The following is a 144,179-nucleotide window of genomic DNA, read 5'->3' on the forward strand; positions in this document are numbered from 1 at the left end:
AAAATCACTACAGATGGTGACTGCAGCCATGAAATTAAGAGATGATTACTCCTTGGAAGAAAAGCCATGAGCAACCTAGACAGCATATTAAAAAGCAGAGACATTACTTGGCCAACAAAGGTCCATCTAGTCAAGGCTATGGTTTTTCCAGTAGTCATGTATGGATGTGAGAGCTAAAGAAAGCTAAGCTGCTGAAGAATTGATGCTTTTGAACTGTGGTGTTGGAGTAGACTCTTGAGAGTCCCTTGGACTGCAAGGAGATCCAACCATCCTAAAGGAAATCAGTTCTGAATATTCATTGGAAGGACTGCTGCTGAAGCTCAAACTCCAGTACTTTGGCTACCTGATGTAAAGAGCTGACTCTTTTGAAAAGACCCTTATGCTGGGAAAGATTGAAATCTGGAGGAGACAGGGGACGATAGAAGATGAGATGGTTGGATGGCATCACCAACTCAATGGACATGGGTTTGAGTAAACTCCAGGAGTTGGTGATGGACAGGGAGGCCTGGTGTGCTACAGTTCATGAGGTTTCAAAGAGTTGGACATGACTGAGACACTGAACTGAACTGAACTGATCTGACTGCCCAGTGGCTCCTGGGTTGTAGAAGCCCTGTGACAAGGGAGTCAGGAATTTGAAGGGGTTTTTTTTGGTCCATGTAATGAAAGATTTTATTGGGTCTGCAGCACTACTGGCTCCTTCTGTAAGCATGTGGGACCACTGTAAGCAGCAGGAGAGTTTGTCTGGGCTTCCAGGAGCACAGAGCTAAGGACCAAGTGAAGGGTCTCAGAGGAACCAGGAGTCCTCCCAGCAAGCACTGTGTGTGCTAAAGTCTCTTCAGTTGTGTCCAACTCTTTGCGACCCCATGGACTGTGTCCCGCCAGGCTCCTCTTTCCATAGGCAAGAATAATGGAGTGGGTTGCCATGCCTTCCTCCAGGGGATCTTTCCAACCCAGGGATCGAACCTGTTGTGTCTCTTAAACCTCCTGCATTGGGAGACAGGTTCTTTAACCACTAGCACCACCTGGGAAGCCCTCTTCCCAGCACTGCCAGCCTCCCTCTGCTTCCGCTAGCAGAAGCTGGTGATTCAGCTACAAGGAGAAGATTCTTCATTTAATTTTATGTAAAAGCACAGCTTCCAGCTTCTAGGCCAGAGCCTAGACTGTCACATCCCTGCCAAGCCTCAAGTGAAACTTTTGGTCAAGAAGACTCTTTTCCTTTTCCATCCTGGGCTTCTGTTTTGACAAAATCAATTTTTTTTTTTGTCTTCATTTCTAAAAATTTTTTTCATTTACAAATTATATTTTATTTATTTTTTATTGAAGTGTAGTTGATTTACAATGTTATATTAATTTCTGCTGTACAGCAATGTGACTCATACACATATCTACATTCTTTTTAAAATTTTCTTTTTCATTATGGTTTATCATAGGATATTGAATATAGTTCTCTGTGCTATACAGTAGGACCCTGCTGTTTATGCTTCCTCTATGTAACATAATCGTTTGCATCTGCTAATCCCAAACTCCCAGTCCATCCCTCCCTCAACCTCCTTCCCCTTGGCAAACACAAGTTTGTCCTCTGTGTCTATGAGTCTGACATCATTTTACTTTAAATGTCAGAGCAAAACTTCAAATGATTTACTTTAAAGTAAAAGCAAAAAACACTTACTTTAAGTGTGAGAGTAAACGAGAGTGGAGGACTGAGTCGGAATACCTCAGGGGGTGGGAAGAAATGTCATCACCTGAAAAACAAACAAATCAGGCTTGAATCACTTTCCTCTACCTAGAGCAGGCAGTGCTGGTATGTGGTTTTGTTAAGAAAATCCAAGATCTGGAAACCCTTGACACAGGGCCCCAGGGGGTGAGAATCAGCACTTCTCAGCTGTGGGCCTCCGAGGGTTGGGGTGAGAATGGATGAAGAGTCAACCTGGGGTGTCACTGGCCGAAGGTCAGCCTTCCCAGGTCACTCACACAGGCTGGGCACCATTTGCTTGACTTCATATGTGGCACGATTCCCAGGACATTTTCCTTTCAAATGTGACTTATGTACACATTTCATAGGACTCAGAATGACTCAGAGGGAAACGGGCCAGCCAGACAAGGAGCATGCAGCTCTGTGCTGGGAGCAGCTCCTGCAGCCTGGGAGCCTTGGATGCTCCTAGCTGGCCTTGTGGCTTGTTGCACACAGGAGAATGGGGAGGGCTGACTCACACCACAGGATAAAGCAGCAAGGATGAGAGGCATGCAGCCTTGTCTCTTAAGAGTTTTCACTCTAAGGAATTTGGAAACTGATTATTATTCTTATTTATTTATTTGGCTGCTCCAGGTCTTAGTTGCAGCAGATGGGATTTTTCATCTTCATTGTGACACCTGGGAGCATCAGTCTTTACTGCAGCGTGCAGGATCTTTAGTTGTGGCATTGGAACTCTCAGTTGCGGGATGAAGAATCTAGTTCTCTGACCAGGGATCGAACCTGGGCCCCTGGCATTGGAAGCACAGAGTCTTAGCCACTGGGCCACCAGGAAAGTTCCTCATTTTTCTTTTGAGGATGAGACATCTTCATGTACCTTGGAGTAAGGACATGTACCATTGCATCATCACCTTTGCTAACTTTATAAAGAGACCTCATTGCCACCCATCTCACCTTCCCTCTGTCTAAAGACAGGAATACTCCTTTCCTTCCTAGATTTTCTGCCTTCAGCTCTAGTCCACTCATTTAATTGTGGTCTACACAAGGACTGGTCCCACTTTATAGGTTCTGGACACTTCACCTTGTAGTCAGGCCCCTGTTTCTCAGGAATGATCTAGAAAAGCAATAAATTTTCATCATCTAAGCAAAACTTTAAAGTTTCAAATTACTAAAAATCTGGGGCAACTATTTTGAAGTAGACATGCCATGAAACATAATTATTCCTAAAGAGCTTACCTAAAAATTTTATTTATTTATATTTAATTTACTTATAAAAATTTCATCATACCAAGTTCATATTCTTGATGATAAATTTTGTAACAGAGATTACAGAATCTCTGTTATTTTTATTACAAATATGATCAAATATTTGATTTCTAATAAACCTAGGTACAATAAAAGCATTATACTTAATGTTGATGAGTTTAACTTGTCTGTATTAACTAAATCAATAAATTTAAACTAACTTTGATACCAATTATTAATTTAATACTGAATATTTCCCATATCACATGAAACTGAAATTCATTTAAGTTAGTTTTTTTGTAAATTTTTATTTTTAAGAAGTTATATAAACACTTAATTTTCTTTGTGAGCTTAGTTGCTCAGTCACGTCCAACTCTTTGAAGCCCTTTGGACTATAGCCTGCCAGGCTCCTCTATCCATGGGATTTCCCAGGCAAGAATGCTGGAGTGGGTTGCCATTTCCTTTTTCGGGGGATCTTCCTGGCCAAGGGATCAAATCCTGTGTCTCCTGCACTGCAGGCAGATTCTTTACCTACTGAGCCATCAGAGAAGTTCTAATTTTCTTTAAGCCAATCAAATAGAGTTCTTTTACAAATTAATTTTGGAAATACATTCCAAAGGTGGAATATGTCATATCTAAAACATCCACAAAGAATATAAATAAACACTACCATAAATCTTTTAGCTTTATTTAAAAATGTAGTCATTCACATGTACCCCAATGTTCATTGCAGTACTGTTTACAATAGGAGGATATGGAAGCAACTTAGATGTCCATTGACAGATGAATGGATAAAGAAGATGTGGTACAAATATACAATGGAATATTACTCAACTATAAAAAAGGAACACATTTGAGTCAGTGCTAATGAGGTGGATGAACCTAGAACCCATTACACAGAATGAAGTAAGTCAGAAAGAGAAAGACAAATGCCATATAGTAACACATCACGGAGAAGGCAATGGCACCCCACTCCAGTACTCTTGCCTGGAAAATCCCACGGACAGAGGAGCCTGGTAGGCTCCAGCCCATGGGGTCGCTAAGAGTCGGGCACGACTCAGCAACTTCACTTTCACTTTTCACTTCTATGCATTGGAGAAGGAAATGGCAACCCACTCCAGTATTCTTGCCTGGAGAATCCCAGGGACAGAGAAGCCTAGTGGGCTGCCATCTATGGGGTCGCACAGAGTCGGACACGACTGAAGCAACTTAGCAACGCATCTACTTCTGCTTCATTGACTACACCAAAGCCTTTGACTGTGTGGATCACAACAAACTGTTGGAAATTCTTCAAGAGATAGGAATACCAGACCACCTTACCTGCCTCCTGAGAAATCTGTATGCAGGTCAAGAAGCAACAGAACCAGACATGGAACAACGGACTGGTTCCAAATTGGGAAAGGAGTATATCAAGGCTGTATATTGTTACTCTGCTTATTTAACTTATATGCAGAGTACATCATGGGAAATGCCAGGTTGGATGAAGCACAAACTGGAATCAAGATTGCTGGGAGAAATATCAATAACCTCAGATATGCAGATGACACCACCCTTATGGTGGAAAATGAAGAGGAAATGAATAGCCTCTTGATGAAAGTGAAAGAGGAGAGTGGAAAAGCTGGCTTAAAACTCAACATTCAAAAAATGAAGATCATGGCATCTGGTCCCATCACTTCATGGCAAATAGATGGGGAAACAATGGAAACAGTGAGAGACTTTATTTTCTTAGGCTCCAAAATCACTGCAGATGATGACTGTAGCCATGAAAGTGAAAGACGTTTTCTCCTTGGAAAAAAGCTATGACCAACGTAAACAGCATATTAAAAAGCAGAGACATTACTTTGCTTACAAGGTCCATCTAGTCATAGCTATGGTGTTTCCAGTAGTCATGTATGAATGTGAGAGCTGGACCATAAAGAAAGCTGAGAGCCAAAGAATTGATGTATTTGAACAGTGGTGTTGGAGGTGACTCTTGAGAGTCCCTTGGACTGCAAGGAGATCAAACCAGTCAATCCTAAGGGAAATCAGTCCTGAATATTCATTGGAAGGACTGCTGCTGAAACTGAAACTCTAATACTTTGGCCCTCTGATGCAAAGAACTGACTCATTGAAAAAGACCCTGATTCTGGGAAAGATTGAAGGCAGAAGGAGAAGAGAACAACAGAGGATGAAATGGTTGGATGGCATCACCGACTTGATCAATGGACATGAGTTTGAGCAAGCCCCGGGAGTTGGTGATGGGCAAGGAAGCCTGGCATGCTGCAGTCCATGGGGTCGCAAAGAGTCGGACATGACTGAGTGACTGAACTGAACTGACTGAACGCAAATATATTAAATCTAGAAAAATGGTACCGATGAATCTATTTTCAGGGCAGCATGGGAGATGCAGACATAAAGAACAGACTTGGACACAGTGAGGAAAGGAGAGGGTTGGGTGATTTGAGAGAGTAGCACTGAAACATATACATTACTATATGCAAAACAAATGTGCTATGCTTCATTTGTATCTGATGTTTTGTGACCCTACGTGTTAAGGTCCTTTAATGGACCGGAACCTGGTGGTCTGGAGTTGACCAACAAGAAAGGAAAGGAGAGAGAAAGAGGCTGATAGTCCATGGTTTATGCAGAAAGCCAATAAAGCCCCTGCACGGGGCTTGCTGTGTTCACGAAGGCCTCAGGGGCCCTCTCAATGGGGTGAAGGTGCAGAAAGCCTTCTCGAGAGGGTCTTAGAAGCCCGGGCAGGAAAGTGAACTTAGAGAGCCTCTGTGCTCCAGGGGATCAGTCTGAAAAAGAGAGAGAGGGAGAGAGAGAGAGGGAGAGAGAGAGGGAAAGACATGGGGACCAAAGATCTGATGGAGCAAAGATGTTTTAATCAACATGGTGTGGGCATGTATACTGTAGTTATTCTCAGCAAAGATAAAGATTAAAATTCCAGACTTATAAAACATAGGCGATCCGTATTAGAGAGAGAGTTGTAAATAATCACTTTTACCATATGGTTCATAAAAAGGAAGAGGGTACTTATCACTGTATAGAAAAACTAACAAAGGAAATGCCTGGATTCCTCAGCCCCTGGGAGAGGCTTGCCTCTCCTCTTAATTCCTGAATATTCAGGAATTAATAAGGAACAGAGAATTTCTGACAGATTCAAAACAGCACACAGGAAGCCTCCTGTTAAGTGCTTCCTGACACCTATGGACTGTAGCCCACCAGGCTCCTCTTTCCATGACATTCTCCAGGCATGAATACTGGAATGGGTTGCCATGCCCTTCTCCAGGGGATCTTACCCACCCAGGGATCAAACCATGTCTCTTATGTCTCCTGAATTGGCAGGTGGGTTCTTTACCACCTGGGAAACCCATAAAATAGGTAGATAGCCAGTGGGAATTTACTATATGGTGCCAGGAACACAAATCAGGTGCTCTGTGACAGCCTAGAAGGGAGAGATGGGGTGGGAGGTAAGAGGGAGCTTCAGGAGGGAGGGACATATGTATACCTATAGCTGATTCATGTTGGTGTACAGCTGAAACCAATACAATATTGTAAAGTAGTTATCTCCAATTAAAAATAAAATAAATTAAAAAATATAGTAATGAATTAGGTATCACAATAGAAAACTTGCTAGTTTAAAAATAATAGTTGAATTAAGTTAACCTTACTCATTTGAATTTAAAAAGATCTTTTCTCTCTCTATTTTTTTTCTTCTCAGTCTCAGAAATTGGAGCTGGTCTGAGTGAAAGTTGCTCAGTTGTGTCCAACTCTTTGGGACCCCATGGACTACACAGATCATGGAATTCTCCAGAACAGAATACTGTAAAGTGGGTAGCCTTTCCCTTTTCCAGGGGATCTTCCTAACCCAGGGATGGAACTCAGGTCTCCCGCATTGCAGGTGGGTTCTTTACCAACAGAGCTAGCAGGGAAGCCCATAGGCGGTCTAGATAAGAGGAAGGTGAGAGTTTCTGAGAGCTTTGGTAGGATATTTACATCTCAAAGGCATGCTCCTAGAAGAACTTTTGTTCGCTTAGGGTCAGAATTTTGAACCAATGTTTCATCAGTCTGGTTTTCTGTAATTGCATACAAAAAACCAGTTTGAGGATGTCAAAAGACTCTCATCTTGGCCATTTTTAGGGCGAGATTTCTTTAGTTCCAAATCCAGTAAGTACTTGCTAGTGTAAATTCCATAAACTGGTCTGGGATGTGGAGCTTTCCGGGTGGCTCAGCTGGTAAAGAATCTGCAATGTTGGAGACCCGGGGTTTGATCCCCAGGTAGGGAAGATCCCCTGGAGAAGGGAATGGCAATCCATTCCAGTATTCTTGCCCGGAGAATTCCATGGACAGAGAAGCCTGATGGGCTACAGTCTGTGAGGTCACAAGAGTTGGATACAAGTGAGCAACTGAACATGAACATGCATGCATCTGGGGTGTTGTCAGAGGTTATCTGGCAACCCTTGTTTCTCTGTTTAGGAATCTCTATTCCCCCTTTAGAGTTGGTTTATCAGAATAAAATTGCTAACGAAATTTTGTGGTGAGCCAGTGTGCTGTTTTGAGCTTAACTCCTCTAGGTGTCACTATAGAGTCATGTCAGCTCTCTCTTTTTTTTTTTTCTTTTTTTTTCTGATCTCTGTTTCTCCCTCAGGCAGTCTGATACGACCATGCACACTCTGGAGCCCCGGATGACCAAGCCCGTGTTTGTCCCCAGGCAGGCGCGCTTCTTTAAAGCAATGACTGGTTTTCTCCGTGGGGCCACTGCCCTGTGTGAGGACTCGCTGCCACCACTCCTGTAAATTTCTTAGTTGCCTGAGAAAGCAGTTACCAGCTAGGAGGAGCAGTGTCCCTTACCTTTGGAACTAAGAGCTATCCTATAGTAGTGTGTGTGTGTGTGTGTGTGTGTGTGTGAGTCACTCAGTCATGTCCAACTCTTTGCGACTCTATGGACTGTAGTCTCCTCTGTCCATGGGATTTCCCAGACAAGAATACTGAGTGGGTAACCATTTCCTTCTCTAGGGAATCTTCCAGATTCAAGGATTGAACCCAGGTCTTCTGCATTGCAGGCAAATTCTCTACCCTGAGCCACCAGGGAAGCCCTCTCCTATAGCATCTTCACTTTTATTCCAATAAACTCCATTAAGGTAGCTGAACTGATGAAAGATGTCAGGTCAGCCTCCTACTATATCACCCAACCCACCACCTCAGTGCCTCTCAGCTGAGCAAACTCTCCTGGTGTCTCCCAGCTGGTGGATACAGGTACCCCTTTTGGAACATAAGCACAAAGAAAATCTAACCCTTACAGAGAGGAGTTTATCCACCACTGAAAAAAATTCAGGATTATTAATCAATCATGGGAGAATCAAGAGAGAGAGAGACTCAACCAAATTCATCTGAGCTTGCCAAGAAGATAGGCATGAGGGCCCTTTCTGGCACCAAGGCTCCAGGTCTTCCTGGAGTTCAGATGGTGGGAAAGATGCTCTGGATCCCTTCATTGTCATCAAAATTGTTACAGAATTTAAAAACATGTAAGAAAAAAAAATAGAGCAGTGAGATTCAGTTTTATTCAGAGATCTTACTGAGGACTATAGCTTGGGAGACAGTTCTCTTATATGGTTGAGGAATTGTTCTGCAGAGGTAGGGGAGAAGCCAGTATATATATATATGGTCATATTTTTATATGTGAGATTTTTATATATATATACAAAAGATTTTATATGTATAAAAGATTTTATATATATAAAAGATTACTGCTAAAACAAAGAACAGATACATCAGCTTAATGTTTTTAGTCTTTTCTACATATAGAAAGATGCAAGGATCTAAGGCCATTGAAATTCTTCCTTAAATATGCATCTTAAGTACCAGGGGCCCACTTATCCAAAGCACAGAGTTTCCTGTGTTTTCTATCTTGAATTCGCCCCAGGGTGCAGTGTCAGTGGGCAGCTGTAATGGCTTGATCCTTGTAGAACTGGAATGGTGAGCAACATTTTTTCTTTACACTAACACACTGTTATTGAGTTCAAGCTAGTATTTCTAGTACAGCTGCGAACACACTGAGAAACAGGTTATTGGGGCCAGAAATAGTGACTATACTCGGAAAGCCAGAAGACAGAGAAGATGGCAGAGAGCTGTCCCAAAGCACCATCTGACCTGAGTCAGAGTTCAGGTTTCTTTTATACTAAAGGGGAGGAAGTATGACTTTTCATTGCAGACTTCTTGCTGCCCGAATCCTTTGTTCTTGCAGCTGTCCATGTACCTCTGGTCAGGAAGTTCCTGTATACCTTCAAGGCTGTTATTTTCTGTCATATTTCTGTTATTTTCTCTATTGAACTTTTTATCTCTATTGAATGGGAAAGTATTTTTGCTACCTTTAAAGGTCAAACTTGGGAGGCAGAGCAGTTGAAAAAGAGCTATTAGGTATATTTCAGGCTATAGGCAACATTCTTTTACAAATGTGCTGAGCCAGCATGACTAAGTATAGGCAACAGAGCAGAAGGGTTAGAGCTAAAGGACTGGATTCAATGTGGAGTCAGGTTTGTTCTTCTCTGTCAAAATACCACAAAATTAGAGGAGGAAATCTTTTCTCACCCATGCTGCTACCCAAACCTTGGAACTGAGACTCCCTTGTCCTTCATCCCAACGATGGATTTAAAGATAGAGATACTTCAAATAGTAAATTAAAAATAATACTTATTTGGCTGTGCCAGGTCTTAGTTGTGGCACATGGCATCTAGTTCCCCGGCCAGGGATGAAACCTGGGCCCCCTGCAATGGAAGTGAACTTGTGATGAGATGGGAGGTGGAGGAGAATTTCAGGGAAAATGGCTCCAGAGCATCTCCCTGAGCAGGAGGTGAGTTAGCTGGAGTTGTAACAAGAGGCTAGGACTGAGCCAGAGCACAGGATCTGGGGGAAGGGGAGGGCACTGATGCTTTTGTTTTTCAATTGGATTTAAGACACCACGAAGAAGGCTGAGCACCGAAGAATTGATGCTTTTGAACTGTGGTGTTGGAGAAGACTCTTGAGAGTCCCTTGGACTGCAAGGAGATCCAACCAGTCCATTCTGAAGGAGATCAGCCCTGGGATTTCTTTGGAAGGAATGATGCTAAAACTGAAACTCCAGTACTTTGGCCACCTCATGCGAAGAGTTGACTCATTGGAAAAGACTCTGATGCTGGGAGGGATTAGGGGCAGGAGGAGAAGGGGACAACAGAGGATGAGATGGCTGGATGGCATCACTGACTCGATGGACGTGAGTCTGAGTGAACTCCAGGAGTTGGTGATGCACAGGGAGGCCTGGCGTGCTGTGATTCATGGGGTCACAAAGAGTCAGACACGACTGAACAACTGAACTGAACTGAACTGATTGTACCTTTGGCTTCCCAGGGGGAAATAGGGGTAAAGAAACTGCCTGCCAATGCAGGAGACATAAGGTATGTGAGTTCAATCCCTGGATCAGGGAGATCCCCTGGAGGAGGGCATGGCAACCCACTCCAGAGTTCTTGCCTGGAGAATCCCATGGGCAGAGGAGCCTGGCAGGCTACGGTCCATAGAGTCGCAAAGAATCAGATACAACTGAAGCGACTGAACACGCATGCATGCATTGTACCTCTAAGAAAGAAAAGTGGCAATGTAATTTTCATTGTAAACACTCATTGATGTAAAACACATTTTGATTCCAGAGATATTAAAATGTGTTAAAATATATGCCTTGGCATCAATGGAATGTGTCAATTCAAAAGTCTAGGCGTGAAAAAAGGTTTGTCTTGTTTGAGCAGCTGAAAAGAATCTGATATGTTTGTAGCTAGTGAATTGAAGGAGAAAAAGGTATGAGGTTTCAGGAGGTAAAAGGATAAATCTTCGGTTTGGGGTTTAAGCAGCAAGGGGTGATAATGGTGCCCTCTGCTGAGATAGGAGAGGCTTTGGGGTTGACAAGACGTCCATTTTAGACCTCTCGTATATTTTAAGTGGCAACTAAGAGGAGGAGGGTTAAAAGGGGATTTAATACCCATTTAAAACTCAAGGCTTATAAAAAAAGGCTTTTGTTCCATGTGTATTGGGAAATTAGGGATCTTCGAAATTGATAGCTTAAAACATTGAGTAAGGTTAACATTGCTGTTTTACACATATTTTTATATCATCCATGTATCATGGCACCATAATCAGTAAACTTTTAAAGTGCCAGAAAATACGGCTACATTATTTTCATTCTAATAGGAAGTAAATGGAATTGGTGTGTCACGTAGGAAGCCAAGTTCCTTCACGATTTATAGCCCAATTTTTCAGACAAACTATTTAGGGTGATACATTTTTCATTGAGGTCATTGGCCAGTGCAATAATTGTGTCTATATGGTATGTTTATACCAAGTGCCATTGCATCTATTATGTCATTTTAATGCTAGGACATTTCCAAAAGGCATTTAGGGACTGGAACTATTACCTACAATTATATAGATCAGAAAACTGATGTCTGGCTCCTAATGACACATGCAGATACTTCAGAACTGTAAATTGAACGAGATATCTGCAATCTCAGTCCTGGTTCTTTGTCCCAGTTGTTCAAGCCCTTGGCTCTGATTTCTGTATTGTCACTGTCCAAACCCTATGCCCTATTTGTGTTTCTAAAGTGAACTTAAGGGTAAGTTCATCTGCATCCTCTACTTTCTGAAACAGACTTTTCTAATTTCTTATATTCCCACCACTATAAATGACAACATACAAGCATACTCAAGGTCAGCGGCATCTCAGATAATGAAAAGCTATTACTAAGTTTTGAAAAGAGATGAGCCTTGGTCTTTGCAAGCTATTTGGACAAAGATTAACTGAACCTACTCTCAACCTCCAAATACTCAAACCCAGGATATTTTGTTTTCATCCCAGTGAAGTGCTCAGTCTTTATTTTCTGGGAAGGACTAAGAGAAAGTGATCTTTCATGAGTTAATGAACATTGTCAGTAGTTTTAGAGCCTGACTAATTATCAGACTTCCTTAGAGGGCTTTTAAAGAATATGGCTATTATGTTTTTATTATATTGAAATCTTCATATTTATTAAATTAGACTCTCCAGGAGTGGGGAGAATGAGAGAAATTTAATTTTTTTCCATATTCCTTAGTAATTCTGATGATTATACATTTGGGGAAAAGTACAACTTTGAATAGCTCTCTTGAAATGATTACAGCTGTTCTCTGAAATTATGCTCCTTCAACCTTCCCACCTCTCATCTCCCTCAGAGACTTGGAGAGATCAAATTATCCCATCATTCTCATAAGTGATAACCTCCTCCCTTTTACTGGTTCCTGCTCAAATATTGAAGGTGTTCAAGTGTCTTACATATTTTAAAAGCAGTTAAAAAAAATCTTTCCTCAAACTTATACCTCCCTCCACTAGTACTGTCTACTGTTTTTTGGCCACATCCTAAGGCATGTGGGACCTTAATTCCCTGACCAGGGTTGGAACCTACAGCACTTGCATTGGAAGACGGAGTCTTAACCACTGGACTGCCAGGGAAGTCCCTGGCTCTATTTCTTTATTCTGTGTTCTGCTCACTGTTCCTCCAAGCTCTCTAAGCTTACAATCCCTTCCCTTTACTCTTAACTGAGTGCATCCTTTCAGCTCATACCTTCCCAGGCTTCTTGGCAGCATCATAACTCTTGGCCTCTCCTTGTATTTTGGAACACTCTTTGCTTGGCTCATAATACCACATCCCTCTATCTGTTTTTCCCCATTTTTTTGGACACTGCTTCTCAGAGAATTAGCCATCCCTCTTCCTTGTGATCCTAAGAGAATTATATCTCTTAAAGGAAGATCATCAGCCTACATGAATCAGACTCAAGGCAGGTGCTAATGGAAAATCTAGAGCCCTGGATCTACTAAACCAGAACTGCAGGGGACATAGGTTGAGAATCTGAGTTTTTAGCATGCATTGTCCATCAGAACTTCCCAATCAGTGAACCGTAGATGAATTAAATGAGATGTAGCTCCCCCTCCCCCCAGCTTTCTAGGGCTAGTGGCAAAGAAAGTCACAGGCTCTGGGCTGGTTATCCTCCTACAAGAATGGCTTCATTCATTGATTCCAGGTTTCTTATCAATAGGATCATTTCTCTGGATGCCAAGAGGTGAGAGAGTTTGGGAAACAATACCTGAAGTAATTTTTGTGCACCATTAAGTTTGAAGACTGCTGCCTTGAATGCTGCTGTCCCTTGGATTCTCCTGTCCTGGCCAGCATCTTTTCTTACTACTCTACAGAATTGTCCGGGACCATTCCACCCACCTCACAGCTCCAATGCCCATAGCCACAGCTCTGCCTGGTTCTCCTGTCTGAGATCTACAACCACATGTCGAATTGCTCTGTGGCCATCAACTATTAAATGTCTTGAGGGTCCCTAAAACTGAGATGCATCAGTCCCAGAATGGAAGACAAATCTCCATGTGTCCCAAATCAACTTATCTGGATTCTATCTTACTTTCCATAGTCTCAAAATTTGCTTTAATTGTAACAGTTAGATGAAACTTATCTCCCCAATAGGTTGTAAAGTTATTTATGGCAGGAACTTTATCTCTGCAAGCTGCTGTGCAATTGAACTCATTTTACATGCTAGCAAAGTAATGTTCCCAATTCTCCAAGTTAGGCTTCAACAGTACATGAACTGAGAATTTCCAGATGTTCAAGCTAGATTTAGAAAAGGCAAAGGAACCAGAGATCAAATTGCCAATATCCATTGGATCTTCGATAAAGCAAGAGAATTCCAGAAAAAACATCTATTTCTGCTTCTTTGACTATGCTAAAACCTTTGTCTGTGTGGATCACAACAAACTATTGAACATTCTTCAAGAGAGGGGAATACCAGACCACCTTACCTGCCTCCTGAGAAATCTGTACGCAGGTCAAGAAGCAACAGTCAGAACCAGACGTGGAACAATGGACTGGTTCCAAATCGGGAAAGAAGTACATCAAGGCTGTATATTGTCACCCTGCTTATTTAACCTCTATGCAGAGTACATCATGAGAAATGCTGGACTGGATGAAGCACAAGCTGGAATCAAGATTGCCGGGAGAAATATCAATAACCTCAGATATGCAGATGACACCACCCCTATGGCAGAAAGCAAAGAGCAACTAAAGAGCCTCTTGATGAAAGAGAAAGAGGAAAGTGAAAAAGCTAGCTTAAAACCCAAAATTCAAAAAGAATGTTGAGTACAATCATGTACAGTCATGGCATCTGGTCCCATCACTTCATGGCAAATAGATGGAGAAACAATGGAAACAGTGAGAGGCTTTATTTTCTTGGGCTCCAAAATAAAAATCACTGCAGATGGTGATTGCAGCCATGAAATTAAAAGACGCTTGCTCCTGGGAAGAAAAGCCATGAACAATCTAGACAGCATATTAAAAAGCTTTTCTGACAAAGGTCCATCTAGTCAAAGCTATGGTTTTTCCAGTAGTCATGTATGGATGTGAGAATTGGGCCATAAATAAAGTTGAGCGCCGAAGAATTGATGCTTTTGAACTGTGGTGTTGGACAAGACTCTTGAGAGTCCCTTGGACTGCAAGGAGATCCAACCAGTCCATCCTAAAGGAGATCAGTCCTGGGTGTGCATTGGAAGGACTGATGCTGAAGTTGAAGCTCTGATACTTTGGCCACTTGATGCGAAGAGGCAACTCATCGGAAAAGACCCCGATGCTGGGAAAAATTGAAGGCAGGAAGAGAAGGAGACAACAGAGGATGAGATGGTTGGATGGCATCACTGACTCAGTGGACATGAGTTTGAGCAAGCTCCAGGTGTTGGTGATGGACAGGGAAGCCTGGTGTGCTGCAGTCCATGGGGTTGCAAAGTCCAGTGAGCAACTGAACAGCAACAAATCTACCTTGCACTGCATTGTTACTTTTTACATAAAAGATAGTTGATAAACCAATAACTTCCCACCTGAATGCTGTGCTTTTAAAAATTGAAGTATAGTTGATTTACAATGGTATGTTAATTTCTGCTGTATAGCAAAATGATTTTGTTATATATATATATATATATATATATGGGCTTCACTCATGACTCAGCAGTAAAAAATCCACCTGTAATGCAGGAGACTCAGGTTTGATCCCTGGGTTGGGAAGATCCCCTGAAGAAGGGAATGGCAACCCACTCTTGTATTCTTGCCTGGAGAGCACCATGGACAGAGGAACCTGGTGGGCTGCAGTCCATGGGTTGCAAAGAGTTGGACATGACTGAAGTGACTGAGCACTCACACACATGTATATTTTCATATTCCTTTCCATTAAGGTTTATTACAGTGTGTTGAATATATTTCCCTGTGCTGCCCAGTAGGACTTTTTGTTTATATATTTTATGTAGTACACAGAATATAGTATAGTTTGTATAAGATATAGTACAGACTACTATATCTCACTACTCGAACAAATTCCTAATTTATCCCTCCTCCTCCATCTCTACCCCTGAATTATTTCTGAGTAAGCATACATAATCTGACAGGAGTTGCTTTGAGTTCATCTCTGCCACTTAGTAGTGATGTGACTTTTGACAGGTTATTCTATTATTCTGATAACTGAGATTTTTTTAAACCTAAAACTTGATGTAGAGTTGGTGAGAAAAAGCTTACAAAGTAACTAGAAAAAAATGCCAAGCACACAGTAGGTGCTCAATAATTTTAGTGCCCTCACCTAGTATTTACTTTACGAGACAGGCATGGGCCACTTATCACAGATGAGAGAACAAAGACTCGGACAATCAAAGAACACTGCCAATGCCACTCTGGGCTTGGTACCTGGCTTATGGGGTTGCTGAGAGGATAAAATGAGATAATGTATGTAATTCTCTAAATGGGACCTAGTGCAGAGTAAGCATGCTCTTAAAATAAGCTCTCTGAGGGGCAAGTATTGGTATTTTTGTCTTCTGTTCATTGATATGTCCCAAATGCCTAGACTTGTGCCTGCTGCATTGTAAGAACTCAAGACATAATGTGTTGTAAAATAAATGTTAGTTCCCTAACCTCACTTCCACGTTTTAACTGCCTATAAACAAAGCATTAAGAAGTTTCTGGGAGTTCCCTGGTGTTCCAGTCGTTAAGAATCCACCTTCCAATGAGAGGACATGTGTTTGGTCCCTGATCTGGGATGACCCCATGGAGCAGCTAAGCCTGTGAACCACAATTTCTGAGCCCATGTGCTGCAAGCACTGAAGCCTGCACGCCTAGAGCCTGAGCTCCACCACAGCAATGAGAAGCATGGGCACCACAACTACAGCGTGGCCCCCTCTCACTGAAACTAGAGAAAGCCCATGTGCAGCAACTAAGACTCAGCCAATCAATAAGTAAAGTAAAAAGAAGTTTCTACTCCCCTCATAGCTCACCTGTCTTGGGCATATATTCAGCTCACTTCTGCCAGACACTAGAAATAAGGCAGGATTAGCCATGGCTCCTGTTCAATGGCCTGACAAAATCACTTAATAGCAAAATATAAAAATCCATCTGGGAGAAAAAGGAAGACAGAGTGTGAGATGTTGCCAAGCCATGGAGGGGAAGAAGATAAGAGAAAAGGTTGTGATGGAATAGAGTGACTCATGCGAGCAGTTTTGAAACAACAGAAGAGTCTAGAAGTGAATGCCATATTGGTACGTAGCAGGTAGCAGGGCAGAAAAAAGGAGGAAGGAAGAGAAAATTAGAAACAGCAGGGACAGAGTTATGCCTGGCACCAGCACAAGCACTGGGGTGAAGGCTGGCACTTTAGCAGAATGAGGCTATTAGAACAGCAGCTGACTGCAGTCAAGACAAATGGGCACCGAGCTGGTGCCTACAAGGTCAGTAAATAAAACAGGAAACAAGTAGAACTTGAAATGGCAGTAAAAGTGAAGTTAGAGGGCTGAATGTGAAGCGTAAGACCCATTCATTCATACAGGTGCATATTCAATAGTAATATGGTGGCATGTCCTGCAGGGGATCTGGAACTTTATTGATAAGCTATAGAGTTGAGGACTTCCCTGGTGGTCTAATGGTTAAAACTCCACCTGCCAATGGATGGGTTTGATCCCTGGTTCGAGAAGATTCCACATCCCTCAGAGCAACTAAGCCTACTAGGCATAACTACCAGATCTAAGCCCAGAGCTCTAGATCCTGGGAATTGCACCTACTGAAGCCCCAGTGCCAGAGACCCTGTGCTCCACAACAAGAGAAGCCCATGCACAGCAACAAAGACCCAGCACAGCCAAAGTGAATAAATAAAGTAATTTTTAAAAAAGATAGAGTAGAAGGGTTTACATGGCATGTTCTTTCTCTCTCAACAGCAGGCATATACTCTCCCTAAATATTTAAAAGAAGTAAACAAAAGAAGAAATGACAGTTTTGAGGGGGATGTCAAATACTAAGTTGTTTCTGTAGGAACAGCAGGACCCCCTAATAGGATGTCTCTGTATCCATAACAAGACTCTCTAGGGGCAGATCCGTTGTGTGGGATGAATCACAAAGTGCGTCAGAGCTTCAAAGAAACGGGAGGAAGGAGGAGGTCTGCAAGGCGTGATCAATGAGAACATGCCACCTGCTAGAGAATTGGATTGCTAACCCTCAACTTTGGAAAAAAGGAAATAAGACATTAGAAAAAGCATTGCTGTCAGAAGGTGAGACTTGCCTTGCAAAAGAACCAGTCTGTTAAGTTTTTATATCTTTATTTATCAGAACAGGAAACACGAGGTCTCTGGGTCACAGGACAGATTGTTGCTCACAGAGCACCGTAGCAGGACCAGCTTCCCATGATGCACCTGCACACGCAGGATTGAACCACAGGAGAGGAACCCCCGAACTATGAAACTCAGAGCATCTGTGTGGTGGTGCGGTGGCTGGGGCATCAGTCCTTTTTTTCTCTGGGCAAGGTAAGTGAAGGTAAGAAAGTTGGGAGAGGAAGAAGAGAGGGAAAGAGCTAGAAAAGCCTTTGCTTTGCATTGCAAATAAATACTCTCTGGGGAGAGGAGATTCCCCCAGCTTTTTTTTTTTTTTCACCTTTTTGAATGTAAGCACACGTCTCCAGGGGGCTTCCCTGGTGGCTCAGACAGTAAAGAGTCTGCCTGCAATGCAGGAGATGCAGGTTCCATCCCTGGACCAAGAAGATATCCTGGAGAAGGGAATAGCTACGCGTTCCAGGGCTTTCCTGGTGGCACAGACAGTAAAGATTCTACCTATAATGCAGGAGACTTGGGTTCGATCCCTGTGTCGGGAAGATGCCCTGGAGAAGGAAATGGCAACCCACTCTAGTATTCTTGCCTGGAGAACTCCATGGACAGAGGAGCCTGGTGAGCTGCAATCTATGGGGTTGCAAAGAGTCTGACACAACTGAGCAACTAACACTTTCACTTTTCAAATGTCTCCAGTTGAGAGAAGACTTTAAATTCCTCCCCCTCGTAGCATCTCTGGGCTGAACCATCTTGCTTCACAGCCCAGTCTTGTGATTTGTGGGTCCAGTCCCTTCCTAAGGCTCTACCCACAAATACTTTGGTCGGTGGGGGGGATTTCAATGAAGGGTTCAGCTCTTTGTTTGGCTTCCCTGGTAGCTAAGCTGGTAAAGAAGCCATCTGCAGTGCAGGAGAAACCCAGTTCAATTCCTGGATTGGAAAGTTCCCCCGGAGTAAGGGATAGGCTCCCTACTCCAGTATTCTTGGGCTTCCCTGGTACCTCAGACGGTAAAGAATCTGCCTGCAGTGTGGGAGTTCTGGGCTTGATCCCTGAGTTGGGAAAATCCCCTGGAGGAGGGCATGGCGACCCACTTCAGTACTCACGACAGAGTGACTAAGCACAGAGCAATACATATGCTCTCAGTTTCAAAGCATGTTGGCTGTTCAAGCATCATGACTCACGTTGCCAGTAGGTTTTTCTCAGAAGGCTCATACTGTGTACAAATCTGAAAATGTCTGTGGAGGGCTACTTCCCGACACTGAAGAACAGAAGTGTCTTAAGTCTGCCAATCCTGTGTGTGTGGCAGGGTGACTGGGCAGAAGTGCAGGCTCGTTTCTGTTTGGTGAGCAGTCTGTAGCCCCTGCTTGGCCTTTTCTGACAATACCTGAGTGAGGACATGGGGTGCCTTGTTATAGCCTGGCGAGGATAAAAGTTTAGGTTCTGCACTCTGTCTTTGCTGGCATGTATGGCATGGAAGAGGTGGGACCACAGTTTATATATATATATATATATTTTTTTTTTTTTCCTATGGTATTTGGTTGGTGAAGTTCCATAGCTGGCTCCACTTCTCAGAGTCTTCTTGTGTTTGTTTTATACATTATGTGCAGGGTTGAATTGGAGAAGGCAATGGCACCCCACTCCAGTACTCTTGCCTGGAAAATCCCATGGATGGAGGAGCCTGGTAGGCTGTAGTCCATGGGGTCGCTAAGAGTCCGACATGACTGAGCAACTTCACTTTCACTTTTCACTTTCATGCATTGGAGAAGGAAATGGCAACCCACTCCAGTCTTCTTGCCTGGAGAATCCCAGGGACAGGGGAGACTGGTGGGCTGCCGTCTCTGGGGTCGCACAGAGTCTGACACGACTCAAGCGACTTAGCAGCAGCAGCAGGGTTGAATTAATGGGAGGAGTGGGGGAAAGTACCTCTATTTCATTTTTCTGGACACAGAATTCTAAGTTTATTTTGACTTGCCAAGACACTAGATTGTTTAAATTTTATTAAAGTATTATTACTAAAGTAAATTTTATTAAAGTATAGTTGATTTACAATGTTGCATTAATTTCTGATGACAAGCAAAGTGATTCAGTTATACACGTACATTCTTTTTCATATTCTTTTCTGTTGTGGAACTGAATATAGCTTCCTCTGTTATACAATGGGATATTGTTGTTTATCCATCCCGTATATAGTAGTTTGCATCTGCTAATCCCAAACTCGAAATCCTCCCCTCCCCTCCCCCTCCTTGGCAACCACAGGTCTGTTCTCTGTGTCTGTGAGTCTGTTTCTGTTTCATAGACAAGTGCATTTGTGTCATATTTTAGATCCCATATGCAAGTGATATTATGTAGTATTTGCCTTTCTCTGTCTGGTTTATTTCACTTAATATGATAATCTCCAGGTCCACCCATATTTATGCACATGGCATGATTTCATTACTTTTTATAACTAAGTAATATTCTACTGTATATATGTACCATGCCTTCTTTATGCATTCATCTATTGATGGACATTTAGGTTGTTTCCCTACCTTGGTTGTTGTAAATAGTGCTGCTATGAACATAGGGGTGCATATATCTTTTGAAATTCTAATTTTGTCTGGAGCTATGCAGCCCACCAGGCTCCCCCATCCCTGAGATTCTTCAGGCAAGAACACTGGAGTGGGTTGCCATTTCCTTCTCCAATGCATGAAAGTGAAAAGTGAAAGTGAAGTCACTCAGTCGTGTCCAACCCTCAGCGACCCCAAGGACTGCAGCCTTCCAGGCTCCTCCGTCCACGGGATTCTGTAGGCAAGAACACTGGAGTGGGTTGCCATGCCCTCCTCCAGGGGATCTTCCCAACCCAGGGATTGAACCCAGATATGTAATTTACTTACAGAAGATGTTAGCAGTGATCTCATCTTCACATGTCAATGACAGCAAAGCTATGCATTTGTTACCATGCTGACTTTCATATTTCATGTTGGATCCTTAGTCTAAGTGAATTTCCTAGATAGTGGGAATAATCACTTGAAAAACAAGCCTCTTAAAAACTCATTCTAATCATTTTGTATGGGAATACATTTTCCTTTATCTCCTTAAACAGAGCATATTAAACACAGTTAACATTGTTAATGAGAATTGTGTGATTGAAGCAACATTAATAAAAAATATTGTACCATCCCAGGAGCTATTTGCTCAGCCTGTAAAGGCTGTAGAAGGCAGGTCTTTTCTTCTTAATCCAGGTCTGTCGCCGGTGTTGAGCTCCCAGCAGCCTGCTCTCTTTGCTTGTCTTACCAGCAATTAACACGAGGTTCTCAGCTAGAGCAGTAATGCACTCAGAGCCACAAACCTCACACAAGCGCCAAGCAGATTTTTATTAATACAACTTGCTATGAACAGCAGAGAAACTGTCGAATTCCTGGAATGTCTGACCATTTTTCCTGCTAAGTGGCCCTCCTAAGAGTTGTTGTTGTTCACTCAGTCGTGTCCATCTCTTTGTGACCCCATGGACTGTGCCCACCAGCCTCCTCTGTCCATAGCAAGAATACTGGAGTGGGTAGCCATTCCCTTCTTCAGGGGATTTTCTCAGACCAGGGGTTGAATGTGAGTCTCCTACAGTGGTAGGCAGATTCTTTACCACTGAACTACCAGGAAGTAAATGCTTCTTCCCAGGTGTAGCGTGCAGGAGACCAAAGACAGAATGCTTTTACAGGACCAGAGAAACTGCTAATTTAAGGCTGTCCAAGCAATTACATGGTCATTATTGCCAATTTGCATCTTGAGAGTTTTAATTTTCTTTTTGTAGTGAACCAGCAAAAATTATAACATGGAAAGTATGCTAACACAAAATCTGTGAACTATTGGGAAGCAAGATGCTGCTTTATTTTCAGTGGGTTGGGAAAACAGTGAAGTAATTTTATCAGACCTGTGTGTAAAGTAAGTATACACTTGGAGGGAAGTGAAGAGGGAACTTAGGAAGTGTACTTGACTGCCAGGCTGGGAAAATACTTAAAATCGTTTTTGCTTCTGGGTTCATTATTGCATTTTAGAAAGCTGAGGTTTTCTGACAGTACATATTACAGTTGGGATACATCTGACAGTACAAGTGAGACAAGTGAGATACTGGAATGTAGTCTTTAGCAAACAATCCCATGTTTCACCTCACAGAGAAGCCTTTGATGTACCAAATATTCATAAATAAAATTCTTGGAAAATAATACATCACTTAGGGGGAAAAGTTTAAATGTATTAAAGAGACAGATCTGCAATCTTACTGGGTACATTTGAATAAAGTAAATAGTAACTATTGTATTATTTCAGTTTCAGCTTCCTAAGGGTTGTTTTTAAATCTGCTTGACTATGTACACATTTCTGAAAGTACACCCCCAAAAGATTGCCTTCCTGAATTGAGGATATCAGGACATCACAGCTCTCCTCAGCATGGAAGATTTAGCAGCAGATCTCCAAGTGGATGTACCATGACACACAAGTGGGAAAGTCTACTCATCGAATTCAGAGTAAGAGATCACCCTCCAATGCACACTTGTGCCAATTTAAAATGAATTCTTATTTGGAGCAAATAATAGCTGCTTTTAGTAAGAAACCAGTGTGCTATTGATAGTTGTAAAGGGTTAAAAATGTTTTGCATGGACTGTTTCAGTTATCATTTCTTGACCAGATTCGTAAATATCTCCTCATTCATTTCCCAAAAGGCACGTAAAGCTGGTCTGTAGGAAATGTGAGCATGACTGACTGTTTTCCAGGCATTTGCAAGCATTTTTTCCCTGAAGCCACTCATCAGTGCAGTCTGGGCCAAACTTTATCTGTCCCATATGTTTCTTTTTAAAATTCTTAGAAAAGTACAACTTTCAAAACTGAACCAGGAAGAAAGAGGAAATCTTAACAGACCCATCACAAGCACGGAAATTGAAACTGTAATCAGAAATCTTCCAGCAAACAAAAGCCCAGGTCCAGACGGTTTCACAGCTGAATTCTACCAAAAATTTAGAGAAGAGCTAACACTTATCCTACTCAAATTCTTCCAGAAAATTGCAGAGGAAGGTAAACTTCCAAACTCATTCTATGAGGCCACCATCACCCTAATACCAAAACCTGAAAAAGAAGATGCCACAAATAAAGAAAACTACAGGCCAATATCACTGATGAACATAGATGCAAAATCCTTAACAAAAATCTAGCAATCAGAATCCAACAACATATTAAAAACATCATACATCATGACCAAGTGGGCTTTATCCCAGGGATGCAAGGATTCTGCAATATCCACAAATCAATCAATGTAATACACCACATTAACAAATTGAAAAATAAAAGCCATATGATTATCTCAATAGATGCAGAGAAAGCCTGTGACAAAATTCACCATCCATTTATGATAAAAACCCTCCAGAAAGCAGGCATAGAAGGGGCATACCTCAACATAATAAAAGCTGTATATGACAAACCCACAGCAAACATTATCCTCAATGGTGAAAAATTGAAAGCATTTCCCTTAAAGTCAGGAAAAAGACAATGATGCCCACTCTCACCACTACTATTCAAAATAGTTTTGGAAGTTTTGGCCATAGCAATCAGAGCAGAAAAAGAAATAAAAGGAATCCAAATTGGAAAAGAAGAAGTTAAACTCTCACTGTTTGCAGATGACATGATCCTCTACATAAAAAACCCTAAAGATTCCACCAGAAAATGACTAGAGCTAATCAGTGAATATAGTAAAGTTCCAGGATATAAAATCAACATACAGAAATCCCTTGCAATCCTATACACTAATAATGAGAAAATAGAGAAATTAAGGAAACAATTCCATTCACCATTACAACGAAAAGAATAAAATACTTAGGGATATATCTACCTGAAGAAACTTAAGACCTATACATAGAAAACTATAAAACACTGGTGAAAGAAATCAAAGAGGACACTAATGGATGGAGAAATATACCATGTTCATGGATTGGAAGAATCAATATAGTGAAAATGAGTATATTACCCAAAGCAATCTATAGATTCAATGCAATCCCTATCAAGCTACCAATGGTATTTTTCACAGAACTAGAACAAATAATTTCACAATTTGTATGGAAATACAAAAAACCTTGAATAGCCAAAGCAATCTTGAGAAAGAAGAATGGAACTGGAGGAATCAACCTGCCTGACTTCAGGCTCTACTACAAAGCCACAGTCATCAAGACAGTATGGTACTGGCACAAAGACAGAAATATAGATCAATGGAACAAAATAGAAAGCCCAGAGATATTCCACACACCTATGGACACCTTATCTTTGACAAAGGAGGCAAGAATATACAATGGAGAAAAGACAATCTCTTTAACAAGTGGTGCTGGGAAAACTAGTCAACCACTTGTAAAAGGATGAAACTAGCACACTTTCTAAACACATACACATAACACATACACAAAAATAAACTCAAAATGGATTAAAGACTAAATGTAAGACCAGAAACTATAAAACTAGAGGAGAACATAGGCAAAACACTCTCTGATGTAAATCTCAGCAGGATCCTCTATGACCCACCTCCCAGAATATTGGAAATAAAAGTAAAAATAAACAAATGGGACCTAATTAAAATTAAAAGCTTCTGCACAACAAAACAAACTATAAGCAAGGTGAAAATACAGCCTTCAGACTGGGAGAAAATAATAGCAAATGAAGCAACTGACAAACAACTAATCTCAAAAATATACAAGCAACTTCTGCAGCTCAATTCCAGAAAAATAAATGACCCAATCAAAAAATGGGCCAAAGAACTAAACAGACATTTCTGCAAAGAAGACATATAGATGGCTAACAAACACATGAAAGATGCTCAACATCACTCATTATCAGAGAAATGAAAATCAAAACCACAATGAGGTACCATTTCACACCAGTCAGAATGGCTGCTATCCAAAAGCCTACAAGCAATAATGTTGGAGAGGGTGTGGAGAAAAGGGAATCCTCTTACTCTGTGGGAATGCAAACTAGTACAGCCACTATGGAGAACAGTGTGGAGATTCCTTAAAAAACTGGAAATAGAACTGCCATACGACCCAGCAATCCCACTGCTGGGCATACACACCGAGGAAACCAGAACTGAAAGAGACACGTGTACCCCAGTGTTCATCGCAGCACTGTTTATAATAGCCAGGACATGGAAACAACCTAGATGTCCATCAGCAGATGAATGGATAAGAAAGCTGTGGTACATATACACAATGGAATATTACTCAGCCATTAAAAGGAATACATTTGAATCAGTTCTGAGGTGGATGAACCTGGAGCCTATTATACAGAGTGAAGTAAGCCAGAAAGAAAAACACCAATACAGTATACTAATGCATATATATGAAATTTAGAAAGATGGTAACGATAACACTGTATGCGAGACAGCAAAAGAGACACACATGTATAGAGCAGTCTTTTGGACTCTGTGGGAGAGGGAGAGGGTGGGATGATTTGGGAGAATGGCATTGAAACATGCATATTATCATATGTGAAACAAATCGCCAGTCCAGGTTCAATGCATGATACAGGATGGTTGGGGCTGGTGCACTGGGATGACCCAGGGGGATGGGATGGGGAGGGTGGTGGGAGGGGGGTTCAGGATAGGGAACACATGTACACCCATAGCAGATTCATGTCAATGTATGGCAAAACCAATACAATATTGTAAAGTAATTAGCCTCCAATTAAAATAAAAAAAATAAAGAGAAAAACAAGAAAAAAATAAAATAAAATACTTTTATCCATGCCAAAAAAAAAAAAGATTCTTTTGGAGACTCTAATGCCTTGGTCTGTGTGAGTGCAAAGTCGCTTCAATTGTGTCCGATTCCATGGACTGTAGCCCACCAGGCTCCTCTGTGCATGGATTCTCCAGGCCAGAATACTGGAGTGGGTTGCCATCCCCTTCTCCAGCAGATCTTCCTCACCCAGGGATAGAACCCAATTCTCCTGTCTTTCCTGCATTGCAAGTTTATTCTTTACCGCTGAGCCACAGGAGAAGCTTTGGTCTCTAGTCCCTTTGATTTCTGGGCAGCTATTTTTCTGAGACACAGTTCTGTCCTCATGTTCAGTGTATCTGCTGCTCCAAAATCAACATACCTACTGGACACGTGTGACTTTAAATTCACACACAACAAAGGACAATGATTTCTGCCATATCTCTATCCTCAGGGCGTTCTGTGGGATTCTTAAGAACTCAGTCTCAAATACTGCCCAGGACTTCAGTCCTTCAGTTTATACTCTTTCATGCTTCTTTTCTTTTTTCAGAATCCACCTTCTTTGACCTTCAACTTCACAGTCACTCATCTCCAACCAGAAGGTTCCAATGACAGTTCTGAAGGAGCCTCTCTGCCCAGCCTCCCACTTCCTTACCCCCTGCCCAGGGGATCCTGCTTCTGTTCTCCAGGACAGAGCTTGCCCCTCCCTCAGAAGCCCAGTGCATCATCTGTCCCCCGGCCAGTGACAGAAATAAAGTCCGGGGAATATATTTCCCCTTACATTTCATATCTGACAGGGAGGCAAAACCTGCTCCATTTTTAAACCTTATGCTTCACATTAAAAACAACAAAAACAGGAAGCTTCCCTGGTGGTTCAGTGGTTAAGAGCCCACCGTGCAATGCAGGTGATGTGGATTCAATCCCTAGTTAGACAACTAAGATCCCCCTTGCAAGGAAGCAACTAAGCCCATGCACAACTCCTGAGCTCGAGCCACAACTAGAGTCTGTGCACAGCAAATAAGATCCCTCGTGATGCAGCCAAGATCTTGCGTGCTGCAACCAAGACGTGACACAGCCAGATAAATAAATAAATACTGCCTGTTAGTCACTCAGCTGTGTTTGACTCTGCGACCCCAAGAACTGTAGACTGCTGGGCTCCTCTGTCCATGGAATTCTCCATGGAAGAATACTGGAGTGCATTGCCATACCCTTCTCCAGGGATCTTCCTGACCCAGGGATCGAACTCAGGTCTCCCGCATTGCAGGCAGATTCTTTACAATCTGAGCCACCAGGGAAGCAAACAAATACTAAAATATAAAAACAATGTGAAGGGTATTAAGGCCTAGTAAGTGTATTCTTTGCCGATTCACAGAAGCTTTGAAAGTGAAGTATTACATTCAACTGCTTATTGACACCCAGACTCAGAATTTTCCCTTCAGGCTCTTCCTTGTTTTTTGTATTTTGCACTCCCCTCTCAGATTAGAGTCAAGCAGTGGTGGCCCATCAGTTTTCTGCTTGGACTAAAATGTAATGGCATTCCGTGGGTATAATCTACCTTTTTTCCAATTTATATTCTTTAGCATCTTGGCATGGTACCAAGCATTCTGATCCCATGAACTTCTCAAATTCGGGCCTGCCCATGAAGCATGTATCCTCTAAGGAGTCTCTAGTTCCTCCCTTTACCAATTACCTAACCAATGTGAGCAGTCTCCCACTGTGGAGACAACCAGCCAGGAACATAGGCAGAAACACGCTAACAGGGCAGCACAACCCAGGTCAGAGGGACAGGAGGACATGTTTTGAATTAAACACTAGAAAGGACCCACTGAGGACAGCTCCCCATCACAGGAGCTGGGGTCCCAGGCGCTACAGAGGGGATGTCATTCCTTCTTGTGGCTTTGTTGCTGAGACGGGATTTTATACTATAAAGAAGGCCCTTGTTCTAAGTCAGGGGATACAATGTTTGATGGCTAAGGAGGCAGTAGAGAGCTTGCCAAGGTAGCCACATGGCAAGGATGTTCACCGGCACTGCTCAGTTGTTCACCGGCAGAATGCTGACTTTTACCAACACTTCAAGTACCACCTCCTGGGCAGCTCTGATGGGAGACGGGACTTGGTTAGCGGGTCACTGAGCATTTATTATCATACAAGGCCTAATTTTCTCTTCTAAAATTCCTAGCAGGGTCTTCCCTAGTGGTCCAGTGGTTAAGACACCATGCTTTCACTGCAGGGGGCATGAGTTCTATCCTAGGTCAGGGAACTAACATGCCTGCATGCCTCAGCCAAAAGATGAGGAAAAAAATCCTAATAGCGCCCTGTATTTGGATTGCATACAGCATTTGAATGCTGCCTGTATGGTTTCTACAAAGGAGTGCATATATATTATCTATGTGGGGGAACCTTTTCTTGATATATTAAAGTGTAAGATTGCAACCAGCTACAATTTTTGCTTTTTTCAGCTTATAAACTAAAAAAACCTCTCAGACTAATCTGACAGAATATGTTCATTTGGGGCTTCTGTGTTTGGGTCCTATGCTTTAGTATTGCTACTACTACTGCTAAGTCACTTGAGTCGTGTCCGACTCTGTGCAACCCCAGAGACGGCAGCCCACCAGGCTCCCCTGTCCCTGGGACTCTCCAGGCAAGAACACTGGAGTGGGTTGCCATTTCCTTCTCCAATGCATGAAAGTGAAAAGTGAAAGTGAAGTCGCTCAGTCGTGTCCGACTCATTGCGACCCCATGGACTGCAGCCCACCAGGCTCCTCCGTCCATGGGATTTTCCAGGCAAGAACACTGGAGTGGGTTGCCATTTCCTTCTCCAATGCATGAAAGTGAAAAGTGAAAGTGAAGTCGCTCAGTTGTGTCCAACTCTTAGCGACCCCATGGACTGCAGCCCACCAGGCTCCTCCGTTCATGGGATTTTCCAGGCAAGAGTACTGGAGTGGGGTGCCATCGCCTTCTCCGATGCTTTAGTATTAGCTGACTGCAAATCATCACGTACTTTCAAAATAGAGTATCCTAACTTTTTAACAAAATCATATGCTTCGTTACCTGTTTACCTCCAGAGAAATGTTTACAAACATTGTACACATTTGAGATCAAGCTATTCCAAGTGAGCAGAAATATTTATTGTAACAGAATACTAAAGTAATTCACACATAAGTGTGTTATTCCACTTATTTTATTGCAGCAACTTCTGATTCTTCAGTATAAAGAGAAATCAAAAGGGAAAATCTCTACAATCTTGGGTTAAGAAGTATACCAGGAACTGGTGACCTAAACCATATGTACAGAATATAAACATATTTATATTTGTATGTACAGTTAATGGTTATCTAGTCATTATAAATAGCAGGTTTAACTTAAGAGTCTACAAAAATAATGATTTTTGGATGGGTACATGCAAACCAGTACACATAAACTTATTTATAAAACACATCTCTATGCCTTTTTTTTTTGCTTTAAATATAAATGTCACTATTTAACTATCAGCTAAACGATTTAAATGCAAACCCCAAAGTTCCCAGTGAAAAGTATAAAATCTGTTTCTATCCACAATGGTACCCTGCTTCAAGTATTCTTCTTCTCCTGTTAGTAAAGCCGCGATAATTCTGTCACATATGAATTACAGGTACAGATGCCATTTTCTCATATTTTAGACAGTCTTCTGGAATAAAAGCTTCTTTTGTTCCATTTTACAAAAAGTACTGCTTTTACATCCTCATCAAAATGAACAAGAGAAGCTTCCTCCCACCGCCCTGAGCCTGTGCCCGGGCACGGCCCAGCAAAGCCCTATCCTAGTGGTCTGAGGCGCCATCGGCCAAGGCGGGTGGCTGGGGAGACACAAAGGGCTCGTTCTGCTTCTGGTCCTCCTTCACCCCCGCCGCTTGGTCCGTGATGGAGGAGAAGGACAGCTGGTCGTGTTCTATGATGTGCATTTGATCCTCTTCCTTGTCCTTCTTCACGTAGAACATTTTTCTGAACTTCTTCAGTTCGTGGAGCTCACAGAAGGTTTCCAGAACCACCAACATTGCAATAAGACCAAGGAGCAGGTAACCTGTGTGAGAGAAATGACAGCGACTCAGTGAGATCTGGTCACGACACAACCTTTCTGCTGATGATTCAATCCATTGCCTCCTCTGATTTCTGGGCATGTTTTGAATTCCATGGCTCAAAGTGGGATGATCCAGAGTAAAATGAAGAGGGACTTAACCTTCTAGACCTAAAGAGACATATCTCCAAAGAAGACATACAGAGAGCCAACAGGCACATGAAAAGATGCGTCTCATTGCTCATTATTAGAGAAATGCAAATTTACACTACAATGAGGTACCACCTCACACCAGTCAGAATCATCAGCATTAAAATGTCTACAGATAACAAGTGCTGGAGAGGGTGAGGAGAAAAGGTAACCCTCCTACATTGTTTGAGAGAATGTAAATTGGTACAACTGGAAAACGGTATGGGGGTTCCTCAAATAATTAAAAACAGGGCTACCATATAACCCTGCAATCTCACTCTTGGGCTTATATCTAGAGAAAACTATAATTTGCAAAGTTGCATGCACTCCAGTGTTCATAGGAGCACTGTTCACAATAGCCAAGACATGGAAACAACCTAAATGTTCATCAGCAGATGAATGGATAAAGAAGATGTGGCACATGTGTACAATGGGATACCACTCAGCTATCAAAAAGAATGAAACTCTCATTTGCAGCCACACAGATGGACCTAGAGATTATCACACAAACTGAAGTAAGTCAGAACAAGAAAGACAAATACCATATATCACTTATACACGGAATCTAAAATAGGACACAAATGAATTTATCTACAAAATAGACAGACCCATATAGAGAACAGACTTGTTGCCAAGGGGGAGAAGGAGGGTTGGGGGAGGGATGGATTGGGAGTTTGGGATTTGCAGATGCAAACTAGTATATACAACAAGATGGATAAACAAGGTCCTACTATACAGCACAGGGAACTATATTCAACATTCTGTGATAAACCACAATAGAAATGAAGTGTGTATGTGTGTGTATACACACGTATATATATGTAGGTGGTGCTAGTGGTAAAGAACCGCCTACCAATGCAGGAGACGTAAGTTCGATCCCTGGGTTGGGAAGATACCCTGAAGGAGGGAAAGGCAACCCACTCCAGTATTCTTGCCTGGGAAATCCCATGCACAGAGGAGCCTAGCGGGCTACAATCAATAGGGTCACAAAGAATCTGACACGATGGAAGTGACTTAGCACACACACACGCGTGCATGTATGTAAAAGATCACTTTGCTGTGTTTTTTTTTTTTTTAGGATTTCTACATAGGGGATGTACTGGGTGGAACAAATAAATGTTCCAAAGGTATGTTAGTTTGTGGATAGGCTATAATTCCACAGCTTTTGTCTGAAATCCTATGGATATTTTTGTCAGCACTGAAGAGTTTGACTAAATAATGAATAAAGGAAAAGGAGATTTGTGAATTAGCTCAGCTAACAATGTCACTGCTATTTCTAAAATATGCTATATTATTAAAGCCTAAGAAAACTGTCACTTCGCATCCATAAATGACTTCCTTGTTCCTATTTTGCTACCAATTCTGGCTTCCCAAGTTCATTTATTTTCTGAAAATCTTCCTCAAACATTTTACCACTGGGATATGAAATTGGGACTTCTATTATTCTTAGAGTTTTCACTTTCACTTTTCTGTTCCTTTCTCTGACGAATTTTTTTTTTTTTCTGAAAACTGATTTTAAACATGTTGGAACCAACTTAAAAGTACTGTTTTCCCAGACTTCCCTGGTGGTCCAATGGTTAAGAATCCGCCTTCCAATGCAGATGGACCTAACCTGGGCCTTAGGATATAGAGGCCCTTCCACTCTGATCATGCCTCTTCTATGGAATGAGGATTCTGCAGGGCCAGTGGGGCTTGCCCTCTGGGACCCCATGCCAACCCTTACTCCAGATTATGTTTCATGTATTTAAAACTTGGAAATTCTCTGCACAATGTCCCCACCCCATAGGGGTGATGGTACCGGCAAGGGTCTCTATCCTGGGTCCACCATCCCGAAAGGGCATTGCATCACTGGTGTGTACCCCTACATGCACCCAGGCCCAGGGGCAAATGTTTGTAAGAGGATGTTGATGGAACATGGCTGTATTACCTAGGCAGTGTGTCCACACCCCCATGTAAGGACCCTGTAGGGCAGAATGGAACCAAAGGTGGGAAGAGAAAGGTGCAGAATGGGGCCAGTTTTCCCCGCCCGTCATCTTCTAGCCCAGGACACCGAGCATCCTCAGGACCCGCCTGGTCTTCAGATCACTGTGAAGGTGTATGTGGTGACACAGAATGAGAAAATGGCTTTTAGGTAAGTTTGCTGTGCTGTATGTGCACGCTCAGCTGTGTCTGACTCTTATGACCCCATGGACTGCAGTCCACTAGGCTCCTCTGTCCATGGAAATCTCCAGGTAATAATACTGGACTGGGTTGCCATTCACTTTTCCAGGGGATCTTCTCAACCCAGGAATCAAACCCAGGTCTCATGCACTACAGGCAGACTGTATCATTTGAGCCATCAAGAAAGCCTCAAGTCATAATGCCTCCTAACATTTAGATTGGAAGCAATCTAAATATTTGACAATAGAAGTAGGACTAGAGGATAGTATGCATGCGTGCGTGCTAAGTTGCTTCGGTCGTATCCGACTGTGTGTGACCCCATGGACTGCAGCCTACCAGGGTCCTCTGTCCATGGAATTCTCCAGGCAGAATACTGGAGTGATGCCCTCCTCTAGGGTATCTTCCTGACCCAGGGATCGAATCCGCATCTCTTATGTTTCCTACACTGGCAGACAGATTCTTTACCACTAGCTCCCCCTGGGAAGCCCCAGATGATGGCACAGTCACTTTGTAAAATAATATGTGGATAGTAAAGATAAATATGGTAATAGAGGAAACTCGAAATCACCCTGGTAACCATTCAGTATTTATTGAACTTGCATGGTAGCCAGGCACTGTTGAAAGCACTGGGCACTTATGAGTGAAGGCTGTGTCCTGGGTGAGCATGGTTTAATGGAAATGCTAAAAATACACGTAGTTCAACTGCACATTTTGTTGTCATTAAGACCATAGGACGGGGCCAGGACAGAACATCTGACTGCCTGTGTATGTACTATGATTTCCAAGAAGACGTGGCATGAGCTGAGTCTTGAAAAATACTTAGGAAGGCAGAAATGGAAACTGTATGTACAGTATAATGTAATTTTATGCAGTGTGAAAGGACAGGAGAGGAACACACAAAAATAAATACTTTTCTATGAATGGATCTCTAACTTTTCCATGGTATTATATTGGATTTTAAAAAATTGCTTCAAAGTTTAATGTCACTAGACGTCTGAATTTTAATGCCTATTTTCCATGTATAAAATTCTTTTTTTTTTTTTTATTTTCACCAAGAACTTCATTGAACAATGTATTCACCGTTTTGTTCCTACACATATAAAAATTCTGAAAGCGGCAAGCATATTTTAACTTCAAAAAAGAACCAGATGGACAAATGAGATAAGCAATTGCTTTATGATTCTCCTGGTTAATGAAAGAATGTGATGGATTGTTTAACCGGCTATTCTAGCCCTGGTGTCCTTGAGCTTAAAATATTTAATAAAGTAGAGCAACTTTGCTAAAATTTAAAAAGTTCAGTAGCAACTTATTCTGTGTGGTGCATTCTTATGTGTGTGCTTAGGTGCAGTCCTCTACTGTCATTTAAAATGACTATTACAAAAAATAAAATAAAATAAAATGACTATTACATTACTAGTAAGAAACTGATAGGTACTTTTCTGTGCCTGGGAAAAATAACTCTCAATAATAACAGGACGTTTTCATACAGAATTTTGAAGGGAATCATGATGAAACGAAAGTTATGGGAAGGTGGCAAAATGGAAAATTCATCCATGGAAAGCAGTTAGGGCTCTGACGAGTGCCTCTGATCACCGAGTAGGCGAGGCGGAGAGTGGAAGCACAGAGCCCTGGGACAGAGTCCGTGAACTCGGATACTCACATGTGATCCCGATCTTGTAGAGCTCTCTGAATTTTTGATTGTAACCCTCCCCGGGAACATAATCTCCGAGGCCAATGGTGCTCAGGGAGATAAAACAAAAGTAAAAGGATTCCAGGAAGTTCCAGTCATCCTCCAGGACAGAGAACACCGCGGCCGGGATGAAGAAGAAGCAGGACACGGTGACCACACCGAGGAGGACCGCGTGGACGATGGCCACTGCCTGCTTGGAGAAACCCCAGCGGACGTGGAAGTAGAGGACTGGCCTGCGGGTGACATGGATGGTAACACGCTGGACCACTGCGGTCAGGAACAGAAGGGTGAAAGGTATGCCGATGACGGAATAGATGATGCAGAAGGCCTTGCCCCCGTCGGACAGGGGCACGGTGTGGCCGTAACCTGCAAGGAGAGGAGGTAGAAAACACCTTCGTAAATCACACACACCTGGGATTTCTCTGGCAGTCCAGTGGTTAAGACATCAAGCTTCCACTGCAGGGGGCAAGGGTTCGATCCCCGATTAGGGAACCAAGACCTTGCATGCTCTGTGGCATGGCCAAAAAATAGAAAAAACAAACCACATGCCTCCTGTTCACACCCACATGCCCCTCACACCCAAGAGAAAAGCCAGATAAAATTCAGATTGGTGCTTCAAAGGCTCTATCCTGTTGGGACTTCCCTGGAAGTCCAGTGGTAAAGAATGCACATTCCAATGCAGGGGACCAATCTCTGGACCAGTAGCTAAGATTCCACATGCCATGAGGCAGCTAAACCTGTGTGCCACAACTAGAGAAGTCTGTGTATGCAATGAACATCCAGCACAGCCAAAAACAACAAGCAAACATAAAAGCTCTATCCTGTCCCTGTAGTACAATTCAACAATGGGTACCATACATTTGATCTGGATCAAATCTTCCCAGCTCTTCCTGACGCATCAAGCCTTGTTTTGAGTTCACTGCCAGGCTGAAGTAGAAGCTCTGTGTGTGAAGGAGCTAACCCTGTCTTGGGCCATCAGGGAAAATTCATGACAGGGGTACCTACTTTGCCAGGAGGGTGTTCCCCTCCCCAGCCTGCTCCCCTTCCACTCCCCCACCCAAGGAGCCTCATTAGGATCCAAAGCCAGTACACACTTGCTTTCAAAACACTAGCACCAGGCAGATGAGGGGACAGTGGGAAGATAGGGAAGACTCGAGGAGAGTACAGACAAGGAAAAAGAGAAAGATAGGACTTCCCTGGTGGTCCAGTGCAGAGGACACAACTCTGATCCCTGGTCAAAGATGCCATATGCTGTGGAGCAGCTAAACCTGTGGGCCACAACTACTGAGCTCGTGCTCTACAGCCCAAGAGCCACAACTCCTGAGCCCTCGTGCTCCAAGGACTGAAGCCTATGCGTGCTACGGCCCGTGCTCCCCAGCAAGAGAGGGCACCACAATGAGAAGCCCTGCACCGCAACTAGAGAGCAGCCCCACTCAGCAAGGCTAGAGAAAGCCCGTGTGCAACAAAGACCCAGCGCAGCCATAAGTAAACAAACAATACTTTTAAAAAAGAAAGAGGAAGAGGAAGACAAATGAACATCAAAGGATGCTGTGTCACATGGCTGAGCACTTCTTCCCAAATATTTCGTTCAATTATCTGGTTAAATGGCACATTTAGAAACTGTACTATGTCTCCCCCTTGTCATTTCTGTTTCAAGATGCCACAGATTCCCCAAAATCCACATATTAGGGCCAGTGGTCGCAACATATTTCTCTTTTATTTTCTACTAGAATTGAGACATTCCCAAATCAAGCCAGTCAAGAGATGCTTCATCTGATAAATGCTAGCAAAAGAGAAGCCAGTGAACTGTTTTTAAAATTTCACAAGGCCTTCATCCTGAAAGGACTAACATGTCTGAACAAGTCAGTTCAGGAAAAAGCCAGCTAAATGAATTTTCTTTTTTTGTGAAATTGGCTTCTGGGGAAAATAAACAAAACAAAACAAAACCAAACCCCACTCATGGGGTTATAACTGAAAAGTGGTTTTCAAATCTGATTTCTATAATATATCCTGCTTAGAAAGAACTCAGAAAAAACTTCAGCTTCAGACCTCATGATTGTCTGCTTTCTACCAATTTCTAGGTGAGGCCCTGGTCTATGTGGCTTCTAAGAGACTGCTCTGGTTATTCCCATGCATGACCTCAGCACAATAGTCAGGGTGGTTAATCCTAGAAGGTTATGGATGAATAGGGAGTCTGAGGAATCTACTAAATTTGCATCAGTTTGAACATCTCCACCACCCTTATGGCAGAAAGTGAAGAGGAACTAAACAGCCTCTTAATGAAAGTGAAAGAGAAGAGTGAAGAAGCTGGCTTAAAACTCAACATTCAAAAAACTATGATCATGGCATCTGGTCCTATCACTTTATGGCAAATAGATGGGGAAACAATGGGAACAGTGAGAGACTTTATTTTCTTGGGCTCCAAAATCACTGCAGATGGTGACTGCGGCCATGACATTAAAAGATGCTTGCTCCTTGCAAGAAAAGCTATGACAAACTTAGACAGCATTTTAAAAAGCAGAGACATTACTTTGCTGACAAAGGTCCATATAGTCAAAACTATGGTTTTTCCAGCAGTCATGTATGGATGGGAGAGTTGGACCATAAAGAAAGGTGAGCACTGAAGAACTGATGCTTTGGAACTGTGGTGTTGGAGAAGACTCTTGAGAGTCCCTTGGACTGCCAAGAGATCCAACCAGTCCATCCTAAAGGAAATTAATCCTGAATATTCACTGGAAGGACTAATGATGAAGCTGCAGCTCCAATACTTGGGCCACCTGATGCAAAGATTGAAGGTAGGAGAAGGGGACAACACAGGAGATGGTTACATGGCATCACGGACTTAATGGATATGAGTTTGAGCAAGCTCTGGGAGTTGGTGATGGACAGGGAAGCCTAGCGTGCTGCAGTCTCTGCGATTGCAGAGTCAGACATGACTGAGTGACTGAACTGAATTGAACATCTCCACACGTGTGCATTTTTCTGTAAAGAGATGCCAAAGCTCAGGCGTTCAGAAGGATTGAGAACCACTGTTCTGAGCATTAGTTCCCGAATCTATCTGGTCCTCGAACACACAGCTGCTCCTGGAATGCTTCGGTTGATTCCAGGCACGGTTAAAGAGGGAGATGAGCCAGTTAGGGTTTCCAGAGAGTAGTATGGAGGATGGAGAAAGCTTGCTGAATAATATTCATGCAAAAGAAAGAAGCATGAGAAATGTGAAAGCTTTACTTTTGAGGAAAAAATTAGAGGAATTAAGAGTTTGTGAGTAAAGCAGTTCACATCACAGAGATTGGGGCCAATTGGAGCCAGGCCAGGCATTAATGAGAAAGGATATTTTAATGGTCAGAGATCTAGAAATAGAATAGGATAATGAAATTGTGGTTAACATAACAAAGGCAACTGGAAAGTGATTCACAAATTTGGTAGTGAACCTCTGACTGAACGTACCAGGAGACAATGGGAATCAAGCACAGGCTGTAAAGGATGGATTACTTTGGTAGCATTTTTGCAGAGAAAACATAAGACTGGCTAAATCTGTTAGACTACCAAAAAGTCTTGAAGCCCATGATTTTATTACTGTTTGGTGGCATTGTTATGAATTATCTTCACCAAAAGTGTAACATTCCCATATCACACAGCCCACCTCTTCTGTATATCATTTGTTTCAATAAACTACATGATTTCGGTAATAGTAGGGGGAAAAAATAATTTCTAGCCTTAAAATACTTTAGGCTATCATTTTTATTCCTAAATGACAACAGAATTAGAGTTTTATTTATCAGAATCTTATTAAATTTACTAAAATGTCATCTCCAAGCAATTGGCGATAATCATTCCAAGACTTTAGGATGGCTCTCTTTGGTAATGCCTTACCTCGGTCAGTAGTATGTTCCCACTAAGAGATTAAATATCATTGAAGTGCAATGCTTCTTGAAAGCCAGTTTCTCCTTCTGTTTGCATAAATAATTTTTGCTGGGACCCCCCTGGTGGTCCAGTGGCTAAGACTCCACACTTGAGAGAGTGGAGAGACTGGGTTCAACCCCCGGTCAGGGAACTAGATCCCACATGCCGCAACTAAAGATCCCTCATGCTGCAACTAAGACCCAGCACATCCAAATGAATAGATAAATATGTTAAAATAAATAATATACAAATAATTTTTGTTAATGGACAGTACAATGTAAAATTTACATCTCATCTGCAGTCTCTACACTTGCAATGCTCTACTGAGCACACAGCAATTTTTTTGCGATAGACAGTTGAATGCACCAGATGGAAACCTTCAGTCCCAGTGAACTGTAATGAAGTGGTGAATAATTTACTCGTTATGTTGGTTGAATCCCCAGATAAATCATATAGCAATGCTCATATTTTAAAATCTTGGAACCATGTTAAAATTTTTTACAAACTAGGAAGTAATTAGCAAAATGTCAATACCTTACGTATTTGGTGTTCCTTAAATTTTTCATATAATTTTGGGGCACAATAGATTGAGCATGGCTAGGTCTGCTTAAAAAAGAACTTAAAAAACAGGGTCCCCCCAAATGGGAAAATAATCTAAAACAGAGTGGATATATGTATATGCATGATTGATTCGCTTTGCTATATAGCAGAAACTAACATAATAATCAATCAACTATAACCAAAAAAATTTTTTTAATTAAAAAAAAAAGAAAAAAACAGGGTTCTGGAATGAAATTCCCATGTCTGGGTTTCCTGTTATGATTCTATACCTGTAGGGGAGGGTAGGAGATAGGGGGTCAAACTGATGCAGTTTCCCAAGTGACAGTTGCCCAGATTGGCTTCTGTCACTTTATTTTATGTATTTTAATTGAAGGGTAATTACTTTACAATATCGTGGTGTTTTCTGCCATACATTGACATGAATCCGCCATGGGTGTACATGTGTTCCCCATCCTGAACTCCCCTCCCACCTCCCTCCCCATCCCATCCCTCAGGGTCGTCCCAGTGCACCAGCCCTGAGCACCCTGTCTCATGCATTGAACCTAGACTGGTGCTCTACTTCACATATGATAATATACATGTTTCAATGCTATTCTCTCAAATCATCCCACCCTTGCCTTCTCCCACATAGTCCAACAATCTGTTCTTTACATCTGTGTCTCTTTTGCTGTCTCGCATATAGGGTCATTGTTATCATCTTTCTAAATTCCATATATATACATTAGTATACTGTACTGTTTTTCTTTCTGACTTACTTCACTCTGTATAATACGCTCCAGTTTCATCCACCTCATTAGAACTGATTCAAATGCATTCTTTTTAATGGCTGAGTAATATTCCACTATGTATATGTACCACAGCTTTCTTATCCATTCGTCTGCGGATGGACATCTAGGTTGCTTCCATGTCCTGGCTATTATAAACAGTGCTGTGATGAACACTGGGGTACACGTGTCTCTTTCAATTCTGGTTTCCTCGGTGTGTATGCCCAGCAGTGGGATTGTTGGGTTGTATGGCAGTTCTATTTCCAGATTTTTAAGGAATCTCCACACTGTTCTCCATAGTGGCTGTACTAGTTTGCATTCCCACCAACAGTGTAGGAGGGTTCCCTTTTCTCCGCACCCTCTCCAGCATTTATTGCTCGTAGACTTTTGGATCATAGCCATTCTGACTGGCGTGAAATGGTACCTCATAGTGGTTTTGATTTGCATTTCTCTGATAATACATGATGTTGAGCATCTTTTCATGTGTTTGTTAGCCATCTGTATGTCTTCTTTGGAGAAATGTCTGTTTAGTTCTTTGGCCCATTTTTTGATTGGGTTGCTTATTTTTCTGGAATTGAGCTGTAGGAGTTGCTTGTATATTTTTTAGATTAATTCTTTGTCAGTTGCTTCATTTGCTATTATTTTCTCCCATTCTGAAGGCTGTCTTTTCACCTTGCTTATAATTTCCTTCATTGTGCAAAAGCTTTTAAGTTTAATTAAGTCCCATTTGTTTATTTTTGCTTTTATTTCCATTACTCTGGGAGGTAGGTCATAGAGGATCCTGCTATGATTTACATCAGAGAGTGTTTTGCCTATGTTTTCCTCTAGGAGTTTTATATTTTTTGGTCTTACATTTAAATCTTTAATCCATTTTGAGTTTGTTTTTGTGTATGGTGTTAGAAAGTGTTCTAGTTTCATTCTTTTACAAGTGGTTGCCAGTTTTCCCAGCACCACTTGTTAAAGAGATTGTCTTTTCTTCAGTGTATATTCTTGCCTCCTTTGTCAAAGATAAGGTGTCCGTAGGTGCATGGATTTATCTTTGGGCTTTCTATTGGCTTCTGTCACTTTAACTAGAATAGTCCTGACAGGAGGCTAGCTAACATCCAATCTGGGGCCCCACTGTGCTGGATAGAGGGCCTTCTGGTTGTTTTCGTATTTATATATTTCAGGGCCCTCCTGAATCAGGGCCCTCTGTGGGCTCCTATTTTATTCACTACAGCAAGTCACAAATGTGCGATTTCTTCACGTGTATCTGATACTTTTGAGAGAAATGATGCTCACCATTACCCTGCCCATATTAAAAATAGTCTTAGGACTTTCCTCTCGATCCAGTAGTTAGGACTCCAAGTTCTCACTGCCCAGGGCCAGGGTTCAACTCCCACAAGCCATGTGGCATGGCCAAAACAGAAAAAAAAATACTGTCATTTAGTCACATTATTTACTATAGTATGGTACAACATATTCATTTCCCATTAAGTTAGCTTGACACATACTTTAAAAAAAAAGAAAACTACACAAGAAGAATCTCCACCTCTGAAGTCAACCCCGGTAGAGATCTCAATATTTCCTAAAAAGACTTGCATTTGCAATCCTGGACTTCAGCTTATTCAGATCTCTTTCCCACTAGACTGTGAGCCGCCTGAGCTCACTGGGTTTTTTCCTAGTGATTCTGTGACCTGAAAATGAGATGAGACTCTGGAAGCAGAGGGACAGGCGCCTGAGCTCACTGGGTTTTTCCCCAGTGATTCTGTGCACCTGAACATGAGATGAGACTCTGGAAGCAGAGGGACAGGCAAAGGACTGTGTGACCCACACACAAAGATGGCAGGGGAGCGCAGAGCCAGGGGTGACGCTGGAGTCAAGAGGCAGGTCAGCACGTAAACCCTCAAGGCCTGGAGAATGTGAGCACAAGCCACACTGTGAGCCCCAGATTCTTGAATTTAACTTAGAAGCCACATGGGTGAACCATTATGATAAATGGTCATCAATGAAAAACAGGACATGAAAACATGAAATCATAACAAACAAGTGGTGACCTTGGAAAGTACTGTTTTTGTGGCACTAATATCAGTGATACAGAATAAAGTCTAATAGAACTCCTATATTCCTGCTTACTTGCTAAAACTTTTTTTCACTTCCCGGCCTGTGGGATCTTAGTTCCCCAACCAGGATCAGACCCACATCCTCTGTATCAGAAGGTGGATTCTTAACCCCTGGACCACCAGGAAGTCCCTTAACTGTTAGATGTGGGTAACTCCATCTGGCATTCTGTCTGCAAATAAACACACAATGGCAGAGATACCGGTCAAATGAGATAGGCTGTCCCCTGGCTCAGAGGATGAGTTCGGTTCCTAAGAGGCTAATATAAATGTCAGCTGAACATTTCAATCAAAATTATACACTGTAAAAAGTACTCTGGGAAACTTTAAAGGAAACCAATGAAGCCAAGGTCTTTTCAACCACCCACTGTCTCTTCAGCTCTAGGTCTCCAGAGGATTATTGTTATGAGTTTGTAGCCAACAGTTCCTGAAATTTTTCTAATCACTTAGCTTCATAGACATAGACTTCCAGAAAAACAGCTGGTTTCTGTCATAAATAGTATGCATGTATGGTTGTTCTATTGTCTTCTTTCTGATGACTCTGCTTCAAAAAGCAATTTTTCACTGTTTACTACCCTCTTATTGACCATTTGTTCCAAACTGTCCAATCAAAAATGTTTAATTTTCCAATTTAAATTTTTTATTGAGCCACCTGGCCAATTTAGGGATTCTTATTATGAATGCTTTCTTTTCTAAGCATTAATAACTTTCAGTCAATCCTAAAGGAAATCCACTCTGAACATTCATTGGAAGGACTGATGCTTGAAGCTTGTATTTTGGCCACCTGATGTGAGGAGTTGACTCATTGGAAAAGTCCCTGATGCTGGGAAAAATTGAGGGTAGGAGGAGAAAGGGGTGACAGAGGATGAGATGGTTGGATGGCATCACTGACTCAATGGACATGAGTTTGAGCAAACTCTGGGAGATAGTGAAGGACAGGGAAGACTGGTGTGCTGCAGTCCATGAGGTTGCAAAGAGTCGGGCACGACTGAAACTAACACAACAACACAGCAAATCAACTATGTGTTGATGAAATTTTAAAACATACAAAAAATAAGCATGTGCTTATTCATTTTACCCTCACACTAGTAACATGAATTCTATCTAAGTGATCCCAACCATTTCATTTCTTTTCCCTTGCACTGCTTATTTTAATTTTTAAATTTCTTGAATGGTCTTTTTAGCTCTAAAGTTCACATTTACCATGATCTTTTCCATATTCCCTTTTTCATATTTTCAGATTTGTTCCTCAATCTATTTTTAAGACACAGATCCTTATAATGTCTTCTCCCACACACCTCTGCACATCCTCACCAGCCAAGATCACCTTGTGAAGCCCTGCTTCATGAAAATGATTTCTCAGAGGAATAAATACGCTGCAGACACTTTTGCAAACTGTTCCTCCTCCTTTCCACTAGTCTCGCTGAGTTGGTGGATACCTGGCTGTAGCCTGGCTTCTGCTCCACCTGGTACTCAGCTAGAGCCTTACGTGGTCAAGATGCTAGCAGGTCTGCTCGTGCTGGTCAGCCATCATTCAGTAAACTTGCAGGAACATGTTAAATACATGCTGTAGTAGTGCTGCCCAGGAAACAGTGGCCAAGGGCAATTTTTTCACTAACCATCATAGTTCTACCTGTTTCCTGTGAAAAAGCATCAGGTCATAATCTCTCTACACCTTTCCTAACACCAGCTTGCTCAAGTGGCCATCCGCTGAACACTGTCACTCCATGCCCTCGTTAGGTTACCAGAGGCAGAAGAAGGGAGCACATGGCCCATTATCCGATACAAGATCATTACCAGACTAGTCTGGGTTTTTAGTACAGCTTTCCCAGAATTCCAAGCAGCCCCCTGTACTGTGGGTTCTGATAGGAGGGAGCAGACAAGGCAGGGGAAACAGGCTTAGGACTGGTTAGTCGACATACTTTCATGGGGCCCAGCTGTGTGGCGTCCAGCTCTTAAGTAACCCCCTGGCACTAGGGCAGAGGGACAGGATCTCAGAGCAACAGCCTGATAAAGGAGGTTCTGGATTGGCTGGTTGGAATCTGAAACCACGCTGACAGGTGGGCCTTTTACCATCTAGGAATTGGCTAAGCCTGAGAGGGGCAGTTTCTGCAGGGTCAGCAAGGCCCCAAGATGCCAGAGCAGCACAATAAAAGGACACTTCCTACAGAAGGAGAACAAAACCAGAGCTGAGCTCTAGGAAAGCATGCCCATCGGGCTGACTTACAAGCAGTACTAAGTTTGAACTTATTCTAGCAACCAAACCGGGAAGAACCTAGCACAGTAGACACAGGAAAGAGGAGATGAGCTTGGGATCTGTAGAAAGAGTCAGGGAGTACACACAATTACAGAATCTTTACAATACCCTCTTTTTTGTTCCTTGTTAACTCTCATCTCCCCTGCAGTCCTGGGAAGAGTGTTCCAAAGAGAAAATGAATGTAAAACATTTGGGATGTTCTGACCCAGGCATTTGCTTTACAAGCATCATCTTCTTTCATCTTTATATCAGATCTTTCAGATAAGCACGTACGTTTCTATTTTACCCAGGGCTTCCCTGGTGGATTAGATGGTACAGAATCTGCCTGCAATGCAGGAGACCCAGGTCAGGAAGATCCCTAGGTCAGGAAGATCTCCTGGAGAAGGGAATGGCTACCCAATCCAGTATGTTTGCCTGGAGAATTCCATGGCCAGAGGGGCCTAGAGGGTTATAGTCCATGGGGTCGCAAAGAGTCAGACACGACTGAGTGACTAATACTTTTTTTTACCAGAAACAGAAACTCTGAGATTAAATTGTTTACCAAAGTCCTAACAGTAAGTGCAAAAGGGAGGCGGGATTTGAACTACGTGTTTACCGATCTTTTATTTATTTCAATTATTTACTTATTTATTTTTGGCTGCACTGAGTCTCTGTTGTTGCATGAGGGCCTTCTCCAGTTGCGGCAAGCAGGGGCTCCTCTCTAGCCATGTGCTCAGGCTTCTCATTGTGGAGGCTTCTTTTTTGAGGCGCACAGGCTCTGGGGGACTGGGCTTCCGTAGTTGTGGCACGTGGGTTTAGTGGCCCCTTGGCATGTAGAATCTTCCTACACCAGGGAATGAAGGTGTGTCCCCTTCACTGGAAGGTGGTTTCTTAACCACTAGACCACAAGGGAAGTCCCTAGTTAGTCTTTTTTATTATTGTTAGTTTCCTCTCTCCCTCATTTTGACCATGTCTTAGAAATTTGTGACAATGAGACAACAAGATGAAGAAAAACCAAAGAAAGCATCAGAACAAGAGTCTGGTTCTTCCAAAACTTCCAATATGTTAAAGGAGGCTTTCTGATCTATTCACCAAAGCATTGATTTTTGCACCTGCCACTTGGAGTATGCCTTCAGGTTTGACATAATTATCTTGCGGCCATCACTTCCCTGAGGTTTAAAATTCTTAGACTGTAAAGGCTTCCCAGTCATGCGCCTTTACAACAGGGTTTGAAAATCTGTGTAGGCATTTCCCCCGGGCATGGATGCTGTGCAGACATCCAGATTTCTATTTCTTTTACCCACAGGGCAAGTGGGTACCTTGCCCTGTGGAAGGCAGGCTCAAAAGGTAATGGAAAAAGTGCTGGATGACACGGAGACAACACACCATTTACCTGGCTCTGAATTTCCAACCCCTAGCCCTGCAGGTAATCAGCACTGGTCTTACTTGATCCCAAGCTTGACTCCAGACTGTGGCTCAGACAGTAAAGAATCTGCCTGCAATCGGGAGACCTGGGTTCGATGCCTGAGTTGGGAAGATTCCCTGGAGAAGGAAATGGCTACCTACTTCAATATTCTTGCCTGGAGAAGTCCATGGACAGAGGAGCCTGGGCAGGGCCCAGTCCGTGGGGTTGCAGAGGGTTGGACACAATTGAGTCACTTGCACTTTCACTTTGACTCCAGACTCTCAGTGGTTCTAAACTGTTGTATGGTAGAAAGGCGTGGGAGCTGTGGGCACCTGCTGGACTAAACTACTCCTCCCTTTGAAAAAAGTGTGAAAGTGTTAATTCCTAAGTCATGTCCAACTGCTTGCAACCCCATGGAATGTAGCTCACTAGACTCCTCTGTCCATGGGATTTGCCAGGCAAGAATACCAGAGAGGGTAACCATTCTCTTCTTCAGGGGATCCCCCGGGATCAAGCCAGGGTCTCCTGCATTGCAGGCAGATTCTTTATCATCAGAGCTACCAGTGAAGAACTAAAAAGTGTTAATTAATCACTCAGTCATATCCGACTAAGCAGTGATGTCCTAAGGTTTTATGTAAGGAAAACACAGGTGTCTACTTCCCCTTAATAGGAAAATCTCTGTACCTTTTAAAGGCAGAGGTTCCTGGAACAAACTTCTTTTTCTCTTTCATCAGACTTTAAAGACTTAGAGGCTCTTGCACATTGAGAACACAGGGAGGAAGGTGCAAACAAAAAAGTCCTTTACAGTATATCACACGTGTAAACTAAAGGCCATGGTTTTTTCAGTAGTCATGTATAGATATGAGAGTTGGATCATAAAGAAAGCTGAGCGCCGAAGAATTGATGCTTTGGAACTGTGGTGTTCATGAAGATTCTTGAGAGTCCCTTGGACAGCAAGGAGATCAAACCAGTCAATCCTAAAGGAAATCAGTCCTGAATATTCATTGGAAGGACTGATGCTGAAGGTTAAACTCCAATATTTTGACCACCTGATGCAAAGAACTGACTCATTGGAAAAGACCCTGATGCTGGGAAAGATTGAAGGCAGGAGGAGAAGGGGATGACAGAGGATGAGACGGTTGGATGGCATGACTGACTCAATGGATGAGTTTGAGCAAGCTCTGGGAGTTGGTGATGGACAGGGAAGTCTGGTGTGCTGCAGTCCATGGGGTCGCAAAGAGTTGGACTGACTGAGCAACTGAACTGAACTGAAACTAAAGGCAGGGCTTAGCAAATGGGCCGAGGAATATGATGTCCTAAAGTTGAATCTTGGCTTTACTTAAAAAAAAAGAATATTGGAGTTTATTATTAATTTTATTTGTACCCTATGTTTTGCACCTTATGCAGAATCCAATCATAAAAGAAACTGGACAAATACACCATTTAATAGTTGGGCTTCCCAGGTGGCTCAGATCGTAAAGAATCCACCTGCAATGCAGGAGACGCAGGTTAATCCCTGGGTCACGAAGATCCCCTGGAGAAGGAAATGGCAACCCACTTCAATTATTCTTGCCTGGGAAATCCTGTGGACAGAGGAGCCTAGCAGGCTAGTCCACGGGGTCGCAAGGAGTCGAACCACGTCATATTTGAGCTGGGTAAATTACATTATTTTAATATAGTTAAATTTCCTGAGATTTTCTTTGAGTCACAATACAAATATCTTTTTTACACTGTGAAATTCTTGCTGGCTTTGCTTCTTACTAGTTGTTTGGCCCTGCAAAATTGTACGCCTTCATTTCCTCATTTGTCAAATATGAATAACACTTCCTACCTCCAGGAGGTGTTGTGAGGGTTACATCAAAGTACAGTTGCCAGTACACAAGAAGCAGAGAGAGTAAACTCTCCTATGCATGTTGAAGGAACTAGCTGAATTATCCTGTCAATGTGTACACTCTTCCAGACTGGCCACCAGGCATCCTAGTTAGAAGATGTGTATTCTCTCCTCTGTCTTCTGCACACATTTTAATCTTCCCTCTATCCTTCAAGGTATCTTACAAACTGGTGGTTAAAGCAGTTCCGGGTAACATCCAAAGACCTAACAAGAGCACTCAGGGAACAAACTGATACACAGGAACTTTGTGGCCTCTCTGTGGCTGGGGAGAACACTGATTACCCCAACACCAACAGAAAAATCCAAAGGGCCCCTCTCAATTTCTCACTCCCTTCACTGTAAAGAGACCCAATAAGGTGGCCACTCACCACAGTCGCATTCTTACGGGTAGATCCTACTGGATTTCCATGATTAAAACTATGTGATTCACAACAGCCAGGACATGGAAGCAACCTAAATGTCTATCAGCAGAGGGATAGATAAAGAGGGATGGCACATATATATAATGGAATCCTATTCAGCCATTAAAAGGAAAGAAATTGGGTCATTTGTAGAGTCGTGGATGGACCTAGAAACTGTCCTACAGAGTAAAGTAAGTCAGAAAAACAAATATTGTATATTAATGTATATGTATGGAATCTAGAAAACAGTATTGCTGCTGAGTCACCAAGTCATGTCCAGCTCTTTTACGACCCCATGGACTATAGCCCACCAGGCTCCTCTGTCCATGGAGTTTTCCAGGCAAGAATACTGGAGTGGATTGCCACTGCCTTCTCCAGGGGATCTTCCTGACCCATGTCTCCAGCACCACGGGCAGATTCTTTACCGTCTGAACCACCAGGGAAACGCAAAACATGGTAGAGATGATCTTATTTGCAAAGCAAGAATACAGACACAGACATAGAAGACAAACATATGGATACTAAGGGAGGAGGAGAGGGTGGGATGAATCGGGAGATTGGGATTGATATATACACACACACACTAAAGATACTAAGGGAGAAGGAGAGGGTGGGATGAATCGGGAGATTGGGATTGATATATACACACACACACTAAAGATACTACACATAAAACAGATCACTAATGAGAACCTACTGTATACCACAATGAATTACTTCTCTGTAGTGACCTAAATGGGAAGGAAATCCAAAAAAGAGGGATGTATGTATAGCTGATTCATTTTGCTGTACAGTGAAACTAACATAACATTGTAAAGCATCTAATATATCCCAATAAAAATTAACTAAAAAAAAGGTTGGTGAGAACTGAAGGTCCCATAAAATTTCTCTACTAGGTGGTATATTACAATGAAAAGAGGCACAAAATAGTCACACAACCTGTTACAAGCTTAGGGAAGTTTAAGTTCCCTTTCCTGTAGGTACTGCAACAAGCAGTAAGGTTGAAAGGTTGCATGGAGGTAGATGCCACACTCTTTTAGAAGCCAGATATCAACCACTTTCTAGTCCAATCAGGTGACAGAATCCTCAGGATCCCTCGTGAAGTGGCAGAGCATTAAACAGGGCAGAATCCTTGAGCTGGAATGCCTTAGTGAAGGATATCCATTTGCTGGATTCACAGAGATGTTTATACCTGTTCATGCAAGAGCAAAAAAACATCTTGTCAATCTTCATAACTAGAATGAAAAACCATCCATCTTATCCCTGAAAATACACCTAGTCCCCCTTATGCTGATTCATGGATTCTAGTCTATATTTAGGCCCTTGGTGCTACCTCTTCAGGAGAATGAATTCCAAGCTAGGATCTTTCAAATGCTAACTTCCCCTGGGGTTGTTGTTGCTGTTGTTCAGTTGCTAAGTGGTGTCTGACTCTTTGTGATTCCATGGATTGAAGCATGACAGGTTCCTCTGTCCTTCACTATCTCCTAGAGTCTCCCCAAATTCATTCATGTCCACTGAGTTGGTGATGCCATTCAACCATCTCATCCTCTGTTGTCTCCTCCTTCAATCTTTCCCAGCATCAGGGTCTTTTCCAATGAGTTGGCTCTTAGCATCAGGTGGCCAAAATACTGGTGCTTCAGCTTCAAAATCAGTCCTTCCAATGAATACTCAGTGTTGATTTTCTCCGGGATAGACTGATTTGATCTCCTTGCAGTCCAAGAGACTCTTCAAGACTCTTCTCCAACACCACTATTTGAAAGCCTTAATTCTTTGGTGCGCAGCCAAAGAATTCTTCACAGTCTGACTCTCATATCTGCACAGGACTACTGGAAAAACCATAGCTTTGACTACACGGACCTTTGTCGGCAAAGTGATGTCTTCACTTTTTAATATGCTGTCTAGGTTTGTCAAAGTTTTCTTTCATTCCTAACCAGGGAACTTTATATGGTAACTCCCTGCCACTGGACTACAGATAAACTTATAGGAACACTACCACACCATGATGTGGGAATATAAAACATCTTTTTACTCCTCTTAGGGTCTGACAACATGACTGACTTTTCCTTCTAGGAAATCTCGCTTCTCTCAGCTCTGGGTCACGGCCCAGTGGGTGTGGGATCTGCCTCAGGAACTCTTCCACAGGGTGAGGCTCATCTTGCTGCTTTGGTTGCAGAGTAAAGCCACGTGTGATCACTAAGAACATGTGCCTTGGTTACTGGAAGCCACAGAGATTGGAGTCACATCACCACAACATTGCTTGGCCAAAATTTACCAACACAATATGCCTGGGAAAACTCAAAAGCAGACGAGGGAGGCATGTGGGATGGAGGAGACAAGAATGGGAAGAGTCAGTGTGCTGACAGCTGGCTTGTGGGCACACGGAGGATGCATTATGCAACTCTAATTCTGTCAATAGTTGAAAATAACCTGGAACAACACACTTAAAAGTTAGGGCTTTGACTTGTGGGTGTGAGAACTGTTTTCCAGCTACACAACATCAAGAAGGATATTCTAGATCTTTCTTTACTCCTTGAAATCTTGCTTTGGTACAGGACAGTGCAGGAAGTTAGCACATGAACCAGAAGATGAATTATGACACCAAGGTGTGGCACTCACAAATGTTAAGATACAGCCAAATGTACTTTTTAAATTGCTAACAGATCTGTAACAATTTCTTGGGCTTCCCAGGTGGCACAGTGGTAAAGAATCTGCCCGCAATGCAGGAGATGAAGGTTCGATCCCTGGGTCGGGAAGGTCCCCTGGAGAAGGAAATGGCAACCTAGTCCAGTATTCTTGCCTGGAGAATCCCATGGACAAAGGGGCCTGGTGGGTTACACTCCATAGCTTTGCAAAGAGTCAGACACCACTTAGCAACTAAACAACAATTCCTTAATACCCTCAGATAAAGGGGTTAACACCTCCAATTGTTCTTTGAGAGCACAGAATCCCAGGCTGTAGGCAACTCAGATGTGCAGGGGCTGAAATGAGGAGGAGGGTTCAATTCTAGGGCTTCCTTAGGTGAGCTTCCAGGGGTCCATGTACATCCACTGTCTGCTCCTAGATGGGGGGACACAATTCTCAGGTCCATCTGCCAGGCTGGGGGTGGGGGTGGATCACAGCCCAGGGAGCACCTCCTGGTCCTGCCAACCTGTCACTGATGAGCAGTGTTCCGGAAAATGCTATCTCCTTGAGGCTGGAGGAAGCGCAATACACTCCAACACACATGCTGGGCCTGACTTCATCATCCTGTGAGACTACCAGGGTGCGGGCAGGAGGCAGAACAGATTCTTGGGGTGCTGAGTGCCAGAAGGAAACAAGAGGAGTTGAAGGCGGAAACCAAAGGCATGGCAGCCTTCCCAACTCAGCATCAAGGGGAGTGGGACCCCTGAGGGCAGAGCAGGGGAGAGGAGGGGTAAGGGCATTGGGAGTGGGGGGCATATGAAGGGTCAGCCTCTCCCACCCACCACGGCAGCTTGGAGGCCCTCCCCCCAGGGCACCCTCAGGTGGGGCAGCCTTTAAGGTGATTTTAGCTCTAAGTTTCAACTAATGTTTGCTGAACTCCGACTGTGTTCCAGGCAGTGAGGTTTGACAACTCCATTTACATTCAGGTATGAATTCATTCAGCTCAAACCATCTCACTCAAAAGAAATCACTCAAAGCTCACCAATCCCCCAGGCCCAAAAGAGGCTCCCTCTGTAGCTCAGGCAGATGGAAAATACAAAGATATAAATGAATGAAAACAGATGACATACCGTTTATAAAGATGACATATTCATAAGGGGATTCAGGTGCCACATTCCCAATGATGAAATACTTGGCTCAATAGACTCATTTTGAATAGAATTTTCTAGCTCACAGATAATAAGCTGGATTTTAGGAGGGGAAAACAGAAGGAAAAAGCCCATCAGAGGCTCCCTCACTCCCTCCAGGTTTAGTGGGAAGATCTATGGGCCCAATCTAAGATCTCCTGGGACTTCCCTGGTGGCCCAATGGCTAAGACTCCACACTCCCAATGCAGGGGGCCAGGGTTCGATCCCTGGTCAGGGAACTAGATCTCACATGCTACAACTGAGACCCGGTGCAGACAAATAAACATGAAAGCAAACAAAGAAACAAAAAAATGCACTTCTTTCCACTGGTTCAATATGTTGTCGTTCAGTTGCCAAGTTGTATCTGACTCTTTGTGATGCCATGGACCATAGCACTCCAGGCCTCCCGTCTCTCATCATCTCCTGGAGTCTGCACAAGTTCATGTCCATCGAACCGGTGATACCATGCAACCGTCTCATCCTCTGTCAGCCTCTTCTTCTGTCTTCAATCTGTCCCAGCATCACGGTCTTTTCCAATGAGTTAGCTCTTCACATCAGGTAACCAAAGTATTGGAACTTCAGCATCAGCATTAGTCCTTCCAATGAATATTCAGGACTGATTTCCTTTAGGGATGGACTGGCTGGATCTCCTTGCAGTCCAAGGGACTCTCAAGAGTCTTCTCCAGCACCACAGTTCAAAAGCACCAATTCTTTCCAGTAGTTACATATGGATGTATTTGGACCATAAAGAAGGCAGAAAGCCAAAGAATTGATGCTTTTGAACTGTGGTTCAACATGAGCTCCATCCAAACCATTGTGTTCAAATGAGTCTGTCTCCTTTGAAGAGGTAGGTCGCCAGTGTCTTTCATTTTGTGAAAATCCCCAAGTAGCTTCATTCTCACGTTTCTCAACCTCTAATTGCCATTGGATCAAGCTGACAGCCCCCTCCCCACTCCCTGACTAACCCCTCCTGAAACACTCTCTTCCCTTGGCTTCTCCCTTCCATTCAATGTTTCCCAGCTCACAGACTCTCCTCAGGGTCCTTTTCTGTGGTGAGCCTGCCTGACTTGAGACCTCCAGGACTTAGCCCTCAACTATACTCACTACTAACCCCAAACTATGGGCACCCAAGAGCCATAAGCCAAGTCTGTTTATGACTCATCAGCAGCATCTCATCTTTGAGGTAGTTCTGTCTTGGATGAGCTCATCCAGACACAAGGCTGTAAGTTCCATCTTTATACCTACGGCTCTTCGACCTGGCTGCACATTAGCCTCACCTGGGGAACTCTTAAATACCTTAGAGATTTCATTTCAATTGGCCTGGGATGGAGTGCAGATGTTGGTATATGTTTTTTACTATTGTAATGACTCCCAGGTTTACTTGTCCTCCCCTCTATTCTGGTCACTTCCCAGGTGGCACCAGTGGTAAAGAATTCACCTGGAAATGCAGGAGACATAAGAGACGTGGGTTCAATCCCTGTGTTGGGAAGATCCCCTGGAGAAGGGCACGTCAACCCACTCCAGTTATTCTTGCCTGGAGAATCCCATGGACAGAGGAGCCTGGCGGGCTACAGTTCATGGAGTTGCAAAGAGTCGGACACAACTGAAGCAACTTAGCCCATCTATTCTGAGCTTTTAAATTCATGCCTAACATCCTATTCAAAGTCCCATCTTTAGAGACGTGACACAGGTATCTCAATTAATATATCCAAAAAGATGTCTCCATTATGTCATACTCAGAACCACCTCTGCCCCACCATCACCTCTCACTCAGAAAAACCCAGCCCAAATTGGTGCCTCCCCTAGTCTGCATGCATGCCAAGCTGCTCCAGTTGTGTCCAGATCTTTGTGACCTATGAACTGTGGCCCGCCAGGCTCCTCTGTCCATGGGACTGGATTCTCCAGGGAAGAATAGTGGAGTGGGTTGCCATGCCCCCCTCCAGGGGATCTTCCCAGCCCAGGGACGAAACCTGTGTCTCTCTCATCTCTTGCGTTTGCAGGGGGATTCTTTACCGCTAGTGCCACCTGGGAGTCCCTCCCCTGGTCTAGTCTTCCGTGTTTCAGGTAACAGGACTGACATCTGGTTCTTCAGGCCAAACACCATGGAGATCTTTTTAAAAACTTTTTTTCTGTGTCCCCAACCTCTAATCTATCAGCAAATCTGATTGGTTCTACTTCCAAAACGGGTTCTACATCAGAACACTCTTCATCATCCTCCCTGCTGCTGATGCACGCCACGTGGTTATTCTCCTGGAGCCTTTTACCCACCTCCCACTGCTCCCCACGCTTCCACTCCTCCAGCCCCTGATGTATGCCAAGGCTGTGAGACACTTGTGTTACTTTCCTGTAGCTGCCTTCACAAGTTCCCACCAACTTGGTGGCTTAAAACGGCAGAAAAGTACTTTTTTTTAAGAGTTCTGGGAGCAGGAAGTCTGGAACCAAGATGCTGCCAGGGTTGTACAGCCTCCAAAGGCTCCAGGGAAGGCTCCCTCCTTGCTCTCCCAGATTCTGGTGGCCCTGGGGCTCCAGGAAGGTAGCTTCCTGGAGGTCTGTAACCACGTCGCTCCCATGTCTGCCTACAGCTCCATCCGGCCTTCCCTCAGCATCATCTCCTCATCCCCTCTTCTATGTCATTATCAGGACACCTGTCATGGCAGTTAGGGCCCATCCAGGTGCTCTCCCTGTGAGATGTGTGACCCAGTGACATCTGCAAGGACTCCTTCCAAATAAGGTGATAGGGTCCAGGGTGAGGACGCTGACGTACACTTGGGGACCACCATTCATCCCACTTCAGTACTATAAGGTTGTCTTTTTTAAAGTATTGGTTATTTATTTGGCTGTGCTGGGTCCTAGCTGTGGCACTCAGGGTCTTTTTGTTTCTACACGTGCGATCTAGTTCCCTGACCAGGGACCAAACCCAGGCTCCCTGCATTGGGAGTGCAGCGCCTCGGCCACTGGACCATGAGGGAAGGCCCAAGGTTACCTTTCTATAATGAAAACCATATCCCATCTTTCCTCAGATTAAAATCTTCCAACGACTTTTCAGTGCAAATACTGGAAATACAGCGCAATCTTAAATTCACGGCCATGATATACAGGACTGCATGGACTTCCCGGGTGGTCCAGATGGTAGAGTCCACCTGCAATGCAGGAGACCTGGGTTAGATCTTTGGGTCGCGAAGATCCCCTGGAGAAGGAAATGGCAACCCACTCCAGCATTCTTGCCTGGAGAATTCCATGGACAGAGGAGCCTGGCAGGCTGTATAGTCCATGGGGTCACAAAGAGACACGACTGAACGACTAACACTTTCACTTTCATAGGACTGTACGGGATGTGAACCCCGAGTACTTCTCTGATCAAACTTCCTACTATACTTCCCTAACATCCTACCCTCTAGACACACCAGCCTTTGTCTCCTCTTCAAAAAGTCCAAGGTGTATCACAGGAGCGGCTCCTTTTCTTCACTCAGGTCTCAGACCAATACCACTGCCTCAAGAAAGGGCTTCAGGGCACCCTCGCTAACGTGGTCCCACCCCTTCTCATCACTCTGACGCCACTACCCCATCTCAGTTTCCCGTCGCACCAAATATCATCTTACTTATTTACATACTAACTAAGATGTCTTATCGACTATTTCAAGCCTAAGTGCCTAGAAGAGCCACTTGATCAGTAGGGAGCACTGAATAACCGTTTGTGGACTATATAGGAGTTCACAGCGTATGTGTTTAAAAAGCACCATGAATGTCCCTGATATGGCTGGCAGTTTTATTGTCAAGACATTCGAACTGCGAAAGCTCCTTTGGGACTGGGACAGCACAGATGATTCTGTTGTCTTATTCTCTCCCTCCGCAGTCTAAACAGTCTACACTGAGAGTGGCTGGGGAGAGCAGGTGGACTCAGACGATGATGTGAGCGATGTGTGTGTGCTAGTTGCTCAGCTGTGTCCAACTCTTTGTGATTCTACGGACTGCAGCCCACCAGGCTCCTCTGTCCATGGAATTCTCCAGGCAAGAATACTGGAGTGGGTTGACATTGAGCTGTGATGTATACGAATTTGACCACATCACATCATGCAATGCAGAGGGGTGTGGAGGAGTCATGACGGTTCCTGCCAAGCTGGTCCAAGACCCCATGAGCAGCCCGAACCCAGATATGAAGTCCAGGTCTCCATGCCTCCTCCCCTGTAAGAGAGGAATTCTGTAAACAAGGAATGACGGGTATCACAGCCTGAATACTCAGTAAGGAAAGAGAAGCACGGCTAGGGCGGAGGTGCAGCGCTTAACGGGAACCCACTCTGGGGAAAGTGTTTGCTAACAGGAGTTCATCAGAAAACCTTATACTCTAGAATGCAATGTCAAACTATGAACTCAGGTTGACATGAATTCCATCAATGTACAAGTCTTGATGAAGGTAAGGTGAAAGAGGAGAGTGAAAAAGCTGGCTTAAAACTCAACATTCAAAAACCGAAGATCGTGGCATCCAGTCTCATCACTTTATGGCAAATAGATAGGGAAACAACATATCCCCCATCAAACCCAGTCGCCGGTTCCCAACCACCCAGGGGCGAACAGATTTGGACTACCTCTGACCCAGCAAATGCACGAATGAACCAGAAAGCTCACCCCTCAAACCAGCTTGGGGACGGCTCCACTGTCCACCCACCAGCTGCCTGAGAATAATCCCCAACTCGTGGCCTGCCACCACCATGCAGGGGCACCCAGAGCCCCTGGCTTTGGGAGAAGTGCTCCGGCTCCTTGCTTTTTCTGTCGTCATTAGGTGGAGGACTTATCATCCCTGCTCTGTGCCCAGAGCCCTCGGTGGCTTTCCTCCCTCTCTGCCACCCCTCTTGCTGCCATTTCTCACTGCAAAAGGCGAAGGCTCAGACCCCGGGGTGAACGCCTGGGGCCCATCAGTGCAGCCTCACTGCCTGCTCAGGCCTGATCCAAGAGAACCTGGAAATGCTCCCAGAACACCTCCTGCCCTTCACTCTTGCCTGACTTCACACGGCTGCTCCCTTTCGTCTTTCTGACCTCTCCCCTTGCGCCTTGTCTCTGCTCTGTGCTTGCAGCATTGCTGTGCCAACCCCCGAGGCACACAGCCCTTCCCCCGTGACTGTCCCTACCAGGGGCTGGCAGAGGCACCCAGTTCTTGTCCTCATCACCCTGCAAGCCAGGAGTGACCTCACAGCACAGTTCTGGATCATCAGATCCACATGGAAATGTGCTAGAGGGAAGTTGGTCTGGCTGACCTTTGTTCCTGCTTTATCACCAATAGCGGGTAGCCATCCTGTGATGCTGAGCGCCTGGCCCGAGGGTGATGGGAGACGGGCAGGCAGGATCCGCCTTGCTGAACAGCTTAGACCAGTGCCAGCTAGACCAACTGCTCACCGCCAGATGCTAGGAGAAAAATCACCGCCCCCCACCAACACACCAATTTAAGCCACTATAAATTGGGATTTTTATTTACTGAAGCTGAAAGCAATCTTAATTGATAGTCACTTGTATTATAATAATCAGTCTACATGTTTCTCTAAGATATGTTCGCTTTCTTCTAATTCTGAAATACTAGCACAAGGCCTTGCATAAGGCAATCTAATGAAGGCTTTGAAACTTCAGAGGTGTTGCTTATGGGGAAAGCAGTTAGAAGAGGCTGTTCCAGGCAGACACGAGATGGAACTGACACTTATTCTCAACATTTTCCCAGAAAATCACCTCTTTCAGAGCAATTTACAAGAGTACTTTCAGAGATTAAAAATACATATGCAGAGAACAGACTTGTGGTTGCCAAAACAGAGGAGGGAAGTAGGGGAGGGATGAATTGGGACTTCAGGGTGAGCAGATGCAAACTATTATATATAAGATGGATGAACAACCGGGTCCTACTATACAGCACAGGTTATACTCACTATCCTGTGATAAAGTGTAATGGAAAAGAATAAGAATGTATATGTACAACTAGACCACTTTGCTGCAACAGAAATTAACACAACATTGTAAATCAATCATAGTTCAATAAAATAAAATTTTAAAATATGTATGTAAACTATTACCAAATTTCCATCATAGGGATATTAGTTCACTGGATAAGAAAACAACTTTTGGAGCCAATTCATTAGCTCTAATTAATGATTTCCAAGCCTGTTTTGTCTTTCCATGGAGAAGAAATGAGAACTAGAATGGGTCTACTAGGTCAGAAGCCAAGCTGGACTTCCACACAGTTCCTGAGAGTTCAGCACTGAGAATTCCAATTGCTCCTTTATTCCTCACCTTTATCTGCTCACCTACAATAAATCAGGCTCAGAGTTCAGCCCACACTGATAATACTGCACAATGGGTAGTTCTTATAAGTGTTTCCTCACCTTTTCAAAACTACTCATGATGCAAAAAAAGTTCTATGTTATCAGAGGAGCATATTTCCAATGTTATCAAAAACTCTTCCAACCAGTATCATATGGTTTTCTCTCCTTATTGCTTTCCACACACCTGGGAGACTTGTTTTTCTGTTTGGACAAGAGAATTCTTATCTCAGATCTCTCTTTGGAAAGAGAGCTTACAGTCCCTTTTGCAAATCCTCCTTGAAAAAATGAGACTAGTGAAAAAATAGCACGACTCATCACCTACTCCTCCCCAGCCAGAGCTCAATTTCTAATCAGTTTTTCCCCATCCACCCTGAAACCCCAGGTCAGCAGCTGCAGAGGGCAAGAATGAGGCAGAGGGAGAGTGGCACAGAGGATCTGGTCAGGGGAGTGCGACCTAGAGGAAGGAACCAGCATTCAGTACTTTTCAGGAAGGATTTTTCAGGATAAAAGTTAGGAGTACTAAAACTAAACCCAAACCACGACCCAGCGAACAGGAACAAACTGAGACCGGCTGGGACCTGGGATGCCTTGGTGCAGTGCTTGCATCTGGACAGATGCCTCCTGGGCTCCCCGAGAGACAGAATACAAAGAAACTGTAAGTGAATAAAAATAGCTGCCTGCACCCTGCACAGTAAGGGCGAACCAGGGACAACAAGATACAAAAAGGCCAAAAACCCAACTGCCACTTCTGAGGAGCCAGGAGCAAAAGCAGGGGTTGGGAGCAAACGCTGGGGATCTCTCACTCCCCCTGCACACACCACCACCTAAGCGTGGGCAAACAACCTAAGTCACCCTCCAGCTCGACCCCTGGACACTGGACACTCCTGGAGACCCCTACCCTCACCGTCCTTTGGGGAGTGAACAAACAAGAGAACATGTTGTTTCTTCTTGCTCCCCCCCTCCACCGGCTTCAGCAGGGGCCCCAATAAAGCCTTGCCTGAATTTGTCTGGTCTCTGATCAATTTCTATTGATTAGGAGGCCAAGACCCCTGGTCAGTAACAAAACCACAATACCAAGTTCATGAGTTGACTGCCTCTCTTCTTTTAAACACCGCTAAGTCATTTCAGTCGTGTTCGACTCTGTGCGACCCCATAGACGGCAGCCCACCAGGCTCCCCCGTCCCTGGGATCCTCCAGGCAAGAACACTGGAGTGGGTTGCCATTTCCTTCTCCAATGCATGAAAGTGAAAAGTGAAAGTGAAGTCGCTCAGTCGTGTTCGACTCCTAGCCACCCCACGGATTGCAGCCTACTAGGCTCCTCCGCCCATGGGATTTTCCAGGCAAGAGTACTGGAGTGGGGTGCCATTGCCTTCTCCGTTTTAAACACTGGACAGTCTAAAAAGCATTGATTCCCCCACTAGATATTATCGGGAAAAGGATCAAGTATCAAACACAAACACACAGGGAATGATTATAATCTCTCAGATTCTCCTACTTTAAATATTCTTGGCAGATAAATGAGAAGCAATTTGGTGTTAAAATACAAGGTATAGCTATCTAATGGGAGAGAGCGATTCAACCAAGCAACATAAAAGGTGGAAAATCAACCCTTCTCATAAATGGCTCAAAAAAATCAGGAACCGTGCTTCGGTTGTGATGTTCTTTCTATATGACACACCTATTATATACCAAACACACAGAGATGCTACAGGTTGTTCAAAGAGACACAGGAACGACTCTACACTCTTCTTGTCTTATGAAAGATATAGTTATTGAAACAAAAGAGAACATTGAAAACAAAAAACTATTATTAGGGGAAAAGTGAGTGGTTAGAAATGCTCTATATAAGGAAAAAAAGAGGTAGGCACGTGAAGCCCATGACACGCTCAGTCGTTCAGTTGTGTCCGACTCCGCAACCCAATGGACTGTAGCCCACCAGGATGCTCTGTCCATGGGATTTTCCAGGCAAGAATACTGGAGTGAGTTGCCATTTCCTCCTCCAGAGGATCTGCCTGACCCAGGAATTGAACCCTCGACTCCCGCGTCTCGTGAACCAGCGTGTGGATTCTTTACCACTGTGCCACCTGGGAAACTCGATTTAGGGTTATATGGCTGAAAAGCTCAAATCCTACACATTTACCTCTGCTTTTGGTGCCTCAGGATTGAAGCCCAATCCCAGAGTCAATGGTCTTGAGTGAATATATACCTGGGTGAAATACATAAAGATTTTGGAAGACTTTGGTCAGAGGAAACTAATCATCACTGCGTTTCTATTTTATTTTCCCAAAAAGTTTCTATTTTATTCCCATAAAACAAATGAAAGCATCATTTGTTTTATGGGCAATTACCCTGAGGGAGCAGGAAGATGTATCTGCCATTTCTGTGGACACATACGCTACTGCACAGAGCCAGACGTAGGAAGGACAAGCTGCTTGACAGAATCACATGAATTCTTCCCTTTCTAAAAATATTAGTTTCTGGCATAAAACACTTTCCCGAGTGTGGTTCAACTTAGTCATGGAGCCAACGGAGCAGAGCTGGGATAGTCATCATGTCCTGCTTCCCACCAGCTGGGTCCCCACGGCCTGCACCTGCGCAGTAGGGCGGCTCGGCCAGAAAGCGCACAGAGCGCCTCGTGGAGAGGAGGCCAGGAGGCCCGGGAGGCCGGGAGCGGGTGGAGGCGGGTGGTCTCGGTGCCCCGCTGCACAGCAGCCTCCAGAATCTGTCACCATTCACAGCACTGCGCCACAGAGTTCCTTCTGCAGTGCTTCCGCCCATCTGTCTTAGCAAACATTCTCACTTCTACTAAGCCATCATTTCCGCAATAGATTTCTTTTTGGAACACCATTAAATAAAACACAAAGACAGAAAGAGTCACTTTGTCTTCCTAACCCACATCTTTGTATGACCCCATTAAAGAGAAGCAGAGAGCCTCCTGTTTAGGGTGGGCACATTCACCGTAGTCTGCAGTCCCCCCACTTTTAAGCACCTCAAATCTGACGCTAACTTGGCTTTGTTTTACTGTTTAAGACAGTAAGAGTGAATATCCAAATCAGGGCTTCATTAATTTGAAAAATCAATGCCCTCTTTGGATAAACAAAACTAGGATAAGAAATCCATGATGGGGTGGGGAGGGAAGGGATAACTCTGTGTTCTTCCACAGCCCAGAATATTCCCTCAAACATTAATTTCTGTAATCTGTATTGTAATAGGGAAGAACAAATCTGACTCCATTTGGACCTGGATTTTTTTTTTTTTTTTTTTACTTTACCTTTGTCTTCTATTGCTTTTGCTACAAGTTAAAGAATGTTGTCTCATACCCTGAAATACACAGGACAACCCAAGGCTCTGACCCTTAAAAGCTAATACTTTCCCATTTCTAAAGAGATAAAAAGTTGTAGAACACAAAATTTGCCTTGTTGGAGATTTACAGGAACATCACAACCTGACCTATGTGGATAGCTGCAAGAACAAAGGATTCCCACACCAAGAAGTTTGCACCAATCAGCCACCTCACCCCCTTTTGGTATAAAGGAAGCCTGAATTCTAACTTAATCAACATGGTTCTTTGGGACACTAGTCACCATCTTCTCAGTCCGCTGACTTTCCAAATAAAGTCAATGTTCCTTGTCCCAACAACTTCTCTCTCAATTTAATGCCCTGTTGTGTGGTAAGTAGTATGAACTTTGAGTTGGTTAACAGCATGATAAATAATAATTATAAAATACAATAGTATTCAAACTGTATCTCTCTCTCCCTATGTAGCCACTGAGAATCTCTGCTCTTAAAGGCCTTAAATGTTGTTTCTAATCAGTCCAATAAATAGAACCATTTAAAATGCAAAATGAATTTCTTGTTCCCCAAATGACTGAATTTAATATGTATTTGTGTATATATATTTTTTCTTTTTGGCTGCACTGGGTCTTCTTTGCTGCGTACGGCTTTTTCTAGTTTTGGTGATTGGAGGCTATTCTCTAGTTGCAGTGCACAGGCTTTTCATTGCAGTTGCTTCTCTTCTTGCAGAGCACTGGCTCCAGGGCTCATGAGCTTCAGTAGCTGTGGCTCATGGGCTGTACAGCGTGGGCTCTGCAGTTGTGAAACATGGGCCTGGTTGTCGCACAGCATGTGGAATCTTCCTGAAGCAGGGATTGAACCCATGTCCTCTGCATTGGCAGGAGGAGTCTTAACCACTGGACCACCAGGGAAGTCCTGAATTGATTTACTTTTAATCCAGATTTTCCCAAAGCAATATTACATTCTAACTATTCCTAACTAAATGATAAAGCAGAATTCCTACTGTGCAGGTTTTGTAAAGGTGAAATCTCATCGCTGGTCAGCCCTGGGAAATACACCACAGTCACAGAGGTCCCTTTGCAAGCTTGGTAATTCTGTGCTTAGGAAAAGATAAACAAACATTGCCAAATGGAAATTTTAATTTGAATGACCTGAGGGGGCTAGCTTGGTGAAAACTGAGAGATAGGCAGAAACACTGGTTAAGCATGAGTTTTTAAGTTCTTTTGTTTCACATTCTCCTTACATTTTCATCCCACTGAGCAAACATAAGCCAACAGAAAAGACTTCCCACAAAAACCCAGAAGCATATTTCCCCACCTGGAAAATGACTGCCAATTTTTCTGTTTTTGAGGCTAGCTTTCCACCCAGGTAGGAGGTCCCAGGCCCATGCACCTACCAGTACCCACCACAGCAGGTCGACCTTCTTTCCACAAACATTGCTGCTCTCTCATCTCAAAAGAAGCAGGTAACCGTTCACCTGATCCTCCACTTTCCTGCCAGCTACTGCTCAGTTTCCTGCTCCTCTCTGGAGCAAAACTATAAACCATTATCCACCGCCTACCTCCAATTCCTATGTTCTCTCTCTCTTTAATAGACTTTACTTTGTAGAGCAGGACCATTCACAGCAAATTTGAGCAGAAGGTACAGAGAGTCCCCATGGATGCCCTGACTCCACACAGCTCCCCCGTGATCAGCATCCCTTATCAGAGTGATGTATTTATTACAACTGATGGACCTGCACTGACATACCATTATGATCAGACATCCAGAGTTTACCCTGGGGTTCACTCTTGGTGTTGCACATTCTGTAGGTTTGATAAATGTATCCATCATTATAGTACCATACAGAATAGCTGCTCCTTGCCCTAAAAATCCTGTTTCACCTATTCACCTCTTTCCCATCCCCTGAACACTAATTTTTGCTGTCTCTATAGTTTCGTCTTTTCCAGAATGTCCTATAGCTGGAATCATACAGTATGTGGCCTTTTCAGATTGGCTTCCTTCACTTAGCAATATGTAGTGAAGGTTCTTCTATGTCTCTCCATGCCTCGATAGCTCATTTCTTTTTAGTACTGAATCATGTTCCATTGTCCGGACGTTCCACGATTTATCCATTCACCCACTGAAGGACACGCTCTCATTTTCTTTCCAGTCTTACTCAGGTTGGGCTCCACACCGACTCACTGACCTTGCCATTGCTAAATACGACAGCCAGTCTCAGCCTTCACCTCCTCGCAACAACTCTATCACTGATCACTTGACCTCCAGGCCACGGCAATCACCTGGTTTTCCTATGACGTCACTGACCACCTCTGAGTCTTTCATTCGATTCCTCCTCTTTCTGACCTCTAATGTGGAACAGCCCAGACTCATACATCCAGCCACCTACTAGTATCTCCATGTGGCCATTACACAGGCATCCAAACTTAACACTTCCACAGCTGAGCTCCATCTTGCTTCTACATGGGTTTACCCGCTCTGTCGGTGGCAGCTGCAACTCCACTTTCCTGTATCCAGGTCAAAAGCCCTACAGTCATGCTCATCTCTTCATGTTCCCTTTCACATGCATCCAATCTAATAGCAAATCTTACATATGTCTCTATCATTAAAGGATGCTCAGATTGGACACGTCTCACCATTCTCCACTCTACTACTATGGTCCAAGTCACCAAAATCTTCCTGATGATCATAGTAATGGTCCACCAACTGGACTCCCTGCTCTGTCCAGCCTCATACACTCTGCTCTTCAAACAGCAGTACGGTGACTCTGGGAAACGAGACACATGGTGTTTTTTCCTGCTTCCAATCCTCCAGCAGTTCTTTGCCTCATTCTCTCACAATAAAACCCAAGTCTTTATTATGGCCCATATGGTCCTACCTAATATGACTCCCATATCTCTCCAATTTCATCTGCTACTACACCCTACTTTTACTTAGCTCCAGCCAGACCAGCCTCCTAGCTCCATGATAGGCTCAGTCCCGACTCAGGGCCTTTGCATGTGCAGTCCTGGCTGTCTGGAATGGTCTTTCCTCTAGTATCCATTTGGCTGGTGTAGTCACCAACTTCAGGTCTTTATTCAAAAGTGGCCTATTCGAGGAGCCTCAGCAAGGCACCTTATGTAAAATAATGCTGGGAATTCTCTGGTGGTCCAGTATAAGACTCCATGTTCCCAATGCAGGAGGCCTGAGTTCAGTCCCTGGTTAAGGAACCAGATCCTGCCGGCCACAACCAAGACCCAGTGCAGCCACAATAAATGAATTAAATGAATATTTAAAAAATAAAATATCTTCTCCTCAACGAGAACCTTGTATCTTCCTTCTCTGCTCTACTATATTTTTCCTTCTTACTTATTTCATGTAAAATATCTTATAATTTTGTAAGTCACTTATATTAGTTATTATCATTCATCCTTTATGGACTGTATACCCTACAGTAGGAATTTCAGTCTACATTGTTCCCTGATGTTCCCTCAGCACCTAAATATGTTCCTGGGACATGGCAGGTATCCAAAAGGTATTTCGTTCCATATGAATGAATAAATGAGCAAATGAAATAATACTTCACTTGGCAGAAGCACATTTATAGATTAATCTTTAACAAAAAACCAAGGTACTGGTTTTGTTGGCTCATTAGTACATTATTAACCAGATCATATGTGATGTTTCAAAATGTCAAGTAAAAAATACATAGCTGTGATGTTCTACTGGCTTAAATTTTCCATTTTTATTCAACCACTCAAAAATATGAAAAGCAACAAAATTTAATGGTCCTGGAGACAGACTCTGGGTTCCCTTTGGGCAAGGATTGTATTTACTCTGTTTCTCCCCCATATTTCAAGCCTAGCAGAGGATGGTTTACAGCAGGAACTCAAAAGATATCTGTGGCCTGAATGAACACTAAATAAGGCTTTTATTTTACAATACAGTGTCATTATTTATTGAGCTATGCCAGGGTGAATACAACCTCAGGTAGGTATTATATTATATACAACGCAGTAGGTATATATGTAAACCATTTATATGGGAAAGGTGATTATTTTTCCATTCACAAATTGATAATTGCTATTAACAGAATATTAAAGTGGTCCCTGAAAAAGAATAAAATACGGGTGTTTACCTACTTCAGCTGTTGAGAATTCCATTTTTTAAAAAAGATTTTTTTAAAAAGCTGTTCGCTTTTGATTCACAGCAAAAATTGAGCATAAGGTACAAAGATTCTCACATACCTGCTGCCCTGACACATGCACAGCCTCCCCGAGCATCATCATCCCTCACATAAAATCACCACCCAGGGTTTACATTAAATTACACCCAGGGTTTACATTAGGGTTCACTCTTGGCGCTGTACGTTCTATGGTTTGGGCATGAGGCCATCATTAGAGGGTCATACAGAGTAGTTTATTTGTCCTAAAAATCCTCTGTGCTTTGCTGCCTTCACCCCTCCCCCTACCAAAAGACAATTACATTTTAAAGACTTGGCCTAAACAATGGATAGATTGGGTCAGAGAACCATTTCCATTTAAACACTCTTCCTTCCTCATTAGAACAAAGGATAGGAGTCTTAAGTACTAATAAGGGTTATGAAACATCAATTTAACTTTGGAAAGAAACAATTCTTTCTTTCTATCAATATTTAAAGTGTTCCATCTGGACAAAGTGACCACTTCAGACTCAGATGCTCAAGAGATGGTCTGGATTTTCTTTCAGCTTTGCATTAAGTGATTCCAAGGTGAAAGTGTGAAAGTGAAAGTTGCTCAGTTGTGTCCAGCTCTTTGTGACTCCATGGACTATACAGTCCATGAAATTCTCCAGGCCAGAATAATGGAGTGGGTAGCCTTTCCCTTCTCCAGGAGATCTTCCCAACCCAGGCATCGAACCCAGGTGTCCCGAATTACAGACAAATTCTTTATCAGCCGAGCCACCAAGGAAGCCCAAGAATACTGGAGTGGGTAGCCTATCCCTTCTCCAGAAGATTTTCCCAACCCAAGATTTGAACCGGGGTCTCCACTGCATTGCAGGTGGATTCTTTACCAGCTAAGACACTAGGGATTTGAAGGAAGGGTAAACACGGGATCTTTAGCAGAAGTTTCCAAAGAAGAACTGGAGGAACTTGAAGTCACTATACACAAGGTACTACACGACCGTAACAATTCCATAAGTGAGGCACTCACACCTCACTCTCTCAAAGAGCCCCCAGGACTGTCTGGGCACTGGGGTTTGAGTCCCATACTCCATTCCCAACTGCTTCCAGTTAAACAGGATATTTACATTCACATCTTTAAGTCTACAGAACCCAGGTTTAAGGAGGCAACACAGTGATAACAATTCTGAAAACTGAAAAACAATATACAAATTGCAAAGGAAAAAATGTAAATATCCTTATTGAGTGTTTGTGTTTCTTGCTATCTCCAGATTTAATTCATTGTCACTGCTGAACACTGGTCTTTACAATTTCTTGTACCAGCAAACACTCAGTAAATGAATGAATAAATGGAGCTATTGTTTTGCTGTGTACTGGACTATTCTAAAACTCCTTCTGGGTACAAAAAGCTAAAATGGTTCTCCCTTGACACCTACCATTAACGAGGCTGGGTATTTTCTTCGTAAATCTTGTGCATCTGATTTCATTTCATTTCAAATTGTCTTTCCCACCCTCAAACAAAAATAAACAAAAAATGTATGCCCCAAAAAACAAAACACAGAATTTTAGACACTGGAAACTACCAAAATGTGTCTCCTTCTCAGACTGTCCCTAAACACTAAGGAAATTTAATGTTTTACAGGGTATTATTCAAGATTTTAGATAAATTGGCAGTACACTTTTGTTCTTCTATAGAGAAGGATCAAATGGGCATCCAAATTGTCTTATAAAATTGGCAGCTTAAGGAAAGCAGTAAATATTCTTAGATTCAAGAATATTTCTGAATTCCAAACAGTAGGTTTAATGAGCCATCAACATTTCCCAAGTACATTATGTTAATCTGGCTTTTTAAAATGTACTGACCTACATGAGAATGCCCTGGGGAAGAGCCCTAAAATACATACTCTAAATGGAGTTTTCCTCTTAAAATGTTAATTTTCATTACAGTGCTTTTACCGTTTCATACTTGACAGAGGATGCAAATGACAAGTCCCTCTACCACAGGGCAGATTTTTCTAAGAGTCACAAAATGAACCTGAATTGCTTACAACCTTCTCTCTACCTCCCACCCCCCAACCCTGCACCCCCGTGTCTCAAGGATCCCACAACTATTTTCATACAATTCACTCACTGGCAAGGAATAGAGTTTCCACTGAAATGATACATGGAATCAAACCAAAGTTAGAAAGAGCTAACTCTGTAAAGGTCAAGGAGGAAGCTCTGACGCTGAGCTACAGGCAGACACTGGACCCTGGAAAGATAGGTTTCAAAATATCTCTAAGAACAGACAGTATGGTCTCCCAGCTCTTATCTTCAAATGCAAAGACTGTTTTAAGAGATGCTGCTGCTGCTAAGTCGCTTCAGTCGTGTCCAACTCTGTGCGACCCCATAGACGGCAGCCCACCAGGCTCCCCCGTCCCTGGGATTCTCCAGGCGAGAACACTGGAGTGGGTTGCCATTTCCTTCTCCAATGCATGAAAGGGAAAAGTGAAAGTGAAGTCGCTCAGTCGTGTCCGACTCTTCGTGACCCCATGGACTGCAGCCTACCAGGCTCCTCCGTCCATGGGATTTCCCAGGCAAGAGTACTGGAGTGGGGTGCCATTGCCTTTAAGAGATGAGAAGTTTCCAAAAGCTAAGTTCTGAGAGCTGAACGGCAAAGGAATCTGGTGTGGAAGAAAACCTGGAGGACAGAGAGAGCAGCTGGCAGGCAGGTCAGGACAATGAAACAGTGAGTTGCTTCTGGGATGAGGTATAAACCCAGGATAATCAGGAAAGGTGATCAAGACCACCAAGTGGAACAGCAGAAGGACCCAGTTAAGTGCAAGACAAGCCACATTCTGTGTATGGCCCGCAGAATGTGGTCTACAAGCAGCAGTAGTTACCGGGGCCATCAAACCAGATCCACTGGCGAAGTCCAAGCAGCAAACAGAGGACAAATCGTTGCCAGGAGAGCCCACAGCAATGTTGCCAATGGATCTCAGCAGGGACTGCAGGCAGTTAAAAAAGAAAAGATGAGTATCAGTACTGGAGGATTATGAAGAAATGGACCCTTGAGGCTTCTCGTCCACGAATTGACCTTCTCATCCTACCTGGTCAATAGCACTAAAAAACATTCTCCTGATATCATCCTGACTGGGTTGTATGCATGTCAAAACTCATTAGCTTCAAGTTATAGTATTTTTAGGGGAAAAAAGTAGGAAACAGGTCAAGTATGTCCATGTAAAAGTGAATTCATGCAGAACGTATCATGAGAGGAATCATTAACTTTGGCAGGAGGCCTGAGGGGAAAGAAAAGAACCTGGCCTGAACTAAGGAGACAAAACACATATTAAGTGTTTCAAGTTTGTTTCAAATGTCTGGTTCCTACTTAGTCCACAAAGCCAGACTTTCCTCCTGCAATGAGCACAGCAGCACACATGCCAAGATTCGAGGGTCCCGGCATCTGGGGCAGACACTGGTCTGTGGGACTGGAAGTCAGAGTGGGCTTTAGGCGCAGAGACAAGCTGAGCTACAGTCCCTCTCCAGGGTCCAGGACAGGGCTCTGCATGAATCCGAGGGGATCATCAAACCAGAAGACAGGATCAGTCACTGAAGCTTCTGGAAGACACACTCTCACTACCTCTGCATTGAAGGGGAAATGCAGATTACCTGCTAGGGAAAAGGCTGAACCTATCGGCCTTTTATGAAACCTGTATAGTCCAAGCCATGGTTTTTCCAGTAGTCATGTATGGATATAAGAGTTGGACCATAAAGAAGGCTGCATGCCAAAGAAGTGATGCTTTCAAACTGTGGTGCTGGAAAAGACTCGAGAGTCCCTTGGACTGTAGGGAGATCAAATCAGTCATCCTAAAAGAAATCAACCCTGAATATTCACTGGAAGGACTGATGCTAAAGCTGAAGGTCCAAAACTCTGGCCACTTGATGCAAAGAGCCAACTCACTGGAAAAGACTCTGATGCTGGGAATGTTTGAGGGCAGGAGAAGGGGGTGGCAGAGGATGAGGTGGGGGATGGTATCACCGACTCAGTGGACATGAATTTGAACAAACTCTAGGAGACAGTGGAGGATGGGGAGCCTGGTGTGCTGCAGTCCATGGGGTGGCAAAGAGTTGGACACAACTTAGCAACTGAACAACATCAGCCTTTGAGGAGACCACACATAGGAATGAGCAGGCTGTGTGAGAAGGGTGAGGACGCTTCTACAGGAACACATCGCTAGATCCCAGCCCAGACTCATTGCACAGGTGAGGGGGAAAGACAGGAGGCTGGAAATACTCAGAAACAAAGGAATTGTCTCACTGGGTTCCTGAATGTGCTCACCTTCTAAAACATGCCAAGTGGGTAGATGAAGATGGGTGGCTTTATTGCACTTTTCGGTAAAAGAGAAAGTAGCTTTGAAAACCATCATGTGTACAAGCAAGGGGGAATTCAATTACATTCACGCTGAGTTAACACATGCATACCCTCTTTAAGGTATCAGGGCACAAGCTAGAGTTAGTATTTTCTGCTTTTGAGCTGATAACTTTTGGGTTTAAAAGCCTATGCATTAAGAAGAAACATAATGAGGTGGGGCTAATCAAACTTCATGTCTTCCAGCAATGATTCTTCTCCTTTTCCCCTACAGCTAAACAGACATCAGCTACCCAGTGAACAGCACACTCTCATGGGCATACATCCTGACGTGATATCCAATTGGTGACACAGGGAAGGAAGCACTGATAATCAGTAACCATTGTGTCTTTTAGAATTTTGAATTCTCAATACTAGTATAAACAAAACAAACTGCGGATGGTGCAAAATTCTCCGGGCCAGAGGTAACACTTTTTTTTCCTATTCAAGAAAGCATATTAGAATGGAAGTAAGGGTAACATTTGGAGACGGCAATGGCACCCCACTCCAATACTCTTGCCTGGAAAATCCCATGGACGGAGGAGCCTGGTGGGCTGTAGTCCATGGGGTCGCTAAGAGTTGGACACAACTGAGAGACTTCACTTTCAGCTTTCACTTTCATGCATTGGAGAAGGAAATGGCAACCCACTCTGGTGTTCTTGCCTGGAGAATCCCGGGGACGGGGGAGCCGGGTGGGCTGCCTTCTATGGGGTCGCACAGAGTCGGACACGACTGAAGTGACTTAGCAGCAAGGGTAACATTATTGTAAGAATAATATTTAACCTATGCTAATTTAGTCTTCTGGAAACAAGCAAGCCTTGCCTCTCACCTGCTGCACGAGAGCTCTGGACTTTTATTTTTGTGTGTGTGCTTCGGCCATGCTGCGTGGCATGTGGGATCTTAGTTCCTCAACCAGGGATCCAACCCGAGCCCTCTGTGTTGGGAGCATGGAGTTGTAACCACTGGACCGCCAGAGAAGTCCCAGGAGAGCTCTGTACTGACTTTCTATTGGGCTCTTACTGCCCTGAGAGCACATATGACAAAGGAGAGCTGGTGGGGGTGGGGGTGGGGTAGGGAGGTGCAGCTGAAGTGGTATCTAACCCTGAAATGCACCAGGGTGGATCCTCAGGGGTTAAATGGCAGATTCTTTTTTAAAATTAATTTTTATTGGAGTATAGTTGGTTTACAATGTTGTATTAGCTTCTGCTGTTTGGCAAAGTGAATTGTTTATACATATACATATATCCTCTCTTTTTTAGATTCTTTTCCCATATAGGTCATTACAGAGTACTGAGTAGAATTCCCTGTGCTATACAGTAGGTCCTTGCTGTTTATCTATTTTATATATAGTAGCATGCATAGCGGAGAAGGCAATGGCAACCCACTCCAGTACTCTTGCCTGGAAAATCCCATGGGCGGAGGAGCCTGGTAGGCTGCAGTTGACGGGGTCGAGAAGAGTCGGACACGACTGAGCAACTCCACTTTCACTTTTCACTTTCATGCATTGGAGAAGGAAATGGCAACCCACTCCAGTGTTCTTGCCTGGAGAATCCCAGGGACAGGGGAGCCTGGTGGGCTGCCATCTATGGGGTCGCACAGAGTCGGACACAACTGAAGCGATTTAGCAGCAGCAGCAGCAGCAGCAGCATGCATAGATTAATCCCAGACTCTCAGTTTATCCTCCCCCCGCCCATCCCTTTCCCCCTTAGTAACCATAACTTTGTCTTGGCAGACTTTGAAAAGAATAAAAAAATGTGATAAACTTTGCTTTAGTTTTTAACATTTCCATGTATGGGAATCTCTTTCAGATTCACCTAGGAACTGTGGAACTATCTTGGCCACGAGAACAACATGGAACTCATTTCTTGAGTTCACAGCTTTCCAATAAGGTGGCAGCAAGAAAAAGCAGACTTGGCAAATGTGATCACGTGTGTGGATAAAAAAAAAAAAAATATCTGATGAGGAAGAAAACAGAGTAAGATCATGAATTTAAAGTCGTATACTAAGGGGTGCATTTGCCTCCAAGCATTTATGAGCAGACGTCCATGGTGGTCCAGGGGTCCAGAATTCACCTGCCAATGCAGGGGATATCAGTTCGATCCATGGTCCAGGAAGATACAACATGCCTGCAACTCTCCATACTCTGGTAGTCCTTTGGACACTTCTGTCTCTGCTTCAGTGCAACCTACCTATGTCTGAATGTCTGCAGAAGCCTCAGAGCCATGGTCCCCACATCTAGCTTCCCCCATTGTAAGCCAGTCTGCAGACCAGGCTGTTCATCACAGCACAGGCACAGGAACCCGCAGTGGCTCCCTATTAACCCCCAGAGTCCAGAGCAAACTCGGCTTCTCACATTTGAGGCTCTTGCCTCCACCTGCAGGTCCTTCTCAGCCCCTTGCCCACAGATGGCTCTGGACTGGGAGAGACTGGCCACCCACACTCTCTTGAAGGCCAGGCTCAGTTCCTCTTTGGGCACCTGCATGAGCACAAACGCCTTTCCTTCTGATCCCCTTTCCTCTGGGCCACACAACGTGCTTGTTCATCTCAATCACCTACATAAGGCTTTTCTGAACACCTAAGCCCAACCTGTTCTCCGCAAAATCTTGCAGTTGCCCCCATTGTGCACGCATGCTAAGTTGCTCAGTTGTCTCTGACTCTTTGTGACCCTGTGGACTGTAGCCCACCAGGCCTCTGTCCATGGAACTCTCCAGGCCAGCATACTGGAGTAGGTTGCCATGCCCTCCTCCAGGGGATCTTCCCAACCCAGGGATCAAACCAGCACCTCCTGTGGCTCCTGCATGGCAGGGCGATTCCTTGCAGCTGAGCCACTGGAAAAGCCCAGATGCCCCCAGGGCCCACCCAATTCAATAGTCAGGTGTCTACACCAGTCTGGCTCTCTGAGGACTTTATGTTTGAGTTTTGCCTCTATAGCTGGGCTGCAGGCTTTGTGAGACCAGTGGTTGTCCCTTTGAGGTCTTTTTTGTTTCTTCAGAATTTTTTGTGTGATGTGGACCATTTAAGATCTTTTTAAGCCTTTAATGAATTTGTTACCATGTGACTTCTATTGTTTATGTTCCGGATTTTTGGCCCTAAGGCATGTGGGATCTCAGCTGCCCAACCAGGGACTGAAGCTGCACCCTGTGCACTGGAAGGCAGTCTTAACCACTGGACCACCAGAGAAGTCCCGACTTTTAGCATTTGTATGTGGCTCCACATGTGGGGCGCAGTGTATAAGCATTCAGTAGACACTCCCAAGACCTAGGACCATATAGGACTTCAGAGCTGGAGGAGAAGCTTAGCCCCTTCATTGCACAGAGAAACAACTGACCTCTGGAGAAATCATCAATGGATTCCTGCTAACGATGACTCCTTCTGTTCTCCGGATCAAGGTTTTTGCACCACCTATCCCATCACCTTTCACTCAAGCCCCTGGGCTCACTTTTTAAAGTTCTTCAAAGAACACTTTAAGAAACACTGAACTGAAGTCTATATTGAGTCACTCAGTACATCTGAAAAATCCTAAAAGTATTAAATAATTTGTGATTCTCACTTTTTCACTCACTGCTCTAATACTCTGTCATATTCATTCAGTCTGGTATCACCGAGGAGAATCCTATTCCACAGCTCCACTCCCCGGGCTAGTAAGGGAAAGCCAGCCCTGCTTGTGACGAGGAGGGACACTGCCCAGAGGTGCCCCTGCCCTTGGCTGGCCATGTGGACACTGGAGAGGGTCACACAGGGTCAGCAAGAAAAACTCCTGGACACATACTCCCCCCACCAGCCCTGCTGCTGCTGCTGCTAAGTCACTTCAGTCGTGACCTACTCTGTGCGACCCCATAGATGACGGCCCACCAGGCTGCCCCGTCCCTGGGATTCTTCAGGCAAGAACACTGGAGTGGGTTGCCATTTCCTTCTCCAATGCGTGAAAGTGAAAAGTGAAAGTGAAGTTGCTCAGTCGTGTCCGACTCTTAGCGACCCCATGGACTGCAGCCTACCAGGCTCCTCCATCCATGGGATTTTCCAGGCAAGAGTACTGGAGTGGGGTGCCATTGCCTTCTCCCCCACCAGCTCTAGGTGGCATGAAACAGCCCTGAGAGGGCAGGGGATGGCCAGCGATGATCAACACACAAAACACAGCTGTGACTGAAGTAAGAGAGGAAATTCAGGGGCAAATATGTCTTTTTAGCCTCTTTCAGATGATTTTTTCCAGTCACAGGTGTTCAGCCAGAGCCTCGAGAACAAATGCAGATGTAGATCGTGTTCCATAAACTAATAGGAGTTTGCACTTTTGTTGCTGTTGTTGTTAATTTCAGTTTTGTCCTTTCTCTCCATCTTTAAACACAAGATGTATCATGGAGGTGGGGCACAGGAGGTGGCAGACTCCGGTCCCCTTGGTGGGGGTGAGGTCGGGCTCTGCATACCCCAGCAGGCGCTGCATGTGTCACCGCCCGGGCTCTATCTTGCTGCCCTGGCTCATGTCACAGCACTGGGGGCAGGTAGGTTGTGACCTGGGGGCTCCAGAACTTCTCAGTGGGGCGTCTGACACCCAGGCAGCTGTGGAACAGCCTCTCCTGCTGCTTTAATTAACATAATCCACCTAACCAGTCTTTAAATAATTGAATGCCTTGGCAACTGGTATTCAAATATTTGAAGAATTTTAGTTACAAGACTGCTTTAACTTTTTAATTCTAGTTTCAAACTTTCCATTTCCCTTCCTGCTATGCACAAGTGAAGGAGACATCAAAAAAAAATTTTTTTTTTTTTTTTTTTAGAAAAAGAAAAGGATACTTAGACCAGGATACTTAGACCAGGATCAGCCATGAGCAGGGAGCTATATTATACAAATGGGATCATTTCGAGTGGTAATTCAGTAAACATAAAAACAAAATACTCTGAAGAAGTGAAAATTACTTGTGGTTTTCAGAGTCACATGATAATTTTCCCATCTGTTACAAACTGAAAATGTGTTTATTTGAAGCTGATAGACTCCTAAAATGTCTAGATCCCTTGTGGGGAAAAAAAAATTCACTTTTTTCTTATTTACTTCCTAAAAACAGAGATGACCTAGTAACTTTGATAGAACAGTAACTTTGATGTTCAGTTCAGTTCAGCTCAGTCGACTCTTTGCAAACCCATGGACTGCAGCACGCCAGGCCTCCCTGCCCATCACCAACTCCTGGAGTTTACTCAAATTCATGTCCATTGAGTCAGTGATGCTATCCAACCATCTCATCCTCTGTTGTCCCCTTCTCCTCCTGCCTTCAATCTTTCCCAGCATCAGGGTCTTTTCAAATGAGCAGCTCTTTGCAGCAGGTGGCCAAGGTACTGGAGTTTCAGCTTCAACATCAGTCCTTCCAATGAATATTCAGGGCTGATTTCCTTTTGGATGGACTGGTTGGGTCTCCTTGCAGTCCAAGGGACTCTCAGGAGTCTTCTCCATCACCACAGTTCAAAAGCATCAATTCTTTGATGCTCAGCTTTCTTTATAGTCCAACTCTCACATCCATACATGACTACTCGAAAAACCATAGCCTTGACTAGCAAAAACAAGACCGGGAGCTGACTGTTAGTTAACATAATCTAATTTTGATGTTAGTTAACATCATCTTAACTTTGATGTTGGTTAACATCATCTAACTTTGATGTTAGCTGCTCCTAAAAGAAAAAAAAATGTACTAAAGATTGTACATTGTATGTGTTGTTTCTTTGAAAATATATAACAAATTTTCCATTGAACTATTATCAAGTACTAAATATACTATTGTTAAACTTAAGAAAAAATGAAGCAAATCCTTCTGCCCTTTCCCCCTCATTTTCCCACATGCAATACTAAAGTAGAAAACAAAAAAAAAAAAACAATATGATAATTTAGATGCTCTTTCCTAGCCTGGTGGTTGAAGTACACAGTTTAAACTAAGGTTAAATGCAATCATCAAAGGATAGCTCAGCCCAAAGAATTCACATTTTCAATCTGAGTTCTTTTCCCTCTTTTCTATTTTAGGATACTCTGTCTCCTTCAAGGACAAGTTCAGATATCACCCCGTCCAAGTCTACAACCTCTTGCCATCAGATAAACCAACGTAACCTAAAATCTCGGCCCACTGAGCAAACACAGTTACATTCTCCTTAGGACCACCACGCTAGGGTGAGAGCATGCTTCCTGGGGACCCCTGGACAACCAGGAGAGATTTCAAGTTCAGCAGGCCAACATCTGAGCTCTACCCAACACCTGATCCTTCCCCAGCTTTCCTTCCATCTCCATATGGTCAGGGGCTCAGACCCAAAACCCTGGGGTCCCTCTTGACCACTCTGTCTCACAAATCATGTCCAATCCATCAGCAAACCCTCTTGGTTCTATTATCAATAGGTACACAGAATCCAACCACTCTCACCACCAACTTCCACCGCCCTTTGCTCAAAATCTCCCAGGGCTCTCCACCTCGCTGAGGGAACAGCCCAAGGCTTGGCAGTGGCCTGTGCCATCCTCCAGGGCTTCTGTGGTGTCTCGGTGGTCAAGAATCCACCTGCCAATGCAGAACACATGGGTCCAATCCATGGGTTGGGAAGATCCCCTGGAGAAGGAAATGGCAACTCACTCCAGCATTCTTGCCTGTGAAATCCCATGGACAGAAAAGCCTGGCGGACTCCAGTCCCTGGGGATGCAAAAGAGTTGGACACGACTTGGCAATTAAACAATAACATGACATCCTTCATCATGTGCCCCATCACTCCCTGCACACTGGGCTCCAGTCACAGTGGCTTCCAGCCCCTCCTACATGGGGACCTGGTCCTGGAACACAGTTCGCCAAATAGCTGTATAATGCCCTCCCACCTCCTTCGGCTCTTTACTCAAATGCCACCTCCTCGGTAAGGCTTTTTTTTGGCTTCCTCATCACAGACCCCATTTCCTAGACCCCGCTCCACCTGGAGCACACACTAATGCACCCTGGTCTCCTCTGCTGCAGGGTGGCTCTCCTTGGATTTCCCCACAAGAAGTACTACGTATTTTAGTTATCTTGTTGCCTGCATTTCTCCCGCTGCTAGACGGACACATCTAAGAAGGCAAGATCCCCACACAGGAGATGTGGGTTTGATCCCTTGTCGGGGAACTAAGATCCCGCACGCAGTGGGGCAACTAAACCCGTGTTCCAACTAGAGCAAGCTTGAGAGCTGCAACAAAGACCTAGCACAGCCAAAAAAAAAGACCCAAGAAACAAAAAACTCTGGGTGAAGAATCCCCTTGTCTTTCCTATAGATAAGCTAAGGCCCTCCACAGGGCACTGAGTAGACACAAGATACAGTAATATAATAGGTACAATATTATAATACAACTGCTTTTATATTGTGGGTAAAAAATGTTACCTGCTATATATCAGTAAACAAAGGTTGTTGCAGCCATCAAGCCATCAATTACAGCCATCCAACCGTGCACCCTGGAGGTGATTCAGGATTTGAGAGAAGCACAGGATTCTGGCCCCAGAGAATTGAGATCATAATCAAAGGAATGATTTCAATGAGCCCAGACTTGTGCATCTTCCCATACAAAGAAAAGCGCTAAATTCCTTAACCTGAGGTGTCTGGTTTTCCTTAATTAACGGTAACTTCTTGATGTTCTGACCACCTGGTCTTTGTTGCAAAAACTCCCTTATATCCTGGTTCCTCCTTCAGAGTGGTCTCTCAAAGTTATCTGAGATGTGCCCCAGGCTTGAAGTCCTCAATATGACCACAGAATAAAACACAGTTCTCAATTTTCAGATGGTGTAAAACTTTACAGTCAATAATATGAATAATTTCAAAGTTATTAAAGCACTTTGGGACTATTGTTTCCCCATTAAGGCAACAAGATTATATCTAAGGTCTCCTGAAACATCTTTAGAAGCTTCCTCATTTTCCAGAAGAGGAAATGGGCTCTGATGCGTGAAGTGTGCCTTAAATTGCACATGCTGCTGCTAAGTCAGTAGCCCGCCAGGCTCCTCTGTCCATGGGAGTCTCCAGGCAAGAATACTAGAGTGGGCTGCCATTTCCTGAGGACCTGCTGAAACTGGGGATGCAAAGGAGACTGAGAATGTGCTTATCCTCCAGACGGCTCTTGGGGGAGGTGAGATAGGAAAACCAATGATGTCAGTAGCAGGTGGTAAGTGCTGCAACAGAAGAATGGAAGGTTCAGATAGAAGGTGGTACACGCTACTACACGTGTACATGCACTCACACACACACACAGGTGGTACACAGGGCGTTTTGGCAGCCAGGAAGCAGAGGGCTCACCAATCAGGCATGTTCGGCTTTAGAAGATCCAAATAAACCAGGGAGTGCTGAGGCACTGACCTGATCAAACAGCTTAACTTGCTTCACGGAGGCACCACAGCATCAAGGGCCAGACTTTATCATCAGAGACTCCAACTCTTATTCTCATGAGTCATCTATGGATGACACGCAAGAGAAATGAAAACTAGCACTTTCTAAAATTCTGTGTGATTTTGTTGTCTCTGCTGTGCACCCACCAGTCAGGATTTTACTGACACTGTGTGAATTGGGTCTGAGCCCCCTAGAAGCTTTCTGCCTAAATCTCATCACTGGCTACCAATCCACCCAGGCTTCAGAGGGCAGGCTTTGGTTTCACAGAACAAGTCAACCTGAGCCCAAGTAGTTAAGGCAAACAGTGAGACTCTGATCTGGGATTGAGCATATGGAAGCCAATTAAAAAACACTACCCATGTCTAACAGAACCCAATTAATCTCTTTAATATAAGAATTGATTCTGTTTTATAGGATCAAGAAGGGAAACATGAACACAGCTAAAAAAAATAACAGACAAGCCCTGCTGGTCTGATTTGTGCTCAAGCAGAAAAATCATACAACCCTTTCAGATGCAACCCCTCTAAACCTCCAACCCCTGCTGCACTATTTTTGGCATACCATATAATTTCGTCTATATGACATTCTAGAAAAGATAAAGCAAAGTGGTTGCCAGTTTCTGACTTAGGGTAAGAGAATGTAAACTACAAAAGGGCGTAAAGAAATTGTAGGGTGATGGATGAATTCTGTATCTTGATCATGTTGGTGGAAAAATCATCATCATCTCTCTCTCACACACACACGGGCATAACAAAGGCATGTGTGCGTGCTAAGTTGCTTCAGCAGTGTCCAGCACTTTGCGGCCCCATGGCCGGTAGCCCCACCAGGCTCCTCTGTCCATGAAATTTCCCAGGCAAGAATACTGGAATGAGTTGCCATTTCCTTCTCCAGGGGATCTTCCCAACCTAGGGATGGAACCCACGTCTCTTATGTCTCCTGCAATAGCAGGCAGGTTCTTCACTACTAGCACCACTTGGGAAGGCCCTGGTGGGAAAATCCTAAACTTCCAGCTCTTCCCAACCTCCCTTTCCCCCATGTCACATGTCCATACAAATGGGAAAATATATCCTTTTGAAGTATACAGCTGTATGCATTTTCCCACCATACAGCTATACTTAAAAGTGAAAGTGAAAGTTGCTTACTCATGTCTGACTCTTTGTGACCCCACAGTTCATGGAATTCTCCAGGCCAGAATACTGGAGTGGGTAGCCTTTCCCTTCTCCAGGGGATCTTCCCAACCCAGGGATCAAACCCAGGTCTCCTGAATTGCAGGTGGATTCTTTATCAGCTGAGCCACCAGAGAAGCCCAAGAATACTAGACTGGCTAGTCTATCCATTCTCCAGCGGATCTTCCCAACCCAGGAATCAAACCGGGGTCTCCTGCATTGCAAGCAGATTCTTTACCAACTGAGCTATGAGGGAAGCCCTATGTATATACTTTATATATTTTCTCATATGTAGACATATTGTCATGGGGGGAGAGGGAGGGTGGGACAAACTGGAAGACTGGAAATGACAAATACATACTACCGTCTGTAAAATAGATAGCTAGCGGGAAGCTGCTATATATACAGCACAGGAAGCTCAGCTGGGTGCTCTGTGATGACCTAAAGGGATGGCATGGAGGTCCAAGGGGGAGGGGACATATGTATACATATAGCTGAGTCACGTTGCTGTACAGCAGAAATTAACACAACATTGTAAAGCAATTATACTCCAGTTTTTAAAAAAGGATATACTTTCCAATATATAAATTATACCTCCACTATCCTGACTTAAATGATTAAAGAAATTTATCGGAATAAATAAATTTAAATTAAAAAAAAAAAAGACATTTATCGGAAAAGAGCAAGTACAAACCCAGGAGAGTCAAGCAAAAATATGGTATTTTGGGGGAAAACTATAGTTTTTATTTGTTGAAAATGTGGAACAGGTAATCTGACAACCTCCCCCGCTTCTCCATTGTAGCCTCAGGTTAGGGGCATGGCCCTGCCCTGACACAGAGTGGCCACCAACTCTAAGGACAAGGAATCCATCTCGAAGAAACAAAGAAAGTCAGAGCACCAACTGAGTCCCAAAGAGAAAAAGAAACATCAGAGGGTGAAGAAGACACCTTCAAAGTTGCATGCTTTTCAAGAGAGAGAGAGCCTTTGTCTCCCGCCAGTAACAGGCAGTGTGATGCCACAGCAGGCATGGATTTGGCCACAGCTGGGATCAGATGATGTCTCTTGAGGACAAAATCTACCCTGGGACACTCAGGGGAAAGACACTCAGCCAAGGAGAAACTGTGGGTGATTCGTCTCTGTGCTTGAAACCACACTGTAGTGAGTCGACCTATGTGAAGTGGACGTTGTTATGGGTCCAAACAGCTCAGCATCAGCAGTCCCACTTGCTTCAACCTTCCAGCACACTCCTCCTCCACACACAACAGGTGCACCGCCCCAACTGTCATCTGACAAGCGGTGCCATAAAACTACCTGCCCTAACATGCATCAGACTTCCACCGAGGCTCCTGGGACAACTGAAGATTGTATCCTTCCCAAGACGTACAGTTATGTCATAAAAGCAACACATCATTTCTTTGAAGATACTGTCATTTATAACCATAACAGTAGTCCCATATGTCATAAAATAGGTACAGATAACAGCATATTTATTGTCTTGAAAAAAAATACTAAAGGACTGATGTTCTATAGACAGGTCTGAGTTTACACATTAAACATTAGTATCTACTCTTTGATCATCACTGGGTGGAAATGTTTCTAAAATTTATCACACGCATCTCTGCTTTCTTAAGCACGTTATAGTATTGCTCTTGAGATTTCAATAATCAATTCAATATATTTCAGTTCTATCAATTACAAGACTGTGTTCTATAATAAAACAAGGATGTCCAAACCAAGCATATGAAAATGTTGGCCACAATACTAAGGACATTAAAAGTTATTTCTGAGGGAGAACAAGATGGTGCAGGAGTAGGTGGATGTGGAGTACATCTCTCCACGGATACATCAGGAATACATCTTCAGACACAGAAGTGCACGCAGAACACCAGCTGAGAGAGGACAGGAGTACCTGACCAGAGGAAAGAATATATAGAACCATGCAAAACTCAGTAGGATGAAGGATCTAGGGGGAGAAACAGGAGTGTTAGTAGGACTGGACCTGCCCTCGGCAGGTGGGGGAACTGAGGCAGGGGTCTGACCCCCACATTGGGGCAACTGTGTGAGTCAGAGGAGAAACATTTAAGGCCGAGAGTGAAACAGCTGATCTGTGGCAGCCTAAATGGAATGAGAATCAGACAGTCCTTGACGCAGCCATACGTACCCTGGATAGGGATGCAGATCCCCTGGAAGGCACAAGGGCTGGGAGCTGGAGTTTAGGGATTGTGGAGCAATCCCAGGGCTAGCGCTGCTGTTGACCACAGAGAGACAGATCAAGGGGATGTGAGGGAGGAGACTGTGGTGGGAAATGCCTGTGGAGGAAAACCAGGCAGCCATGGAAGCAAGGCAATACTGCTGAGTCATGAGCCACCACCAGGGCCTCTCAGAGCCCACACGCCAGCACTGAACTGCAGAGTAGGACCCCACCCAGGCTGCCCCTTTAAGTGCCTGATGCGCCAAACTACAGAGTAGGACCCCAGCCATGGGGCCCCTCTATGGGCCTGATGCACCGAACAACAGAGAAGGACCCCAGGCAAGGGAGCCCTCTAAGTGTCTGAATGAGGGGAGCTACAGAGAAAGACTGGCCAAAGAGGCCTTCTGATCACCAGCTACAAGAGGCTCAAAAAAAGGGCCATAACTCCTGCAGCGGAGGCAGTCCATCTCCCTGCACACTTTGCACCACCAGGGTCCCTGCAAGCCAAGCAGCTGTATCACCTTCATGCAGAGCTGCCACAGGCAACAAAAAAAAAACCCTTGAGTCTGTGCTCACAGGATTGCTTCGGTCGTGTCCAACTTGTTCCAATCCTGTAGACTGTGGCCTGCCAGGCTTCTCTGTCAGGGGGGTTCTCCAGGCAAGAATACTGGAGCGCAATTGGCCAGTACTGGTTCCTATACCCTTCTAGAACACTATTATTTTCTGCTGCTGTAGCTGCCAACAGCCCTGAGTACTTGGTGCTGCCAGAACCCCTGCAACCCAAGCAGCTGCACCACCTCCACACCTGGCCCTCACAGGGGCAGACCCAAGCCCTCCAGGGCAGCCTCAGAAGCAAACCCCAGTAGATGACCCACATGTAGAGGTGGAAATAAAACCACAATTGAAACTCATGGGCAGTGTGGCTAAGGAAGAAGACCCAAAACCTTCCCACCAGCTGCACAAGCTGCAGATTAAATCCACACGATCAACTAGGCAGACTCTGTGTCTATGGAATACATAAAAGGACATTGAGAGCTCCCACAAAAGAAAACGCACTAGTTCTGATAGCTGTGGACACTGGAGGCAAGAACACACAGAAGTAGGACCAGACTAGAATCTGAGCTGCTCCCACAGCAGGTCCAGAGATCAGCACAGTGTTGGCGAGCATCCTGGGGAGGTGAGGCGGACTGTGACTCCCAGTGAGGGGAAGGACTCTGACAGCAGTGACTCAAGAAAAACATTTATTATTCCTATGTTTGTACATGTTCTATAGATTCTTTTGGATTTTTTTTTTCCTTTTTCTTTCTCCCTCTGTTGTGGTTGTCGAATTTCTTGGCACTATGAAATCTAATTAACCTTTTGAGCTTTTTTTTTTCCCCCCTCAGTCACATTTTTTTTTTTTATTGTAGTTATAAAACTTTGCCTCTATGTTGGGCTTTTGCAGCTCTGTGGAGTTTCCTTTTTTTTTTTCTTTCTTTCTTTCTTTCTCCTTTTTAAAGTTTTAAACTTCTTATTATTTTTTCTATATTTATTCCTTTGTTTGCTTTTCTTACTATTCTTTTCTGGTGCAGTTAACCTTTAATGTATATAAATCTTCTTTATCTACCTCTGTTTAACTTTGCACATCTGTTCTTTCTTTCTTTTCTTTCTTTCCTTTCCTCTTAACATATTTGTTAGTTTTATTTTCATTCCCCACTTGGCACCTTGCTTTAGTTTTGTTTTCCATTTTGTGCTTTAGTTAGTTTTATTCTTAACTGATAGATACAATTTTTGATTTCTCTGTTCAATGCATCAATCTACTGTACTTTATTTTTGTTGGACTGTTTTCACTTTGCTTATGGGTGTATATGTATATGCGTATATTCCATTATTTTAATTACTATTTGCCTGATTTTGTAACTGCCATTTGTCTGAGGTTCATCTTTAGTTTCTCATTTTGGGGTATTTGTTTTAATCCCATTTAATGCCATAACAAACCACTTGTGGAATCTTTGATCCTGACCAGAGATCAAGCCCTGAGCCCTTGGAGTGGGAGCACTGACTCCAAGACCCTAGACTACCAGAGAACTAACCCTAGGGAGTATCAAATAGTGAGAACTCACACTAAGGAAACCACGTGAACACAAGCCCTGGCATCACCCAACCACCAGGATCACCCTATGCAGGATGCCTCGCCTAAACAACAAACAAAACAAAAATACAAACCCAGTCATCAGCAGACAGGATTACCCCTCACTCAGCCTTGCCCATCAGAGGGAAAACAGACAAAAAAACTCAGCACAAATCTCACCCTATAGGAAGCTTACCGAAACCACTGGACCAATCTTAGGACGGCAGAAACCAAAAGAAAGTAAGAATTCAACCTAGAAGCCTGGGGAAAGGAGACCTCAAACACAATAAGTTAAAAAAAAAAAACTATATATATATAAAATGAAAAGGCAGAGAAATACTACACAAATGAAGGAACAAACTAGAAACACAGAAGTCCAAATAAATGAAGAGGAAACAGACAAACTACCTGAAAAAGAATTCAGAATAATGATAGTAAAGATGATCAAAAACGTTGAAAACAAAATGGAAAATATACAGGAATCAATTAACAAAGACCTAGAAGAATTAAAGAATAAACATACAAAGACAAACAACACAATTACTGAAATTAAAAATACTCTGGAAGGAATTAATAGCAGAATATCTGAAGCAGAAAAAGGAATCAGTGAGCTGGAAATAAAATGGTAGAAATAACTTCTGAAGAGCAGAATAAAGTAAAAAGAATGAAAACAACTGAGGATAGTCACAGAGACCTCTGGGACAATTACAGGGGTCCCAGAAGAAGAGGAGAAAAAAAAAAGGGTATGAGAAAATTTTTGAAGAAATTATAGTTGAAAATTTCCCCAACATGGAAAAAAATAGCCAATCATGTCCAAGAGGTGCAAAGGCTCCCACAGAATAAGTCCAAGGAGAACACGCCAAGGCACATACTAACCAAACTAACAAAAGCTAAACACAAAGAAAGAATACTAAAAGCAGAGGGAAAAGCAACAAGTAACATATAAGGGAAACTCCATACGTATAACAGCTGATCTTTCAGCAGAAATGCTGCAGGCCAGAAGGGAATGACAGGATATATTTAAAGTCCTGAAAGGGAATAACCTACAACTAAGATTACTGTACCCGTCAAGGATCTCATTCGAAATTGATGGAGAAATCAAAAGCTTGCCAGATAAACAAACGTTAAGAGAATTCAGTACCACCAAACCAGCTTTACAACAAATGTTAAAGGGACTTATATAGCCAAGAAATACAAGAGAAGGAAAAAGATCTACAAAATCAACCCCAAACAATTGAGAAAATGCCAATAGGAACATATATATCAACAATTACTTTAAATGTAAATGGATTAAATGCTCCAACCAAAAGACACAGACTGGTTGAATGGATACAAAAAAAAAAAAAAGACTCATATATATGCTGTCTACAAGAAACCCACTTCAGACCTAAAGACATGTATTGACTGAAAGTGACAGGATGGAAAAATACATTCCCTGCAAATGGGAAGCAAAAGAAAGCTAGAGTAGCAATCCTCATATCAGACAAGATAGACCTTAAAATAAAGATTACCAGAGATAAGGAAAGACACTACATAATGGTCAAGGGATCAATCCAAGAGGAAGACATAACAATTGTAAATATCTATGGACCCCACATAGGAGCACCTCAATACATAGGACAAACACTAAGAGATATAAAGGGAGAAATTGACAGTAACACAAAAATAGTAGGCAACATTAACACCCCACTCACTCTAACGGACAGATCATCAAAACAGAAAATGAATAAGGAAACACAAGTCTTAAATGATACATTAGATGAGATGGCTCTCACTGATATCTTCAGGACATTCCATCCAAATGCAGAAAAATACACCTTCTTCTCAAGTGCACACGGAACATTCTCCGGGATAGACCACATCTTGGGTCACAAATCAAACCTCAGTAAATTTAACAAAGTTGAAATCATACCAAGCATCTTCTCACCACAACGCTTTGAGACTAGATATCAATTATAAGAAAAAACTGTGAGAAACACAAACTCATGGAGATTAAACAATATGTTTCTAAATAACCAACAGGTTACTGAAGAAATCAAAAAGGGAAATCAAAAAATTTCTAGAAACAAATGACAAAGAAAACACGATAACTCAAAACCTATGGGATGCAGCAAAAGCAGTTCTAGGAGGGAAGTTTATAGCAATACAATCCTACCTCAAGAAACAAGAGAAAACATTGAATAGACAGCCTAACTTTATGCCTAAAACGACTGGAAGAAGAACAAAAAAACCCAAAATTAGTAGAAGGAAAGAAATCATAAAGATCCGAGCAGAAATAAATGGAAAAGAAATGAAAGAAACAATAGTAAAGATTAATAAAACTAAAAGCTGGTTCTTTGAGAAGATAAACAAAATTGGCAAACCTTTAACCAGAGTCATCAAGAACAAAAGAGAGAAGAATCAAATCAACAAAATTAGAAATAAAAAAGGAGAGGTTACAACAGACAATGCAGAAATACAAAGGATTATGAGAGACTGTTATGAACAACTATATGGAAATAAAATGGATAACCTGGAAGAAATGGACAGATTCTTAGAAAAATTCAATCTTCCAAGACTGAACCAGGAAGAAATAGAAATTATGAAAAACCTAATTATAAGCACTGAAATTGAAGCTGTGATTTAAAAAATCTCCCAAAAAACAAAAGCCCAGGATTAGATGGCTTCACAGGAGAATTCTATCAAACACTCAGAGAAGAGCTAATGCCTATCCTTCTAAAACTCTTTCAAAAAAGTACAGAGGAAGAAACATACCCAAACTCATTATACGAGGCCACCATCACCCTGATACCAAAACCAGACAAAGACAGCACAAGCAAAGAAAACTACAGGCCAATATCACTGTTGAACATAGATGCAAAAATCCTCAACAAAATTTTAGCAAACAGAATTCAGCAACACTTCAAAAAGCTCATACATCATGATCAAGTTGGGTTTATTCCAGGGATGCAAGGATTATTCAACATATGCAAATCAATCAATGTGATACACCATATTAACAAATTGAAAGATAAAAACCATATGATCATCTCAATAGATGCAGAAAAAGCCTTTGACAAAATTCAGCACCCATTTATGATTAACTCTTCAAAAAATGGGCATAAAAGGAATCTAGCTCAACATAATAAAGGCCATAGATGATAAGCCTATAGCAATTATTCTCAATGGTGAAAAACTGAACACATTTCCCCTAAGATCAGGAACAAGACAAGGGTTTCCACTTTTATTATTATTTTATTACCACTATTATTCAACATAGTTCTGGAAGTCCTAGCTACAGCATCAGAGAAGAAAAAGAAATAAAAGGAATCCAGATTGGAAAAGAAGTAAAGCTCTTACTATTTGCAGATGACATGATACTGTACATAGAAAACCCTAAAGATAGTATCAGAAAATTACTAGAGCTAATCAGTGAATTTTAAAAAGTTGTAGGATGCAAAATCAATACACAGAAATCACTTGCATTTCTATATACTACGAAAGAAATATCAGAAAGATTTTAGGAAAATTAAAGAATCAATCCCATTCACCATTGCAACAAAAAGAAATATATAGGAATAAACTTACCTAAAGAGACAAAAGAACTGTACACAGAAAATTATAAAACACTAATGAAAGAAATCTAAGATGACATAAACATATTCCATGTTTCTGGGTAGAAAGAATCAATATTGTGAAAATGACTATACTACCAAACACAATCTACAGATTCAATGTGACCCCTATCAAATTACCAATGACATTTTTCACAGAACTAGAAGAAAAAATTTCACAATTCATAGGGAAACACAGAAGACCCGGAGTAGCCAAAGCAGTCTTGAGAAAGAAGAATGGAGCTGGAGGAATCAACCTTCCTGACTTCAGATTATACTACAAAGCTACAGTCATCAAGACAGTATGGTACTGGCACAAAAATAGAAACATGGACCAATGGAACCAGACAGAAAACCCAGAAATAAACTCATTTAACTATGGATACCTTATATTTGATAAAGGAGGCAAGAGCAGCCTCTTGGGCAAAGACAGCCTCTTCAATAAATGGTGCTGGAAAAATTGAACAGCTACATGTAAAAGAATGAAATTAGAACACTCCTTAATACCATACACAAAGATAAACTCAAAATGGATTAAAGACCTAAATGTAAGACCAGAAACAAACTCTTAATAGGAATACACAGGCAGGAATACACTTGCTGACACAAATCAAAGTAAGATCCTCTAAGATCCACCTCCTACTGGTGCTACTGCTAAGTCACTTCAGTCGTGTCCGACTCTGTGTGACCCCATAGACAGCAGCCTACCAGGCTCCCCTGTCCCTGGGATTCTCCAGGCAAGAACACTGGAGTGGGTTGCCATTTCCTTCTCCAATGCATGAAAGTGAAAAGTGAAAGTGAAGTTGCTCAGTTGTGTCCGACTCTTAGCGACCCCATGGATTGCAGCCTACCAGGCTCCTCCATCCATGGGATTTTCCAGGCAAGAGTACTGGAGTGGGGTGCCATTAACAAAAGTAAACAAGTGGGACCTGATTAAACTTAAAAGCTTTTGCATAACAAAAGAAACTATAAGCAAGGTGGAAGGACAACCCTCAAAATGGGAGAAAATAATAGCAAATGAAACAACTGACAAAGGATTAATTTCCAAAATATACAAGCAGCTTATATAACTCAATGACAGAAAAACAAACAACCCAATCAAAAAGTGGGAAAAAGACCTAAACAGACATTTCTCCAAAGAAGACATACAGATGGCTAACAAATGCATGAAAAGATGCTCAACATCGCTCATTATTAGAGAAATACAAATCAAAACTACAATGAGATATCATCTCACCCTGGTCAGCATGGCCATCATCAAAAAGTCTACAAACAATAAATGCTGGAGAGGGTGTGGAGAAAAGGGAAAGCTCTTGCACTGTTGGTGGGAAAGTAAATTGATATAGCCACTATGGAAGACCATGGTATGGAGATTCCTTAAAAAATTAGGGATAAAACCACCATATGACCCAGCAATCCCACTCCTAGGCATATACCCTGAGGAAACCAAAATTGAAAAAGACACATATATCCCATTGTTCATTGCACCACTATTTCCATCAGCTAGAACATGGAAGCAACCTAGATGCCCATCAACAGACGAATGGGTAAAGAAGTTGTGGTACATATAAGAAACACATTTGAGTCAGTTATAGTGAGGTGGATGAACATAGAACCTATTATACAGAGTGAAGTGAGTCAGAAAGAGAAAGATAAATATTGTATTCTAAGGCATATATACATAATCTAGAAAAATGGTACTGAAGAATTTACTTACAGGGCAGCAGTGGAGAAACAGAGATAGAGAATACACATATGGATATGGGGAGAGGGGAGGAGAGGGTGAGATGTATGGAAGGAGTAACCTGGAAGCTTACATTACCATATGTAAAATAGATAGCCAACAGGAATTTGTTGTATGGCTAAGAAACTCAAACAGGGGCTCTGTATCAACCTAGAGGAGTAGGATTGGGAGGGAAGTTCAAGGGAGTGGGTATATGTATACCTATGGCTGATTCATGTTGAGGCTTGATAGAAAACAACAAAATTCTGTAGAGCAATTATCCTTCAATAAAAAAATAAGTTTAAAAATTATTTATCTTTGTACTCATATATTTGTACTGTTCAGTCACTAAGTCATGTCCAGCACATTGCAATCCCATAGACTGTAGCACTTCAGGCTTCCCTGTCCTTCACTATTTCCCAGAGTTTGCTCAAACTCATGTCCATTGAGTTGGTGATGGTGATTCAACCATCTCATCCTCTGTCGTCCCCTTCTCTTCCTGCCCTTGACCTTTCCCAGCATCAGGGTCTTTTCCAATGAGTCAGCTCTGCACAACAGGTGGCCAAAGTATTGGAGCTTCAGCTTTAGTCCTCCCAGTGAATATTCAAGGTTGATTTCCTTGTGGGAGGGGTGTTATTTCTGTTTATGCAACTAAAAAATAATTACCTGAGTAATTCTATGTTAGTTTGCTCGGGCCACCACAACGAAGTCCCACAGACTGGGTGATTAAAACCAAGAAATGTATTTGCTCCCAGTTCTGGGGGCTGGAAGTCCAAGATCAAAGGGTCTACCAAGTTGGTTTCTTCTGAGGCCGCTTCCCTTGGCTTATAGACAGCCACCTTCTCACTGGCTCCTCATTTTAACTTCATTACCTCTTTAAAGGCCCTACCTCTAAACATACACGTTGAACTATGGGGATGATGACTTCGACTTCCAAATCTGGGGAAACTGGATGCATCTGGAAACAACCTGCTATGCCCAGATACCAGGTGCAACTCAAGTTCTTAATTCAGACACGTCTGGATTCAGAGGGCCTCCCCGGTGGCTCAGACGATAAAGAATCTGCCTGCAATGTGAGCGTATTCTTGCCTAGAGAATTCCATGGACAGAGGAGCTTGGTGGGCTACAGTCCGTGGGGTCCAAAGAGTCGGACACTGGATTCAAATCAAGGCCAATCACTTCTAGCTCTGTGACCTAGTTAGAGACGTCACTCAAGCAAAACTTCTGCCTCAGCCTCTGTAAAGTGAGTATAATGACTACACCTCATCACTTCCTGGCAATACACGGAAGGTAATCCGTGGAAACACTCCCTGGCACACAGGATCCTTTTATTTTCCTGGTTTTTAAGGTATATACCTTTTCATGACCTTTCACTTAGGTTTGCCTAGAGCTGTGCCTTTCCTGTCTTTAGCTGTTACAGGCTTGAAAACCAGATCATTTAACTTGTTAGAATTAGTATAAAGGCTCAGAAGCAAGGCCAAAGCCTTTCCTGCAAAGAAAGAACAGAAACTTCTGTGTGTGGGATGTCAGATCTCTCTTCTGACTGCCAGTTTACTTGCTTGTTTCTGGTGGAATTCCTGTCCTTGTCATTTCTTCTCTAGACAAAATATATAGATTCACCACACATTTTAAATAAGGTAATCCCAATGGGAAGTGTAACTTTGTTACCATTAAAAAAAAGTGTCACAAATTTGACCAAACCTAGTGACATCCTATAATAATCATTTGTTCTAGAAGCAGCTGTGGGTGGCAGTACGTAATTTAAATATAGCAAACCACTTAAAAAACCACAAAGAAACCTGAAGAGCTAAACTGTCTTCTAGAAAGTTTTCTAAAAAGAAGTCAGGCTCTTAGAACTCCTCTGACTGAACCGTTTCTTCCAAGCATTATTTTAAGCAGGTATTAGCAAACTTTCGGCAATGGCACCCCACTCCAGTACTCTTGCCTGGAAAATCCCATGGACGGAGAAGCCTGGTAGGCTACAGTCCATGGGGTCACTAAGAGTCAGACACGACTGAGTGACTTCACTTTCACTTTTCACTTTCATGCACTGGAGAAGGAAATGGCAACCCACTCCAGTGTTCTTGCCTGGAGAATCCCAGGGACGGGGGAGCCTGGTGGGCTGCCGTCTATGGGGTCGCACAGAGTCGGGAACAACTGAATCGACTTAGCAGCAGCAGCAGCAGCAGCAAACTTCCTACAAAAGGTTGGACAGTAAATATTTCAGGTCCCGCAGCCCTCTGGTTTCTGTCACAACTACTCAACTCTGCCACTGCAGGTGGAAAACAACTGTAATACAGAAGAAAATGGGTGTGTGCCTGTGCATCTGTAAAATTTGTTTATGGACACTGAGATGTGATTTTCATAGAACTTTAACAGATCAGGAAGTACTTTTTTCCTTTTGACTTTTTAGAAAGCTGTTTGAAAATGTAAAAACCATTCTTAGGAGACACAAAAACAGGTGATGGGTCAGACTTGGCCCAGAAGTCACAGTTTACCCATCCCTATGGAGGTGAGAGTTGGACTGTGAAGAAGGCTGAGCGCCGAAGAACTGATGCTTTGGAACTGTGGCGTTGGAGAAGACTCTTGAGAGTCCCTTGGACAGCGAGGAGATCCAACCAGTCCGTTCTGAAGGAGATCAGCCCTGGGAGTTATTTGGAAGGAATGATGCTAAAGCTGAAACTCCAGTACTTTGGCCACCTCATGCAAAGAGTTGACTCATTGGAAAAGACTCTGATGCTGGGAGGGATTGGGGGCAGGAGGAGAAGGGGACGACAGAGGATGAGATGGCTGGATGGCATCACGGACTCGATGGACGTGAGTTTGAGTGAACTCCGGGAGTTCACTGGTGATGGACAGGGAGGCCTGGCGTGCTGCGATTCATAGGGTCGTAAAGAGTCGGACACAACTGAGCGACTGAACTGAACTGAACTGATTCTATTCTAAAGGCTCAAATAAGTATTTGCTGTTAGTGATAATACATTTCTCCTTCTGAAAATAATTTGAAGACTAAGGATCCGTCAGGTATCTCCTATTACCTTTTCCGTCTTTCTCTTTCTGAAAAATACCAATGCTACCACCCTGGCTAAAACAAAGGCCACTGTAAAACAAGGTAAATTAAGTTCCTTTTCTGAGTTCTTTAAATACAAGTTTCAAAACATCTCTTCGTAAACACTGATAAGGCAGCATGCTACCAATGGCAGAAAGGAGGACTCAGCAATTGTGTGAGCCCCATGCTCACAAAGCAGCAAAGGTCGTAAACTGCATTCCCATCATCCACCATCATGATAGACCCCTGTTTAAGGGAATGAATAAAGACACAAATGTGGGACTTTCCTGGTGGTCCAGTGGGTAAGAAGTTGCCTTGCATGCAGGAGACTGGGGTTCGATCCCTGGTCAAAGAACTAAGATTCCACATGAGGAGCAACTAAACCCAAATACTGCACTACTGAACCCACACACCACAACTGGAGAGTCCATGGGTGGCAGGGAAAGATCCTGCGTGATGAAAAGAAGATCCCATGTGCTGCTAAGACCTGATACATCCAAATAAATAAACAAACAAAATTGGTAGAAAAAGAAGCAAATCATAGTAACTGACATGACAAACTCTTCTTAAGAACGAATGAGATCAATCATCATTTTATCTGGCTACTAAAGACAACTTTAATAAAAGTGACTTCTCACTCTCCAAGCATCACCTCAAAGGTGCGTGCACCTCAACACGTGCATGCACACACTCAGTCGTGTTCAACTCTTTGCGATCCCATGGACTATAGCCCGCCAGGCTCCTCTGTCCATGGAATTTCCCAGGCAAGTATACTGGAGTGGGTTGCCATTTCCTATTTCTGGGGATCTTCTTGACCCAAGGATGGAACCTCTGTCTGTTGCATCTCCTGCACTGGCAGGCGGATTTTTTAACACTGTACCACCTGGGAAGTTCTAAGTGGGAAATAGCTGAGTCTAAAATAACCTCTGAGAAATGGAATTTTTCCTACCATAACAGTAAAGAAGGACATCATCAGCCACTGCAGCCAGCATGGAGCGTGAGCTGGTGAGGAAACTCAGGATGGGAGTACAGGGTACTGGCCCGAGATGATAGATGAGGCACATATCAAAGTCATGATTTCCATGAGCCCAGACTCTTGCATCTTCCCATACCTAGACAAGCACTAAATTCTTTAACCTGAGATATCTGGTTTTCCTTTAATTCATAGCATTAATCTTTTGATGTTCAAGGCCCTTGGTTGCAAAACTTCTGCATAACCTGGTTCCCCCTCTTGCCTCCTCAGAGCAGTTCTCTCACGGTTGCTTGAGATGCTGTCTCCTGGGCTTGAAGTCCTAAAAATTCCCACCAAGTGAAACATAACTGTCAACTTTTAGATTGTGAATATTTCTTAAGTCCACATCTCCTTCCCTTTGAAAAAGTGAAACTGTACTTTTTCCATCCTCATGATTTCTATGTGGACGTTGCTATATCTTTTTTTTTTTCCTAAATCAAAAAATAAAGAGATGTTAAACAATTTTCTGGAAATTATTCAGAGTCTTTGGCAGAGAAGAGAATGAAAAGAACATGACTGAATTATCAACTCAAGGCTTCTTCCAAACAGACCATGAAGACTTTACCCACTTCTTTGCATAAATGGAAGCTTGTGCTTTCTGGGATGAGAAGGTTCTGCCATAAAATGTTCATGTTCCGTATTATGACGATGACTACCAAGAACCACATTTTTGTAACAGGAATTGTTATCATTCTGGCCAGGCCAAGAGCTGACCACACTGATTGACTGGGTAATGATAATCTCTGTGAGTTGCCATCCACTATGGTGGGAGAGTTAAAAAAAAAAAATTACAGCATGTCTAGGGGATGGACAAGTCATTAAGAATCTGCCTTCCAACACAGCAGATGCAGGTTCAATCCCTGGTTAGGGAACTAAGATCCCACATGGCATGAGGCAACCAAGCCCAAGTGCCTTAAAAAAGACCTAGCACAGCAAAAATAAAAAATAAATTTTAAAAATTAAAAAAAAAAAAAATCTACCTGAAGAAAAGCATAAACGACAATTCCAATTGATTTGAGTTGCCTGGTACTTTTCTGGAAAACACTTTGCTGGTAAGGAAGTATAATGTATTGACTAAAAATCACCTGATCCTCTGCTACAAAACCAGTAAACACATGGAACATCAAACATGGCAGAGGATGAGTCAATACAAAACCAGGGGATGGGTCAATACAAGCCAAGAGAAGAGTATCTGATTCAGAATACAATTCTACATTTTAATAGAATTCTATTTGAATCAATAATTTCTATTTTATCAATAACAAGAATTCATTGCTTTGCTAATTTTACAAACCAAGAGGCAATCCTTTTTCATCTAGTTTATCCTTAAGTGCTCCTTGCACTGATTTCCTAAATGAGCTCTTGTTTTGTCTGAATACATACTTTCTTAGGAACTACAATGCAATTTGAATACCAATAATAAGACATCTTTCTCCATCTTTTTTTTTAACAAGAACTGTGGGTTTTAGTAATTGAAAAAAGGGACAGAAGGGAATCTGGGGAATAATAGTCTGTTCAAGATGTAAACTAACATATTTGACATTTAACTACGTGCCCGTGATGTTGAGATTATACATGGGCTGTGTCAGTGATGAAGTGTGCTGCCCAGGAGCAGCAAACCTGTCCTTTTCCTCATAACACTGTCCTTACTCTGTTACTTAGAAAGTACTAAAAGTTATCATCATTCTCCATAATATTTACCCAACATTGTGACCCAGTTGTAGATCTTCTGCAGCTCTGTGAAACCACTTGCTTTTGCACAGAAAAAAACGATTCCCAATTTAGCACATACTCCAAGGAAAGGCACCCTGAGTTCTGGGGAACAGAGCCAGGAAAGACAAAGAAAGCAGAACTGGTCGAGGAGGGGAGGGAAAAAAAAAAGCTCGAGGACTGCTGGAAAAGTTAAAAAGTAACATAACAGGTCTGTCTTAAGGCTACTTTTAAAAAGTGTCTCAATACAAACTAGAATTCTACTTCTTTTTATTGCAGGGCAAATTCAAGTCAGTTTAGTAATTCACCCCACACTTCTGAATCACTGTTTCACAGGATACCTGGATGGCTTACCACTATTCATTACCAAATAACTACCAGAACAATCAGCTGGGTTTAGCCCAAGGGGATTATAAAGAAATAAACCGCGAGAGGCAGAGAGGGGGTGGGGAGAAGGAAGAGTCCGAGAAACGGAAAGCTGATTCACCTGTAAAGGTGGGGGTGGGGTACCACACGTCCCTGGCAGGGAAATCACAAGGCTTAGGTTCCAGGACGTCGCTGGCAACTAGGAAGCCGGTGACCTTGTGGAAGCCAAGACAGACTGTTCAAAGAACTGATCTGCGCTGGATGCTCGAGACCACTTTCCGGGGTCCAAATTCCAATGCATAACAACTCCCCTTAGGTGTCTGTGCCCTACTTAGCCATGGCTGGGACAACTCAGCCTTCTCCACCCAACGTGGCACAGTTACGACGCCCTGAGGCGTAGGGACGGCCTTCGCCCGCCCCCAGGACACCCACCATTCGCCAATGTGCCGCCAGGTGAGCCATGTGAACCAAGTGGTGCTTGGAAGTTGAAGGGTGGCCTCGGACACGAAAAGTTGGAAAACCCAAAAACTGCTGAATCAGGGTGCCCCCATTTTGCCTGCTCACGGGCTATCGGATGCTCCTTTCCCTCACCCCTCCTCCCGCTCCGAAAAGAAATCGGATCCGCCTTTGCGCTCAAAGGTCACCTGCGAAGAGCAGAATGATGTCACTCGGCTTACCCTGAAAGGGCCCCCACGTAGGAAAGAGCCGAAACACCACCGTATCATGAAAAGACAGGCTCCCTCAGGAAAGTGACCCTTCAGCGCGTTAAAGGTTCGGCAGCCTTCCGCCGCCGAGACGCGGGCGGGAGGAAGGTGAGCGCCCTCGGAGCACCCGAGAGTTTCCATCAGCCCCGGCCTCACCGCGCGGCCGCCAGGACTGCACGACTCCAAGAGGGCAGTTCGAGGTAGAGTGTCGCGAACCAAAAAAGGCAGCCCAGGGAGGGGACCCCTGCTGCTGCCCAGGCTGAAGGTTTAGGGACCACGATCCAAGAGCTCCGGGAGGCCACCCCCAAGTTCTAAGGCCACCTCGCCGGCTTCCGGCGCCGCGGAGCCGGTCCCCCGCGAGCAGCGCCGGAGGAGCACAGGGACAGAGGGCGGAAAGGGGCAGGCGGATCGAAGGGCCGATCGGGGGTCGGGGGCGCGGGGCGGGCCTCCTACCTGTGGTGGAGAGCACGGTGCTGGCGAAGAAGAGCGCGGAGGTGAAGTCCCAGTTCCAGTTCCCCGAGGCGTTGCTGAGCACGGACACGCCGTAGTTGCTGGCCTCCAGCACCCGGCCCAGGAACTGCTCGAGCTGCGGCTCCGACAGGCACTCGTGCTCCTCCAGGAAGCGCCGCTTCAGCTTGCGCAGCTCCTGGCGCAGCAGGTCCTCATAGGGCAGCTCTACCGACGAGAAGACCACCGCGCCGAAGACCAGGTACAGCAGGTAGCCGAGCACCAGGAAGCCGAAGCACCAGGCCGAGCGGTGCCGCTCCACCAGGCGCACGCACGAGCTGCCGGCCAGGGACTGCAGCATCTTCCCCGCCGCCCTGCCGCAAGGCCCGCGCTGCACACCGGACCGCCGCTCGCCGGATGCCCGCCGCCCCCTCGGGCCCGCCCCGCTGCCCGCCCGCGCGCTCCGCCCGCAGCGCCTGCTGCCAGCGATTGGCTTGCCGCTCTGGAGAGCTTTTCCTCCCTTCTTTTCCTGTTTCCTTGCAAACAGAAAGGGCCCAGATGATGTGGCGCTGACGTGGTGACCGGCTCAGGTAATCAGAGAGTCGCCCCAAACCGCCCGGCAAACTTGGAGGCTGAGCTGGGGGCTGCGCGCGCTGCCTGGCAGCGTCCGCCCTGGGCTCCGCCCCCCGGGCCTCTAGGAGCCCCGCCCTTTCTCGCCCCGCCCCCGGGCTCCTCCAGCTACCCGCCGGGGTTCACCCACCCGGCGCGCCAGAGTGCACGCGGCGGGGTGGGAGGAAAGAAGGGAGGGAGTGTGGGTGGTGTACATTTATAGGCTCCGCGCTGGAGGTCAGTGTGGGTGTCGGTGTGTGTGTGGGTGCGTGTACACCTCTGGGCTGTGCGCTGTGGACCCAGGCCCCTGGTTCCCAGCTACACAGTTTCCCACCTATTTCTTCTTAATCAAAGCCACAGTTACAACAAAGCAAGTGCTGGGATGGATACTTTTCCTCTTCTTTTACTGGCCTAAGGATTGAGCGATCTGATGATGGTGAAAATACCGGCATCCTGGAATCTCAAGGTTGGCAGGCACCTTGAACCTGAAGAGTACGGCAGAGTTTTGGACGTCACACTTCTGAATCCTAATTCTTTAAAACATGAAGAGTGAAGAAAGGTCCCAGTATGCCAACTACCAGAAGCAACTGAGCTTTCCCAAGTGGCATTTCTTTTCAAGGGAACGCCCTTACTGTGGGTGAGAGTCAAAGTCCGTGTACCGTTTTTACAAAGGCCCTTTGAAGATAGGTTTCAATTATGTGCTCTGACTCCATGATGTGTCCTAAGAAAAAAATAACCTGGGAGGCAAAGATTTATAGACAAGGCTATATATAGATACATAAACAATGTATATCTATATTATATATGAAATAATGAAGAGTCAGGAACAATTGAACTATTCCAAAATAGAGGAATGGTTAAATACATTATCAGATCAGATCAGATCAGTCGCTCAGTTGTGTCCGACTCTGTGACCCCATGAACCGCAGCATGCCAGGCCTCCCTGTCCATCACCAACTCCCGGACTTCACTCAGACTGACGTGCATCAAGTCAGTGATGCCATCCAGCCATCTCATCCTCTGTCGTCCCCTTCTCCTCTTGCCCCCAATCCCTCCCAGCATCAGAGTCTTTTCCAATGAGTCAACTCTTCCCATGAGGTGGCCAAAGTACTGGAGTTTCAGCTTTAGCATCATTCCTTCCAAAGAAATCCCAGGGCTGATCTCCTTCAGAATGGACTGGTTGGATCTCCTTGCAGTCCAGGGGACTCTCAAGAGCCTTCTCCAGCACCACAGTTCCAAAGCATCAATTCTTCACTGCTCAGCCTTCTTCACAGTCCAACTCTCACATCCATACATGACTACAGGAAAAACCATAGCCTTGACTAGACGAACCTTTGTTGGGAAAGTAATGTCTCTGCTTTTGAATATGCTATCTAGGTTGGTCATAACTTTCCTTCCAAGGAGTAAGCGTCTTTTAATTTCATGGCTGCAGTCACCATCTGCAGTGATTTGGGAGCCCCCCAAAATCAAGTCTGACACTGTTTCCACTGTTTCCCCATCTATTTCCCGTGAAGTGATGGGACCGGATGCCATGATCTTCGTTTTCTGAATGTTGAGCTTTAAGCCAACTTTTTCACTCTCGACTTTCACCTTCATCAAGAGGCTTTTGAGTTCCTCTTCACTTTCTGCCATAAGGGTGGTGTCATCTGCATATCTGAGGTTATTGATATTTCTCCCGACAATCTTGATTCCAGTTTGTGTTTCTTCCAGTCCAGCGTTTCTCATGATGTACTCTGCATATAAGTTAAATAAACAGGGTGACAATATACAGCCTTGACGTACTCCTTTTCCTATTTGGAACCGGTCTGTTGTTCCATGTCCAGTTCTAACTGTTGCTTCCTGACCTGCATACAAATTTCTCAAGAGGCAGATCAGGTGGTATGGTATCCCTATCTCTTTCAGAATTTTCCACAGTTTATTGTGATCCACACAAAGGCTTTGGCATAGTCAATAAAGCAGAAATAGATGTTTTTCTGGAACTGTCTTGCTTTTTCCATGATCCAGTGGATGATGGAAATTTGATCTCTGGTTCCTCTGCCTTTTCTAAAACCAGCTTGAACATCAGGAAGTTCACGGTTCACATATTGCTGAAGCCTGGCTTGGAGAATTTTGAGCATTACTTTACTAGCGTGTGAGATGAGTGGAACTGTGGAGTATATAGGTGACATTTATTTCTTTGACATTTTTTTTATTTTTTTATTTTTCAAATTTTCTAGAAAAACCTTTTTTTTTTTTTTTTTTAAAAGCTATGTGCTATGTGACTTTCGGGATCTTAGTTCCTTGACCAGGGATTGAACTTGCACCCTCAACAATGAAAGCACAGAGTCCTAACCACTGGACCACCAGGGAATTCCTAACAGTGAACCTATTTTTATAATTCAAAGAAACATTAAAAATAAACAAAATTATTTAGTAGAATTCCTATGTGCCTACTTTAAGAAATTTAAAAAAATAACAAAATGAAAAACATTTTGTGTTCACTTACTTAGAAATTTTCATGGAAATCTTTAACATCCTCATCAGTTTTTTTTTAATTGTTATTATTGTTGGTTTTTTTGCTTTCAATAAGTGAGCTTTACCTCCTACTTTACTCAGAGGATTGAAACAATCTCTCCCCTTTACTTCTTTGCACTTCAAAATGTCTTAATCAGTAATCCACTTCTTTTCTTTCCTCTTGTTTTTGTTTAAAAACTAAGTCATGTCTGACTCTGTGGCCCCATGGACTGTAGTCCTCCAGGCTCCTCTGTCCTCTTACCCCTGAGGAAAACAGCTCCTGCTTATTTTCAAGGTGAAGTCTTTAACCCACCACTCTGAGCTCCTCAGTCTCTAGGAACTGTGACCTCCCTAGTCAGTCCCCTGTTCTTTCAGAACCTGATTCCCTCCTGGTCTGCTAGCTCCTTTCTCTGCAAAGTATCACCTCAAGTCTACACTATCTTGTAACATGCTCTCCAACTTGCTTTGTAATGCTTGCTCTTCCTACCCCATTCTTCTCGATCACTGCCAGTGTGACATGTCAGGGGACCTCCTTACTCCTGAGGTCACCTTCTCCTGCAGCACACTCGTTGTCCTTCTGTATATCATGATGGCTTTTCTCCCAGTGTCATTATTTTCTTGGTTTTTGTTTCTTTGTCTTGTTTGGCCTCAATGTCTCTGCTCATGTATTTCACACAGTCCCTGCCCCAATCTCCATCTGTAACGTACTGCATGTACCTGTCCTTCAGTGCCCAGCTTAAATGCCATACCTCATCCACAACACTGCCAATGCCCCGAGGGGACGTGATTTCTTCCTCCTCATAAAGAAGGCTGAGCACCAGAGAATTGAGGCTTTTGAATTGTGGTGTTGGAGAAGACTTTTGAGAGTCCCTTGGACTGCAAGGAAATCAAACCAGTCAATCCTAAAGGAAATCAATTCTGAATATTCATTGGAAGGCCTGATGCTAAAGCTGAAGCTCCAATACTTTGGCCACCTTATGTGAAAAGCTGACTCATTAGAAAAGCCCCTGATGCTGGGAAAGACTCAAGGCGGGTGGGGAAGGGGACAACAGAGGATGGGATGGTTGGATGGCATCACCAACTCAAGGGATGTGAGTTTGAGCAAGTTCTGGAAGATGGTGATGGACAGCAAAGCCTGGTGTGCTGCAATCCATGGGATCACAAAGAGTTGGACACAGCTGAGTGAACAACAACCCAATCCACAGAATCCTTTTTTTGTTGTTGTTAAATATTTATTTGGCCATACCATGTCTTAGTTGCTGTGCATGGGATCCTCAGTCCTACTTTCAACATGCGGGATCTTTAGTTGCAACATGCAAACTCTTAGTTGTGGCATGTGGGATCTAGTTCCCTGACCAAGAATCAGACCTAGGCCCCCTGCACTGGGAGCTTCTGAGCAGCTGGACCACCAGGGAAGTCCCTAGGACCCTTGGAACACTACATTTTGTGGCATACATGGGGTTAACAACTGCATAACACAAGTGTGGTTTGATCATCACACACTCAAATATACACACATATGTATGCCAGCTTTGACACATGGTTGCAAATTCTTGGACCCTTTTCTCGTCAAAGGGTAGAGTTCTGTGTTTCCTACTCTTGAAATTGTGTGGGCTTGTGACTCAATCAACAAAGATGATGCTCGGTGATTTCAAGGTTGGCACATAAAAGGCCCAAGCTTCAGACATCATTCACTGGAACACCCCTCTCTCGCAGCCTGAAGCCGCCACTTAAGGTGTCTTGTTACCTTGATGTTAGTCAAGGTAAACTGCCAAGCTGGAGGTGTTCCAGGTGACAGTTCGAGTTAAACCAGCTTTTCCACCATCCTCACTGAGGCGTGGGACATGAGTGCAGCCTGGCTCAGCCCTCCAGATCTGGTCATCTGCCTGAACACCACCCAGGGAGTCAGTGCCCCCCGCAACAGAAAAGTCCCCCAGCTTAATTTGGTTTCAATCATGAGCTGTAATGAAGTGGGTGTTGTTTTCAGCCATGAAGTTTTGGGGGAGCTTTTCACGTAATGATAGAAAACCCTGGACAGCATGCATCTGGATGATACCAAACTTTAAAACTTGTCATTAGATGTTTTCTGCCAATGTGTTGGCTGTTCCTTTCCCATATTTCACTAATCTGGCTGAGACTCTTGCCCAGTTTCATATAATAACCAGGCCAGGGATACCAAATATTAATACCTTAAAATCATCTCTCTGGGGACTTCCCTGGCAGTCCAGTGGTGGGGACTTCTCCTTCCAGTACACGGGGTGTGGGTTCAATCCCTGGTCCAGGAGCTAAGATCCGACATCCCTTGTTGCCAAAAAGCAAAGCATAAAACAGAAGCGATGTTGTAACCAATGCAATAAAGACTTTAAAAATGATCCATATCAAAAAGAAATCAACAACAAAAATTTGTAAAGCTACCTGTTTTATGATTAATATTCCATTGTATGTATGTACCACATCTTCTTTATCCATTTCTCCATCAACGAACATTTAGATTGCTTCCATGTCTTCACTGCAATGAACATTGGGGTGCATGTATCTTTTCAAATTATGTTTTTTTCTGGACTTTAGGAGTTAACAAATACACACTATTACATATATAAAATAGATAAAGAGCAAGGACTTACTGCACAGAGAACTCTACTTAACATTATGTAATACCATATGTGGGAAAAGAATCTGAAAAAGAATTGTTCAATTGTTAAGTCATGTCAGACTCTTTGCAGCCCCATGGACTGCAGCACACTAGACTTCCCTGTCCTTTACTGTCTCCTGAAGCTTGCTCAAACTCATGTTCATTAAATCAGTGATGCTATCCAACCATCTCATTCTCTGTTGCCCCCTTCTCCTGCCTTCAATCTTTCCCAGCATCAGGGTCTTTTCCAATGAGTCAGTTCTTTGCATCAGGTGGTCAAAATATTGGAGTTTAAGCTTCAGCATCAGTCCTTCCAATGAATATTCAGGGTTGATTTCCTTTAGGATTGACTGGTTTGATCTCCTTGCAGCCCAGGAGACTCTCAAGAGTCTTCTCTAGCACCACAATTCAAAAGCATCAATTCTTCAACTCTCAGCCTTCTTTATAGTCCAGCTCTTACACCCATACATGACTATTGGAAAAACCATAGCTTTGACCACCAGACCTTTATCAGCAAAGTAATGTCTCTGCTTTTAAATACACTGTCTATATTTGTCATAGCTTTTCTTCCAAGGAGCAAGTGTCTTTTAATTTTGTGGCTGCAGTCACTGTCTGCAGTGATTTTGGAGCCCCCCAAAATAAAATCTGTCATAGTTTCCACTTTTTCCCCCTTCTATTTGCCAGGAAGTGATGAGACCGGATGGCTATGATCTTCATTTTTTGAATGTTGAGTTTTACGCCAGCTAGCCTGAATCACCGGAGAAGGCAATGGCACCCCACTCCAGTGCTTTTGCCTAGAAAATCCCATGGGCGGAGGAGCCTGGTGGGCTGCAGTCCATGGGGTCGCTAGAGTCGGACATGACTGAGCGACTTCACTTTCACTTTTCACTTTCATGCATTGGAGAAGGAAATGGCAACCCACTCCAGTGTTCTTGCCTGGAGAATCCCAGGGATGGGGGAGCCTGGTGGGCTGCTGTCTATGGGGTCGCACAGAGTCGGACAGGACTGAAGCGACTTAGCAGCAGCAGCAGCAGCCTGAATCACTTTGCTGGACACCTGAAACTAACACCACATTGTAAATCCACTGTATTTTAAAATAACATAAATGTTAAATTAAAAAATCCAAAAAAACAAAATTACCTGTTGCCTTCACGCTACATATAGAAATGAAATTACCATACATGTGGTATGACACCTTCCCTGAAGAGTGAGATCTGTTGGGTGGAGCCTAGAGCTGGGGGTGGGTGAGGGGATGCACTGGCTCCTATAGTTCTGGCTCTTGGAGTTGATGAGCTAGTTAATGATCTTAGTGATGTTAGGATTTTCCCTTCTGTTAAACCTCTACTCCACATGATTTCTAGGTACCACACTGCTGAGAAGCCTTTTCCCTTCTGGCCTCCTCCTGGGACCATACAAGCTGGAGCTACCCCCACCCAGCCTGCCAGAGGCCCTCCCAAGTATTTCGCAGGAAAAAAGAGGGAGGTGGGAGGAATGTGGAAGAAACATCAGAGAAGAGTGCAGATTCCCAAGAAGGAAGCAAAAGTAGAAAGGGAAGTGGGCAGGGAGGCAGGGTGAAGTGGGTGGGAAATGAGAGAGGCAGTATGTCACCATATGGAGGTTGCTTTCTACGTCAGTGTTCCCGTTAATTGACATAATCTGGAAACAGGTGAGCAAGCTTTGTGAGAGACAAGCTTGACTTGGCACTTGGTACAGAGCTTGCAAGTCAATCTTACAAGGAGCAAATGATGCAAAAGATCATTGTACTGTATGAAAATTAGGTATAAGTGGCAAACAGTTCACGTGAATGGATTTAATTATCTCAGCAGGTTGAGATGATGAGAACCATTTGTAGAGACAGGAGTTCTATAGGAAAGTCTTTCACCAGGGGATCAAAAAGTGAAATTCACAAACACAGGGTTGGGAAAACCCAATCAATCAGCAGCAAAAAACACAAAATGTTAATATTTGCAATTCCCCCTTTGGGTTTATACTCAAAAGAGTTAAAAGCAGGAACTCAAAGAGGTACACCCTTGTTCCTAGCATTGTTAACAATAGCCAAGGGACGAAAGCAACCGCAGAATTCATCAATGAATGAACAGATAAGCAAAATGTAGTTGGACAGGCAACAGAATATTTTTCAGCCTTAAAAAGAGATGAAATTCTTTATATTATACACACAGTATAATACAAAAGAACTTTGAAGTTCTTTCACTTCAGTGAAAGTGAATAACTTTCACTTATTAAGTGAAATAAATCAATCACACAAAGGCAAATAACATATGATCCCACTTATGTGAGATACCTAGGCTGGTTAAATTCATAGAGACATAAAGTAGAATGAATCTTATAGTTGTCAGGGTCTGGAGGGAGGTAGGGCTGGGGAGGGAAACGGCAAGTTATTGTGTGATGGGTTCAGAGTTTCAGTTTTGCAAGATAAAAAAGTTCTGGAGATGGCTGGTGGTGACAGTTGCACAACAATATGAATGTACTTAATGCCACTGAACTCTGCACTCAAAAATGGCTAAGATGGGGACTATCCTGGCAGCCCAGTGGTTAAGACTCCACACTTCCAAATGCAGGGGGTGCAGGTGTGATCCCTGATGGGGAACTAGGATCTTGTATGCCTTGTGGCGCAGCCAAAAAAAAAATTGGCTAAGATGGTCAATTTTGTGTTATGTGTATTTTATCACAATCAAAAAAAAAATCCCCATTTGAGTTGACAGCAGGGTACAGGCCTTAAGAATGGGTTGAAGCTTCCCCATCCTCCAACTAGCTCCAGGCTGTATTCCTGATGTGGGCCCTTGAAGAAGTAGACATCCTTCACTTCTGGAGGGTGTTGGACAGTCCAGGTGGGACATAGCACAAGGACCTCAGTGACCTGGAACATAGCCAGGTGAGATTGCCTGACTAGTGATGGGTCTGGAAACTCAGCTTGGAGAAATGGCAGGAATATTCCAGGCATTTGCCCAGAGGAAAGACAATTGAGGATGATCTGATCGCTGCCTGCAGAGAAAAAACAGTATGTGAGTTTATTTTGTACATCTTCACATGGCAGAGCTAGGACTAACAGGTGGAAGATTTAGGGCATAAGATTTTAAAATCGTTGCAAGAGGTCAGTTCAGTTCAGTCGCTCAGTCATGTCCGACTCTTTGTGACCCCATGAATCGCAGCACACCAGCCCTCCCTGTCCATCACCAACTCCCGGAGATCACCCAAACCCATGTCCATTGAGTCGGTGATGCCATCCAGCCATCTCATCCTCTGTCGTCCCCTTCTCCTCCTGCCCCCAATCCCTCCCAGCATCAGAGTCTTTTCCAATGAGTCAACTCTTCACATGAGGTGGCCAAAGTACTGGAGTTTCAGCTTTAGCATCAGTCCTTCCAAAGAACACCCAGGACTGATCTCCTTTAGAATAGACTGGTTGGATCTCCTTGCAGTCCAAGGGACTCTCAAGAGTCTTCTCCAACACCACAGTTCAAAAGCATCAATTCTTCAGTGCTCAGCTTTCTTCACAGTCCAACTCTCACATCCATACATGACCACAGGAAAAACCATAGCCTTGACTAGATGGACCTTTGTTGGCAAAGTAATGTCTCTGCTTTTGAATATGCTATCTAGGTTGGTCATAACTTTCCTTCCAAGGAGTAAGCGTCTTTTACTTTCATGGCTGCAGTCACCATCTGCAGTAATTTTGGAGCCCCCCCAAAATAAACTGTTTCCACTGTTTCCCCATCTATTTCCCATGAAGTGATGGGACCAGATGCCATGATCTTAATTTTCTGAATGTTGAGCTTTAAGCCAACTTTTTACTCTCCTCTTTCACTTTCATCAAGAGGCTTTTAAGTTCCTCTTTACTTTCTGCCATAAGGGTGGTGTCATCTGCAAGAGAGAACATTCTAATCATATGATGAGACTATCAATGGGATGAGACGCTTCTAGAAACGTCCCTGCCATAACTATTCAAGCAGAAAGCAAACAATCACAGATTCGAAAGGAAAAATGGGGAGCCTTGTGTCATTTAAGGCCCTTTCCAAGTTTGAGATTTATGGTTGCAGCATTTATAAGGTCAAGGGTATGGGGAGAAAGTGGTGAAGCAAATGAAGCACAAAAATGCCCCAAGGTGCAGCTTGAAAATTGATGGATCCCTAACCAGGTATGCCCACAGTGCTCCAGCCCTGGAGCACCTAACTCCAGGTGGGGCCATGCCCAGGTGTCAGGGAGCTTCTCTGTCATCTTTGGCAAAGGGTGTTGCCATTCCCTGCACCCTCCCCCTTGTGGTGGGAGACGTCCATCCTGAGAAGAGAGCAGATAGGGCTCAGCGTCTGCTGGAAGGGTAGCAAGTGACAGATGACTCCCGTTAGGGTCCTTGTTAGGTCCCGTTAGGCCACACAAGCCTGTGAGAGTCTGTCCACCCTTGGTGAGGGGAATGCTTCTAATTTTCCTGCCTTCCCCTCAGTCTTCTAACAGTGCCTCCAAATCTCTGCTCACCTCTTATTCAACATGCCCTACAGGAGTACAGGGCTTTCCTGGTGGCTTAGACAGTAAAGAATCCACCTGCAATGCTGGAGACCCAGGTTTGATCCCTGGGTCTGGATGATCCCCTGGAGAAGGGACTGGCAATCCACTCTGGTACACTTGCCTAGAGAATTCCGTGGACGTCGGAGCTTGACTGGCTACAGTCCATGGGGTCACCAAAGGTCCTTTGCAACTAACTCTTTCACTTCATTTCCAGAAGTACTAAAGGTAAGTAGGGAAAGGACCGGAAGAAAGAACTTTCTTAAAAGTAAGAAAGTAAAACAAGGCGAAGGTGAAGTTTAAGAAAATTTTAAAAATGAACAGAGCAACGCAAAAATTATAATGATGTCCAAGAATCTGGCTGCCAAATGAAGTTGGAAGCGGGTCCCACCTGCATGGAAGGCAGTGCCTCCCCTTACTTTCCACCCAGGGTCCCAGAGCGCACACATGTGGGTGAACTGGGAATAGCCTTTAGCCACCTCATTCACTCCTTCCAAAATCGGTCATTTGTCTCGGCAGCTTGAAACAGACTCCCTCAGGCTTAGTTAGTCCATGATTTCAGACCTATACACCATGTGGGGGTTATGCCCCTAGTGTAAGAAAGAGAGAGAAAAAGAGCAGGATAATAACTTTTTTGCCTCCTGGAGTGTCCAGCCCAGGTTGCTGGCCATCACTGGGGCTGCTGTGTCCCATTTCTACCAAGGTGATACACTCGAGCTGCAAGCTCCTTGATAGCCCAGGATAATACCCTCATAAACTATTGTGTTTGCATGTGACACAAGTCATCAGCAGAGACACAGATGCCAACTGGCGTCCAGGAAGCTTTTCACACAGAGTGGCTTCATGCTGAAGCTTCCTGTTTTACCTTTCAAGAACCCATCCACTCAGAAAAATTTCAGGGCACACTGATATTCCCTGCCTACTCCCACCGAACGCTAGGGCTAGGACTCCAGGTGAAGTCTACAAATGTTCCCCTGGTACACTGCTGAGTTTGCTGCGTCCGGACCTCCCCTAGATCCCAGAATCTTTAGTTTCCTCCATATCCCAGGCCACTTCCTCATAAACCTTCCTCTATTTCAACACCTCATGCAAATCCTCCTTTCAGGTCTCTTTCCTTAACACACAAAAGCCCATCTCTCCCTCTGTCTCTGAATTCATGCTACAGACATTAGCTGTATGAGTCACTGGGTTCCTAACATTTACCTCCTACTGTCATTCATTTTATGAGTACACTCTGTCTCCCTGCAGGACTGTACCTTCTTCGGAGGGATCCCTGTGTCTCTTAGTTCTTTGTGCCCTCGCTAGCACTCAGGATAATTCTTTCACATGATATATGTACAGCAAACATCTTTGATTGTTTGATTCATGAATAAATGCAGTGATTACACTTTCCCCAGGTGGCAGCATATTATTTAGAGGGAAATATTTTTAGAATGATGGTCAACCACCCTTTGTTTATACAATAAATATCTGTTATTGCTTTCGATGTGAGGAAACTGGTTCTCAGCACAAGGACCTGCCCCAGGGGCCCTAGACAGTAATTTATTTGAGAGTAAATTTGTTCTATTGGATTCTAGGATTTTTCCTTATATAAAGAAGACTTTTCAGGTGCTGTTTTACGATGGAAGGCAAAGATCCTCTGCTGCTGCTGCTGCTAAGTCGCTTCAGTCATGTCCGACTCTGTGCGACCCCATAGACGGCAGCCCACCTGGCTCCTCTGTCCATGGGATTCTCCAGGCAAGAACACTGGAGTGGGTTGCCATTTCCTCCTCCAATGCATGAAAGTGAAAAGTGAAAGTGAAGTCGCTGTCGTGTCCGACTCTTAGCGACCCCATGGACTGCAGCCTACCAGGCTCCTCCGTCCATGGGATTTTCCAGGCAAGAGTACTGGAGTGGGGTGCCATTGCCTTCTCCAAAAGATCCTCTACTAGACTTTTAATTTTGAATATCTGCCCTACCCATCAAGTTAATCAGTTTTTAAGCTTAATTTTTAAATTTTATATTGGGGTATACTTGGTTTGCAAATCAACAATGCAATATTGTGTTAATTTCAGGTACACAGCAAAGTGATTCAGTTATATGTATACATATATCCATTCTTTTTCAGGTTACTTTTCTATATAGATTATTACAGAATATTGAGTAAAGTTCCCTGCTCCCATAACCTTGAAAAACAAAGCAAAATACCCTCTTATATATTCTAGAAAAAGCAAGACTGTGCTAAAGGAAACAAATCTGAAAAAGTATACATAGATATATACACATGTACACATACATGTATATATACAATAAAACAATCACTTTATTGTATACCCGAAGCATTATAATCAACTATACTTGAGTAAAATTTAAAAAGTGTTAACCAAGAAGCTGCTGAGAACCTTACCTAGTGCAGTTTTAAAGGGTACAAGAGTTAGCGCAGTTAAGGAGAAAGAGACAGGGACGTGAAATCCATAAGCCCAGAACATTAGTTCAAGTGACTCCACGGAAGGAAAGGAAGCCCACTGATGGGCATATAGAGTAGAAAGGGTGTGTGTGGGTGTGTGGTTATGGGTGTGGACATGTGTGTTTGAGACTTGAACATGATTGTTACTGCAGGGAAGGAGCTGGTGGAGAAGCTGAATTAGAAACGAGGAAAGAGGGGAGACAACGGATAAAGAATAGTTCCAGAGGAAGCATGCGTGACTGTGATCACAGGAAAAGAGAAAAGTGGGTGCCAGACTGCTCACTCATTGACCTATTGCTTTATTTAACAAATAGACGGACTCCTCTGGTGGTCCAGTTGTTAACAATCTGCCTGTCAATGCAGGGAAGGTTGGTTTGATCCCTGGCTGGGGAACTAAGATGCCTTATGTGTGCGTGCGTGCTCTGCTAGACTCCTCTGTCCATGGGATTCTCCAGGCAAGAATACTGGAGTGGGTTGCCATTTCCTACTCCAGGGGATCTTCCCCACCCCTGTGTCTCTTGCGTCTCCTGCACTAGCCGGGGGATTCTTTACCACTGGCACCAACTGGGAAGCCCCAAGATCTCACATGCATCGCAGCAATTAGAGAACCCTGTGCCCCCACGAAGGCCCAGCACAGCCCAAAACCAACCAACCAACCAAACAAAATCCCACACAGCTATGTGTAGCCAGACACACAGATTTTTTTCCCTTAGTGCCTCTTTCTTTCACATTTTCTATTTAATTCTTCTCCAACCTATTTTTTCCTCTCCTTTTTCCTCTCTGATCTTTCTCTTTACAGGCTATAATATAAAGCTAAGGTATATTTGTATCGATTGTGATCATGTAAAGGATTTTTTGCTTTCTGTTCTTAATTTTGCATTGGTTTTTAAAGGACAGTTGATTACATTACTTCAACATTTTTGTGGTTTTGTAGGCTTCAGTCTGGTTTTATGATTTGTCTTCTTTTTGATTGTTGAGTCTCTGGTTGGCAGAGAAGGTAACTTTCCAATCTTTGTATCTTTCACAAAACCAAACTCAGAGCTTCTAACAAAATACGATATTAAGGAACTCTTCAGCTTCCTGATAGAATATATTCCTGTTCTATATATTATATTTAATGCACAGCTAACAAGTTTGAATCAGCTAAATGACTGGATATCTCAGTTTGGCTGAGACAGTTCCAATTTGGAACATCTAGGCAGGAAGAAGAGACAGCCCAGGAAACGTTCTGAACAGCTCACAGTGTGTGGGCCCTGAGGGTGCTTGTGTCAGTGAGAGCTGTAAAATCTTTTCAGTCGTATGGTGACTGGTAATATTCCAGAACTTCAAACCAGTGGGCTAAGACTGAAATAAAAGTGACTCCCCGTGTTCCAGAAGGTTCCACCTGTTAAAGGACTCATTCACAGTTGAGTACAGCTTAGCACAGAAGTAGACCTGGTCGAAAACGCCAGCATCCTAGGTGTCAGTCCCAACTCTGCCGAACTGGACCTAATGGACTCAGGTCACTGAATACCTGAAAAAATCGCTCAACTCTGGGTCTTGATTTTTTTCACATATAAAATGAAGAAATTAAAGTTTTGTTAACTATATGCTCAGAATATCTATAGCCTTCCTCCAAAACTCATCAACACTCACCTTACTTGTGTGTCTATATGGTAACTTGTAAAAAGGAGACTTATCTTTTACTGGACCCTCCTTTTCTTTTACTTACTCATTAATTTATTCACAAAGATGTAGTAAGTCTATTCTACTTCCAGCCCTGATGTTATAACTACCAGACTAGCCTTCCTAACATAAACAACTTTATAGTTGGACAAAAGTATGGTATTTTCTCATTAAGTTAATCATGTAAATTATCATGTGACCTAGCAATTCATTTTCTAAGTGTATCTAAGAGAGATGAAAATGGTCATCAGCTACAGTTGATAACACTGTACTGTATTGTTGAAATTTTCTAAGACACCAGAACTTAAATGTTTCCACCCAAAAAAGGGTAAATATGTGAGGTGATTGATGAATGTGTTAATTAACTGGATGGGGGAAGCCATTCATGATATATTTGTTTATCAAATCATACATTATATACCTTAAATCTTATAATATATATGTTGACTATAGCTTAATAAAACTGAAAAAAACAAGAAAGAGCTTCAAAAAGAAGAGAAAGAAAACAATTACCACGATGTTTGTTTTCAAATGTTTATTGTAGCTTTATCCATTATTCAGCTTGTTTAAATTGTATAAATTCATACAATGTACGTATACAAATAATGAAAATAAATCAATTCCTCATACACACAACGGGGATGAATCTAACAACAATGTGTTCTGTGGAGAAGTCAGACACAAAATACCGTGTACCACATGATTTCATAAATGTGAAATGCTAGCAGGCAAAAGTAATCTAAGGTAGTAATCAGTTTGGTAGTGGCCTGTGGTGGGAGACAGATTGACTGCAAAGTGTCAAGAGAAATTTTCTGGGGAGAGGGAAATATTTGATGTCCTGATTGGATTGGTGGTTACACAGGTGTGTACTTTGCAAAAGTTATGATCTGTTCACTTAAAAAATATGAATCGTGAAGTGTGAATTACGCCACAGTAATGATTTTCAAAAGTAACAGAAAAGGCTGTATTAAATATCTATCCTATTCCAGATAGAAGGCAATATTCTGGCTATTTAGAAATGAGTAAGAGGGAATTCCCTGGCGATCCAGTTGTTAGAACTCTGCACTTTCACTGCTGAAGGCCTGAAAAATCGTACCTTATGTAGTGCCTGTCAGGGAGTAGGTATGAAAGAAACATTTGTGGGATGAATGAGTGGAGATTCCCGGAGGAGGCCATGGGTTGGGAAGGCAGAGCTGGGGGTGGGGTGGGGTTGCTCGGCGGGAACGCTGACTTTGCTTTGTCTTACTCTCTGGCTGTGGCACCTTTCATTCCCTGGCCAAATTCTTCCTATCTGTGGTCTCACTACCTTCAGGAGCATCACGCACATTTCCACTCTTCCTCTTTTTGCTCAGATCCATCCCTCTACCCGAAACGACTGTCCTTCTTGTCTCTTATCCCCCGTCTAAGGACAAACTCCTGCAGGAGGGCTTCTCTAGGTGTCTAAAGTTTCTGCCCTCAACTCCTATAATGCTCTGGGCAGTCATTCATTCAGCACTGTGATTCTCACCTTGTATAGAACCTTTTTGTCTCTTGGTCCCTTCCCCCTGGCTGAGGATCTCTGGCAAGATATTTTCATGAAAAGAATAAAAAACAGATATTAGGCAGCAAAGATAAGTGATGTCCACCATAAAGAGCTAGTGGAAGTGGAAGGAGACTTCTATTTTATCTGCCATGTAGAAGGTGAGATAGTTTATGTGTGATTTGGAAGATGATGAGCAGTGAGTTTTGGGAACGATAAACAGGAAGGAAAACTGATTACAGAAGCCAAGGAAGAAAGAATTAGAAAAAGAATAGATAAATGTATATGTATAACTGAATCATTTTGCTGTACAGCAGAACTAACACAACATTGTTAATCAACTATACCCCAATACAAAATGAATATGAAAAAATAAAGACATGCAAATCAGTTATAGAAGCCCCTCAAAATAATAATTAAACAAGTCTCAAATCCAAAAAAGGAAAAAAAAAAAAAAAAGAAGAAGCCAAGGAGACTATTGAGACCTTTTTTGAATACCATTGAGATTAGAGATTTTACAGTAACAGCAGTAATGCATTCAGTTTTGCCATTTTTTATAGCAGTCTTTTTCCACAGTCAGTTTCCTGTGGAAAAAGGATTTTTCCTTTGGAAGTAGGATTTTGCCAGTTGTAGGAAAGGGTAAAGAAACAAGAGGATCAAAAGTAGAATCATACGTAGATCAGTTTAAAAGATGAACCATGATATCTAGGCTGCTGAGGGAAGGAAATGGGCTTCCCTTGTGGCTCAGCTGGTAAAGAATCCACCTGCAATGTGGGAGACCTGGGTTCAATCCCTGGGTTGGGAAGATCCCCTGGAAAGGAGAAAGGCTACCCACTCCAATATTGCGGCCTGGAGACTTCCGTGGACTGTATAGTCCATGGGGTTGCAAAGAGTCGGACATGACTGAGCAACTTTCACTTTCACAGGGAAGGAAATGAAGGTATTAGAGTGCTAAAAATCTGATGTAAATGGAAGAATTGAGCAACTAGCGGTCTCCATAAGATAAAAGGCTGAAAATAGTTGAAACATGGCGGTGAGGAATGAAAGGAGGTGGACATTGTAATTACAGAGAAGGGTATTTATCTCAGAAGGGTGCAGTAAGCTCTGGGTGACGACAATTTGTAGAACCTGTTGTCTTTTTCAGTTGCTAAGTCATGTCCAACTCTTTGTGACCCCATGGACTGCAGCATACCAGGCCTCCCTGTCCCTCACTATCTCCTGGAGTTTGCTCAAACTCATTCCCACAGAATCAATGATGCCACCAACCGTCTCATTCCCTATCTCCCTCTTCTTCTCTTGCCCTCAATCTTTCCCAGCATCAGGAAGTTTTCCAATGAGTGGGCTCTTGGCATCAGGTGGCCAAAGTATTGGAGCTTCAGCATCAGTCCTTTCAATGAATATACAGGGTTGATTTCCTTTAGGGTTTATTGGTTTGATCTCTTGCTGTCCAAGGGCCATTGATAAAGTGGAGGGAAGAAAGTCACTGGAGTAGGGACTTCCCTGGTGGTCCAATGGTTAAGACTCCATGATTCTAATACAAGGGGCAAAAGTTCAATCTCTAGTTAGGAATCTAATATCTTACATACCATTCAGTGTGACCAAAAATTTTTTTTAAGTCGCTGATGAGCCTCGAGTCTAGGATTGTGTATGCTGACATTGAAGACAGACAAGACAATGCCAGGACGGGGGTCAAGAAAGAGAGTATGTGCCAGTAGCAGAAATCTCCAGTTTCAGGAGTGAGTGGGAGGTTAGTAGATAGCACAGATGATGATTAAAGGAAGAAGCACCACCATAAAGACTGACTCCCCAACTGCCATTCATTCCTCTTTCTGAAGAGAGAAATGGATTGGAAATTGATCGAGGAACTTAAGAATGACACTGATCCATCTCCAGCCCTGAGATGTAGTAGAATGTGCAGCATCTGCCAAGGACTGTCAAGAATATACCAAGAGGTCTGGGCTTCAGGAAGGGAAGAAGGCAGAGGGTGTCCTCTGATTGGAATAAGGAAGTAGGGGAAGTGGCTTTGGTGAAAATCCCAAAAGATAGGTGGGGGACTCTGCATCTGAGAGGAGCAGTGCACACTGCAGTTACAGGAGAGGAAGCCCAGACTTACCTGCAGCAAGAAGCCCTTACTACAGGTAAGAGCAGGGCAGAGGAAGGACATACAGAGGAGCCTACATTTGGCAAGGTGACAAAGAAGATAGAGAACTGCATCTGATAGAACTGGTTAGAGGATTCTATCTATTCTAACTGACAGAATCAGTTAGAGGAGAACTAACTGATCTCAAGGTTTCCAAACTAGTACAAAGAAGCTTGGGTGAAGGTGCAACTGAATCTCAAAGGTTGGCTGGTCCTGCTGGTGGTCAGCCTGGCCACCAGGCACTGCTTTCTGCTTCTGCTCACCTTCCCATTACCCTCTACCCCTCCCCCACTGCTCGCCAATGCAAGAACACAGTCACTTTCTTTTATTACTATTAATATTAAAAAATTTTTTTTGGCTGTGCTGAGGGGCATGTAGGATCTTAGTTCCTTGATCAGGAATCAAACCCATGCGCCCTTGGAGTGGAAGCATGGAGTCTTAACCACTGGACCACCAGGGAAGTCTCAGTCACTGTCAACCTGGAAAACGTTGTCACAGGAAACCAGCACCAGCCTTGCCCCATCTCTGTTACTCCTCTCTGAAAATAGAGTACATGTTTTCATTCTCGCTTGGCCATTAACTTAATTTCAGAGCACTTTTTCTTTTAAACACCTTTCACGTTTCCTTTTCCTTTTCCCTAAATAACTTCGCTTTTATTTCCTGCTTTAAAGTTTGTAGATAGAGGCTTCCCTGGTGGTCCAGTGGTCAATTCCACACTTCCAATGCAAGGGCCATGGGTTCGATCCCTGGTCAGGGGAGATCCCACATATGTCATGGTATGGCCAAAAAGCAAATAAATAAATAAAGTTTGTAGATTATTTCCATATGGATCATTCATCAGATACATTCATTACAAGAATTTCATTACAATATCTGTAGAAGTACATAAGGCATTATTATCCAATTTTTACTGATGAGTAAATAAAGAATAAGGGAAAATGCTTTTTCAAGAGCATCTTTGGTCAATACTCTTTCAGTGTCCTAGAGGAGCCCTGTGCTTTGAATTGCAATGTCATAGGCTATGGTTTTTCCTGTGGTCATGTATGGATTTGAGAGTTGGACTGTGAAGAAGGCTGAGTGCCAAAGAATTGATGCTTTTGAACTGTGGTGTTGGAGAAGACTCTTGAGAGTCCCTTGGACGGCAAGGAGATCCAACTAGTCTATTCTGAAGGCGGTCAGCCCTGGGATTTCTTTGGAGGGAATGATGCTGAAGCTGAAACTCCAGTACTTTGGCCACCTCATGCAAAGAGTTGACTCATTGGAAAAGACTCTGATGCTGGGAGGGATTGGGGGCAGGAGGAGAAGGGGACGACAGAGGATGAGATGGCTGGATGGCATCACTGACTCGATGGACGGACGTGAGTCTGAGTGAACTCCGGGAGTTGGTGATGGACAGGGAGGCCTGGCGTGCTGCGATTCATGGGGTCGCAAAGAGTCAGACACGACTGAGCGACTGAACTGAACTGAACTGAGAGCATGGTTTATAAGGTTGCTCTGAAACATGCCTATAAAATGATGGTGATGTGCTTTGTGATATATTTAAAAATGAAACCCAAGGACTTGGTAATAATAGTTTCCTGTCACTATACTTTGTCATCTTTCAAGGACTTTTTAAATCGCTGAGAAATATATTTATTCTTTGCTGAAAAACACATAAATGCAGGTGAAAGTGACAGATAATCAATGATGAGAATGATTAATGGTGGTGGCTGCATTGGAAACAATGAGCATGTTTTGCTGTCTCGTTAGCACAAAATAGTTGCTGGGAAAAAAATAAGCATTGATAGACCTCAGTGCTTCTAAGATTTTTATCATTCTGACAGACTGCCTTTCAATCCAGATTTCAGAATGGCAAAACCTTCCTGAATGAGCAACTCTTAGAATGGACACTGCACTTAAGTGTTTGGAGATGAGGGAAGGAGAGATTTTTGAACTAATTTTCAGTCTTATGCAAACACACTTGTCCAGAATGGTAAGAAGTAAAAATGCCCCAAATGTCCATGCCTTCAAGCAAAACAGATTAAGATGAAGGATTTGGTATATAAATCCTTATAAACATGTAATGACCCCAGGTATTTACTTGGGTTTTCTAGTAAGCATTTTACACTTTAAGACATTCAGTTGAATCATATGAAACTGCAGTTTTTATGCATAAGATGATGGTCAAATAGAAGCAATTTTATATGGTTCAAAGTAATATTTATCTAAAATATCAGATGGTTAGAACCTACATTGTGATTCACACTCTCCTATGGAAACCTTAAAAAAATAAAAGCTTCGGTTTTTCTCCTTGGTCAGTCTCTTCTTCTTTCTTTGAAGCAGGTAACCGCTAAAACCCAGGAGCTTTCTCTGCACTTCAGCTCTTAATTTTTCAGGCTGATACTCATCCCCACCCAGCTTATGCTGTTTGAGCTATTTCCAAGAGGAAAGAGACTGAGACAGAACTGAAAAGATGAACTAAAACCCTGAAGTCCCTCCCTGAAGAAATTCTTGACCCAACTATGATTAACATACCTTATTGTTCTGTATCAACTAATCACCCATAGTGATTTAAGTGGTAAATAAACATGAAAAACTTTGTCCTCTCCAAAGAGAACAGACTTGTGGTTGCCAGGGGGCAGGTGGGGAGGGTAGGGATGGAGTAGGAGTTTGGGGTTAGCAGATGTAAGCTTTTATATATAATGTGGGTAAACAACAAGGTCTTACCATGTAGCATAAAGTACATTCAATATCTTATAGTAAACCATGGAAAAGAATATATATTAAAAAAATGTAACAAAAATCAACACAACATTGTAAATCAACTATACTTCAATTTAAAAAATTAAGTCCTTTCCTTTCTTTGCTTTTCTAGAGTTCAGTTCAGTTCAGTTCAGTCGCTCAGTCGTGTCCGACTCTTTGTGACCCCATGAATCGCAGCACGCCAAGCCTCCCTGTCCATCACCAACTCCCGGAGTTCACTCAAACTCATGTCCATCGAGTCGGTGATGCCATCCAGCCATCTCATCCTCTGTCGTCCCCTTCTCCTCCTGCCCACAATCCATCCCAGCATCAGAGTCTTTTCCAATGAGTCAACTCTTCGCATGAGGTGGCAAAGTAAGTTAAATAAGCAGGGTGACAACTCTTTCTAGAGTTAAAGGAGAACAAAGATAGTATTCCCCCACCCTTTCTTTATATTATATCCAGTTTGGGAATTCCTTTTACACAATTTGAAATGCTATGAATATACCCTGTGGTCAGCTAGGCCATGTAATGAAGAATGACTATACTAGTGATTACACACGGAAACATTGCCATGGAAACTTGATGTTGAGTTTATAAGGGGAAATTTGTCATTTGTGAAATTATAGTTGCAAAACATTTTGTACATGAAGTTAGACACTTTCATGAAAAGCAAAGGATTATATTCCCTTTTTAGGAATCAACTGTGTTGAGCATTAGTCTCAACTGTCAGTGAGTCTTCTTTTTTTTCCATGCCAGTGTAACAAAACTGGCATATTCCAACAAGGCATCATTGAAAATACTTAAAATTCACATTGCTACATGCATTGGCTTCACTTACAAAGAGATTTTCTAAGGGAAAAAGTAGTGAACCCTGGAAAACTTTTTGCAGTAAATCAATATAATAAGTTAGAGCTGACATACTATTTTTAATCGCCCATAACGAGACAATAGCAATCATCCCAATGTGTATATTTCCCTACAGAGTTAACAGAGAGAATTTATATAGAAACATGAAGATTTGGTGAATCACCGTGACTTCAGTGTGTTTATAATGCTTTCAGGAGTCCTATTTAGCCATCTTTCATCCCCGAAAAATGCATATTCAAGACTTCTATCAGGTTTTGGCATTCAGCTTTTAATAATGGATTAGGGATTTTCTCTAACAAAAGTTAACTGGAGATGTGAAGAAATGAGGAGGAGAGATCTGAAGCAGAAATCGTACCAGCCCCATGCTCTCTAATCAGCACTGCTGACTATTACAGACATTCACACGCCAGGCTTTCAAACCAACCTATTGACAGAGACTTTACTTCTGTCATAAGAAGCTTAAATAGGATGCATCATAAGAGTATTTTCCCCACATGTTTTAGCATTATTAACAATGAACAGAAATATTATTAACAGAATTTAGTTTTTTCCATGAGATAATTTTATATCTATAGGCTATATATATAACAAATAAATTTAAAATATTTGTGTATAAAGGGATAAGTCCCTTTACATTACATTGACAAAACACAGATATATATATATATATATATATATATATATATATATCTTTTTTTTTTAATTTGGCTATACCAGGTCTTAGTCACAGTATACAGGATCTTTAGTTGTGGCATGCAAACTCTTAGCTGCGGCATGTGGGATCTAGCTCTGTGACCGGAGATTGAACCCAGGCCTCCTGCACTGGCAGCTCAGAGCCTTAGCCACGGGACCATCAAGGAAGTCCCCCAGATGACTTTTCCTGAATATTGTATCCCACCAACCACAACCTGTTGCATTGCAGTACGTGCAGCCTACCTGATTTTAATTCATTCTGTAATAATGGTGCTTTTGCATTGGTTTTGAGGTTGGGTGAGTCTGTGCCTGGACCTTTTATCAGTGGGCTTTCCATTCCCTATTCTTCTATAGATTTTCAGGTCATATTCCTCACTGGTTTTCAGAGTTACGTGTTTGGGGGATTTGTTTCTCCTGTGTAGGTCTAGGGGCTGAGGTATCTAATGTAGAATTGCAATACCCCATTTCTCAGGGGAAAGATCCATACCTTTGTAACCCCTCTCAATCTTGGGTCACCATGGCTGGGGTGGGTTTTTCCTTGGTGAGAGTATATCTCTGCCTCTCCTGCCATATCAGTTCTGTCCTTTTACACTTTGTTGTAGAGGCTCTACATCTGGTTTTCAGGTCCCTTTCCAAGGAAATTATTCCATATATAGCTGTAGCTTTGTTGTGTCTGTGGTAGGAGATGGGTCTTACATCGGGCTCTTGAATCCTCCCTCCTTATTCTATTTTAGACACAGAAGAACAGTCCTGAGCACCCACCTTAAAAACTAAAACATTCACAATAGCACTGAATCCTCTGGCAGGGTACCCCATTAGCTATAGTCCCTTCTTTGCCTTCCCTCAGAATTGACCACTATTTTGAAATTAGTGTTTATCATTCCCTGCATTTCATTTGTAATTTTGCTATCTTTCAATTCCAAGCAACCCTAAAGTTAATCTTTCTATTCAAACCATCCTTCTAGGACTATTTAAGTTGCATTCACATAAGTCACGGCTGTCAATGCAGCAGTAATATTTACAAGTGATATCTTTGTACTATTTATTCTTCTCATTTGGAGACATGACATACATTCCCATTTATTTGGCTATTTAAAAAATATTCTTCTCTAAAACTTTATGATTTTCTTCATATGGATATCCCATTCATCTTTAGGTATGTAACAGTTTTTATTGATAACAAGAATAGAAGCTTGTTTCAATGGTATTTTCAGTTAGGTTTTTGTTGATGCATAATGAGGCTGGAAACTCAGCCTCTTTGCACCTGCCAAATCGAATCTTGGAGACAGGGTATTGGATGAAATGGAAAAGAACCGCTTTATTGCTTTGCCAGGCAAAGGGGAGCACAGCAAGCTCATTCCTCTCAAAACCACATGTTCCCAATCTAGAGGGATTTGGTGAGAAGTCTTATAGCAAGGTTCAAGGTTTAGGGTGTGTTAGAACCCGCACTCCTTTAATCTGGCCTCAGGTGATCTAATGAAGTTCTGTGGTTTCTTTAATTTGGCACCAGGTGGTCTTCTAATGAGTTTCTCCAGTTCCTTTAAACTGGAATGAAGGATGCTAACATTTTCCATTTTGGGGGGATTTGAGTTCTGCAGAAGAGCTCAGAGATATTGCTATGCATATTGAGGCAGAACCAGGATCCTGCCCCAAGGCTGTACTATTGTTTCTTGGCTGCTTCTCACTTGTCACTGCATCCCTCCTTTCCCTGATTAACAACTGTTTCAATCCGCCCTCAGGAAGGTCAAAGAGGCAGGAGTCTGTTCCCCACAAACAAGAAATGGGAGACACAGAAAGGCTCCCTAGCCCAGGAACCCCAAAGGGTCCTATTCACTTCTAAAATTTTGATTGTTGATCTTGTATCCAGTTTCCTTACTATTCTTTAGTTCTCACGTTTTTGCATTTTTGGTTTTAATGGATTTTATTTATTTTCAGTTCAGTTCAGTCGCTCAGTCATGTCCGACTCTTTGTGACCCCACGAACTGCAGCACACCAGGCCTCCATGTCCAACACCAATTCCTAGAGTCCACCCAAACCCATATCCATGAGTCGGTAATGCCGTCCAGCCATCTCATCCTCTGTCGTCCCCTTCTCCTCCTGCCCTCAATCTTTCCCAGAATGAGGGTCTTTTCAAATGAGTCAGCTCTTCACATCAGGTGGCCAAAGTATTGGAGTTTCAGCTTCAACATCAGTCCTTCCAATGAACACCCAGGACTGATTTCCTTTAGGATGGACTGGTTGGATCTCCTTGCAGTCCAAGGGACTCTCATGAGTCTTCTCCAACACCACAGTTCCAAAGCATCCATTCTTCACTGCTCAGCCTTCTTCACAGTCCAACTCTCACATCCATACATGACCACTGGAAAAACCATAGCCTTGACTAGACGGACCTTTGTTGACAAAGTAATGTCTCTGCTTTTTAAAATGCTATCTAGGTTGGTCATAACTTTCCTTCCAAGGAGTAAGCATCTTTTAATTTCATGGCTGCAGTCACCATCTGCACTGATTTTGGAGCCCAGAAAAATAAAGTCAGCCACTGTTTCCACCGTTTCCCCATCTATTTGCCATGAAGTGATGGGACCAGATGCCATGATCTTAGTTTTCTGAATGTTGAGCTTTAAGCCAACTTTTTCACTCTCCTCTTTCACTTTCATCAAGAGGTTCTTTAGTTCCTCTTCACTTTCTGCCATAAGGGTGGTGTCATCTGCATATCTGAGGTTATTGATATTTCTCCCGGCGATCTTGATTCCAGCTTGTGCTTCTTCCAGCCCAGCGTTTCTCATGATGTACTCTGCATATAAGTTAAATAAGCAGGGTGACATATATACAGCCTTGACGTACTCCTTTTCCTATTTGGAACCAGTCTGTTGTTCCGTGTCCAGTTCTAATTGTGGCTTCCTGACCTGCATACAGGTTTCTCAAGAGGCAGGTCAGGTGGTATGGTATCCCTATCTCTTTCAGAATTTTCCACAGTTTATTGTGATCCACATAGTGAAAGGTTTTGGCATAGTCAATAAAGCAGAAATAGATGTTTTTCTGGAAATGTCTTGCTTTTTCAATGATCCAGCAGATGTTGGCAATTTGATCTCTGGTTCCTCTGCCTTTTTTAAAACCAGCTTGAACATCTGGAAATTCATGGTTCACGTGTTGCTGAAGCCTGGCTTGGAGAATTTTGAGCATTACTTTACTAGTGTGTGAGATGAGTGCAATTGTATGGTAGTTTGAGAATTCTTTGGCATTGCCTTTCTTTGGGATTAGAATGGAAACTGACCTTTTCCAGTCCTGTGGCCACTGCTGAGTTTTCCAAAGTTGCTGACATATTGAGTGCAGCACTTTCACAGCATCATCTTTCAGGATTTGGAATAGCTCCACTGGAATTCCATCACCTCCACTAGCTTTGTTGGTAGTGATCCTTCCTATGGCCCACTTGACTTCACATTCCAGGATGTCTGGCTCTAGGTGAGTGATCACACCATCATGATTATCTGGGTCGTGAAGATATTCTTTGTTTTAGGTGATAATTATTCCATCTATAAACAGCAATTGTCAATTCTTTTTTCACTAGAATCTTTCTTATTTCTTACACTTTTGTGGTTGTAGTTGTTAACTTTTAATACAATGGTGCAGAGCAGGAAACCTTGACTTGCTCTAGGCATAAATGAGAGTATTTTTCTCACGTGTCAAGTATGACTTTTTAATTTTGCTAGATAGTGTTTATCAAGTTAGAATGTCATCTTTTCTTCCTAACTTTTAAGATAAAAGCTAGAGTTTTAATCTGTTAAAAGTGTGAGTTACATTAATAGATTTTCTAATGCTAAAACATCTTTGTCTTCATGGGGAAAGATATTTATTGATGATACCAGATTCAATTTATTCATATTTTATAGAAGATTTTTTTTACAGGATTAGTCTGTACAGTTGGCCCCTGAACAATATCAGGGTTAAGGATGTCAACCCTTACAGTTGGTTTTCTTTTCTTATGCTCCATCGACTGCTTAAAATCATGCCACACTTTGGTTGGCTTTCTGTATGGACCAAGATTTTTTTTTCTCCTATGGTTATAGTTTATCTTTGAGCTTTAAATTGCCCTTGTCTCTTGCATCAGATTTTTTTTTTTTTAATAAGAGTTTCCTCATTCTTTCAATTATATGTTGTGTTGGTGATAGTGTATTTCTTCAGCTCTGGTTCTTTTACTCCATACTGGGCTGGTTAATCTTTAGCTCTGCAGCATAGCACTCACTCTGAGATTTCACTGCTCTCCTGGGCAGAAACCACTGCTTTTGGTTCTCCAGATCTTCTACTTTTGGGGTTTATTTCCCTGGGCTCTGGAATATACCTTCAAGTAGCTTGCAGAGAAAACGGTGGGAGGTAAACTCATCTGAGTAAAAAGATCCTAAGTTTAGCCTCATAGTTCATCTGTTCAGTTCAGTTCAGTTCAGTCGCTCAGTCGTGTCTGACTCTTTGCGGCCCCATGAATTGCAGCACGCCAGGCTTCCCTGTCCATCACCAACTCCCGGAGTTTACTCAAACTCATGTCCATTGAGTCGGACATCGAGTCGGTGATGCCATCCAGCCATCTGTCATCCCCTTCTTCTCCTGCCCCCAATCCCTCCCAGCATCAGAGTCTTTTCCAATGAGTCAACTCTTAGCATGAGGTGGCCAAAGTATTGGAGTTTCAGTTTCAACATCAGTCCTTCCAATGAACACCCAGGACTAAACTCCTTTAGGATGGACTGATGGGACCTCCTTTCAGGCCAAGGGACTCTCAAGAGTCTTCTCCAACACCACAGTTCAAAAGCATCCATTCTTAAGTGCTCAGCTTTCTTTATAGTCCAACTCTCACATCCATACATGACCACTGGAAAAACAATAGCCTTGACTAGATGAACCTTTGTTGACAAAGTAACGTCTCTGCTTTTTAATTTGCTGTCTAGGTTGGTCATAACTTTCCTTCCAAGGAGTAAGCATCTTTTAATTTCATAGCTGCAGTCACCATCTGCACTGATTTTGGAGCCCAGAAAAATAAAGTCAGCCACTGTTTCCACCGTTTCCCCATCTATTTGCCATGAAGTGATGGGACCAGATGCCATGATCTTTGTTTTCTGAATGTTGAGCTTTAAGCCAACTTTTTCACTCTCCTCTTTCACTTTCATCAAAAGGCTCTTTAGTTCTTCCTTACTTTCTGCCATAAGGGTGGTGTCATCTGCATATCTGAGGTTATTGATATTTCTCCCGGCAATCTTGATTCCAGCTTGTGCTTCTTCCAGCCCAGCGTTTCTCATGATGTACTCTGCATATAAGTTACATAAACAGGGTGACAATATACAGCCTTGACGTACTCCTTTTCCTATTTGGAACCAGTCTGTTGTACCATGTCCAGTTCTAACTGTTACTTCCTGACCTGCATACAGGTTTCTCAAGAGGCAGGTCAGGTGGTCTGGTATTCCCATCTCTTTCAGAATTTTCCACAGTTTATTGTGCTCCACACAGTCAAATCTTTGGCATAGTCAATAAAGCAGAAACAGATGTTTTTCTGGAAATCTCTTGCTTTTTCCATGATCCAGCGGATGTTGGCAATTTGATCTCTGGTTCCTCTGCCTTTTCTAAAACCAGCTTGAACATCAGGAAGTTCACGTTCACATATTGCTGAAGCCTGGCTTGGAGAATTTTGAGCATTACTTTACTAGTGTGTGAGATGAGTGCAATTGTATGGTAGTTTGAGCATTCTTTGGCATTGCCTTTCTTTGGGATTAGAATGGAAACTGACCTTTTCCAGTCCTGTGGCCACTGCTGAGTTTTCCAAAGTTGCTGACATATTGAGTGCAGCACTTTCACAGCATCATCTTTCAGGATTTGAAATAGGTCTACTGGAATTCCATCACTTCCACTAGCTTTGTTCGTAGTGGTGCTTCCTAAGGCCCACTTGACTTCACATTCCAGGATTTCTGGCTCTTGGTGAGTGATCACACCATTGTGGTTATCTAGGTCATGAAGGTCTTTTTTTGTACAGTTCTTCTGTGTATTCTTGCCACCTCTTCTTAATATCTTATGCTTCTATTAGGTCCATACCATAGTTCATAGTTTGGCTAAAAAATACACAACTGGATAAAACCATTTTCTCCCACAACTTGGAAGGCCTTGTTCCACTTCTCTAGGAATCAGTGAAATTGATCAGAAATGTGATGTTAGGGCTCATTCCTGGTCCTTCTGAGTGACTTATTTTCCTTTTAGAGAAGTTTTAAGATTTTCTTCTTTATCCTCAATATTTATACCTTTTTTTAAAAATCCATCTTGTTAGGCACTTAATAGGATCTATTTGAAGTAAGTTTTTTTCTCAGTTTTGATAAAAGTTCTTTGATTTCTATCATCATTTCCTTCTTCATTCTCTAAATTCTCCCTGGAAATCCTAATAATCAAATACAGGGTTTCCTGGACTGGTCATCTAGGCCTCTTTACTTTTTACTCAGTATTTTCCACTGCTTTCCTTCTGGCTCTCTTTTATTTATTTATTGTGTTGACTAAAAAAGATGTACAGCTTGAGAATTGTGAGTTAAGTTTTATTTGGGGCAAAATAAGGACTGCAGCCTGGGAGGCAGCATCTCAGATAGCTCTGAGAGACTACTCCAAACAGGCAGTGGGGGAAGGTCAATATATAAGGTTTTGGTGAGGGGGGAGTCAATACCATGAAGCACTCATTTTACAAAAAGGTTTTTGTTAGTCATGAGGATCTGACCTCACCATGAAGGCATTTAGGGCCATTTGGGCTTCCCTGGTGGCTCAGAGGTTAAAGCATCTGCCTGGAATTCAGGAGACCTGGGTTCAATCCCTGGGTCGGGAAGATCCCCTGAAGAAGGAAATGGCAACCCAGTCCAGTACTCTTGCCTGGAGAATCCCATGGTGGGAGGAGCCTGGTAGGCTACAGTCCATGGGGTCGCAAAGAGTTGGACACGACTGAGTGACTTCACTTTCACTTTCTAGATATGAGGAGATGCAAGGACTGAGATCATAAAATCTGTTCCTAAAAGCATCCAACAGACGCTTACTCCTTGGAAGGAAAGTTATGTCCAACCTAGATAGCATATTGAAAAGCAGAGACATTACTTTGCCAACAAAGTTCCGGCTAGTCAAAGGTATGGTTTTTCCAGTGGTCATATATGGATGTGAGAATTGGACTGTGAGGAAGGCTGAGCGCCAAAGAATTGGTGCTTTTGAACTGTGGTGTTGGAGAAGACTCTTGAGAGTCCCTTGGACTGCAAGGAGATCCAACCAGTCCATTCTGAAGGAGATCAGCCCTGGGATTTCTTTGGAAGGAAAGATGCTAAAGCTGAAACTCCAGTACTTTGGCCACCTCATGTGAAGAGTTGACTCATTGGAAAAGACTCTGATGCTGGGAGGGATTGGGGGCAGGAGGAGAAGGGGACGACAGAGGATGAGATGGCTGGATGGCATCACTGACTCCATGGATGTGAGTCTGAGTGAACTCCAGGAGTTGGTGATGGACAGGGAGGCCTGGCGTGCTGCGGTTCATGGGGTCACAAAGAATCGGACACGACTGAGCTACTGAACTGAACTGAACTGATTTAAAGACATGAGCTACCAGATTCCCTGGAGCACAGAGTGCCTCACTCCACCCTGAACTCCCTCAGGGGTTGTTGAAGGTCTACAGCTATAGCAACATGGGGTTCAATCACCATGGCAGATGGCAAATGCCTTTGATGTTCAGTTCATGATGCTCTTGGTAAGTGCCAATTTGTAGTTGACAATAGCTTCTTTTGTGTGTTTGTTTTGACCATGCCACACAGTGTGCAGGATCTTATTCCCTGTCCAAGGATTGAACTCACAACCCTTGCAGTGGAAGTGCAGAGTTCTAATTACTGGACTGCTGGGGAAGTCCCCTGATCCTGTGTTTTGGAAGAATTCTTCCTCTTTATTTTCCATTCTACTAAATTTTTAATTTAAAAATCATAGGTTAATATCTAAAAACCATTTATATTCTCTGATCTAACTTGCTAATAGCTGAAATATCCTTTTGATTCTTGCTAAGCACGCTGTGATTCATGGGGTGGCAAAGATTCGGACATGACTGAGCGACTAAACTGACCTGAACTGAAGTATCAGAACAAGAGCTTTTGTGTCCCCTTGCATTATCTGTTTTAATCCCTACTTGGTCGTTCTCTTTCATGCTGCATTCTCTTCCTATATGTCTGATGTCCATTGGATATCTACTTAAGAGAAAGGAAACAGACCTGGGATAGCTAGTGTAAGCTGTGTAAGCAAGGTTCCCCAGTCTGTCTCTCCCTTGATGGAAAATGTTGATTGGGAACTACACCTGGGTGTAAAGAACAACTGGCTTCCTCTGCGGGCAAGAAGACACGGAATCAGCTATCCAGTTATAGTTCTTAAAAATTCCAAACACCAGGAGAAAATTCACGTGGAGAACCAACATCATCCATCTACACTGGAAGGCTGTTTTCAGTCCTTATTTTGTTCCATCTCGCCATAAGACTTGCTAATGGGGACAACAGTTCAGGTAAACCACTTGTTCTCAGCCATTGCATTCATAAGGCTGAAAGCTAATCTGTATGACAAGGATGTCCCTGTGGTTGCATATAGTGAAATTTACATATTGACTTAAGCATAAAAAGTCGCATTTCTCTGTCATATGATGGCTCAATTCTGCTTCCTGAGCTCATTCATGGACCTCTCCTCTTGTTTCCCCACTGTCCCCTAGAAAAATGTTTCTCCACCCACTGAGTCATCCTTCCTTATCCGTGAAATGTGTTTACAGTTGAGTCATTTTATCAGCCTGTTTCCTATCACTCCAGTTTTAAAGGTCCTACACCCTTCTTTCATGTTATATTTTCTCTGCCCCTGTTTGTCCAGACTGGCAGTATTTCTGTTGAAATAATTTCCTTAAGAATTTTGTGTCTTGTACTGATTTCATGGAAATTCATTCCACTCACACAAATGTTTCTGAAATAAGCCTTTTTCCATTCTTGGCTCCTGCTGAGTGGCTGAGGGGTGTCAACTAAAAAGATGTGCAATGTGAGAGTAGCGAGTTATGTCCTATTTGGGGTAAAATGAGGACTGCAGCTCAGGAGAAAGCAACTGCTCCAAAGAGGCAGTGGGGGAAGGTCAATATATATGAGATTTTGGTGAAGGGTGGGTTTGATGCAATGAGTGGAGCCAAAGCAAAAACAGCACCCAGTTGTGGATGTGACTGGTGATATAGCAAGGTCCAATGCTGTAAAGAGCAATATTGCATAGGAACCTGGAATGTCAGGTCCATGAATCAAGGCAAATTGGAAGTGGTCAAACAGGAGATGGCAAGAGTGAACGTCAACATTCTAGGAATCAGCGAACTAAAATGGACTGGATGGGTGAATTTATCTCAGATTACCATTATATCTACTACTGTGGGCAGGAATCCCTTGGAAGAAATGGAGTAGCCATCATAGTCAACAAAAGAATCAGAAATACAGTACTTGGATGCAATCTCAAAAACAACAGAATGATCTCTGTTCGTTTCCAAGGCAAACTGTTCATTATCACGGTAATCCAAGTCTATGCCCCCGCCAGTAATGCTGAAGAAGCTGAAGTTGAATGGTTCTATGAAGACCTACAACACCTTTTAGAACTAACACCCAAAAAAGATGTCCTTTTCATTATAGGGGACTGGAATGCAAAAATAGGAAGTCAAGAAATATCTAGAGTAACAGGCAAATTTGGCCTTGGAGTACAGAATGAAGCAGGGCAAAGGCTAATAGAGTTTTGCCAAGAGAACACACTGGTCATAGCAAATATCTGCTCCCAACAACACAAGAGAAGACTCTATACATGGACATCACCAGATGGTCAACACTGAAATCAGATTGATTATATTATTTGCAGCCAAAGATGGAGAAGCTCTATATAGTCAGCAAAAACAAGACCGGGAGCTGACTGTGGCTCAGATCATGAATTCCTTATTGCCAAACTCAGACTTAAATTGAAGAATGTAGGGAAAACCACTAGACCATTCAGGTAGGACTTAAATTGCCAGGAGCCGGCATATTGCATATTGAGTGCATATTGCATATTGAGTGCAGCACTTTCCACAGCATCATCTTTCAGGATCTGGAATAGCTCAACTGGAATTCTATCACTGCCGGGAGCCAGCGTGAGGAGCTCCACCCATGACAAAGGTCATGAGGAAGGAGGCTCGGCATACGCAAAGGCGGGATAGAGCCTCAGGAGTCCCCCTGGAAATTCTCGAGCCTTTACCCCCCAAACCAGAGTCTGCCTACTTTCTGCTTTGTGCTTTCACCTACACCTCTGACTATACGGGGGGCTGTCCCCCACTACCTCTCTCTGAAAAAAGAGTTAGCTTACAGCTCCAGTTAATAATTCCTGAGTGTGACAGTGTTTCAACCTACAAACTCCTTTGGAAATCCTCTAGCTTGCCTGAATAGGTTTTTCTGGCCACATGTGATTGTTCAGAGCCTCCCAACTGTGAGAGGCAGGAGATGTTCTAAACTGTCTAAACACAGATTCCTTTGAGTAGTTAAAAGATTGATTAGAAATTGTATTGGTGAAAGGTTTTTTCACTTATTGGGCCAATGTTTGCTGCTAAGTCTCCATACTCCTTACCTACTGTGTCCTTGGCAGTGTATTGATTGATATAATGGGTGTATAAAAATGTAAGTAGTAGCTTTAATGTTTGTAACCTTGGACCCTTGAGTTAATTCTTTTCTTGATTGAGCCCACCTCACCTTTGCCCTATAGGAATGCAACTCTATCCAATGCTTTTTGGAGGCTGGTGCCTGACTTTAGAATAATCGCCTGACTTTGGAATAATCACCTTTAGAGAAAAATAAGTTTCTTAAAATGTTAACAGGCCTCCTGGCCAGAAGATGATGTAATTCACCTGAACTTTTGCATATGATAAGTTTGAAAGCCTGGCTTCAATTAGGACCAGGAACTGCTGTCCTTGCATGACTCCACCCCTTCCCCCATTATCCTCTATGCACAACTTAAGGTATAAAAACTACTTTGAAAAATAAAGTGCGGGCCTTGTTCACCAAAACTTGGTCTCCCCACCTCGCTCTCTCTCCCAAATTCTGGCTGAGTCTCCATCTGGAGCGTGGAACCCGCCATGCTTGCTAATTATGCCTGGGCTTCTAAGATCTGACCGGGGAGGCCTCAGTGTCTCCTCTCCTTCGGGAGATCGGAAGGACCCCTGTGGCCTACGTAAGTGGTGCAAACTTCTTGTCTTGAAGTTTTATTGGTGTCCCGCGTAAACCAAGCTACTCAGCCTCTTTTCTCCACTGAATTTCCTCACTGAGCTATCCTTATTCTATTACTCTTTATATCCTTAATTAACGTTTAATTAAGCAGTTGTTTCCTGATCCTCGCCTATGCCGTCTCTCCTTCGAATACCCTGGATCAGCCGGGGCTGGACCCCGGCATTAAATCAAATCCCTTATGATTATACAGTGGAAGTGAGAAATAGATTTAAGGGACTAGATCGACAGACAGAGTGCCTGATGAACTATGGATGGAGGTTCGTGACATTGTACAGGAGGCAGGGATCAAGACCATGCCCAAGAAATAGAAATGTAAAAAAGCAAAATGGCTGTCTTAGGAGGCCTTACAAATAGTTGTGAAAAGAAGAGAAGCGAAAAGCAAAGGAGAAAAGGAAAGATATAAGCATCTGAATGCAGAGTTCCAAAGAATAGCAAGGAGAGATTAGAAAGCCTCCTCAGCTATCAATGCAAAGAAATAGAGGAAACAACAGAATGGGAAAGACTAGAGATCTCTTCAAGAAAATTAGAGATACCAAGGGAACATTTCATGCAAAGATGAGCTCGATAAAGGACAGAAATGCTATGGACCTAAGGGAAGCAGAAGATATTAAGAAGAGGTGGCAAGAATACACAGAAGAAGTGTACAAAAAAGATCTTCACAACCCAGATAATCACGATGGTGTGATCACTCACCTAGAGCCAGACATCCTGGAATGTAAGTCAAGTGGGCCTTAGGAAGTATCACTACCAACAAAGCTAGTGGAGGTGATGGAATTCCAGTTGAGCTATTTCAAATCCTAAAAGGTGATGCTATGAAAGTGCTACACTCAATATGCCAGCAAATTTGGAAAACTCAGCAGTGGCCACAGGACTAGAAAAGGTCAGTTTCCATTTCAATCCCAAAGAAAGGCAATGTCAAAGAATGCTCAAACTACTGCACAATTGCACTCATCTCACATGCTATTAAAGTAATGCTCAAAATTCTCCAAGCCAGGCTTCAGCAACATGTGAACCGTGAACTTCCAGATGTTCAAGCTGGTTTTATGAAAGGCAGAGGAACAAGAGATCAAATTGCCAACATCTGCTGGATCATCCGGAGAAGGCAATGGCACCCCTCCAGTACTCTTGCCTGGAAAATCCCATGGATGGAGAAGTCTGGTGGGATGCAGTCCATGGAGTCGCTACGAGTTGGACATGACTGAGCGACTTCACTTTCACTTTTCACTTTCATACATTGGAGGAGGAAATGGCGACCCATTCCAGTGTTCTTGCCTGGAGAATCCCAGGGATGGGGGAGCCTGGTGGGCTGCCGTCTATGGGGTTGCACAGAGTCGGACACGACTGAAGCGACTTAGCAGCAGCAGAAGCAGCTGGATCATCGAAAAAGCAAGAGAGTTCCAGAAAAACATCTATTTCTGCTTTATTGACTATGCCAAAGCCTTTGACTGTGTGGAGCACAATAAACTGTGGAAAATTCCGAAAGAGATGGGAATACCAGACCACCTGACCTGCCTCTTGAGAAACCTGTATGCAGGTCAGGAAGCAACAGTTAGAACTGGACATGGAACAACAGACTGGTTCCAAATAGGAAAAGGAGTACGTCAAGACTGTATATTGTCACCCTGCTTATTTAACTTCTATGCAGAGTACATCATGAGAAATGCTGGGCTGGATGAAGCACAAGCTGGAATCAAGATTGCCGGGAGAAATATCAATAACCTCAGATATGCTGATAACACCACCCTTATGGCAGAAAGTGAAGAAGAACTAAAGCGCCTCTTGATGAAAGTGAAAGTGGAGAGTGAAAAAGTTGGCTTAAAGCTCAACATTCAGAAAACTAAGATCATGGCATCTGGTCCCATCACTTCATGGGAAATACATGGGAAACAGTGGCTGATTTTATTTTTCTGGACTTCAAAATCACTGAAGATGGTGACTGCAGCCATGAAATTAAAAGATGCTTACTTCTTAGAAGGAAAGTTATGACCACCCTAGACAGCATATTAAAAAGCAGAGACATTACTTTGTCAACAAACGTCCGTCTAGTCAAAGCTATGATTTTTTCCAGTGGTCATGCATGGCTGTGAGAGTTGGACTGTGAAGAAAGCTGAGCATTGAAGAATTGATGCTTTTGAACTGTGGTGTTGGAGAAGACTTATGAGAGTCCCTTGGACTGCAAGGAGATCCAACCAGTCCATCCTAAAGGAAATCAGTCCTGGGTGTTCATTGGAAGGACTGATATTGAAGCTGAAACCCCAATACTTTGGCCACCTGATGCAAAGAGCTGACTTATTTGAAAAGACCCTGATGCTGGGAAAGATTGAGGGCAGGAGGAGAAGGGGACGACAGAGGATTAGATGGTTAGATGGCATCACTGGCTCAATGGACATGAGTTTGGGTAAACTCTGGGAGTTGGTGGTGGACAGGGCGGCCTGGGATGCTGTGGTTCATGGGGTCACAAAGCATCAGACATGGCTGAGTGACTGAACTGAACTGATGTCACCATGAAGGGATTAAGTGCTTTTCTAAATATGAGGAGATGCAAAGATTGGGGTCAAAAAATCAGTTCTGAAAGTATCTATCTAAAGGCCTGTTCCCCCAGTTTCCCTGCAGCACAGAGTGCCTTACTCTCCACCGTGAACTACTTTCAGGGCATTTTGAAGGTCAGCAGCTGCACCAGCACAGGACTAGTCTCTGCAGAGGCAGAGGGCAAATGCCCCTGGCAAGTTCCAATTTGTAACTGACTAGGGCAACCCTTGAAGCTTCATAGAGGACCTGTGTCTGTTTAAGAGGATCTGTGAGACACATCCTTGAATTCTTAAAAAGGCTTTTAATTTGATCTCTTGAGCTTTTTTCAGTTTTTGCAAAAGTTGTCCCTTCCATCACACACTCAGGTTTTTCTCTATGTGACATTTTTTGAGTTTTGTTGTTACTGTTTTTGTTTTTTAAAATCAAGACTTGGGACTTCTCTATCGATCCAGTGGCTAAGACTCTGCGCTCCCACTGGAGCGGGCATGGGTTCAGTTCCTCGGTGGGGAACTAAGATCCCACATGCCACGTGACACCACCAAAAAAAAAAAAGGAGTGGTTTTTGAAAATTACTTTAAATTCAAGACTGTACTGGACAAATGATATGCTGTACTTTTGGCTGCCATCTCTGATGTGTGGCATCTATTGCCATCTGGAGAGGCTGAGAATTTTTTAAATTCTCCCATTCATTCTTGCTTCATTTTTGTTGAACTCTTCTTTCCTCAATTTATCTCTCTTCAGTTGCACTTCATTACAAGTGGCAAAAAGAAAGCAGGCAGCACCTTTGTTGCCAGAATCTTGGCTCTCTTTGCATCAATGCCAAAAAGAAATACAGAGACAGAGTTATGGAAGAGAAGGAAAGAGTGACTTTATTACTTTGCCAGACAAAGGGGGAATACAGTAGGTTAGTGCCTCAAGAACTGTGCCCACTCCCTTCCTGGTGAGTTGTTGTTCAATCACTAAGTCATGTCTGACTCTTTGCAACCCCACAAACTGCAACACTCCAGGCTTCCTTATTCTTCACTCTCTCCCTGAGTTTGCTCAAACTCATGTCCATTGAGTCGGTGATGCCATCCAACCATCTCACCTTCTGTTGTCCTCTTCTTCTGCCCTCAATCTTTCCAAGCATCAGGGTCTTTTCCAATGAGTTGGCTCTTCCTGGTGAGTAGGAAGAGATTATGTAGTCAGGTGTATGTGACAAGGGTCAAGACAGTAAAAGTCTTCATTCCTTTTTCTGTAGTTTCAAAAGGGTGGTGTTGCTGACAAGATTAGAATGTGCAGAGGAACCAGAGATCAAATTGCCAACTTTCACTCAATCATAGAAAAAGCGTGGTAATTACAGAAAAATATCTACCTCTGTTTCATTGCCTATGCTAAAGCCTTGGACTGTGTGGATCATAACAAACTGTGGAAAACTCTTAAAGAGATGGAAATACCAGACTATCTTACCTGTCTCCCGAGAAAACTGGATGTGGGTCAAGAAACAACAATTAGAATCCTGCATGGAATAACTGACTGGTTAAGGATTGAGAAAGGAGTATGACAAGGCTGCTTGTCACCCTGTTTATTTAACTTATACACTGAACACATCATGAAAAATGCCAGGCTGGATGAATTACAAGCTGGAATCAAGATTGATGGGACAACCTCAGATATGTGGAAGATACCACTCCAATGGCAGAAAGTGAAGAGGAACTCAACCTCTTGAGTTGAACTCACCCTCTTGATGAGGGTGAAGGAGGAGAGTGAAAAAGCTGACTTTAAATATTAAAAAAACTAAGATCACGGCATCCAGCCGCATCACTTCATGGTAAATAGAAGGGGAAAAACTGGAAGCAGTGACAGGTTTCCTCCTCTTGGGCTCTAAGATCACTGCCGATGCTGACTGCAGCCATGAAATCAGAAGACAATTGCTTCTTGGCAGGAAAGGTATAACAGACCTAGACTGTTGAAAAGCAAAGATGTCGCTTTGCCAACAGAGGTCCATATAGTCAAGGCTATGGTCTTTCCAGTGGTCACGTACAATTGTGAGAGCTGGACTGTAAAGAATGCTGAGTGCTGAAGAATTGATGCCTTTGAACTGTGGTGCTGGAGGAGACTCAAGAGTCCCTTGGACAGCAAAGAGATCAAACCAGTCCATCCTAAAGGAAATCAGTCCTGAATATTCATTGGAAGGACTGATGCTGAAGCTGAAGCTCCAATATTTTGGTCACTTGATATGAAGAGCTGACTCATTAGAAAAGACCCGGATGCTGGGAAAGATTGAGGGCAGAAGGAGAAGAGGGTGTCAGAGGACGAGATGGCTGGGTGGTGTCACCGATGCAATGGACATGAACTTGAGCAAACTCTGGGAGATGGTGAGGGACAGGGAGACGTGGCATGCTGCAGTCAATGGGGTCGCAAAGAGCTGGACATGACTGGGGAACTGAACAACACCACGCTTTCAGGTGGTCCTCTCCTAATCTTGATAGGCCTCTCTGGTCCCTTTAATCTTGCCTCGGGTGGTTTTGCTGCTGTTTCTCCTTTGGTCAGTAACTATTCTGCCCTTTGGAATTCAGAGAAGGTCATGGAGCCTAGAATTTTGCCTAGGAATGGGAGACAAAAAGGCCTCTGTGCCCAGGAGCCACACAGGGCCCTGCTCGGCATTGCCTTCAAAACCTCTCTGAAATTCCTCAGCCATGCATTCAAGATCATCACTTACATATTCTGCTTTCAGTCTAAATACAGAAACAATTCTGCTGACAACTACATTTTATTTTTAGATATTTTATTTTTATTTGGTTAATTTAATTATTTTATTGTAAAACTTTTATTTAAAATGAAGTCCAGGTACAACTGAAATGCCTATTAGTTGATGAATGAATGAACAGTGGTGTAGCCATATAATGAAATACTATTGTCATAAAAAGGGATGCTGCAGCAGAGATCAACCTTGAAAACATTATGCTGAATGAAATAAAGCAGATGGGAAGGGCTACATATTATATGACTTCATTGATATTAAAGGTCCAGAGCAGGCAAATCCATGGAGACAGAAAGTAGGTTAGTGTTTACTAAGGACAGGAAATGGGGAGTGACTGCTAATAGGTATGGCATTTCTTTTTGGGGTGATGAAAATGTTTTAAAATTCAAAAGTGGTGATAATTGTACAACTTTGTGAATGTATTAAAAGCACTGAGTTGTACATTTTTTTAAAAGTGTAAATTTTATGATTTTTGAATTTTATCTCTGTGCGTTTTTTCATGACATCTGAACAACAGAAGTTAAAAAAAAAACAACAACCCTGAAGCTAACAGTTTTTGTCTTTTCTAGATTTGATATTGTTTTTAAGGATTAAAGAGAGAAAATATAATAACCACTTTGTAAAATATGTTGTATGATAAAAGTATCAGTAGAAGTGTAATTTTTAAGTTTCTAGCAGACACTATGGTATTTTGAAAGCAATTTGTTCCTCTTGAAACATAAGAAAACTAACAAACAAAAAAACCTCAAGCTATTTGAAAATCCAATGGGGTCTCCCTGCGCAGGTTTGGACCCTGCTCACTGTGGAAACAGTTGTGGGGCTTCCCCAATGGCTCAGTGGGTAAAGAATCTGCCTGCAAATGCAAGAGACACAAGAGACACAGTGGGCCCTATCGCTGGGTTGGGAACATCCCCCTGGAGTAGGAAATGGCAACCCACTCCAGTATTCTTGCCTGGAAAATTCCATGGACAGAGGAGCCTGGTGGGCTGCAGTCCATGGGGTCGCAAAGAGTCAGACAGGACTGAGTGACTGTGTTTTTGTTTTTGTTTTTTATTGGTGTGTGGATTTGAGCTGCTTCTGAGAGTGAAGCACAGGGGTCATGGTTCTGCAAATGTTGCAGAAGTAAAAGAAGCCATCTCTGCAGTCAGGGTATTTATTCTGGGGGCACAGAAGTAGGTAATGTAATATGATATATAACTGAGCGCTAAATTGTGGGATACAAACTAGAAGTCTCTAGCACCTTAGTGAGGAAGCTCGAAGGAAATCTGAATAAATTCAGCTAATTCCTTGTTACTGAAATGAATTTGGGCTTTTATTAGACTCTGAGGGACATGCAGAGATCACGATTGTGTACACTGGGTTAGCCAAAAAGTTTGTTCAGGTCTTTCTGTAACATCTTAACTTTTTGGCCAACCCAATACATAATGGCTGTTCTACCAGCCCCCTCTAAACTCTAATTAAGTTGCCAAATATTAAAATATAATCAAAGTCTGAATTTAATTTTTTCAAAAAGTAATATGTGTTTGCAAGGTGCACAAAATTTTAGAAAATATATTATTTCTCTCAGGTACTTGGATATGAACTTGAAGCCTCTGGTTTTTATGCCCCCAATTCTTTTTTTTAAATTTTATTTTGGAGTATAGTTGATTAACAATGTTGTGTTGGGTTCAGGTGTACAGCTCAGTGATTCAGTTATATATATACAAGTACCTATTCTTTTTCAAACTTTTTTCTCATGTAGGTGATTACAGAATATTGAGCAGAGTTTCCTGTGCTATACAGGAGGTCCTTGTTAGTTTTTTATTTTTATTTAAAAATAATTTTATTTAATATATTAAATATATTTAAAATATAGCAGTGTATACATGTCAATCCCAAATTCCTAATATATCCCTCCCTCCCTTTTCTCCAAGGAGCAATAAATTCCTTCTCTAAGTCTGTGTTTATGTTTTATAAATAAGTTCATTTATTTCGTTATTTTTAGATTCCACATATAAGCGACATCATATGATATTTGTCTTTTTCTGTCTGACCTGCATCACTTAAGTATAATAATCTCTAGTTGCTGCAAATGGCATGCTTTTATTCTTTTTTTTTTATGGCTGAGTAATATTTCATAGAGGAGCCTGGTGGGCTACAGTTCATGGGGTTGCAAAGAGTAGGTCACAACTTGGTGACTGAAAACAACAACACATATTCCAATTCCACTCCTTACTAACTCCTTGACCTTCGTTTCTCTGTGTCTCGTTTGCTTTATCTGTACAATGGGAACAAAAATGTAACAACCATTAGAATTGTTTGGGAGATTGTCTTGAGGATTCTTTTGAGTATTAACTGATACAATATATGTAAAGTACTTAAGGAAGGGCTTATACAAATATTAGCTGTTATTACTACGATTTTGGAAACTGTAGCATGTAATGGAACAATTTGAAAAATCTCTACTCCAAGGAACTGAAATATTGATCAGGTAGCTCTACGTTCCTAGGCTAGAGAAGAGGACTTGGAGGGAGTTTTGGCAGTGTGTTTATATCAAATACTTACTTTTAATTTCTAGTTGTGTTAAACAAATATTAGTCGAAGTCCACCATCAGTGCAAGTCATTAAGCTGAGTCTCCCTTTAAATTCCTTCATTTCTCATTCTTTTATTTCTTCTCCCCTCATCTCTGTGACCCATCTGTCTTCTTCCCTGTGTCATCTCTTCTCTTGCATTTCTTTGATTATTAAATCTGTACTAAATTGTTTTCTATATTGAAGCTGGGAAATTAGGAACCTCTGCAAAGGTAATATTGAAAGCACATTTAGTTAGTCTGATGTTGTAACCAGGAAATTAAACTTTGAAGTTATTATTCTGCCTTGATATTGTTTTCCGTATTCTTAACTGTGGGAAAATGAGTGATCCACTTGAAACATGGCCACATTTGACTACAGAGGAAATTGCTTTTGTTTCTGAGGTTTGCCAATCTGGATGTATTTATATTTAGGCACGTCATTTCATCTTAGTTTCCTACTGGCTGCAAGTCAAAGAGAACACATACCGTATTCACTCTCTTTTATTAGAAAATCCTCCTCTTCAGATACTATGATCCCAGCATGCATTTATTTTAGGGTTTTAATATCAACCTAATGATTGGAGGTGTAGTAGAAGAGTTTTTATTCTTATGCCAATGGTATAATTAGTATTACTTTCCGGATTTCAAATGTTTTTCTATGTCCTTGAAACGATGGATGGGCACTGGCGCCCAGGATGAAAGAGACAGTTTAAGATTCCATGATCAGGACGTGATACCACAAGTTAAAATGTTATTCTTGGTTTTTAAACGACACTCAGATTTGAATGTTATTATTGTATTCCCACTTCTTATTCTACACATGGAGCACAGAAGTAGTCATGTTGCAACTAGAAAAAAAATAACTGAAAGGCTGTGATATGTTATAATCACCATGGTAACCTAGCAGAGTGCATATGGGGAAAACACAGCATATAGCAGGATCACAGTATCCTTTGTACATCAAGATAGGCTTTAGGGACCTAGCTAAATTCTAGGAAGAATACCAGAAAAACTCAGGCTCATTCACTCACTACTTTAAAATTATTTATTTATTTCTTTGGCCATGCAGGCATCTGGAATCTTAGCTCCCCGACCAGAAATCAAACCTGTGTCCCCTGCACTGGAAGTGCAGAATCTTTAACCACTGGACCACCTGGGAAGTCCCACTCAGTACTTTTTTGAGAGCTCTTTGTGGCAAGGGCAAGTTTGCAGTGAGATGATAAACTAGAAAAAAATAAAAGAAAAAGAAAAACCTTCCTTGCCCTGAGGGACTCGCCCTGTAGTTCACTTAATGATGAATTCATTAATTTCTTTGCAGCTTTCACTTCAACTAATTAGCCCAACTATCTTCTGTAAGCCCACAGCTGTGCCAGGAATGAAAAGAATGGAAGTAAGACTCAGTCTCTACCCGTGAGAGAAAATGAAAGTACAGTTTGAGATATTATATCATTAAGTCCTAGAGGGTTTTTTTTTGTTGTTGTTGTTCTTTCTATTCAATGTTCTCAAATCCATCCCACCTCAAGGGAAGAGATGGTATGTCTCATTCACTTTATTTTTCCAATACCTAACCCTGCTTCTGACACATGGTAAAGATTCAGTAAGTGAAAAGTGTTAGTAGCTCTATTGTGTCCAACTCTTTGGGACCCCCTGGACTGCAGCCTGCCAGGCTTCTCTATCTTTGGGATTCCCCAGGCAAGAACGCTAGACTGGGTTGCCATTCCCTTCTCCAGGGAATCTTCCCAACCCAGGTCTCCTGCGTCGCAGGCAGACTCTTTACCATCTGAGCCACCAGGGAAGGTTCAGTAAAGGTATGTTGAAAGAATGAGCACATTTCTCAAAAAAGGCAAGGCTATGACTGGCAAACATCTCATTTCCCAGGCAGTCTGCTTGTGCTATGCAGAATTAAGTGATCTCTGGCGTTTGAAGTAGCTACTGTTAATAATAAATTAGAATACCTATTACCAAACCAGTCACTCCTAAAGGAAATCAACCTTGAATATTCACTGGAAAAGCTGATGCTGAAGCTCCAATACTCTGGCCACCTGATGCAAAGAGCTGACTCATTAGAAAAGACCATGATACTGGGAAAGATTGAGGACAGGAGGAGAAGCGAGTGACAGAGGATGAGATGGTTGGACGGCATCATCAACTCAATGAACATGAGTTTGAGCAAACTCTGGGAGATAGTGAAGCACAGGGGAGCCTGGTGTGCTGCAGTCCAATGGGTCACAGGAGTCTGACGTGACTTAGTGACTGAACAACGATTCTTTTTCACATTCTTTTCCCATATATATTATTACATAACATTAAGTAGAGTTCTCTGTGCAATAAGCCCTTTCTGTTTATTTATTTTATATGTAGCAGTGTGTATCTGTTAACCCCAAAACTCCAGAGAAAACCATCATTTGAAGATACATGCACCCGATTCAGTCGATAGCGACTGAACATTCCCAAATGTTAGCAAATCTTGGATTGTGATCACCATTATTTATTTCTGGAAATGTCTTGTTTTCTTAGGAACCATTTTTAAGTCTAGAGATTACAAAAACCAGAAGAAATATGATGACAGTTCTAATTTAACCTTCTAACTGGCCTCTGATTGCCTAATAGTATATTAATCCATTTTGCTTTGGTCACATACTGCACAGTTCAGGAAAATATTCGTCAAGTTTCTGAATATGAGTAAATCCATAAAAAGATTTTCTGCTTCCACAGCATCTACGGAACTCATATTGATTTTTAAAATGTAGAACTGTTACCTTAAATATGGTTACCATGTTATTCCTTGAATTTACTGGAGCACTGTTAATGAAGTCTGCACGATGAGCCAAATGAATATGCAGAAAGGTGTGTAGTAGTTGTTGGTTTTCCTCTTTGTGAATGTGGATCATGTCTCAGAAGACAAGAAGTTTTATGTGAGTTACAAACCCCCATTTCGGCCTGCTGATGCCTGAGCATCTTTTGCCAAAAGCAAGCAGGGTGTGGGGACTTGGAAAAGACAGAACGAGTTGGAGCTGACAGTTGGCCCCCAGGGACCAAAACACTCAGGATCTCAGGGAGTAGGTTTCGCCTCTAAACATGTTTGCATTGCTCTGATTGGCAAAATCCTCTCTGAGGGAAAGAAGACAAGGAACATCCCAGGAGGTACATCCCAGGTACATCCCAGGAACACTGACCGCAGATCACACGATCAAGAGTGGCCATGCGGGGACTTGCCTGGTGGTCTATTGGCTAAGAACCCATCTGCCAATTCAGGGAACATAACATGGGTTCGATCCCTGATCCAGGAACCAATATCCCTAAACGAAACCTGTGTGCTGCACCTGTTGAGCCTTTGAGCCCTAGAGCCCATACTCTACAGCAAGAGAAGCCCCAACAATGAGAAGGCCCCACTCTCTGCAACTAGAAAAAGCCCATGCAGCGATGAAGACCCAGTGCAGCCAAAGTAAAAAAAAAAAAAAAGAATGGCTATGAATCCTCCTGTTAATTTCTTATTTTATACTCCCACCGGGCTTCTTTGAAAGGGGACCATAATCTCTTCTGAAGGACAGACGTGAAATTTTGTTTTAACTTAATTAATTGTTGAGAAATGAAACAGTTCCACAGTCCCTTAGTTAAAGCCCTTGGGGCTACAATTCAGCCTGTCCTTCTTTTCGATTTTTATGTTATATAACATTCTCAACAGGACCTGAGGCAGAATCCAGAAATCAAATACATTAATACTTCTTCACTGAAATGCATGAACATTTGCACTAAGTGGGATAGAGCTTACTAGTAGCCTCACGTTATTTTAGCCAAGTCAATTGTGACCAACTCTGAGCTTTGAGCTAATTTTTGGCTTTGGAGTTGCAAGCAAGGGATTGACAAGAACTCAGCCCCTCCCACCCCTACCTCTCACATCACACCAGCTCTCTGCTCTACTTCACCCAACCCACCATTGTGGGGGTATACAGTCCAGAATATTCTAGACCACAGGTCTTGCACCTGCTTTGCCAGGGAATTTACCAGAATGATGAAGGGGCCTCACTTCTCATTATTATTTACAGATGTAAGAGACATGGATTTCATTCCTGGGTTGGGAAGATCCCCTGGAGGAAGGCATGGTACACACTCTAGTATTTTTGCCTGGAGAATCCCACAGACAGAAAGCCTGGCAGGCTACATACCATGGGGTCATAGAGTCAGACACGACTGAAGTGACTTAACAGGCATATATCCAGGAAGTTCCCATGACCCATAAGTGGGATTCAGCTCTTATGGGTCAGTACTGTGAGGGGTGGTCCATTTCTCTCCCATACACATCAGTTTTGTGGTCTTCTCAATCATTTGAGTGTATGTGTGTGTATATATATATATGGCCCAAATGTCTACAATGGTTACTCATTGGTGGTAGTTGCTCATCTAAGGGACAGGAAAGGTACAGGGCAGAGGTGTCTGCATTTTCTGAGGCCCAGGGCTACAACACAGGCTGATTTTGAGGGATATGTTAAATATAGTTAACACCATTTAATGCCTTCATTGGGCTTCCCAGGTGGCTCAGTGGTAAAGAACTTGCCTGCCAATGCAGGAGACATAAGAGACTTGGGTTTGATCTCTGGGTCAGGAAGATCCCATGAAGAAGGAAATGGCTACCTACTTCAGTATTCTTGCCTGGGAAATCCCATGGAGCCTGGTGGGTTACAGTCCATGGGGTTGCAAAGAGTCGGACATGACTTGGCCACTAAACAACCGCCGCTATATATAAAATAGATAACCAACAAGCACCTACTGTATAGCATAGGGAGCTATACTCAATATTTTGTAATAACCTATAAAGGAAAAGAATCTGAAAAAGAATATGTATATATATGTGTGTGTGTGTGTTTTATATATCTATATCTATATAACTGAACCACTTTGGTATACACCTGAGACTAACAAAACATTAAATCAACTATACTTCAATAACACTTTAAGAAGAATTAGGGAAAAAAGTTAATCTAATATAAAAAAATCCAGAATATTTGGGTACCTTGGACTAGCCAAGTTGACACAAAAAATTCACCACCACACCAGTAATGGTTGAATTGTCAGAGTTTGCAAGCATATTGCTTTTATCAGTAAAGAAGAGGAGCTGTCTTTCCCTCTCAACTACATTCCAAATACAATTGAACAGGACAACAGCTTGTCTGGAATACCCTTGTGTGTATGCTGGAAAAAGTTGGCTCTATGGCACCGCACTCCAGTACTCTTGCCTGGAAAATCCCATGGACGGAGGAGCCTGGTGGGCTGCAGTCCATGGGGTCGCAATGAGTCGGAGACAACTGAGTGACTTCACTTTCACTTTTCACTTTCATGCGTTGGAGAAGGAAATGGCAACCCTCTCCAGTGTTCTTGCCTGGAGAATCCCAGGGACGGGGGAGCCTGATGTCTATGGGGTCGTGCAGAGTCGGACACAACTGAAGCGACTTAGCAGCAGCAGCAGCAGCAGTGTTGGAAAGGTCAAACAAGGAATCTACAGCTTGCATTGCCTTCTGTGGAGATCCTTGTGGGCCTCAGCTCTTTTCTGAAGAATTCCTCATGCTTTTGTCGACATTCTGTACACCAAATGGCCTGTGCTTAGTTGCTCAGTTGTGTCCGACTCTGCGACCCCATGAACCTTAGCCTGCCATGCTCTGCTGCCCATGGGGATTCTTCAGACAAGAATACTGGAGTGGATTTCCATGTCCTCCTCCAGGGGATCTTCCCAACCCAGGGACTGAACCCAGGTCTCACATATTGTAGGCAGATTCTTTACTGTCTGAGTCACCAGGGAAGCACACAAAATGCCCTACTACCCTGAAAAAGTGGACTTTCCTGGGCTGGCATCCTTGGATAGGCAAAGAAGGGTTAGTTGTACATTGTGTTAACTTCCTGGACCAATCACATCTTTGAAGTGTGGGTGAGGAGGAGGTTGAATGCGATGTATAGAAAGAGCATAACCATAATGCGGACAGATGCTGTATGATACCTAGAAAGACATGGAAGGAAAAGAACAGTAGAAACTAGAATAAATGGAAATCAGAAGGGAAGGACAAGGGTGGAAGGGAAAATAATTAGATATAGTAGAGTGGTTTACTTCCCTGTAGTCCGATGGTTAAGAATCCACCAGCCAATGCAGGGGACACAGGTTCAATCCCTAGTCGGGGAATTTTCCACATGCCTTGGGGCAGCTAAGAGCCCTCGGGCCACAGCTACTGAAGCCCATACACCTAGAGCCTATGTTCTGCAACAAGAGAAGCCACCACAATGAGAAGCCCCTGCTTGCCACAACTAGAGAAAGCCTTCACACAGCAGTGTAGACCCAGCACAGCCAAAAATATATAAATAAATAAACATTTTTTTTAATGAAAAATAAAATTAGAGTGGCTGAGTCACTCTAACAATAAAGTATTGTGAGACCGTCTGTAGTTGAAAAGACTTTAAGATAAGCTGCTCACCTAAAAGACCTAAGTACCCAGTGTCCACTATAATCTTGCTTCCCATGTGTCCTTACCCTGAGGTGATCCATGGCTCTTACCTTGAAGTAACCTCAGTACCTCACCACCCACTCACATCCTAAAAGAAAAGTCAGATTCAGACACAAATGCTGACTTAGTCTCTCTGGGCACACTTATCCCAGGTGCAACATTTGAGATCCTGTCGAATGATAGTCAAAAATCTCTTCGGCTGTAACCTTTATTTTGATACAAGATAGCACTGGGACGAAATGGATGTTTGACACAGCGACGCCCTAAGAATATGAAAGAAAGAGAAGTCACTGGTCTGCAGTTGTCTTTCTGGCTGTCCAGACCTCTACCTGATTCTACGTTTGACCAAGGCTCAACTGGAGTGTACCAGGGGTATGAGCTAGTTCAATTCTTTTGTGTTACTGTCTCTGCATAAACAACTTTTCATAAAAATCTGGGTGTTTGTCCATGATAAATATGTATTTACTGCAAGGAGACATAAGATGAGAAAAATAACATCATAGTCACTTCCACTATTTAGACATAAAATTATCTTCTTCATTTTCTTTTCATCATGAACATTTTAAAAAGGTTTTTTTTTTTGGGGGGGGGGGCCGGGCTGGGTCTTTGCTGCAGTGCACGGGGGTTTCTCTTGTTATAGCACAAGGGTCTCTCATTGTGGTCTGCAGGCTTCTCTAGCTGTGGAGCATGGACTCTAGACTGTTCAGGCTTCTCTTGGAGTGCGGCGGCTTACCTGCCCTGTGGCATATGGGATCTTAGTTTCTTCACTAGGAATCAACCCCTTGTCTCCTGCACTGGAAGGCAGATTCTTAAACACCAGATTACCAGGGAAGTCCTTATCATGAACATTTTTTGTCACGAAATGTTTTATGGAAATTAGATGTCCACACAGCGTTATATCATGTGGATATATCAAAATTATGGACTTCCCAGGTGGCTCAGTGGGTAAAGAATCTGCCTGCAATACAGGAGACATAGGAGGCTCAGGTTTGATCTCCAGGTTGGGAAGATTCCCTGGGGAAGGGCATAGCAACCCACTCCAGTGTTCTGCTTAGAGAATCCCATGGACAGAGGAGCCCGACAGGCTACAGTCCATAGGGTCGCTAAATGCTGGACACGACTGAAGCAACTGAGCATGCGTGCACATACCAAATTAAACTAATTCTCTTACTGAAGTTTCCTCATTTCTCAATAATTTAAATAATGCAGCAAAGTATATGTTTATACATAAATCTTTATGTAAATTTTTGGCATGAGCCAGTGAAA

At 43.0% G+C, this 144,179-nt stretch overlaps 1 protein-coding gene across 2 annotated transcripts; it reads right to left on the reverse strand.

Moving 5' to 3' along the window:
- Positions 1-28,472: 28,472 nt before the first annotated feature.
- KCNK1 (potassium two pore domain channel subfamily K member 1) lies at positions 28,473-95,410 on the reverse strand. Of its 2 annotated transcripts, XM_086382899.1 has the most exons (4): positions 95,020-95,410; positions 67,083-67,187; positions 33,368-33,763; positions 28,473-29,364 (listed from the first exon to the last, which is right to left on the reverse strand). In XM_086382899.1, exons 1-4 carry the CDS (start codon positions 95,372-95,374, stop codon positions 29,105-29,107), a joined length of 1,116 nt encoding a protein of 371 aa, XP_086239025.1. In that variant the 5' UTR covers positions 95,375-95,410; the 3' UTR covers positions 28,473-29,104. The 2 variants fall into 2 exon arrangements, with proteins under 2 accessions (XP_086239025.1, XP_086239026.1); XM_086382900.1 differs by lacking the exon at positions 67,083-67,187.
- Positions 95,411-144,179: the final 48,769 nt, after the last annotated feature.

Source organism: Bos grunniens, chromosome 28 (assembly GCF_055505025.1).
Source record: "Bos grunniens cultivar Pamir isolate PY7600 chromosome 28, Bosgru_T2T1.0, whole genome shotgun sequence".
NCBI classification, from domain to species: Eukaryota; Metazoa; Chordata; class Mammalia; order Artiodactyla; family Bovidae; genus Bos; species Bos grunniens.

Bases quoted from the DNA above. Each gene is read 5' to 3' on its own strand.
- KCNK1 (XM_086382899.1), bottom strand. From the start codon at position 95,374: ATGCTGCAGTCCCTGGCCGGCAGCTCGTGCGTGCGCCTGGTGGAGCGG. The intron at 67,188-95,019 runs GTAGGAGGCCCG...AACTGCCTGCAG, and splicing joins CACCGTGCTCTCCACCACAG to TCCCTGCTGAGATCCATTGG. The intron at 33,764-67,082 runs GTAACTACTGCT...CTCTCCTTGCAG, and splicing joins GATCTGGTTTGATGGCCCCG to GTTACGGCCACACCGTGCCC.